Genomic DNA, 134,324 nt, shown 5'->3' on the forward strand with positions numbered 1-134,324 from the left:
CTGGTGGGTCACTCAACCGAGACTGCTCTTCTCTGTGTCACGGAGAATCTCCGCACTGCCAAAGCTGACTCTCTCTTCTCTGTTCTCATCCTCCTAGATCCATCTGCTGCCTTCGACACCGTGAACCATCAGATCCTCCTCTCCACCCTCTCAGGGCTGGGCGTCTCAGGCTCTGCACACGCTCAGGCCGCTCCTACCAGGTGACGTGGAGAGGATCTGTGTCTGCACCACATACTCTCACTATTGGTGTCCCCCAGGGCTTCGTTCTAGGCCCTCTCCTCTTCTCTCTATGCACCACATCACTGGCTCTGTCATATCCTCACATGGTCTCTCTTATCATTGCTATGCAGATGACACTCAACTACTTTTATCCTTCCCACCTTCTGACACACAGGTGGCGACACACATCTCTGCGTGCATGGCAGATATCTCAGCTCAGTCGCCCCCCCAACCCCAAAAGCCCTGACTCCAGCACATCCATCAGTGTAGCTGTTTTGAATGCCTTGATACCCTCCTCTTCATTATCTGTGCCCCACTTTACAGACAACACCCCCATCCAACGACTGTAATCTGAGGACCCTTTTTAGCAGCGACAGAGTAATGAACTTGGCCCTAACCACTGCTCCAAAATTGCTGGCTGTAAACCTCCTTCTCTTCATGGTGTGCCAGTTGGGGTTGATGCAATGTCCGACTGCTGCCTGCCGTATAGCTTCCTGCTGCTCCACCGACAGCGCCATGACAGCCAGGATGCCTGCATGCCCCAGGTGCCCTTGTTTTTTAACAATGTCTGGTGATGACAGGGAAGGTAGTGGTTGTTCTGGCTCAGGTTCAAGGAGCCCTGTCATTCCACTGAACATGCCCTGGAGATGGTTCCTTAGTCACTGAAGATCCTCCTCTGTGGGCTCTCGGGATATAGGGTTGTAGTCTTCGGCCGGGTACTCCACTGACTGCACCTGGTTGGGCACGGCTGGCATCCTCCACTCACATTCCACAGCCGTACGGCCGAAATTGTAGACCACCAAAATAGGCTGCATGGCTACACTTATGAGCTCCATGTGTGTCACCCTGCAACATACGTTGGAAATGATTTTTGAAAGATTGTCATCTTTTTGAGTGCTACACTATTTAGTATTTAGGCTGATGATTGCTTTAACTCTTCTGTTACTTACTAACGCTTTATGTTGACTGTAGATCCCAACCACTGTCAGATGAAATGTATTATCTTTGAGCTTGAGTTGGGTTATCGTGTATTGAATTATTTTTCTTGCATTTGGAAGTGGTAAAGTGACATGCCAAGAGGAAGGATATTAAGTGCCACGTGCCTTTCAGTGCATGACTTTGAACATCTTGAAATGCATTTGTTGTAAGAAATGTGCTATATAAGTAAAGTTTGATTTGATTGATGATTTTTGTATTTTTCACATGGGGACAAGTGCAGTTTTCCCATTAACATTTCATTGATTGTGTGGGATTTTATCACTTGACATATCAATCATATAGTGGGAAGGATCCTATAAATCAAGGCTGAATGCATGTACCACACCGAAAAAATAAATACTGGTCATGAAACTACAATACAGGCTGGATGTCTTAACAGTCAATTCTGAATATCAATAGATTTTTAGATTCATTCTCATCAATGACAACATTCTAGAACTGAGTTATAAGTCATCTAAGTCTGATATTCAGGATAATCCGGTTATATCATTAAGTGGCTCTTGTAGATTGACAGCTTTATAGAACACATTGTATTTATAAGATGCTCAAACTTAACTTAATAGCTACACTCACCAACACAGGATAAACTTTATCCCTCATGCTGGCCCTGACCAAACTGGTAAATTGCCCCTCACTATAGCTGCACTTCTCCACATGTTCAGACTATAGTGGTCTTTTCCCCTTGTAATACACTTATGCTCATCCTAAATGCCATAAGGTCAGAAATAAACAAGTCGACACACTGTATAAACAATTATCTAAGCTAAGTAATAAATTATGTTTTGATCTATTGCTCTACTAGCTAGCTAAAGTGTGGTCAGTGGCTAGCTAAAACAGAGAAAGGGGAAGTAAGAAGTTCAACACTTTAATTTCAAAATAACACATGGATTCATCATGGATTGGGCACAGGTCACTGATCACGCTGCTGACAGTGTCGGCTAGAGATGACGTGCAGGAGCTTCATCAAAACGAACAAACACATACTTAATTAGGAGTGTGTGTCAAATTCAGTATGTGAAAATGAATGGTGGAAAAACGACTGGAACCATTTCCATGTTTGACCACTAGGTTGAATTGATATTGTTACTAGTACACTGTTGCGTACTATAATGTTGCTTTCAAAACAACTGGGAAATCCGGGGGAAAAACTATGTCCGAGTTTCGGACTTGGAATTTCGAATTGGATGACCGTTAAAATAGTTTTTCCCTGTCGGAGCTCGTTTTTCTTTTTTTTTTCAAGTTCACAGTTGTTTTGAATGCACTTAAGTCAGTCGTCCCAGATGGCTGTGGTAACTATTGACGACACCAACTGTAGGCAATAACGTACACATTTATGAAAACAATTTTATTTTTGCCTAACCTTAATTTAAGTTTAGGCATAAGGTTAGCAGTGTGGTTAGGGTAAGGTTTAAAATCAGATTTTAAGAAAAATTGTAGAAAGGGTGGCTGTGGTGACGACCTGGGGCTAGGGCAACCAATCTGTATCCCTAATTATCACCACACAACTTCCGGATTATACAGTGACGCAATCATCTGAAACTAAAAATGGAATTTAACTTGGCAACTTGAGTAAATAGGTGGCGTTCTACATAGCTAGGTAGATAACTCTACCCACGACACAGAGGATTTGTTTGATGAAAGCAAGGAGGTAGTCAATTGTATTTTGATGTTGATATAGCTAGCTATGTAACGTTAGCTAAACCAATAGCTACATTCTTCTAGCTAGCTTTAGCATACATGTTTTGCTAAACTAGCTAGCCACTGGATCTATCTGCTGCGTCAGTCTATTTGGTAACGTTACTAATGTCGCTGGAGAAATGTTGAGCAACATTTCTCTGAACATTTAGCTATTGTAACCTAATTCAACAACGGAAATATCGATTGTCATATGTTTTGGATTCATTAACACATGCTAATTTACAGGCAAGGGGGTCGGCTACTTACGTCACCTCACTCTACATCCTGAGACAATGGCTAGCGCTGCCCCTCCACCAGCAGCTGCCTCGACTGCCACTGAAAACCCCAGCCCCGGCTCCAGCAGTTCGACAGCGGGGGAGGGTGGTAACCAGGACAGCACATTCGAATGCAACATCTGCCTGGACACCTCCAAGGATGCAGTGATCAGTCTGTGTGGGCATCTCTTTTGGTAAGCACCCTCTTGTCTTGACACTGTTCCGTATTTGAGATTGAGGGACATTCATCCTTATTATCTGGTCGCCTGTACTCGGTAAAGGGTCTTGTTCACAATTAAATAGAGTAATTTAATGTATCTCTGTGGTCTTATTTCACATGTCATGTTAGTTGCATATGGGGAAATGTTATTGATGTCATTTTTAGTTTTCGTAGTGCAATCCTCAGATGTCAGGATGAATGATGAGATGCTATGACTTGACTGTCATCTAATTATTCTATCTCCCTTACCTTCCCTGTCCCCTTGCACATCTAGTTGGCCCTGCTTACATCAGGTAAGTCAGTTGATACCTCATTTCTTTTACACAACCACTGTCATGATCAGCTGTCACTTGACCCTATCCCAAGGGATATTTTACTGCTTCTCTGAATGTATCATACGATCTTAACCAGGGATGTCTGAATTGCCTCTCTCCCCCCCCCCCCCCCCCATGTTTATGCAGTGGTTGGAGACCAGACCTAACAGACAAGTGTGTCCAGTGTGCAAAGCAGGCATCAGTCGAGAGAAAGTCATCCCACTATATGGCAGGGGAAGCACGGGCCAACAGGACCCAAGGTGGGTTGATGCACTCAATACATGAAAGCAAGCCGCACAGTTTTCATACAATCCTCAATTATCTACTCTGAATTCCACATCCCAAACTACTGCTGTAAACAACTAATCTCTCATTGTTATAGGGAGCGAACGCCTCCTCGACCACAAGGACAGAGGCCAGAGCCTGAAAATCGTGGTGTAAGTACTGTGTATTACAACAGCTCTATCATCACCAAGCCTATACTCTCACATTTCAGACTGTAATTATTTTTGCAAGAATGTGAGCAAAGTTCAATCCAGATTGTTTAACTGTGTACCACCTGTTTGCAATGTTGACTGCTGTATTGCACTACCCATTCATGATGAAACTATTACATGGTATTGTGTAGTTGCTGTAGTGCAAACCTGCCCATAGCCTAATTCATTAGCAGAATTACCTTTTCCACTGGGACCTATTAAGCTCTATCTGAGGAGTAAAAGAGAAAGGCTCTTTATTTGACCCCTTGAGAATGACAACACAGCAAGAACGATTGCGTCACCTCTCCCTCAAAACACCTGTTAAATCAAGGTTTTTTTTGTACATATTGAATAGTCATGTTATAACCCTGTCAATGCAATGTTACAGTAAAGTTATCTTTCTTCCCATTACAGGGATTTCAGGGTTTCGGTTTTGGAGATGGAGGATTCCAGATGTCTTTTGGCATTGGTGCCTTTCCATTTGGCATTTTTGCCACAGCTTTTAACATCAATGATGGAAGACCACCCCCAGGTACTTTAGTTCTGCAGGTTGCGCATTGTGTATTATAACAATGTTTGATCAAAATTAGAGGTCGACCGATTATGATTTTTCAATACCGATACCGATTGGAGGACCCAAAAAAAGCCGTTACCGATTAATCGGCCGATTTTTCTATTTATTTATTTCTTTGTAATAGTGACAATTACAACAATACTGAATGAACACTTTTATTTTAACTTAATATAATACATCAATAAAATCAATTTGGCCTCAAATAAATAATGAAACATGTTCAATTTGGTTTAAATAATGCAAAAACAAAGTGTTGGTGAAGAAAGTAAAAGTGCAATATGTGCCATGTAAGAAAGCTAACGTTTAAGTTCCTTGCTCAGAACATGAGAACATATGAAAGCTGGTGGTTCCTTTTAACATGAGTCTTCAATATTCCCAGGTAAGAAGTTTTAGGTTGTAGTTATTATAGGAATTATAGGACTATTTCTCTATACCATTTGTATTTCATATACCTTTGACTATTGGATGTTCTTATAGGCACTTTAGTATTGCCAGTGTAACAGTATAGCTTCCGTCCCTCTCCTCGCCCCTACCTGGGCTCGAACCAGGAACACATCGACAACAACCACCCTCGATGCATCGTTACCCATCGCTCCACAAAAGCCGCGGCCCTTGCAGAGCAAGGGGAACAACTATTTCAAGGTCTCGGAGCGAGATTGAAACGCTATTAGCGCGCACCCCGCTAACTAGCTAGCCATTTCACATCGGTTACACCAGCCATCGGTTACACCAGAGTTGATAGGCTTGAAGTCATAAACAGCTCAATGCTTGAAGCACAGGGAAGAGCTGCTGGCAAACGCACAAAAGTGCTGTTTGAATGAATGCTTACGAGCTGCTGCTGCTGCGTACCACCGCTCAGTCAGACTGCTCTATCAAATATCAAATCAGACTTAATTATAACATAATAACACACAGAAATACGAGCCTTAGGTCATTAATATGGTCAAATCCGGAAACTATCATTTAGAAAACAAAACGTTTATTCTTTCAGTGAAATAAGGAACCGTTCCGTATTTTATCTAACGATTAGCATCCATAAGTCTAAATATTCCTGTTACATTGCACAACCTTCAATGTTATGTCAAAACTATGTAAAATTCTGGCTAATTAGTTCGCAAAGAGCCAGGCGGCCCAAGCTGTTGCATATACCCTGACTCTGCGTGCAATTAACGCAAGAGAAGTGACACAATTTCCCTAGTTTAATATTGCCTGCTAACCTGGATTACTTTTAACTAAATATGCAGGTTTAAAAAATATACCTCTGTGTATTGATTTTAAGAAAGGCATTGATGTTTATGGTTAGGTACATTCGTGCAACGATTGTGCTTTTTTCGCAAATGCGCTTTTGTTAAGTCATCCCCCATTTGGCGAAGGTGGTCTTCACACAGTTCGCAATGAGCCAGGCGGCCCAAACTGCTGCATATAGCCTGACTCTGTTGCACAGAACGCAAAAGAAGTGACAATTTCCCTAGTTAAAAGAAATTCATGTTAGCAGGCAATATTAACTTAATATGCAGGTTTAAAAATAAATACTTGTGTATTGATTGTAAGAAAGGCGTTGATGTTTATGGTTAGGTATACATTGGTGCAACGACAGTGCTTTTTTCGAGAATGCGCTTGTTAAATAACTGTTTGGCGAAGTAGGCTATGATTAAATGATAAATTTAACAGGCACCGCATCGATTATATGTAACGCAGGACAAGCTAGATAAACTGGTAATATCAACCATGTGTAGTTAACTAGTGATTATGTTAACATTGATTGATTGTTTTTTAAAATATACATTTAATGCTAGCTAGAACCTTACCTTGGCTCCTAGCTGCACTCGCATAACAGGTAGTCAGCCTGCCACGCAGTCTCCTCGTGGAGTGCAATGTAATCGGCCATGATCGGTGTCCAAAAATGCCGATTACCGATTGTTATGAAAACTTGAAATCGGCCATTCCGATTAATCAGTCGACCTCTAATCAAAATGTGATTATTGTGAATGGCCCCCTCTACCTTGAAAAGCAGTTGTTCACCTGTTAAAGTAATCTCTCTCAACGTGTTCCCCCCCCACACAGCTGCCCCTGGAACCCCTCAGCACATGGATGAACAGTTCCTGTCTCGACTCTTTCTATTTGTTGCTCTGGTGATAATGTTTTGGCTGCTAATCGCATAAATGTCTGAGCAGCCAGGACCAAGGCTCAAGTTGGACAGTTCTTAATACTCTGTTTCCAGATACTTGTTTGATTTTTGTCCTTTTCCGCATTTAAGTATTGTCCTCTAGACTTGACAAGCTATTGATTTAATTTCACTAATCAATATCACTACTGTTTGATTACACCTGTACTATGATTCCCACAGAAGTCTGAAATAGTTGTTTTGTTTGAACAATGGCCCTGCCTCTCATTTCCATCAAGGGTGTTATGTTTTTATTAGACATTTCAGTGTACCAGGTTGGCAATATAGAACCAGATCCTAAAAGAAAGATGGTAAATGTAAGCTACCAGATGTACCCTCTTTGCTTGTATGGATATAGATTACAAGTGGTATGTCCTGTTTCTAAACTAAATATGATATATAAATTCAGGAAGAGGTGTATCATTGGGGATACTTTTAAATTATTGACACAACAATTGCCTTTTGGGTACCACTACCAGTATGAAGCCATATAAACAATACATTGGTGCATTTTTATGTGTGGTGTTAGCAGGGGGATAGTCGAGAAGAGCCATATTGGTATGGGTTTAAGTTATTTAATGACATACTATACCAGTATGTCCTCAGTTGCCCTAGGAGCTATTTTGGTAAGACTATTTCTTATGTTTCACAAAATAAGTGAATAAATTCTCTTAAGGTTACAATATTTGAAGGATGAAAGTTGAGACAATTTAAAGGAGTTATTTTTTTATTGAATGATACTGTCATTGTCTGCCACTTGTAAGACTATTATTTAGTCTGATGGAAAATGTAGAATTCTAATGCAAATGCTTCTATAGCATACATAGTAAAGAGCTTGGGAAAAAATATGCAAAAGGTATCAAATGGATATAGTTTTCTTTAACCTGACAACTAACAAGATGACAGTCATGATAATATGCATGAGTAATCCCTCTAATTTGTATTTCATTTTTTGGCTTGTTTACTCACTCATTTATTCTAAAATAAATATTGTAAAATATATAGAGTGGATTATTATAATAACAATGGATGGTTAGAATAGCATTAGCATCTGTAATAAAGACTGTTTGCCCTATATCCTACTGAGAGATCTTTACCTAAACATTAATTCCAGCTTTTATATGGGTTGTCAATGTGTTTCTCATCAGGCTTTGACCGCTTAATTCCAGACAATTAAACATTCAAAATTAGAAACTGAATAACAGCCCATGTTATTTTCAATTGGGTTAACAACTTGCATTCACAACAGCAAAATTAGAAGATCATCTATATAAAAATTTTTAAAAAGTTATTTTTTGTACCTCTATGATACCACAAAAAATGTGATATTCCAAAAACAGAACATGAATAACTTGCCTATTCATGTGGATTAGGAGATAGATTTTAAAAAACATATATTTTAGGAAAAAATCGTTTCGGTCAAATTCAAAAATATCTAAACCTGAGAACAACCCGTCGACCCTACAATATGAATGAGTTATGACGTCTCTTGATCTGGCAGTTCTTTGGACACCGTCACCGGTGTTTCATTGACAGTCACTGGCTGATCCATACTAAACTCGGCCTCATACATAATCTGTTGGATTTTAATTTTGGTCTCACATCTTTTTTGTGGGGTTAGCCTCTTCAAAGCAGGAACGAAGCTGAGGAGTAACATCTCATCCTCGTCACACTGCCGGATGGGGATCGTGGAATCTGATCTGTAATCTTTCTCTTTGGCCAGCAGCATCCTGTTCTTAGCGGAGCGCTTAGAGGGAGTGCTTGAGGAACATGGTGAAGCAGGTTGTTTTGTCTGAGGCCTCTCCTTGGATGTGTAAATTGATGACTGGAGCACTGCGGATGTCTGGGGCGCTAGGTACGTCTGGGTGCATGGTGGACGCTTCCCTAGAAATGACAGTTGGGCGCCTTGTTGCCCTGGGGACAGCTGGGTCACAAAAGCTAGCTGTGACATGCTGCCACCCTGGGTGCTAGGGGTTTTCATGTCGTTCACTAGGGCTGTGTTGAGTGTTTTGACAGGTATTATTTCACTCTGTGTGCTTTTATTGATTGTATCAGGGCTTTCCAGGTTGGCAGGAGCCGCATTGCTGTTTCTTGGTTTAATGAATGGTTGAAGAAAGATCAGACTTTGTCTGTATTTCCATCGGCTTGGAGCGAGCTCCCCTGTCTCCTCCTTACTCCTCTTCTCCTGTCGTACTTCCTTGAAGTATCGGTCTCTCAGATTCTTCCATTTCCTTTTGCACTCTTCAGCTAAATGGATAAATCAATATAGATGAATCATACTCAAAATAATATATTGTTTTATGCATTGGATATCGAACATGAAGCTTTCTAAAGTAGTATGAATATAACTATTTATTGATATTTTGTTTCTTCAGATAACGTTAGAGGTGATTGTCTCTATCCCATTGATGGAGCCTCATCGGGTTCCTATTTATAAACTGTAAATCGAAGGCTCTACCATTGAAGTTGGTACTAATTTGCAGTGCTCTCCATTTCATGTCAAAATGTCGACAGGCTACTTGACATTTTTTCTATCGGTGATTAATTGGTAGCCAATGTCATTCATGCGTGGAAAATGCGATGCCTCAAGTGACGCTACTCGTGTCTCATCGCGCGGTGGGGAACGGAAAAAAATCCCTCCCTGTGCGGCAGTGTCTGCCGTCTGCGCTGATCTCACGAATTCGTCGGCCGCTGCCTCCCCATTGACTACAATGCGGTTCTTGCAGTGAGGCGCTGTTAAAACTCAACGTACTCATATGCTACTCACGTGATTTAAAACATATAATATTAGCAAACTTGAACAACAAGTCAGTTTGCTTACAACTAATGTTAGCTAGCTAAAACATTTGCATTAATGTGACTTGATCATTTGTAGAAATAGGCTACCAAAGCTCACCTGGAAGACCTGTCAATGAGCTTATTTTCCCCCAAGCAAGTGATCTTGTGTCACCATTGCGGTAATCTGGCAAAGTTGTATTATACAGCTCAGGAAAATTAAAAACAGACAATATCAAGTTTTCGTCCATCTTGACTTCTTGACATACGCGGAAGCGACGGTCTCCCGCCTTTCCGCCTGTGTGGCGCGTGGTTACGTCAAAGCGGTATGTACTGTACAGAATATCGCCAGCCGATCCGCTGCCGCATGCGTGTCCCTGCGCTAACTGTCTCCCTTTATCTGTCATATGCCTACTCATCACAAGAGGGCAGTACAATCCCGTGTTCTGAATACTTAGAGAGGACACAACCAAAGGATTTGGCAGCATGATATACCATCTCTGGGACACCTGTCCTGAAGGTGAGCTCATCAGTGTCAACCTAACTCTCAAATATAAATAATTGACCAGACATTAGTCCTAGGCTATAGCTAAGCAAAATTATTATATTAGATGAAGTGCAAACAGGCTAGGGGAAAATCGGTGCTAATGCTTTGTCTCATTTCATGCAGCAGTAGCCTATTATTTCAATAAAAAAATATCTGATTGTGTCATATGACAACTGGCATATCAGCCCAGACATTAGTGGAGCTACAGGAAAGTCCACCAGAGCTGTTGCCAGAGAATGTAATGTTCATTTCTCTACCATAAACCGCCTCCAACGTTGTTTTAGAGAATTTAGCTGTACGTCCAACCGGCCTAACAACCGCAGACCACATGTAAACACGCCAGGACCTCCACATCCGGCTTCTTTACCTGCGGGATCGTCTGAGACCAGCCACTCGGCCAGCTGATAAAACTGAGGAGTATTTCTGTCTGTAATAAAGCCCTTTTGTGCCAAAAAAGTATTCTGATTGGCTGGGCCTGGCTGGGACTATGCCATCCCAGGCCCACCCATGGCTGTGCCCCTGCCCAGTCATGTGAAATCCACAGATTAGGGCCTAATGAATTTATTTTAATTGACTGATTTCCTTATATGAGCTGTAACTCAGTAAATTTGTTGAAATTGTTGCATGTTGTGTTGATATTTTTGTTTAGTATAAATACTGTAGGCCTCTACTAGCATTTATTTCAACATACAGTAGTAGCCTTTACCACTGGATACCCATAATTACACGCTTGTGTAGATACATCTTCCGTTGCTTATACAACTCCAAAAGTCTACATTGTGTGTAGTCAGTCCAAGCAGTCCAAAACCTCTGTACCATTCCCATTAATTGACCGTTCACACATGGCATTTCAGTTTTTACATGCTTTGTTCAAAAACAGCATTTGAAAAATAGAGAGAAATGGCATCATTTCACAACACATCTATCCACCCAGCTCCTCTCACACCTCAGGGGGTACCTGCCTGGTTCATTAGTGGGTCCCCACCCTCCACCTCCCTGTCCCCACCCACTCTTTCCACCTTCCCATTCCCCCCCCTTCCTCCTGCACTCTGTCCTCTTCAGCAGGTGTCTGTTGGACACAGACTGCCACTGTATTCTCATCTACCATTTCGGGATGTCGGGATGCAGAAGTCAGAGAGAGGCAAGTTGATCCACTGCAGCCCCCGCTCACTTGCCTTTTGTTCCTGCTGCCTCCTGAGCTTCTGGCCCGTGGGTATAAAGACCCAAGACAAGTCCCTGTTTAATATCCATTCACATAATTGCTGCATAGATCATCTCACTTTGCTTCATTTGTTTCCAAACTGTTGTCCACTGCCAATCACACTCCTAGCTAATTAGAATGATAACAATTGAATCCTTGTATAAGAAATGAGTAACCCCCTGTTATATAAAATGCTATGATGAACTAAGATCATAAATAGACAAGCAGACGGTTAATTCGATTGGATGGCTAAATATAGATCTCCAGATTCATGCAGCGACATCTAATACCCTAATGATGTGCAGTGAGACAGCCTTTATGCCGGTTGAAAGTCGCAGTCATTTGTATCTCTGATTCCTTGCTTGTTTCTATAAATGTCCTTCCTTGTTTCTCTCCATTGTGGGATGTACAAGGAATGAATCCCCCAAATTACTTCTTGTAGAAGTGCCTGTTATGTCTGATCCCAGCAGTACAATGATGGCCATAAGGATTGTTGCTAAGACATAACCTGGAATTTGGAGATACACTTACAAATATCACAGTGAAACATATTTTCACTTAGACATATATATATATTAATATATATATATTTTTTAAATGAGCTGATATTGTAATGTTCGCTAGCTAGCTAGCTAACTTTACATACTGTATAGCTAGCTAATTGAATGAAATATAACCAGCTAACTTCATATTAGCTTGTTAGCTATCTTGATGTATTTATCATTGTAAATTAAAAACACAAACTCTAAATGCATTTGTAGCTAGCTAGCTAACAGACATGGAAAAGGGTGAAAGGATTAGCAACTCTAGCTGTCAGATGAGGGAGAGAGTAGGCTACCCTGGACAGGGCAGATACCTTCGTGGCAGAACATTATGCAAATATTCTCCAGTTCCAGTAACTAGTTAGAAAAACTATGAGAACAGAGAGATATTGCAACATAATATTCAGTACTGTCTAATTTGAGCATAATGAAGCCTGTTTCTTTGTGATGTTTTCTGTCCTCAGATGCAGAGAGCTGTGACATTTTTATTTACCGTATTTATTTTACCTTTATTTAACTAGGCAAGTCAGTTAAGAACAAATTCTTATTTTCAATGACGGCCTAGGACGGCCTTGTTCAGGGGCAGAACGACAGATTTATACCTTGTTAGTTCGGGGATTCAATCTTGCAACCTTTCGGTTACAAATCCAACACTCTAACCGCTAGGCTACCTGCCGCCCCAAATGAAGAGGTCCCTGTGAATATCCCAAGATAATAAGGGTATATCCTTGTATGCCGTGGGTTATATGTTTGCAAATGTTGTAAACAAAAATACAGTTAAAAGTCACACACAATGTATAAACCAATTACAACTGGAACAGGCCAACCCTGCTGGATGTGCAGGCTTCTATTCCAGCCCAGTACTAACACACCTGATTAAATTCATAAAACCTAATTAGTTAATAATCAAATGTGTAGTTGCTGGGCTGGAATAGAAGTCCTCTTACCAAGTAAATCAGGGATCAGTGAAGCGAGGCTGGCCACCTCTGGTATTGACAGTAATTTGTCTGTATTTCTGTGTTGTATTTAAAAAAAAAAATGTTTTGTCCAGTTGTAAGCACTCCAATTAGTTTAATTTGATTGTCACTCATTCTCAGGATATCAGCCATGTGAACCTATTTAGCAGCTGATGATAATGGAACGCACTGCCAACTCCGATCCTCAAGCACCCCAACAAGACTATGATATATTCTAATATTTGATGCAGAAAGTGTATATTTGTTCATTCAGCTCAATGTGGAAATATTGCAAGTATTTACCCAGCACTCCCAAGTCCTTCTTCTTCTTGGGCCCAGTGTGGACCCGCTGACTGATCCCCACATCTGGGTTAGCATGTACACTTTGCTACTGCTTAGGCTGAGCATCACATGACACAGGAAAGTGTGGGACAGCTGCTGGTCTATCAGATAACATCCACAAGAAATATTATTGATACATGTCTTGTCCTTGTCTGTATTAAAGGCAGTGAGTTATTAAATTAACTTTTCATGTTGAAAATGCCCTTCAATTGAACACATTGTGTAACAACATGAAATACTCACTGGAGTATCACACCCCCCTCGCAAGTGTGTGTGTGTGTGGGGGGGGGGGGGCACGGGATCTGGGCAGCCCCTCCCCAGATAGCATATGAACACGCCATGGCAAAAGCTGTAAAACTGCAACATTTGATCTCATTCTCATTGCAAAATGTGTAGAATAGCATGAGATAAGCTATAAAACTACAACTTTTTCTCTGCCCTATGGCAATATATGCAGAATTGCATGAAATTACCTTTAAAAATTCAACATTCTCTCAGCCTCATTGCAAAATGTGTAGAATAGCATGATAATGGCTATAAAACTGCACTGTGAAACGTCGGTATGCCACTGATAATACTGTCCCACTGAGGGGAATTATTAGCTTTATTTCTAAAAACATGCACATGTGTTGTGAATAAGTCAAGGCCGTCACTTTGTTTTGTGAGATTAGAAATTGTGGAAGAACGTGAAAAGCTTTCCCACCAAAAACACATGAGACCAAGTTGTTGACTGAACTGATTGACCTCAAATAATAGGGTTGAAAACAATCAAGTTATCATTAGAGAGCGCTCTTCACACCAGGCCCCAGAATCTGAGTGTAGATAATCAAAAATACATTGGCAGAGGTTGCTGGCACAAGTTTGTCTTTGTATAGTTTCCTCTTGGCAATAACAAAGCACCATAGGCTATCTGAGTCTTCTGGGTTGCAGTAATAATTGTGATCCCAAGGTCCTCCTAAGAAAAAAGCAAAGTAGCCCCAAAAAGCAAGGGTCACAAAATGTTGACATTAAGCAGTGTAGAGAGAAGCAGGCATCATCTCTGCAGATCACACCTTCCCTTTACATTCCATATATTCAAAGATTGTATTGTTTACAGTTGAAACTGCAAATGGCTTGATATCATGTATTTGTATCTCAGCTTGTATTTGGGGGCATCGTACTAAATAAAAACCTGTTGGACTACTGACCTATAATAATAAAAAAACAGATATTCAAATGTTTTGAAAAAGAAAAATCTAAAAACACTGAAAAAGTTGTACCCTCTTCAATGCCAAGGTGAACTGTTGAATTAAGACCTCTGGTTGCTTTCAGCCAGTTCAAGCACCTCTGGCCACTGACTTGTCACCTGCAGCTCTCCATTGTATTGGGCCCCACTGGAAAGAAGGCATCCTAACAAGATACACAACAGACAACATGAAAGTTTGTCCATTCAGAAAGTTAAGATTACAGAGAGTATAACAAAGACCCTGAAATAAATATAATAATCCATATCACCTGTGAGGCAATAAAACATATTTGATAGAACCGATGCTGGAGATGAGAAGCGGGTACGGGAGCTGAACGTTTAATGCGGAACAGACAGGTAACAAGGGAGGTATAGCGTCAGCACATGGGTAACAACAACATACAAACATTAATGCAGAAGCTGGGAACATAGCTGGGGAACTGACAAATACGATGTCACTTTATTACTTTAAGTACTGAACACTGCATACCCTCAGTTGGGTTACTTGAATAGTTCTAGGCAACGGGTTTCCACAAAAAATGGAGTTAGCAGAACGAATGACTTTTTACAGTCTACCGTTGTTTAATTCCCCAATTTTCACTAAAGGCACCCCTAGGACTACATAATAGTGTATAGCCTCACATATAGCCACCCTATTTCCCTTTCTATTCTATAAAATGTTTAAGAAATCAGTCCCATGGCTTGAGCATCTCCAGAGAGCAGAATAGTCATTTTTCCACTCAGCATAGGGGAAGGAACTTTGAACACATTCCACACAGCAATGTCAAATCCTTGTACTCACTCACATTCCACACCTCAGGACACGTGTTTGGCCAAAACTTGTTTTGATTTTCATGTTCGGGTTAAAGAACTTATTATCCAACTCATTCAAGAGCGCTTAGGTGGCATTGCAGCAATTTCGTAATCTGCCTCACACTGTTTTATTACAGGCTAGGCTTACTGAACCGTATGTAAACCATTCCACACTCACTTGAAAATATGTGACAATTTCAATCATTTGGCACCACATTCCGAGTTTATAAATAACCCTGATCCGCCTAATGCTGGTAACTGCAAGCACAGAGTATTATTTCATTTACATCCATATGTCATTTCTCAGCTATTTAGTTCAGAAGTTTGCTTAACATATTTGATCCTCTTGCAGTCTAGAAAATAATATTGGTCTAACCAATCTTCCAGCTAGATCTTACACCATTAGAATGTGCCGTTGGGCAAGGATGTGTTGTTTTATGTTTATTTTATATTTTCCACAAGAGGATTCTAAGTTTTTACAAACCAATTGCCTTTGACAACAACAATATAAGGCGCTTCTATCATACTAATCCCCAGTAATGAATTTAACACCATTAAACCTATGTGGATGTGATACAATGTCTTTCATTGAAAAATCACAAAGACCAGAGATAGCTATCTCAACAGCTCTAAAAACTATACATCAACAATCTGCTGGCCATTAAACCCCAGTGAAAGGGATGAGGTGATGTTTATTGTTATCTGTTTTCAAAAAACCCTTATCTGAGGAGCTTAGGACAGATTTTGAAAATCCATTAATTCCTTGATAAAAAGGTGTTGTGTTGCCTTATATGAAATCAAAGGATTTGTTGGAGAATAAATACAACCTGTAATAGCTTTACCTCAGCCTTGCACATTGTCAGAAAAGTCAGGCTGAATGACTGCACTTCATAGATAAGGTCCAGTTCTCATGTTGTGAATACTAACAGAGAGAGATTGTCAGAAGCCTTGGCTATCCATACCTGTACATTCTGAATGATATTTCACCTCTGAATATGCTCCCTTTGTGAATGGCTGTAATGCTCAAACATGCTGAAACCACTCTGCTCTACAGCTGACCCTTTGCTGCTCCCAGCATGCCTTGTGTGTTGTGTGGTGAGGATTGGTACTGTGACAGCAAAAAAATCACCAAATTCCATTGTCTCTATTTAATGGATAAATAAAGATTGTAAACATGTAGACCTTTGTATTGGAATTGTATGATTCAGATTGATTGAAAACCAGATGTGTAGCCTCGTGTCTTGGAATAAACTCTGGGCACAAATCAACGAGGACAGCAAGTGTTCAAATTCAGGGGCTAATCCCCAATAGGTCCTTGGTTACACCAAAGCGTTAATCTTTAAGACCAGGTTTCTAATACCAAGCAATCTATTTTTCTCTAAAACCACAACAATAAGGATCTTAGAAGCTCTCTACCCCTAATTTAATACAGAGAAATCTGATTTCTTTTTCAGAAAGCAAAGCAATGGGGCCAGATTAGCTGAAGTCCCATCCTCCCTAACCCCCTCACAAAACTGCCCAGATTAGCTGGGAATTAAGTTTCAACCATTTTGTATTTGTCTAGTCCATAGGGGGATTATGTTTTTTTTTGCTCTCTTTTTTTTCTTCCTAAATTTCTGTTATAAAATCAGAATGAGTGGGTCTGTGGTTGAGCACAGTGGAGAATGAGCCACACTGTAAGGTATATGCTTCACCCAAAAGCATTAACTGACTGCCTTGGCTGGCACTTTAAACACTAGGTTGAATTTGAAGTGAATTCTTTGGGCAGAAATCTTGTCATGGAGGGGTCAAGTAGGATGGAGAGACAGAAGTTTCCATTCACCATTGACAATATACTGAACAGATTTCCAATTAACAATGAGGAGAGCAGGCAGTCTGGTGCGACCCACAACACTGTACCAGGTGAGGATGGAGTGAGATCAGAGAGTATTCCTGCTGGGAGCCACATAGAACCTTCACAGCACACCTGCTCATGCTGCTGGTACTGCTCCCACTGTGGAGAGGTGTTCCAGGCTGACTATCCTCCTGAAAGTAAGACCTAAACCTACGACAATTTTGACACTATGATCACTCTTCATTTTTCTCTCTCATGTTTGTTTGATGATTATGTCTAGCAGATCAGTTGTTTTTACCATTAGCCAGGTAGGTGTATAGACGTTTATGCGTTGACCTTTACATGTAAAGTTATTTTAATTCAGCTTGGCAGTATGCATGGTCCAGAAGAATGTTTCCGGAGCCATGCAGGCCAGGAGGAAACACTAACAGAGAGGAGCCCTCCTTCAGTCAGGTCCAGAGGCGAACACGGCGACACCGCACCATATTCACTGAGGACCAGCTGGATGCTCTGGAGGAGATGTTCCTTCAGAACCAGTATCCAGATGTTAACGCGAGGGAAAAACTGGCACAACGCACTCATTTACGCGAAGAGCGAGTAGAGGTAGGCTCCTTGTGTTTTTTTTTGTCCGTTTATAAATATTTTGGTTTCATTAAGTTTTAAAATGTTTTGTCAATGTAGCCTAATTTACTTTTATTTCGATAGGTATGGTTTAAAAACCGAAGAGCGAAGTGGAGGCGACAAAAAAGAACAGCATTTGGTGTGCAAGACCTGGAAGACTAGAAAATGGTGTACCGTATTATGCCCTTGTAGAGATTTTCTAGACATTTTTGGATACCTTATCCAATGCAATGATGAAGGCTAGAATAATTCTAAAAGCTTCACTGACAGACATTTCCGGTGACGGAGAAACTGTCCCTGGATAATGAGAGTAGAAAGGAGGCTCGAGTTTGGAGTAGAGGGAGTACAGGGCTTTGCATGTCTCTCGAGGAGGCTAAAAGTAGATTTTGGCTTGGAAAAGTTACACATTTTCAGGAGTTGGGAAGAGGATTGGAGGGAAAGAGAGAGGAAATTGAAAAGACTAAGGGAGACAGAGGATGGGTTTGAATCTGTTGAAGCTAGCAAAAAGAAGGGCGAAGGTATGTCGAGGAAGATTGGTGTCAAGTTCAAACAGAGTGAGCTGGACGCCAGTTCTAGATCTGGAAGTGAAATGGAGGGGTAGATGGTGTTGTAAGGAGCTTGTATTGATAAACATGGTTATGATAAAGAAATGTTTGGTCCAGTAGGAGTGACATTTTTGGATTCAGGGTGGGTGGTTTAATATTCATATATGTCAACATACTGTATTGTAATTGTTTGTTTTCTACGGTCGTATCATACTGCGCTATGATTGGTTAATACCACCCAGGTCGTGAGGTCATTTTCAGTTGATCATGGCCAGCTAGCTAATAAAGAGCTACATTTACAAAGATCCTGTCGTACTGCATTTTATTATTTTGTACAAAGCGTGCAAAACAAGACATGGTGTCAGAGTAAAAGGACGAATATATGGATTTTGCTGGAGTTCCTTCACCTCGAATGGACTGGCGGTCTACAAACTTACCCACTGCATGGCGTAAGTTCAAACAGCATGTGGAGCTAATGTTCACTGGTCCTCTGAAGGAAAGAGGAGAAGAGGAGAAGTGAAGCTACCTGCTCCTCTGGATCGGTGAAAAAGGGAGAGACATTTACAACACATGGACGGCGCTACAGAGGTCAGCTACTTCGGACATCTTCTCACAGCGAATAGAATCAAGCCAGACCCACAGAAGATCTCAGCCATAAAGAAAATGGGGCCACCAAAGAACCGCGCAGAGCTGGAAACAGTGCTTGGCATGGTGAACTACTTAGCAAAGTTCGCACCCAGCCTCTCCAATGCTAATGCACCCCTGCGTCAGCTGCTAAAGCAGTCCAGTGAGTTCCTCTAGGACAAGCAACACGACATTGCTTTCCAGAAAGTGAAAGACTTGATCACAAGAGAACCAGGACCAATCATTGCCTACTATGACCCCAACAAAGAGCTCAGACTCCAAGTGGATGTGTTGAAGTATGGACTAGGTGCAGTGCTACTGCAAGAAGGAAAGCACATCGGCTACGCTTCCAAATCTCTTTGAGAGTAGTGAAATCAACTACTCTCAAATCGAAAAGGAGCTGTACGCCATTCTGTTAGGATCTAAGCGTTTCCATCAGGACGTCTATGGACGACAAGTCATTGTGGAATCCAACCACAAGCCCCTTGAGTCAGTCATAAGGAAACCGCTAGCCCAGCCCCGCCAAGGCTACAGAGAATGATCCTTCAACTACAAAAATACGACTTCACAATCACTCACCATGCCAGGCAAAGACATCCCTGTCGCAGACACACTCTCCAGGAAGTTTCTTACCTACAAGGACAGCTGCCTCAGTGAAGACATGGACATGCAGGTGCACACTGTGTACAGCAACTTACCAGTTAGTGACACAAAACTGAAGGAGATCTGAGCGGAAACAGAAGAGGACCCACAACTCACACAGCTGAGGTAAGTCATACCGGATGGATGGCCTGAGGAGAGGAAAAAATTCCCTCTGAGCATTTCAGAGTTCTGGAACCATCGTGATGAATTATCACAGATCAACAGAATCATTTTGAAAGGAGAGAAAATCATCATTCCTACCAGTCTCAGAGAAGACATTTTGACAAAGATCCATGCAGGACACATGGGCATGGAAAAGTGCAAACAGAGAGCACGGGACATTATGTTTTGGCCTGGAATGTGCAAACAAATAGAGGACATTGTTGGTAGATGCACCATCTGTCTTGAACGACTCCCCTCAAACACCAAAGAGCCAATGTTACCTCACTGTATCCAAGACCGACCCTGGCAGGTCGTGGCAACCAATGTGTTCACCTGGAACAACGAGGACTACATCATAAAAGTGGAATACTACAGCAGATACTTCGAACTCAACAAGCTTCATAGCACCACCACACCTGCAGCTGTGAGCCACAAGCTGAAAGCAGCCTTTGCCAGGCATGGCATTGTAGAGACTTTAATATCTGACAATGGGCCCTGTTACAAATCAAATGAGTTTGAATCCTTCACAAAAGCATGGGAGTTCACACACGTCACCACAAGCCCACATTACCCTCAAAGTAATGGCCTTGATGAAAAATCTGTGCAGATTGCTAAATCACTCATGGACAAAGCAAAAGCAGACAAGAGAGACCCCTACCTCAGTCTCCTTGAATACCGCAACACTCCAGTTGACAACTTCAAATCACCAGCCCAGCTTCTGATGAGCCGCAGACTTCGCTCAATCCTTCCCAGCAACAACCAGCAGCTGCAACCTGAGGTCGTCAGCTACAAGGAAATGCATGCAAACCGTGCACAGAGACAACAACACCAGAAGTAATACTACGACAGGTCAGCGAGACCACTGCCACCACTGAACAACGGAGAGTCAGTTAGAATCCAGGAGCATGGCCACTGGAAGCCAGCAGTCGTCATCCAGCCAGCTGACACTGAACGTTCATATCACGTCCGCACCGCAGAAGGAGCGGTGTACCACCGTAATCGTCATCACCTACTGACCACAAAAGAAAAACACACTGACGAGATTAACTGTTTCCCTGAAAGAGAACGTGATGGACTAAACACACACACAACATAAACCATACTTACCTGCAATACCACAATAACTGTTGACTGACATAGAAGCTTGCTCAGCATCATATCACACAAGGTCAGGAAGAGGTCAAGCCTAGAGCTGTCCTAGACCTGTGAAATGTCAAAGGTTGTAAGCAGATCGCTGCCATAAAAGAGTTCCAGACTGTAAACTTGTTATTGACAAATTAACTCGAAATGCTTTGGTATTGTATTTGTTTGAAATGTTGAGATGTCAATGATACAGTGAAAAGCTGAGTTGCTGAGAAATCTTTGTTCTAAAAGTAACAGTATGTTGAGTCATTGTTACAGAGTGTGTTATGCTGATGCAGTTGGTGCAGTATGCAGTATAAATGGTTACTTACCTTGAGTTCAAACTACAGAGAACATATGTGGAACATTTATCTTTGTTTAAAGAAGGGGGATGTAATATTCATGTATCAACATACTGAATTGTAATTGGTTGCATTCTACTGTCATATCATACTCAGCTCTGATAAGACGGTTGTCATTTTCAGTTGATCATGGCCGGAAACACATGAACATGCCAGTTATAGCTAGCTAATAAAGAGCTACGTTTAGAAAGATCCTGTCGCACTTAATTGTATTATTTTGTGCAAAACAAGACATGGTGGGAAAAGAGTTGGGTGCAGTTGAATCAGTGAAGGTAACCTGTACCCGGCTTGTGATATGTGTTTGTGTTTCTTCTGACCAGAGGGAGCGGGCGCTCCATGTCATGCAACTTGGGTCAAGATCTGTTTCCTGCTTTGCTCTTAGGAACAGGGCACCATTGAAAGGAGTGGTTTCTGGGGTAGTGTGGAGATGGAGCAATTGAAGTTGAAGATTCCCGGTGTTTGTAACGCCTGCCGTTTGGTGCGACGCAGACCCAGTGGTGAGTATGGTGAAACAGAGGAGTCATTGTCAGTCTTTTTGAATTTTGAGTAAGAATCTTTAGTTGCAATGCTTATGGTCATGTAGCAGCTGTGTGTAGGAGGGAGATTCTAAGATGTGGGAAGTGTGCAGGAGGGCATGGGATAGAGGATTGTGTAGTTTCGGTGGATTAAGTTTGTGTGTCAACTGTAGGGGTTCCGTGTCGCTGGGGATTGGAAGTGTCCGGTACAAGAGAGGCAGGTTGAGGTGGCTAGAGTTAGAGTAGTGCAGAAGGTGTCGTATGCTGAGGCAGTGAAGAAAGTAGATGAGAATGGGTCAAGGGTGAGGGATCCTGTGAATAGTAGATCTGTGCCAGCACAGAGGGATAGGCCAATGAGTGATATATGCTTCAGTAAGGTTGGCTTCTTAGAGTTCATAGCAATGGTTATCAACTGTACCGCAGAAATGGAATGTAAATCACAAAATATAGATTTTGTGGTGGCAGCTGCAGAGAAGTACTTGGGGGTACGAGTTTTGACTTCAGAAGAGTTACAGCGTGTGGTAGTGTTCTGTCCTCTCAGACCGTTGGCCTGGGGTAGGATCAGATAGGGTTATTAAAGTAGTGGAATAAGGTGATGGGTTTTAATGAGTATAGAGTTAGATGATAGGGTAATTAAAATATATGTATATATACAGTACCAGTCAAAGGTTTGGGCACACCTACTCAGTGAAGACATTAAAACTATGAAATAACACATGGAATCATATTTTATATTTGGGATTCTTCAAAGTAGCCACCCTTTGCCTTGATGACAGCTATGCACACTCTTGGCATTCTCTCAACCAGCTTCATGAGGTAGTCACCTGGAATGCATTGCATTTAACAGGTGTGCCTTGTTAAAACATAATTTGTGGAATTTCTTTCCTTCTTAATGGGTTTGAGCCAATCAGTTATGTTGTGACAAGGTAGAGGTGGTATACAGAAGATAGCCCTATTTGGTAAAATACCAAGTCCATATTATGGCAAGAATAGCTCAAATAAGCAAAGAAAAATTACAATCCATCATTACTTTAAGACATGAAGGTCAGTCAATACGGAAAAGTTCAAGAACTTAGAAAGTTTCTTCAAGTGCAGTCACAAAAACCATCAAGCGCTATGATAAAACTGGCTCGCATGAGGACCGCCACAGGAAAGGAAGATCCAGAGTTAACTCTGCTGCAGAGGATATGTTCATTAGAGTTACCAGCCTCAGAAAATGCAGCCCAAATAAATGCTTCACAGAGTTCAAGTAACAGACACATCTCAACATCAACTGTTCAGAGGAGACTGCGTGAATCGGCCTTCATTGTCGAATTGCTGCAATGAAACCACTGCTAAAGGACACCAATAATAAAAAGAGACTTGCTTGGGCCAAGATACATGAGCAATGGACATAGACCGGTGGAAATCTGTCCTTTGGTCTGATGAGTCCAAATTTGAGATTTTTGGTTCCAACCGCCATGTCTTTGTGAGACACAAAGTAGGTGAATGGATGATCTCAGCATGTGTGGTTCCCACCGTGAATCATGGAGGAGGAGGTGTGATGATGTGGGGATGCTTTGCTGGTGACACTCTCAGGGATTTATTTAGAATTCAAGGCACTCTTAACCAGCATTCTGCAGCGATACGCCATCCCATCTGGTTTGCGCTTAGTGGGACTATCATTAGTTTTTCAACAGGACAGTGACCCAGCACACCTCCAGGCTGTGTAAGGGCTGTTTGACCAAGAAGGAGAGTGATAGAGTGCTGCATCAGATGTCCTGGCCTCCACAATCACCCGACCTCAACCTATTTGAAATGGTTTGGGATGAGTTGGACCACAGAGTGAAGGAAAATCAGCAAACAAGTGCTCAGCATATGTAGGAACTCCTTCAACACTGTTGGAAAAGCATTCCAGGGGAAGCTGGTTGAGAGAATGCCAAGAGTGTGTAAAGCTGTCATCAAGGCAAAGGGTGGCACCTTTGAAGAATCTCAAATATAAAATATATTTTGGTTTGTTAAACACTTTTTGGGTTACTACATGAGTTCATAGTTTTGGTGTCTTCACTATTATCCTACAATGTAGAAAATAGTACAAATAAAGAAAAACCCTCGAATGAGTAGGTGTGTCCAAACTTTTGACTGGTACTGTATGTTTCAGTAAGATTGGACTTGGCATTTATACAATGGTTATCAACTGTACTGCAGGGATGGAACATAAGTCGCAGAAAATAGAGGTTGTGGTGGAGGCTGCAGAGAGGTATTTGGCTGTGCGAGATTCGATGTCAGAAGAGTTACAGAGTGCTAAGTGGTGGTGTCCCATCCTTTCAGGCTGTTGGCCTGAAGTAGGACTAAATAGATTTAAATAGTGGAGTATGTTATTTATTTATGGCATTTATTTATATATCGCCAACTACTCCAGTCTAGTAGGTGGCGGTAATGCAATATTTATTGGATGCCAACCAGCCTTATAACTCATCGAAGAAGAGTTTCGGATGAAGTCACGCAGTCGAGTTGTGTACGTTGTTCGCTTGAGGTTCCTTGATTAGCAAAACATTAGCTAAGAACTCTTGATAGTTTTACTACGCGAATTCAAGTAAGGTATTCACAGAGGTCTATTTTCAGGTGCTCTTTTGAGTTTATAACGGGATTTTTTTTATAATCCGTGTTTTTCCAGCGAGGTTTGGCTAGCTAGCTAGCTAGCTGACGTTAGCTAACAAACAGAAGCCAAGGCCCCCAGAGCATTTCTCTAGCTTCTAGTAGCCACCGACAATGGAAGGATTTGGAAAGGCGCTGATGTCTAGAACCCTTGTCCCAGCTAATCCTGTAACAACAGTTGCTCTTCGACAGCCACCCGAGGAAACAAAGAAAACAAATCGAAAGGTGCTCGATGAAGAGAACTACATAGAGGTAACGTACCATTGTGGAACAGACAGCTAAATTATATTACAGTAAGTAGTTAACCAGTGCAGATTCTATCCTAACGTTACCTGCAGCTGGTTTATAATGCAGTAAGCCTGTAGTGTTAGTGCAAATATGAGTTTTTTTTTTAAAGGTCAATACAGGTAAAGGTGATTAAACACACATACTAGTGATGTTATACACTATATACACTACACCTGATTCCCGGTGGCTCAGTTGGTAGAGCATGGTGTTTGCAACGCCAGCATGGTGTGTGCAAAGCCAGGGTTGTGGGTTCGATTCCCACGGGGGGCCAGTCAAACAAAAACAAATGCATCACTACTGTAAGTCGCTCTGGATAAGAGCGTCTGCTAAATGACGAAATGTAAATGTAGACACCCCTTCAAATGAGTGGATTCTGCAATTTTAGCCACACCTGTTGCTGACAGGTATATAAAATCGAACACACAGCCATGCAATCTCCATTGGATAACATTGGCAGTAGAATGGCCTTACTGAAGAGCTCAGTGACTTTCAACATGGCACCATCATAAGATGCAACCTTTCCAACAAGTTGGTTAATAACATTTCTGCCCTGCTAGAGCTGCCCCGGTCAACTGTAAGTGCTGTCATTGTGAAGCAACAACGGCCCAGCCATGAAGTGGTAGGCCACACAAGCTCACAGAACGGGACCGCCGAGTGCAGAAGCGCGTAGCGTGTAAAAATTGTCTGTCCTCCATTGCAACACTCACTACCGAGTTCCAAACTGCCCCTGGAAGCAAAATCTGCAAGAACTGTTCGTTGGAAGCTTACTTTTGACATTTGCCAATGACTTCCTAACTTGTTTTCATGTGTTTGACTTTCAACAGAATTTAGAGAAGATCATCCAGAGGGACTTTTTTCCAGATGTGACAAAGTTACAAGCGCAGAAGGACTACCTTGAAGCTGAGGAAAATGGGGATCTTGGGAAGATGAGGGAGATATCCATTAAATATGGGTCATCTTTAGCCAAGTCCACACCACTCTCCAATGCCCCATGTGAGTAAGATAAGTAAACTGTCCGCTCTACACTTTTTCGCATAATGCACTTGTTGTCTATGAATGCAGCAGTGGTGTTATACTAATATCATCCCCCACTTGATTGTTTAGATGTTACTCCAGCTTCTTTTGAGACACCAGAGGGTCGTCCTGGATCACCCTCTTCTGTACTGGGGAAAACCAAGAAAGGAGCAGACAGCGGTAAGTTCTTGTTCACTAGAGTGACTGAGAATGGCACTACTCAGTCTGAAGACACCGAACTTTAACTATGAAAACCATTACATTAGCTCTCAAGACTATGTAGAAAGTAGCTCTTCCTGCTGTTATGATCTAGTGGTCATTGGATTGTTGATTTATTATATAATACATTTTAGTACGGGTCCCCCATGGGAATCAAACCCACAACTCTGGCATTGCAAGTGCCATGCTCTACCAACTGAGCAACACGGGACATGGTACTATGTAAAGTTGATTTATTATATAGTACTATGTAAATAACTATTTATATACATGCATACATACATACATACATACATACATACATACATACACACACACACACACACACACACACACACACACACACACACACATTTTTAGGGGCTGGATCAGCTTTAATACTGCAGAGTGTAGCTTCCATCAATGTAATTGTCTGCATCACTTCCAATCCCCCATATTTAAAAATATATATATTTTCTCTTAACCCTACCACCTCTCCCCTAATTGGAGTAAACTGATGGACAACAACACTTTGGCTTCTACAACCAGTTTATATATACTATATACATTTTATGGACACAATGTATTTTACAATAGTTACCTTTTGTTTGTTTTTTAATCCCATCCTTCAGCTACCATCAACCCCTCTCATCTATCTCTGAAGACCATCCAGTTTGATTTGTTTTGCCATATATTTTAAACAGTGTTGTTTCACTAAAGTTCTGAACCTATATATATATTTTACATTAGTTATCTTGTTGTTTTTAATCCCACCCTTCAACTCAACCCCTCCTATCAATGTAACAAATGTAATTACAGCAATAATACTTCATCCCTGTGTTTGTCGATATTGTGTATTTTGTAGTGAATAAGGAAGGAGATGAGCAGGAGGAGAAAGAGCTGCCATGTCTTGATCGTTTCCTGGCTAAGAACACAAGCGAGGATAATGCATCCTTTGAGCAGATCATGGTTCTAGCAGAAGACAAGGAGAAGTTGAGGCATTCGTGGTTATATGAGGCGGAGGCTGAATTTAAACAGGTACACTTGGCGTAATCGCTCCTTTGATAGTTTGAACTCTCGTTTTGTTGATGTGAATTGCACACTACTCAAATGTGTAAGTATGTAATGCTCATGGAGTGTTATGTCTTGATTTGAAAGCAATGATATTTTTTACCTTCAATTAACAGAGATTATATAACAGCCTGTTGTTTTTAGCGGCATGAAGAAAACCTTGCCCTGCCGTCATCAGAGAAGCAAGCCCTTGAGTGTGTAAAGGCAGGACTAGAGACCTGGGAGTACAAAGCAAAGAATGCCCTTATGTACTATCCAGAGGGTGAGGCTTGATGTTTCCCTGCATGAGAAATGTTCCTGTTATCTTGCTTGATTATAATGTGCTCTGTATGAGGTGCATGAAGCCATGGAGTCACACCTGCCAACACCATGCAGTGCATTCTAAAAGGTGCTTCAACAAAGTACTGAGTAACGGGTCTGAATACTTATGTATTTTTAATACATTTTCAAATATTCTAAATACCTGTTTCGCTTTGTCATTATGGGATATTGTGTGTAGATTGATGAGGAAAGATGTGTGTTTAACCCATTTTTTTAGAATGAGGCTGTAACGTCACACAATGTGTAAAAGTGAAGGGATCTGAATACTTTCCCAATGCACTGTATGTGTAGGATGATTGAATTAATTGTGTTTGAGGTTGAATTACTTGAGTTTCTTTTTTAATAAGGTGTCAAGGATGATGACACCCTCTTCAAGAAGCCTAGGGAGGTGATTCACAAGAACACTCGTTTTGTGGGAGACCCCTTCAGCAAAGCCCTTAACAAATGCCAGCTTCAGCAGGCTGCAGCCCTCAATGCACAGGTAAAGTCCTTGTCTGACAAGTTATTGGTTTTAAGTAAATGGTTTTATCCTATTTTTAGTGAAGGGGTTTAAAGTTGAGAAATGTTAAGATCAGGGTATCTAAAGATCAGATGAAGTGGATTGATCCTGAATGATTTATCTGACATTGCTAGTGTTTCTCCAGTTCAAACAGGGTAAAGTAGGCCCAGATGGCAAAGAGCTTAATGCCCAGGATTCCCCTAATGTTAACGGATATGGGTTTGAAGGAACTCCCTGCCCTTCCCCAGGTAAGTATTTATGCTATGTTCAAGTATAGATCATTTTCAATATTATCAACTAGAAAATAACTATCAGAAATACTTAGATTTTGGGTAATAATGTTTTTCCAGCATTTGTTGATGTTGGAGGCTTCCATAAAACACTCAACTGCATAAAAACCAAACTCATCTAACCTGATATTGTCCTATCAGGTATGGCTGAGTCCCCCCTGATGACCTGGGGTGAGATAGAGAGCACCCCCTTTCGCTTGGATGGGTCTGACTCGCCGTTTCAAGAGCGGAATATCGGCCCATCGTTCAAGGTACAAGACGATGACTGACAGTTCTTTATTTCTGTTTTGCTGCGTTTGCTCCCCAAAATGGTTTGTTTGGAATAATTGATTAACCTGAGAGAATTTCACACACAGATTCCAGAACCAGGAAGAAGAGAGCGGTTGGGTTTGAAAATGGCCAATGAGGCTGCAGCCAAAAACCGGGCAAAGAAGAAAGAAGCATTGCGAAAGGTCACAGAAAATCTTGCAAGGTAAAAACTGATGGATGATTTACATAAGTGCATTGTTTTGGTCTTTTGTATTTAGCAAAAGCTGATGTTTTTTCATAGCTCATTTCTATGACCTCTTGTTATACATAGTGGTGTAAAGTACTTTTTGGGTATCTTTACTATTCATATTTTTGACAACTTTTTTTTTTACTTCACTCCATTCCTAAAGAAAATAATGTACTTTCTATGCCATACATTTTCCCTGACACCGAAAAGTACTACTACATTCTGAATGCTTAGCAGGACAGGAAAATTGTCCAATTCACGCTCTTAAAGGGAAAATCCCTGGTCATCCCTACTGCATCTGATCTGGCGGACTCACTAAACACAAATGCTTCATTTGTAAATTATCTCTGAGTGTTGGAGTGTGTCCCTGGCTATCCGTAAATTAAAAAGATAAAATAAAAAGTTGTGCTGGTTTTCTTAATATAAGGAATTCGAAACGATTTATACTTTTAATTTTGATACTTAAGTATATTTTAGCAATTACATTTACTTTTGATACTTAAACTAAATAATTTTAGACTTTTACTCAAGTAGTATTTTACTGGATGACTCATTTTCTATTACTGTATCTTTTACATTTACTGAAGTATGACAGTTGGGTACTTTTCCACCACTGGTTATACACAATTCTTAGTCATTTTTAAATGGTTGTATTAATTATTTTGGACCTAATTTCTGTCTTGCAGTCTCACACCAAAAGGCCTGAGCCCAGCATTGACCCCTGCCCTTCAGAGGCTTGTAAACCGGACCTCCAGCAAATACACAGATAAAGCTCTAAGGGCAAGCTACACACCATCGCCCACACACAGAGGAGCAGGCTCCAAAACCCCTCTGGGTGGTCCAGCCACTCCCTCAGGCACTCCGACACCAAGCAAATCCAGGACCCCCGCCTCCCAGGACCCAGCGTCCATCACAGACGACCTACTGCAGCTTCCCAAGAGGAGGAAAGCCTCTGACTTCTTCTGACCGTGGTGAAGCAAAATTGAGAAAGAACAGTTATCTTGAGGAAGTGAACTCAAGCAAATTACTGGCCATGGGGTGTTTCTTTCTACCCCACCCCATGCCCTCCCCCTGGATTTTATTGACTTGACTTTTATGACTGGAACAGTCTGTGCACAAAGGGCATAGAGTCAAAATGCAAACTCTGAATTCAAGGATAGTTGCAAAGCTCAGGTCATTACTGTTCTTAGGGTGTTGGAAAGAAAGGCATTGCATGTACTGTGTTAGAAACCTTCCAAGACTGGATTACTGAAGTCTGGGTTCCAGAGATCCCATAATTGTACATAGACTAAAATTATTAGAATTTTAGTGAATGTTACGATGAGGCCTCATTGGTTTTTGTAAATATAATGTTCATGTAAGCCTCTATTTTGTATGCCTCTTTCTGAAATATAATATTTCAGTCTTCAACCTAAAAAATGCCTTCGAGTGATTTGTTTGTAAACCTGAAATGTTGACACTCACCTTTTTATCATAGCAGACTCAACATCTGGAGAAATGTAACTAAGTCTATATGGTTAATCTTAAAGATGTATGCTTCATTTATTTGTAACTAATTTGTTGGAATAAATCCAGCATTTCAACATGAATCAGCAGGGATGTCATTCCTTGCATCTGGGGATGATTCTTTCTTGGTGTGCTTAGATGGTTCAGCTGCCTCTTTGCCCTCCACAGAAAGTTTAGGGCCCAATTCGGCCTCAACCTCCACTTTTGCCCCTTTCTTGTTCTCATTGCCATGAGGATGCTTACTACTTTCACCCTTCCTTTCTTTTTTGGAGCTAGCAGCTTCAGATGAAGGCCCATCTTCTCGTCTCTTACTACCATCATGTGATTTGGATTTTGACTGCACCCATACATGCTCAAGGATATCATCGACCTCTATCCTCTGGGCCACATCTGGGTTAAGCATGCGATATATCAGGTCTTTGCACTCTGTAGGGACAGTTTTGCTGCGTGGGAAGTCAACGCGATGCTCTTTCTGAATCTTCAGCATCTTCTTAATATTGGAGTCATCATAGGGCATAGACCCACAGAGCATGATGAATAGAACGACCCCCATACTCCAAACGTCATACACTTTGGGGTTGTATGGGAGCCCCTGTAATACCTCTGGTGCTGCATAGGCTGCAGAGCCACAGAATGTTTTGCTGAGAATCATTTGTCCAGCATCATCATAATTGATCCTCCTGGCAAATCCAAAGTCGGACACTTTGAGGTTGAAGTCTTTGTCCAATAGCAGGTTTTCACATTTCAGGTCTCTGTGAACAACATCTAGGTCGTGTGCAAATTGTATTGCAAGTGACAGTTGTTTGAACAGTTTTCTGGTGAAATCTTCGGGCAAAGCACCCCTGAATTTGATGAACTCTAGTAGGTCCCCTTGCACACCAAGCTCCATAATCATGTACACCTTCCCTTCTGAATTCTCGAATATCTCGAAGGTCTTGACGATGTTTCGGTGATTTAGGGATGCAAGGATCTCCAGTTCCCGCGGTAAGAACTTCTCCAAAAAATCCGCTGGCGCCTTTCTTCTGTTAATAATTTTGATAGCAACATTGGTCTTCAGACGCTCGGAATAAGCGGATTTTACTTTGGCGTATGACCCCTCGCCTAAACTGATGCCCAGTGTATATCCCCGTTTCTTCAGCACCAGTGAGTCATCCATGGCTAGTCAGACCCGAATTATTACACCATTATCGACACCATCATTATCGACACCATGTTGAACTCCGTTCATAGTTGAATATCAAAGATACACATGTGGTCAATGTTACTAACAGTCAATATTTTATCATCGTAAACGTAGGCAATTACGTATGAAGTGTGTTTCTATGATATACATTTGTGTCATAATGGAACGTTTAATTTCTCAAAAGCAGAGCCATTTATGTATGCCATAATGGTGCGTTCATGATAACTCGGTGGGGGAAAATGAGCTCGGACTGGGAATTTTCTTTTGAACGATCATTCAATTTGGAATTACTAATCGAAAACTCGGGCGTCATCCATTTTCATAAGGATTCATGACATTTTAATACCAATGATAAATATGTTTACAATACTTATTATAAAGGCGGTAATTGTAGTACTCATCACTGCATTTTCTACCAGAAAGTTGGTAGGCCTCTGATGTCACGTAGGTTGATACATTGCTATGTTTTCATATATAGAGCCCTGTAGCAGTCCCACGGTACCTAACATTATTACTAAACTTTAGACATACGATTACAACATCCGGTCTCAGGGATAGCCAACTCTGGAAATTCCTTTGGTCTTGCACCTTATTTGTGGAACAATCTTTTAAAAAGTTATTACATTTGATGTTCTGGTGCCTTTAGCAATTCAGATTACTGATCGATGTGTTTTTTTTTTTATTATCGTGTTTTTCTTTCTGCTGGCATTTATATTTATACTTTGTTTCTATTTTATGTAGTTAATGGCTCATCTGTAAAATAGACCTTGGTCTCTGTATGACTCCCTGATAAAATAAAGGTAAAAAAAAAAGAACAATTCTGCTGTCCATTAGGTTAAGGTGTAGCATTATTTGCAATGACTCAAAACAAACCGATTAATAGAAAATTAATACTGTATCACTCTGGACACAGGTTACTGTAACACATTTCGCATACAATAACCAATGACTATGACAATAACTTTAGAAAACTCCGCCTCCAACCCACCAGCTGATAGGCTTTGTGGCCGTTTGGGATTGTTGTGATGGGAGGACGGAGCCATCTTGTTTTTTTCCGTTCTGGAATACATTGTTGGACAGGCCGAATGAAAAACAGGGCTTAATAATGAGGATGTAGCTCGTTATCTACCATATATTTTCATATTTTTGAATGGCTAGGAACTACCTTTGGCGCTTATAGGTTCGAAGCAAACGTTGGATCTCGGTTTATTTTATTTCTGAGTAGAGGAGTTACTATGAATGGAGGATAAATGTTGCCAAAGGCTGACAGCAGCAGTTACGTCCTTCTCTCTTTGCTCTTCGTCCTCACTTTAACAGACCCACCACGAACAGGTAAGACCGGTGAAATGCAATTGGTTGTCAGCTAGCTTGCTTATGTATGTAACGTTATACCCGTGAGCTATGGTAGGCCTAATTGTACGGGAATTTAGCTAGTGTAAATGGCGTTTCTAGCTAGCTTATCCACTGGTCTCAATTTTTTGCCGCTGCCTTTGGTGAACAGAGCGCGGTGTGGGCTCACTAGCCCACTACTGCGTAGTTATCTAACGTAAATCATGTTATTTTACAATGAGTTATATGGCGACATTATTCAATATTGAGTTGTAACTAGTTAGCTATATTTTGCAGTTCCATCGTCGGTATGGTTAACACTTTGCAGGAGAGAACGTTTACAAGTTATAGTTAGCCTGATGAAAGTTTAGCATTAACGTTACTAGTTAGCAGCTTTAGTTAGCTAACGTCGTTAGCTGTAGCTGCGTGAATGTGGGTGCTGCACTTTATTTCCAGAACCCAGTACTAACAAGTCTTGTCACCATACTAGCATTTTGACTTCGATAACAGGTTTAGTATCACAATACTCGATACCACGGCAAACAATAATAGTCTCAGAATCGCACTTGAGCCAGACAAACTCAGCTTGTAAATTAGCAAACGTTACTGTTCTGGGCCTGATTATCGCATTACTAAAGTTGCACATGAAAACGCTCGTTATTTACCGAACGCCAGTAGAATAACTAGCTACGCGCGTCCTTAGACGCTTTCCCCACCTACCGGGTCACCACAGATCTCTGCTAAACATAAAATCAATATGTTTATCTGTCTCTGACCGCCGATCATTTTAAGAAGTTGATTACAAAGACAGTTGCCAATGACTTTGCAATTGTTAAAAACAAGCGAATAGTGCTGAGCAGTTAGTTTTTTTGAAAATCAGTTCGTTTCGATTATTAAAACATAATCACGTGTTCCGTTTCGATTGGGTTTAAAACAATTAAGTCCAATGATGGTAGTGACCGCCCATTGCTTATCACCATTAACCATTTATTTACATTACTTTACATGAATAAAATATTTCTGTTTTGTATATTACGTTTGTTTTATTTGATTACTTTATTTCATTCCAAGTCATCTGATCTCTATAGAGCTGCTGTCTGACAATCACTATTTTGTAGTTCTTCAAAGTAACCAAGGCATACTTTTTTTTTAACCTTTGATGACTGCATTCAGAAAGGTTACATAAGCATATATAATTCAACAATATTGAAATCAGTTTCATTTTCATTCAATTGAGATCTATTTTGCTAATTGTAGGCTGCCTACTGTCTGTCATTTTTACCTCTGTTTTATGTGTAACAACACGTGTGCAATGATGTGCCACAACTTTATTTAGTGCATTATTTTAGGGTAAACTAAGCATTAGCATAAGCCGCCTCAAAATTTGCAGCCATGGTAATATCTTTCTAGGAGCAGACCCATCGTCAGTATTGTGGGATAATTATAATGTTAAGGTAAGATGTGAATGGATAAAGCTGATCTGAGAGCAGCGCTGACTTTCTTTTGTTCCTATCAGTATCGACTGTATGTATGCCTCAACGACGCACTTAGTGAATGTTCTCACTGCTTGGTGTTTTGGCAAATGCATGTTAAGTCTTCGGCCATTGTTGGAACGAGGCATCGTTAAAACAATCGTAAGCCTAAATTCCATCGCTATCGGGAAACTGGGCCCTGTTCAATTGTTGGACATCTTTTGAGTTCAATATCATTACAGTGGACATTTTTTTACGTAATTTTTCAGACAGCCATTTATGCATTAATGAATCAATTATGCAATCATACAATCAATTTGACTTTGTTTTTACCAATCTAACTACATAACAATATGGTAAGCATTTTATTTGAATGGTAAATCTCTATTGATGAACAAGATATAGCCTATCCACAATACCGTTGAATGCATATTCAATAGGAATGCATGCACTGGCTTATTGAACTTGTTTTGGCTGATTACATGGGGCTACAGATGACAATCATTTTTCCTTCCATTGGGACAATTAATTGTTATTCTCTAGGCAAGAGGGGGTCGGCGATAATCTTTGGGAGAGAGACCGAATAAGTGAATTCATGTTTTTTTGTTGTCAATCAGCTTTGAAATCAATCAGCATATTTTGTGCTATGGTTTGCATATTATCGCAAAGTACTAAGGTAGTGAATTGATTTTAGCTGTCAGCTAACAAGGAAAGTTGGCATACAAAGCTGAAAGCTACTGGTATCAGTTTGCATTTGTGTTCTAGCCTGTGTGGATATTGTTTCGTTAAGTTTCAACATTTTTACACGCCGTGCCGTATTATTCAAGTGTTAACTTCTGTGTAGCATGAGTGAGGAGCTGACATGATGCAGCCCAGACTCCCAGTGAGTGAAGCGGTTCCTCAGGACCGGCTACAGTTAGCAATGAGTAAGTGGAGCAGGAACTGTGAGCTATAATAAGGGGTCGGCAGCGCTGATAAATGGAGCTTGTTCTATGATACATTTGACACAAGTACTGAAAGTAACACATTTTTCATGATCTAGTATCGAAAAGTAGAGAAGTTTCGGTTTACTGTGCAACACTACTAGCTAGCTATACTGAACAAAAATATGATCGCAACATGTAAAGTGTTGGGTTCATGAGCTAAAATAAGATCCCAGAAATTTTCCGTGCGCACAAAAAGCTTATTTCTCTCAAATTGTGTGCACAAATTTGTTTATATCCCTGTTGGTGAGCATTTCTCCCATTTGCCAATATAATCCATCCGCCTAACAGGTGTGGCATATAAAAAAAGCTGCTTAAACAGCACGATCATTACACAGGTGCACCTTGTGCTGGGGATGAAAAGGCCACTAATTTGTCAGTTTGTCACGCAACACAATGCCACAGATGTTTTGAGGGAGCGTGCAGTTGAATGTTTATTTTTCTACCGTAAGCCGCCTCCAATGTCATTTTAGAGAATTTGTCTGTACGCCCAACTGGCCTCACAACCGCAGACCACGTGTAACCACGCCAGCCCAGGACCTCCACATCCGGCTTCTTCACCTGCGGAATCGTCTGAGACCAGCCAACAGGACAGCTGATTCATCTTTTTTTTTATGCACAGAGATACTATGACAAAATCCTGAGGCCCATTTTTGGGCCATTCATCCACCACCGTCACCTCATGTTTCAGCATAATGCACAGCCCCAGGTTGCAAGGATCCTGGAAGCTGAAAATGTCCCAGTTCTTCCATGGCCTGCATACTCACCAGACATGTCACCCATTGAGCATGTTTGGGATGCTCTGGATCGACGTGCATGACTGCGTGTTCCAGTTTCCGGCAATATCCAGCAACTTCACACAGCCATTTGAAGAGGAGCGGGACAACATTCTACAGGATACAATCAACAGCCTGATCAACTCTATGCAAACGTGCTGTGTCGTGCTGCGTGAGGCAGATGGTGATCACATTAGATACTGAATGGTTTTCTTATCCATGCCCCTATCTTTTTTATTTAAGGTATCTGTGACCAACAGTTGCATATCTGTATTCCCAGTCATGTGAAATCCATAGATAGGAGCCTAATGAATTTATTTAAATTGACTGATTTCCTTATGAACTGTAACTCAGTAAAATCTTTCAAATTGTTGCTTTTTTGTTTTTGTGTAATTCGCAAGCTGCATTTCAGTGTGCAAACAGGCATGCAAAGCTAACTTTAGGTTGCTATGTCGCAGGAGCAACACAGGACTGGGCCATCTGCTGTTTTTTGTTAGCTATTGTTTCATTGTCCCAATAAGTAACCTAAAGATAATTTAGACTAGCTATTGTTGATTGTTGCCTTGAAACATTATTTTTGACCAAAAATAATGTGGACAAACCTTCAAATTAGTGGATTTGCTATTTCAGCCACATCCGTTGCTGACCGGTGTATAAAATCAAGCACACCGCCATGCACTCTCCATAGACCAACATTGGCAGTAGAATGGCCTTACTGAAGAGCTCAGAGACTTTCAACGTGGCACCGTCATAGAATGCCACTTTTCCAACAAGTCAGTTCGTCAAATTTCTGCCCTGCTAGAGCTGCCCCGGTCAACTGTAAGTGCTGTTATTGGGAAGTGGAAACATCTAGGAGCAACAACGGCTCAGCCATGAAGTGGTAGGCCACACAAGCTTACAGAATGGGACCACTGAGTTCTGAAGCGCGTACTGCGCAAAAATTGTCTGTCCTCTGTTGCAAAACTCACTACCCAGTTCCAAACTGCCCCTGTTCGTTGGGAGCTTCATGAAATGGGTTTCCATGGCCGAGCAGCCGCACACAAGCCTAAGTTCACCATGTGCAATGCCAAGCGTCGGCTAGAGTGGTGTAAAGCTTGCCGCCGTTGGACTTTTGGAGCAGTGGAAACGCGTTCTCTGGAGTGATGAATCGCGCTTCACCATCTGGCAGTCCGATGGACAAATCTGGGTTTGGCGCATGCCAGGAGAATTCTACTTGGCCGACTGCATAGTGCCAACTGTAGAGTTTGGAGGAGGAAGAACAGTCTGGGGCTGTTTATGGTTTGGGCTAGGCCCCTAAGTTCCAGTGCAGGGAAATCTTAACGCTACAGCATACAATGACATTGTAGACAGTTCTGTCCTTCTTGCTTTGTGGCAACTGTGTGGGGAATGCCCTTTCCTGTTTCAGCATGACAATGCCCCCTTGCACAAAGTAAGGTCCATACAGAAATGGTTTGTTGATGGTGTGGAAGAAATTGATTGGCCTTCAGAGCCCTGACCTCAACCCCTTTGAACACCTTTGTGATGAATTTGAACGTTGACTGTGAGCCAGGCTTAATCGGCCATTTTCAGTGCCCGACCTCACAAATGCTCTTGTGGTTGAATGGAAGCAAGTCCCCGCAGCAATGTTCCAACATCTAGTGGAAAGCCTTCCCAGAAGAGTGGAGGCTTTTATAGCAGCAAATGGGGGACCAACTTCATATTAATGCCCATGATTTTGGAATATCAGGTGTCCAAACACTTTTGTCCAAGTAGTGTATTTGTCTAACCTCATAAACCATCACCTGTTAAACTGCAAGTGGTGGAATAACCTATTATTGACTTAACCTCAAGGTTTTAATTTGGGGCTGGGTGAGAGCTTGATAGGGAAGGACATTCAACAAGCATGGCACTTTCACAAATAACTGATTGGCTGAGCGAAATTGATAAAGATTGTTGGAGCTGTTTTGTTAGACTTCAGTACTGCTTTTACGACATTGTCAATCATTGTCTGTGTTATGGCTTTACACCCCCCTGCTATATTGTAGATAGAGTTACCTGTCTAACAGAACTCAGTGGGTGTTCTTTTTAACCTCTCTAGGGTAGGGGGCAGTATTTGCACGGCCGGATAAAAAACGTACCCGATTTAATCTGGTTATTACTACTGCCCAGAAACGCCACAGATGTTTTGAGGGAGCGTGCAGTTGGCTTTGGATAGAAAACACCCTAAAGTTTCTAAAACTGTTTGAATGGTGTCTGTGAGTATAACAGAACTCATATGGCAGGCAAAAACCTGAGAAGATTCCTTACAGGAAGTGGCCTGTCTGACCATTTCTTGGGCTTCTACACTCTCTTTATTGAAAACTGAGGATCTCTGCTGTAACGTGACACTTCCTACGACTCCCATAGGCTCTCAGAAGGCAGCAAACTGGTGAATGATGTCTTTGCAGGCCCTGGCTGAAAAACACTAGCGCATTTGGATAATGGTCGATCAGAGAACAATGAGACTGAGGCGCGTGCACGAGGCGACACCATGTTTTTATTTTTTCGTCTTTGAACTAAAACAGGGTCGGAAATATTATTGCTTTTTTACGAGAAAAATCGCATAAAAATAGATTTTAAACAGCGGTTGACATGCTTCGAAGTACGGTAATGGAATATTTATAATTTTTTTGTCACAAAATGCGTCGGGCGCGTCACCCTTCGGATAGTGTCTTGAACGCACAAACAAAACGGAGGATATTTGAACATAACTATGGATTATTTTGAACCAAACCAAAATTTGTTATTGAAGTAGAAGACCTGGGAGTGCATTCTGACGAAGAACAGCAAAGGTAATCACATTTTTCTAATAGTAAATCGGAGTTTGGTGAGGGCCAAACTTGGTGGGTGTCTAAATAGCTAGCCCGTGATGGCTGGGCTATCTACTCAGAATATTGCAAAATGTGCTTTTGCCGAAAAGCTATTTTAAAATCGGACATAGCGATTGCATAAAGGAGTTCTGTATCTATAATTCTTAAAATAATTGTTTTTTGTGAACGTTTATCGTGAGTAATTTAGTAAATTCACCGGAAGTTTGCGGTGGGTATGCTAGTTCTGAAAGTCACAGGCTAATGTAAAAAGCTGTTTTTTGATATAAATATGAACTTGATTGAACAAAACATGCATGTATTGTATAACATAATGTCCTAGGATTGTCATCTGATGACCATCAAAGGTTAGTGCTGCATTTAGCTGTGGTTTGGGTTTATGTGACATTATATGCTAGCTTGAAAAATGGGTGTCTGATTTATTTCTGGCTGGGTACTCTGCTGACATAATCTGTTTTGCTTTCGTTGTAAAGCCTTTTTGAAATCGGACAGTGTGGTTAGATTAACGAGAGTCTTGTCTTTAAAATGGTGTAAAATAGTCATATGTTTGAGAAATTGAAGTAATAGCATTTCTAAGGTATTTGAGTAACGCGCCACGGGATTCCACTGGCTGTTGAGTAGGTGGGACGATTCGTCCCACATACCCTAGAGAGGTTAACCTCTATGGGACCGGCGGGACGAATTCGTCCCACCTACGTAACAGCTAGTGTAATCCTGTGGCGCGATTTTTAAAACGTTTGAAATGCTATTACTTCAATTTCTCAAACATATGACTATTTTACAGCTATTTAAAGACAAGACTCTCGTTAATCTAACCACACTGTCCGATTTCAAAAAGGCTTTACAACGAAAGCAAAACATTAGATTATGTCAGCAGAGTACCCAGCCAGAAATAATCAGACACCCATTTTTCAAGCTAGCATATAATGTCACATAAACCCAAACCACAGCTAAATGCAGCACTAACCTTTTATGATCTTCATCAGATGACACACCTAGGACATTATGTTATACAATACATGCATGTCTGTTCAATCAAGTTCATATTTATATCAAAAACCAGCTTTTTACATTAGCATGTGACGTTCAGAAAAAGCATACCCCCCGCAAACTTCCGGGGAATTTAAACAGTTTGCTAAATTACTCACGATAAACGTTCACAAAAAGCATAAGAATTATAGATACATTACTCCTCTATGCACTCGATATGTCCGATTATTTTATTTTTTTTTTTATTTTTTTTTTAAATAGCTTTTCGGATGAAGCATATTTTGCAATATTCTAAGTACATAGCCCAGCCATCACGGGCTAGCTATTTAGACACCCACCCAGTTCAGCCTTCACCAAAATCACATTTCCTATAAGAAAAATGGTCTTACCTTTCCTGTTCTTCGTCAGAATGCACTCCCAGGACTTCTACTTCAATAACAAATGTAGGTTTGGTCCCAAATAATCCATCGTTATATCCAAACAGCGGCGTTTTGTTCGTGCGTTCTAGACACTATCAGAATGCTAAATCAGGGTCGCGCGCATGGCGCAGAATGTGACAAAAAATGTCTAAATATTCCATTACCGTACTTCGAAGCATGTCAACCGCTGTTTAAAATAAATATTTATGCAATTTATCTCGTAGAAAAGCGATAATATTCCGACCGGGAATCTGCCTGTCTGTAAACAGAGGGAAAAACCGAAAGGCGGGGGCGGGGCAGGTCACGCGCCTTTGTCCTCTGATAGACCACTTAGCAAAAGCTCTCGTGTGTTTCAGCCAGGGCTTTGAATTACGTCATTCAGGTTTTTCCCGGGCTCTGAGACCCCATTGGAGACGTGGGATGTGTCACGTAACAGCAGAGATCCTGAGTTTTTGGAAGAGATGTCAAAGAAAGCAAATAAATGGTCAAACAGGCCACTTCCTGTAAAGGAATCTCTCAGGTTTTTGCCTGCCAAATGAGTTCTGTTATACTCAGACACCATTCAAACAGTTTTAGAAACTTTGTTTTCTATCCATATATAATATAATAATATATGCATATTCTAGTTACTGGGTAGGATTAGTAACCAGATTAAATCGGGTACGTTTTTTATCCGGCCGTGTAAATACTGCCCCCTAGCCCCAACAGGTTAAATAATGCAAAAACAAAGTGTTGGAGAAGAAAGTAAAAGTGCAATATGTGCCATGTAAGAAAGCTAACGTTTAAGTGCCTTGCTCAGAACATGGGAACATATGAAAGCTGGTGGTTCCTTTTAACATGAGTTTTCAATATTCCCAGGTAAGAAGTTGTAGTTATTATAGGAATTATAGGACTATTTCTCTCTATACGATTTGTATTTCATATACCTTTGACTATTGGATGTTCTTATAGGCACTTTAGTATTGCCAGTGTAACAGTATAGCTTCCGTCCCTCTCCTCGCTCCTACCTGGGCTTGAACCAGGTACACATCGACAAAAGCCACCCTCGAAGCAGCGTTACCCATGTAGAGCAAAGGGAAACAACTACTCCAAGTCTCAGAGCGAGTGACGTTTGAAACGCTATTAGCGCGCACCCGGCTAACTAGCTAGCCATTTCACATCGGTTACACCAGCCTCATCTTGGGAGTTGACAGGCTTGAAGTCATAAATAGTGCAATGCATTGCGAAGGGCTGCTGGCAAAACGCACGAAAGTGCTATTTTCAATAAATGCTTACGAGCCTGCTGCTGCCTACCATCGCTCAGTCAGACTGCTCTATCAAATCATAGACTTAATTATAACATAATAACACACAGAAATACGAGCCTTAGGTCATTAATATGGTCGAATCCATAAACTATCATCTCGAAAACAAAACGTTATTCCTGTTACATTGCACAACCTTCAATGTTATGTCATAATTACGTAAAATTCTGGCAGATTAGTTCGCAATGAGCCAGGCGGCCCAAACTGTTGCATATACCCTGACTGCGTGCAATGAACGCATAATGACACAATTTCACCTGGTTAATATTGCCTGCTAACCTGGATTTCCTTTAGCTAAATATGCAGTTTTAAATATATACTTCTGTGTATTGATTTTAAGAAATGCATTGATGTTTATGGTTAGGTACAGTCGTGCAACGATTGTGCTTTTTTCGCAAATGCGCTTTTCTTAAATCATCCCCCGTTTGGCGAAGTCGGCTGTCTTTGTTAGGAAGAAATAGTCTTCACAGTTCGCAACAAGCCAGGCGGCCCAAACTGCTGCATATACCCTGACTCTGTTTGCAAGAGAAGTGACACATTTTCCCTAGTTAAAATAAATTCATGTTAGCAGGCAATATTAACTACATTTACATTTAAGTCATTTAGCAGACGCTCTTATCCAGAGCAACTTACAAATTGCAGGTTTAAAAATATATACTTGTGTATTGATTTTAAGAAAGGCATTGATGTTTATGGTTGGAGCAACGTGTACCTAAGTGATTATATGCAACGCAGGACAGGCTAGATAAACTAGTAATATCATCAACCATGTGTAGTTAACTAGTGATTATGATTGATTGTTTTTTATAAACTTATCTTATAAAAAACAATCATAATAAGTTTAATGCTAGCTAGCAACCTACCTTGGCTTCTTACTGCATTCGCGTAACAGGCAGGCTCCTCGTGGAGTGCAATGTAAAGCAGGTGGTTAGAGCGTTGGACTAGTTAACCGAAAGGTTGCAAGATCGAATCCCTGAGCTGACAAGGTAAAAATCTGTCGTTCTGCCCCTGAACAAGGCAGTTAACCCACCATTCCTAGGCCGTCATTGAAAATAAGAATGTGTTCTTAACTGACTTGCCTAGTTAAATAAAGGTCTAAAAAAAATTGGCCAAATCGGCGTCCAAAAATACAGATTTCCGATTTGTTATGAAAACTTGAAATCGGCCCTAATTAATTGGCCATTCCGATTAATCGGTCGACCTCTAACACGGAGAGCTAATATTACTAGTATGCATGTAAATCTCATAGCTCAAAGTGGAGGAGAGATTGACATGCTGAATGCACCAAGGTGTCTGTTTTAAACTACTTGCACACAGCTTGGACACCCATGCATACCCCACAAGACATGCCACCAGAGGTCTCTTCAATCAATAAAATGTATTTAGAAAGCCCTTCTTACATCAGCTGATGTCACAAAGTGCTGTACAGAAACCCAGCCTAAAACCCCAAACCGCAAGCATTGCAGGTGTAGAAGTACATTGGTGAGGAAATTCCCTAGAAAGGCCAGAACCTAGGAAGAAAGCCTGGTTCCTCTCTAGATATGAGGGGTGGCTAGTCCTCTTCTGGCTGTGCCGGGTGGAAATTATAACAAGTCCAGAACAGACTATGGGAGGCGCACAGTACTACATAGAGCCATGGCTACATGGAACTCTATTCCACATCGGGTAACTGATGCAAGCAGTAGAATCGGATTGTAAAAAAAAAAAAAACGGATAAAAATGCACCTTATGGAACAGCAGGGACTTAGAGACGCACACATGATAAAACACGCACTCTACACACGTGCACATGGATGTTGTATTGTAAATATGGGATAGTGGAGTAGTGGCCTGAGGGAACACTAAATGTATTGGGTAAAGTGTTATGAAATGTAATATATAACTGCCTTAATCTTGCTGGATCCCAGGAAGAGTAGCTGCTGACTTGGCAGCTAATTGGGGCCTTTAATAAATACAAACACGGGTGGTTTTGGCCGACTTGCTTAGTTGTGAATAGCCTAGGCTACATTATTTATTTATTTATATATATATATATATATATATATATATATATATATATATATATACACACATACACACACACACACACACATGCGCATACATACACACACACAATGTATGGCTAAATTCTTTGCATCCATGTAAACGGGATGTTATTACAAAAAGACAGAACAAAAATGTTCAACATTTATTGGAAGAGTGGGTGGTCCTGGTGACTTTTGTGTCAACCCAATCATCAAAATAACAGATGGTTAAATACCCAGAGTTTCCTCGGTTACATTGATCTTTGCTCAGCAATGGTATGTAGTGAGTGCGACGTGAAATACGAATGACATTTTCTGTAAAACGTTTTTTCACATGTTGTCATTTCTCTGTCATCATACAGTTCACTACAAACTTTTCCCTTCCCTTTGTGGTGGAACATTCCAAACTGGGAATTTTGAGATTCAAAGGGTTAGTTCATCAGAAATTGCTTTTTTGTTTTGTTTCAGGTCCACGGCTAGCTCTGGCAAGATTATTGTCAGGTAAGCAGCATCTCCTCTTAGTGCAGTGGATGTATAGGTCTGCCAGGCTCCAGCTATTTGGGTTACTCATCTCGATCCTCAGCTTGTGCCTCTGTTGAATTTTCCCATTCACAGCAGTGCTTTGTTTTTCCATTGAACTCAGATATTTACTCTTAACATTTTTTTTTTTTTAATGCATTCAACTCCTTTAACAATATTGAACTACCTTCAAAGTATCCAGTTTGATTGTCTAGAAGCCAGGCCTATATCTTCTCAGGGCCATAGTGAGAAGAGTTCTAACTGCTTTAGAAAGCTAGGCCTAATACCTTCTCACAGGAGAACCCCTGATGCTGTGGCACGTCTCATGTTAATCACACATGGCACAGAGACGCTGACCCACTTAACTCTGCTTCTCTGTTACTAAGGAATATACAGAACTGCCAAAATAAAGGAAACGCCAACAAGTGTCTTTAATAGGGCATTGAGCCACCAGAACCGCTTCAGTGTGCAATGGCATAGATTTGAAGTGTGTGGAACTCTATTGGAGGGATGCAACACCATACTTCCACAAGAATTTGGTGTTTTGTTGATGTTGGAAAACGATCCCAGACGCGCCAGAATCTCCCATAAGTGTTAAATTGGGTTGAGATCTGATGACTGACACACGCACACCCTTTAAACCCCCTATGCTCCTTTGAGATCCCTCTCTTCTAGCCATTGTAGCCAAATTTAATGGGCAATTGGGCATTCTTATACATGACCCTAAGAATGATGGAATGTTAATTGCTAAATTAACTCCGGAACCACACCTGTGTGGAAGCACCTGCTTTCTAAATACTTTGTATCCCTCAAACATTTTATTTTATTTTGGCACTTACCTTTATTTTAGTGTCTAGCCATAAATGTATATAGTAGGCCTATGTCTTGTCTTAGACTATATCTTTTTTGTTTATAGAGGCCTATTTTAGGTAATTGTTATGCCCTGATACATGTCCCTCATTTCTCCTGTTTCTCATATTTTTGTTTCTAAGCACAGTTCTCAATAGCACTCACAATGATGACCCCTGTTTGTTTCTAGTTATACGGATTTTCATCTTGTTTAATAGCTAGTATCTGCTCTGATTTTTATTTTAACCACCAGACCTGAATTGAACTCCGTCAGAATACTTGAGAGAGTGCTGCATAACTGAATTCCAATAAATATTTTGTGTTTTTCCCTTGATGCTTTCTTTTTATTAATTTTGTTTTGCAGAAACCGTTCATTATTTTAAGCATTGGTTGCATTGTTAATGTAATGTTTATGATAAATGGTGAAAACCTTATTTCTTATTTATCATTAGACAGGGGCAGGTGTCTAAGTAATGATCCTAAAAGCTGGAAATGCTCAATCTTCCATAGACTCGTGTTTTTATAGTTGGTAAGCAAAACTGAGAGACCAAGAGCTGTGTTGCAGTGGCCATGTCAAAACTACTGGGGGCGCTGTGTGATGTTAGCCTCCCTCTGTGCTGTGTTTCAGAGCTGCGCTGCAGCCCTGGGCAGTTTGCCTGCCTCAGTGGGAAGATGCAATGCATCCCCTTGTCCTGGCAGTGTGACGGCTGGACTGCTTGTGAGGACAAGAGCGATGAGTTGGACTGCCCCCGTGAGTAACACCTCTTCAACCCTGTATACCTAGACCTCATCCTGAACTCTAGTCCCCCTCCCTAACAATCATGATACTCTGTTCATTTATATTGTGTTGCATGCTCCAAAGTGAAGAACAGAGAATTCTTACATTCCCCACAATACTATAAGGCTCATCTTGAACAGCAGTCAGAGCAGCTCTAGATTTCTTAGAAAACAACTTTCTAAATGTCATGGGAACCAACAAACTCATACGTGCATATGTTTTGTTAACGTCTTTCATTTAGAGCTTTGTTTTTTTGATCAGTTTTGGGGAGATCAAATAAATAAAGTCACATGCGCCACATACAACAGGTGTAGACTACTGTGAAATGCTTACTTACGAGCCCTTTCCCAACAATGCAAAACATGTAAAAAAAAGAATTTGCAAACAAAAATGGAAGTTACACAAATAAGGCCAAATACAAGGTGTACCAGTACCGAGTCAATGTGCAGGGCTATGAGGTAGATGTAATATGTACATGTAGGTAGGGGTTAAAGTGACTATGCAATCAGGATAGATAAACAGAGTAACAGCAGTGTATGTGGAGAGTGTGAGCATGTGGGTAGGGTCCAGTGAGTGAGCATAGTCCGTGTAAGAGAGTCTGTGCAAATAAGGGTATTAAGTCTGGTTAACCATTTTGATTAACTGTTCAGCAGTCTTATGGCTTGGGGGTTGAAGCTATTCAGGTGCCTTTTGGTCCTAGACTTGGTGCTCCGGTACAGCTTGTTGTGTGGTAGCAGAGAGAACAGTCTATGGCTTGGGTGGCTGGGCTCTTTGCCAATTTTTCCGGGCCTAACTCTGTCACCGCCTGGTATAGAGGTCCTGGATGGCAGGGAGCTCGGCCCCAGTGATGTACTGGGCCGTCCGCACCACCCTCTGTAACGCCTTGCGATCGAGGACTGTGCAGTTGCCATACCAAGCTGTGATGCAGCAAGCCAAGATGCTCTCAATGGTGCAGCTGTAGAACTTTAATGTGGTTAGATATTGCAGTAGTAAGCGATAGAAGGAAATCCTATTGTTTCCACTACATAATTCCTGAACTAGCACTGATCGCTGGCTGCATTATAGGAATTCTGGGAAGGATTTGGTACACACACAGCATCTGACCTCATAACACGGCCATCTTGTTTCATCTGGACTGTGTGCATATTACATTATTTGATAAATTGTAGCAAAAGCAGTCAACATTTGACTTTCTTGTCACGAGAAATAACTAATGTTGATGACCTGTGACTGGGCTAAAGGCAGTTTCTCCATCCCCTAATAAGAAGTTCCTTGAGTCCAAACGAAGTTGTCTTCAGAAGGTTTTTTTATGATCTTCAGCCAGTAGCCACTACATTCCTTTTATTGAAACACTGCTTACTCTGGTATCTCTCTCTCTCGGATCCTCCCTTACAGCCATGAAGGATGAGACGTTTCACTTTGCCAATGAGTTTGACCAAGTGGAAGATGTCATCGGTGTGGCCCAGCCTATGCGCTTTAACAGTAAGACCCCACCTAACTACCTCCATCAGTCATTCACTCAGTACTCATCTAAGATGAGCTAGAGATTTTAAAACAATATCTAAACTACTGGAAGTGTTGCTAAAAGAACAGATGGAAAGCTTTGTTACTGGACACTGGAGGAGCGCTAAAGCACCTTTCCCCTCCACAGAGAAGTGCCCAAGTGGGTGGCATCACTACGAGAAGACAGCCAGCTGCTACAAAGTATACCTGAGGAACGAGAACTATTGGCAAGCTGTGGACACATGCCAGAAAGTCAATGGCTCGTTGGCGACTTTTGTTACCAACGAGGAACTGCAGTTCATCCTCAAGATCGAGGTGGATTTCGACGAGAAAGTGTGCGAGCGCAGAGACCAGTGCAAGTGAGTATGTGTTTGCTAAGGATGGGTTACATGACGTGATATAGTGTTGATCTGAAGGCTGATGCTTTACTGTCCCATAGTCATTATTTCATCCAATTTCTCTCTGATTCAGGTTCTGGGTGGGTTACCAGTATGTCATAACCAATCGGAACCATTCACTGGAGGGCCGTTGGGAGGTGGCTTATAAAGGTGGGTGCAGTTAATATGAATAAAAATAGGCAAAATGGCGCAGTTGAACTCAAGGAGCACTCATTGTCATGCTCAAACAACCAAAGCAATAAACCTGTATTTGGTTTAGGTTCATCTTGTTCCCTTCTCTGTTCCTCTTCAGGGTCGATGCAGGTGTTCCTCCCCCCGGAGGGCCTGACTAAATTTGGAGAGTCATCTCCCACTCAGGACAACGTATTCTGTGCCCAGCTGCAGCGCTTTCAGATCAAGAGCATGAACGAGCGTGGCCTTCACAGCTGGCATGCCGAGAACTGCTACAAGAAGTTCCCTTTCCTGTGCAAGAGGAGTATGTCTGCCCTTATTAAAACCCAATGACCGATGCAGCTTCACAGGAGATCAAAGTGTAGATGCTCAGTGGAAATCTGGTTGTTTGAGTCATAATTCTGTATCAAAAATATTGGGTGCTGTAATGCGTATGTAAATTAGGGAAGTCCAGCATCCTCAGTTAGTGTAGGTATAGTTTTTGTTTGGTTCTGGTTGTAAACCTTTTGATTTTCTTTAACAGGGCAGACATGTGTGGACATAAAGGACCAGGTGGTGACTGAGGGGTACTACTTCACGCCTAAGGGGGAAGACCCGTGCCTGAGCTGCACATGTCACGACGGCGAGCCAGAGATGTGTGTGGCCGCACTGTGTAATCGGCCGGAGGGCTGCAAGCACTTCGGCAAGGACCCCAAGGAGTGCTGCAAGTTCACCTGCCTGGACCCAGGTACTGCCTAAATACTCACACATTTCCCTATTTAATAAAAAAATAAATAGAAACTATGGATGTTTGTGAATGTCCCACAAGGTGGCGCTCTTAACACATCTCACTTGTCATGTGCCTCAATGTTTGTCCCTGTAGTTTCAGAAGATGTAAGTAAAAGGACAAAAGTTGAGAAACGGTTGTATAAAATTAAGAACATTTGAATTGTATTAAAATGTGGACACTCTGTCTTTCAGAAGGCAGCAACCTGTTTGACTCCATGGCCAGTGGGATGCGTCTGATCGTCAGCTGTGTCTCTTCCTTCCTCATCCTCTCTCTGCTGCTGTTCATGGTGCACAGGCTCCGGCAGCGAAGACGCGAGCGCATCGAAACACTCATTGGAGGAAACCGTAAGCAGCATATAATCGCATTCATACGAACAACGTATGTCACCAAGCTCACTGCCATCCCTTGAAAAAACAGCCCTTTTTGGCCTTTTTAACAAACCCGGAACACCTCTCCTAGCTAGCCTGTATTAGTCTCGGGTACTTCAGTGTATTCACATTTTATTTGTGAGTATCCGTCTACATTGGTTTCAATTAGTGGAAATGTTGTCTCCTTCTCTCTATCCTCAGTGCATCATTTCAACCTTGGGCGGCGAGTCCCAGGCTTTGACTATGGCCCAGATGCTTTTGGCACTGGTCTCACTCCCCTGCACCTCTCTGATGATGGAGAGGGAGGTGCATTTCATTTCCAGGAACCTCCCCCACCCTACGCTGCCTACAAATACCCAGACATCCAGCACCCAGATGACCCCCCTCCTCCCTACGAAGCCTCCTTCAACCCCGACAGCTTTCTCTATATGGACCTGGGTAGGCCTAAAATAACTTATGGACCACCCTGTGTTGTTACTGTGATTTACTCACTTCCTGTGATAGAACAGTTGTGATTATTATTAGATACAATGTTACGTATCTAGCTGTTTCTGAACCCTGTCCTCACTGTTCTCCACAGCACGCCATGGAGTTCAGATGATCCCAAGTCAGATGAGGGATGTGGTAGATGCCATGACAGATGCCCCAGCCCCACCTGTCCCCGAGCCAGACTCTGTGCCATTGTCCTCCCAGGAGCGGGAGGACTCCATCGACAGCAGTACCCTCCTGGTTGAGCCTGACGGCCACGCCCCTGACTCCATGCCTGCAGACTGCAGCAGCAGCTCATCCCTCAGCACCATGGTATAGGACTGAGATGAGGGGAGGGGAACTGCTACGTCTGGACCCACAGATTGAGAGAGGTGGACAGTGTCAGACGGGTCCATCATATGGAGGGTGGACTGGAGCGGACTGGTCCATTAGTTAGAGGAGAGGGTGAGAAGAGACTGGAATGGCAATAGATAGAGGGTAGAGACTATCAGGATGGATTGAGGGACCAGTCTACTCCTTGAGGTGTGCAGCGGTGAGGAGAATCGGACTGGTGTGTTTCTTAAACAGGTGAACTGAAATCGGTCAGGTGTCTGTCAGTTCAACTTGGAGGAAATGGTGTGAAGCAGACCACTTTACTACAGGTGAACACAGACCGGTGAAGAAGGATCTTGACGACTGATTATTCTGTACAGAGAACTTACAGCACTACACCGGGCCGAGGAGGTTGAGTTTCCGCTTCTAGTTTTCATTGGACAAAGCTTTTCAATTGTATTGTTTGAGCTTGATGCTCCAGATTGCCCCTGATGTAAGTACTCCCTCAGGCATTACACCAGGTAATAATGGAGGGGGTAGATGGCTTGCATCCTTTTGCTTATATCCTGGAGGCAGAGCTTGGATTGTCATTTGTTGGACTTAGAGAGCATCACACACAACTCGAAGCATCGAGTGCTTCTGCTCTCCCTCCCTACTAGATCTCCAAGTCTCCTCCATGAATGAAATGCATTCTTTTTCCATCACAAGCACCGCCTCCGAACTGGGATTTCTGCGCTCTCCAATCAATCTGATATGCTAAGACGTCTTCCAGATTGATGGCACACATTTGAATAGGAAAATGAAAGGTTCTGCTACAAAAGGTTTTTTAACCTTGCAAAAATCTTTAGGTACGGTTAGTGTTAGCTCCAACTAACACACTGCTATTACTTTGTTTTCTGAGGTAAATGCTACAACTTTTCAAACAGTCTTGCTACAGTATTGAATTTCATTTTATGAGTTCTAATTGAAGTAGGTTGAGTATTGTGCCCTTTTCTTGGGTAAGAAGTAGGCTGTGACTTGTTTGTTGTGGGATCTGAACATTGATGATGGGTCCCCCCCACCTTAGTCAATGAGTTCACCTCATGAAAGAGAACGTCAATGAATGGTGAATGACGGTTTGCTTTTCAGTTGTTGTAGCTCCTAGCGATGTGTAAGGGTAACTTACCATTTTATACCCCCTCATGAAATTTGTAAAAGTAAACTACTTACACTAAAAAAGTGTTCTCATGAAATGATATTAACAATTAATACTAAATGAATTCTGTCTTCAACTGTCTCTACGTGTGTGTGTGTGAGGGTTTATGTACACATTCATCAATTCTCATTTTTGAAAGCCATTGGATCTGCTGTATTTCTTTTCTTACCAATGTACATTGTCATGTCAGTGTATTTAAGATTCACACTATAACATGACATTGGGGATTTACCTGTTTAGGTTTTAGTAGTAGCCTATATGGGATTGAGTGGTCAACCCCCTTTCTTCTGTTTCATGATGACGGACAGGAAAGTCTAACGCGGTAGTGAAAAAGCTACTAGGAAAACCACAATTTGTCCCCATTATGACAATCATTCTATACACTCCTGATGTATATACTGTAGACCTGTGTGAGCCATGTTGCTTGTTCACATGTGGCATTGAATGGTCATCGGAGTAGGAAGGCTACAATGCCAGGCCTATGAAAGCACAAAGGCCCCTATGAGGGTTTTGGACTCAGTTTAGTTCAAGCCCTTACCAGCCAGGATCTGCATAGCATGGTCATCTATATGGCTTTAGTCTATCACCAGCAGCAATGAAATGGTTGAAGATATATCTTGAGAATTGCAGCTTTGTGTTTTATGTATGGTTGTATGTAGCATTTCCTTTTTTCTCTCTTTGGTAGGTCTCAAGTTGTTTTGTATTACATATTTTTTTTTTTTTAGCATAGACAATCCTGTGGATTATCCAAGGAAATCATGTCTTGAATTGTTAAAAAAAATAAACTTTGGTGTGTGCATGCATGTTTGGGGGTCAGATCTCAATATTTGGTTTGAGTGTGTTTTCAGCTTGTTTTAGGGTCTATAGTGCATGTTTTAGTCTTTAGGCATGCTGAGATTTCCAACACATTTTATCATTTAAACAAAGTTCTGCTCATCGTTGCCCAGGCTTAGCTCAGAGGCTTGCCTACAGGTTGATGTAGATAAATGCATTGGAACCCCTGCTCCAACCCCAACTGCTGGATTTAAACTGTAGTTGATTTTGTTATCGACATGTTCAATGAGTTAGAACATGTCAAATGCAACCGTTGATACATTTAATTGTATTCTCTTTAATTTCATAGCTTTTAAATTGTAAAATTTTTGTTGCTTCTTTTGCAGGGTGCTTTTATGTATTTTTCTGAGGTAGATGTACATCTAACCAAATGCCAAATAAATTGTATCATGAAGGACGGATGCCTGTTGTCTCAATTTGGGTAAGGACTCTGGGAAGGTTAAGCCTGTAGTTTTAGCAGAGAACTTGAGACAGATGGTTGACTGCGCACTTGACTGCAGTGGGTGAATAGGGCTACCTGCTTCTGCCTACGCTATACAGTGCCTTCAGAAAGTATTCAGACCCCTTGACCTTTTCCACATTTTGTTACGTTACAGCCTTATTCTAAAATTGATTAAATTGTCCCCCCACCCCCTCAATCTACATACGATACCCCATAATGACAAAGAAAAAAATATATAAATCCTGTTTTTGCAATCACATTTACATAAGTATTCAGACACTTTACTCGGTACTTTGTTGAAGCACCTTTGGCATCGATTACAGCCTTTGAGTTTTCTTGGGTATGACGCTACAAGCTTGACAAACCTGTATTTGGTGAGTTTCTCCCATTCTTCTCTGCAGATCCTTTCAAGGTCTGTCAGGTTGGATGGGGAGCGTTGCTGCCCAGCTATTTTCAGGTCTCTCCAGAGATGTTTGATTGGATTAATGTCCTGGCTCTGGAGTGGCTTCCGTCTGGCTACTTTACCATAAAGCCTGATTGGTGGAGTGCTGCAGAGATGGTTGTCCTTCTGGAAGGTTCTCCCATCTCCACAGAGGAACTCTAGAGCTCTGTCAGAGTGACCATCGGTTATTGGTCACCTCCCTGACCAAGGCCTTTCTCCCCCCCCCCATTGCTCAGTTTGGCCGGGCAGCCAGCTCCAGGAAGAGTCTTGGTGGTTCCAAACTCCTTCCATTTAAGAATGATGGCGGCCACTCTGTTCTTCGTGACCTTCAATGCTGCATAATTATTTTGGGACCCTTCCCCAGATCTGTGCCTCGACACAATCCTGTCTGAGCTCTACGGACAATTCCTTCGACCTCTTGGCTTGTTTTTTATTCTAACATGCACTGTCAACTGTGGGACCTTATATAGACAGATGTGTGCCTTTCTAAATCATGTCCAATCAATTGAATTTACCGCAAGTGGACTCCAAGTTGTAGAAACATCTCACGGACAATCAATGGAAACAGGATGCACCTGAGCTCAATTTCGAGTCTCATAAATTTGAACACAAGAAAATACTGTTTTCGCTTCCTCCATTATGGGGTATTGTGTGTAGATCGCTAAAGAGGTTATTTATTTAATCCATTTTAGAATAAGGCTGTAATGTAAGACTGTGGAAAAGGTTTGCCCTTTGCTATGGGTCTGCATACTTTCCGAAGGTACTGTATGTGTTTCATCAGTCTTGGCATTTCACTGAGTTCTCTTGATTTGTCAAGGAAATCCCTCAGCCGCTGTAACCAAATGTCAGGGGGATTAAGGTGAGAAGTGGGAAATCCCTAAACGGTCAGTTGTGTGTTGCTGACAGAGAAGGGAATAAGGGGAGCCCTGTCCGTTAATTAATTCTCCTCCCTGGCAATAGGAGATGGGTTTATCCGTCTTCGCTCCAATAAGGCAACTTATCTCCGCAGTGAAGCTGAAACCAAAATATGTACGATTTATTATTCAGACCGTGTCAAGCATCAGTAGCATATTGCAGCATATGTTTTCACCTGATCTTAGGCCTATACACCTATAGCTGTCCATTCCTTCGACAGGCACCCTTTATCGGCAGACCACTAGGAGATACACTGACAAAATAAACAGTGATAACATTTTACATATTCCAACCTGCTACTTAATCGTTTTTATAAAAAAAATTAAAAAGCAATTGACCTTACCGCTTGGGGGCATCGGTGCTCAGCCGAGAGTTGGCAAGCTTTCCTCACATCAATGTCCCGTTATGTGACATTCATCAGTAAAGACCACTGGCAATGACACACTCCACTGACCAAACAGAGAAAGAAAAAGCCCTCAGCATTCACTTTCCCAGTCCTATTTAAGCTTGGCATTTGCACAGATCCCTAAGCACCGATTAGACCTGCCTCTGTCATTTTTATTTAGACATTAACCAGACCTATTGAAATGCTGTGCTCATTTATTGGCGCAAAAATGATTTTGGCAATCATAACTTTCCTAGTGATGTTTATTACAGGTTCACACACCGGTGAGTATCCGGCTTGTCCTTGATATTATCCGAGGTAGGCAGCTGTTTGAGTGTGTATTACGTCATGGGTAAGAACGCTTTACAGTTGATATCCTCCTTGTTTTACTTTTTCAGTGGACTTCTGTTATGATGAGAGTTATTGTGGTAAGTGTCTATGTTTATTCAATGTATCAAAAGTAGAGATAATGTTAAATGTTGTTTTTTCTCATAAATTATTTTCGGTAGATTTCAAATCGATATTGTAATAAAAAATATAGTAATATTCTTATCGTGTTAACTCTATGGTGACTGTAGACTTACACTTTGAATGTCATCAGCGTGTGTTTTTGTGTCCTCCTCAGATCCATATGCATGGGGAGACGCGTTCCCATCCTGCCACCCAATACTTGAAGAACATCACTCTCCAATCAACCTGGATCATCATATGACCAGAAATGAGTCACTGGAGGCTTTACATCTGGATGGTTTTCATGCTGTTCATACAGGACACTGGAAACTGAAAAACAATGGGCACTCTGGTGAATATCCTGTATCATTACCGTAGAAATTGATTTGTGAGGTGTGTCTACTGAGTAGTTATTGTCTACTTAGCGACTTTAGCCTATGTGCCCCGTTTCTTATTACATCACAGGACAACTATGTGTGTGCTTGTGAGAATGTATGTGTGAGAATGGGTTGTGCATTTTGTGTAGACGTTTATAAGTGGTCTGTGTGTGTGTATGCAGTTGTGTTGGAGGTTGGGAATGGGATGTCTGTGAGTGGTGGAGGTCTTCCAGGGACGTACCACACCATCCAGCTCCACTTTCACTGGGGAAGCCTCAACACCAATGGCTCAGAGCACACTGTGGACAGGCACAGGTATCCAATGGAGGTAAGTGTGGGTGATGTTTCTCTTTACATCCAGTCAACTTTACACTGCATCCTGGTTTTATATTTAATTTACAGTGAATTTTCTTTTGCAGATGCACATAGTCAACATGAAGTCAAGTCACCCCAATTTGACATCTGCCTTGGATGACCCAACTGGCCTTGCAGTTCTTGCGTTCTTTATTGATGTAAACTATAGTTAAATACTTTATGTAGTTCATTTTAGAGCATATTTCCAAAAATATCTGTATTTTGTCATGATGAAGTCATATATTCTAAACCTCTAACTTCTTGCAGCTTTATTACATTGAAAATGTACACTTTGGACGCATATCACGACTACTTCCCTCCATTGCCTACAAAGGTCTGTAGAAACATAAGTACTCTAATGTACACTGAACAAAAATATCAACGCAACATGTAAAGCGTTGGTCCCATGTTTCATTAGCTGAAATAAAAGGTCCCAGAAATTTCACATCAGCAAAAAAACATTTCTCTCCAATTTTGGGCACAAATTTGTTGACATCCCTGTTAGTGAGCATTTCTCCTTTGCCAAGATAATCCATCCACCTGGCAGGTGTGGAATATCAAGAAGCTGATTAAACTGCATGATCATTACACAGGTGCATGTTGTGCTGGGGACAATAAAAGGCCACTCTAAAATGTGCAGGTTTGTCACACAACACAATGCCACAGATGTCACAAGTTTTGAGGGAGCGTGCCATTGGTAGGCTGACTGTAGGAATGTCCACCAGAGCTGTTGTCAGAGAATTGAATGTTAATTGCTCTACCATAAGCCACCTCCAACGTCATTTTAGAGAATTTGGGAGTACGACCAACTGTCCTCAGAACTGCAGACCACGTGTAACCACGCCAGCCCAAGACGTCCTCATCCGGCTTCTTCACCTGCGGGATCGTCTGAGACCAGCCAGACGGGCAGCTGATGAAACTGAGTATTTCTGTCTGTAATAAATCCCTTTTTGTGGGGAAAAACTCATTCTGATTGGCTGGGCCTGGCTCCCCAGTGGGTAGGCCTGGCTCCCAAGAGGGTGGGCCTGCGCCCCTGCCCAGTCATGTGAAATCCATAGTTTAGGGCCTACTGACTGATTTCCTTATATGAACTGTAACTCAGTAAAATTGTTGACATTTTTGCATGTTGCGTTTATATTTTTGTTCAGTATATATATATATATATATATATATATATATATATATATATATATATATATATATATATATATATATATATATATATATATATATATATGTGTGGTGACTGTGAACATGCTTCAGTCCCATGTAGGGTTTAATAAACGTTTAATAAAGGTCTTTCTCCCTCTCCTAGGTCAAACGGCTACAGTCAAGCCATTCCCATTGATCGGCCTTCTGCCTGAGAACCATTTGTCCCAGTACTACCGCTACCATGGTAGCCTCACCACTCCACCTTGTTCTCAAGCCGTTATATGGACCATGTATGAAGTCCCTACCTACATCTCATGGTCACAGGTAAGCAAGCACTACTGAAAGGAAGGACACTCATGAAATGGGTTTAATATCAAATCAAATTGTATTTTTTACATGCTTTGTGAACAACAGTGAAATGCTTGCTTACTGGCCCTTCCTAACAATGCAGAGGAAGAACAAAAGAGAAATAGTAGAAAAATATAAAAATAATAACACAAAGAATAAATACACAATGAGTAACCATAACTTGGCTATATACACGGGGTACCAGTACCGAGTCAATGTGCAGAGGTACGAGGTAATTGATATGTACATATAGGTAGGGATAAAGTGACTAGGCAACGGGATAGATAATAAACAGTAACAGCAGCGTATGTGGTGAGTTAAAAAGGGTCAATGCAGATATTCCAGGGAGTTATTGGTTAACTATTTAACTAACTGTTTAGCAGTCTTATAGCTTAGGGGTAGAAGCTGTTCAGGGTCCTGCTGGTTCCAGACTTGCTGTGCGGGAGCCGAGAGAACAGTCTATGACTTGGGTGCCTGGAGTCTTTGACAATTGATAGGGACTTCCTCTGACACTGCCTGGTATAGAGGTCCTGGATGGCAGGAAGCCTGGCCCCAATGATGTACTGGGCCGTACGCACTACCCTCTATAGCGCTTTACGGTCGGATGCCAAGCGGTTGCCATACCAAGCGATGATGCAACCAGTCAAGATACTCTCAATGGTGCAGCTGTCAAACTATTTGAGGATCTGAGGGCCCATGTCGAATCTTTTCAGCCTCCTGAGTAGGAAGAGACATTGTTGTTCCCTCTTCACAACTGCGCTGATGTTTGCGGGCCATGATAGTTTCTTAGTGATGTGGATACCGAGGAACTTAAAGCTCTCGACCTGCTCCACAACAGCCCCGTCGATGTGGATGGGGGCGTGCATGGCCCTCCGTTTCCTATAGTCCACGATCAGCTCCTTTGTCTTGCTGACGTTGAGGGAGAGGTTGCTGTTCTTGCACTACACTGCCAGGTCTATGACCACCTCCCTGAAGGCTGTTTTATCGTTGTTGGTGATCAGGCCTACCACCGTTGTGTAGGCAGCAAATTCAATGATGGTGTTTAAGTCGTGTGCGTCTACGCAGTTGTGGGTGAACAGGGAGTACAGGAGGGGACTAAGCACACACCCCTGAGGGGCCCCCGTGTTGAGGGTCAAAGGGCGGATTTGTTGTTGCCTACCCTCACCACCTGGGGCGGCCCGTCAGGAAGTCCAGGATCCAGTTGCAGAGGGAGGTGTTTAATCCTAGGGTCAGCTTAGTGATGAACTTGGAGGGCACAATGGTGTTGAACGCAGAGCTGTGCTGTATGTAGTCAATGAACAGCATTCTCACGTAGGTGTTCTTTTTGTGAAGGTGGGAACGGGCAGTGTGAAGTGCAACAGAGATTGCGTCATCTGTGGATCTGTTGGTACGGTATGCAAATTGGAGTGTGTCCAGGGTGTCTGGGATGATGGTCTTGATGTGAGCCATGACCAGCCTTTCAAAGCATTTCATGGCTACAGATGGTAGTGCTATGGGGCGATAGTCATTTCCTTGGCATTCTTGGACACAAGAACTATGGTGGTCTGCTTGAAACGTTTAGGTATTACAGACTGGGTGAGGGAGAGGTTGAAAATGTCAATGAAGACACTTACCAGTTGATCACTCTGAGTACGCGTCCTGATAATCCGTCTCACCCTGCAGCCTTGTGAATGTTAACCTGTTCAAAGGTCTTACTCACATCGACTACGGAGGGCGTGATCAGTCGTCCGGAACTGCTGGTGCTCTCATGCATAGTTCAGTGTTGCTAGCCTCGAAGCGCATAGATGGTATTTAGCTCATCTGGTAGGCTTGCGTCACTGGACAGCTCGTGGCTGGGCTTCCCTTTAATTTGTGATTGCTTGCAAGCCCTGCCACATCCGACGAATGTCATAGCCAATGCTGTATGATTAGATATTGGTCCTGTATTGATGTTTTGCCTGTTTGATGGTTCGTCTGAGGGCGTAGCAGGATTTCTTATAAGTGTTCGGATTAGTGTCCCGCTCCTTGAAAGCGTCAGCTCTAGCCTTTAGCTCAGTGTGGATGTTGCCTGTAATCCATGACTTCTGTTTGGGATATGTACGTACGGTCACTGTGGGGACGACGTTGTTGATGCACTTATTAATGAAGCCGGTGACTGATGTGGTAAACTCCTCAATGCCATCGGATGAATCCCGGGACATATTCCAGTTTGTGCTAGCGAAAAAGTCCTGAATCTATGCTTTCACCATAGCCTGGTAGAACCAGCCTGATTGTTGTGTTCCACCAGGATACTGTCACCATGGAACAACCCTGGGCGAACAGCTATACTAGGATTGTTACTAGTGATGGAAAACGGTACCATGAATGATCTGATGAATCTAATGAATGATCATGCTTAATTACATCACAGTTTATAAATAACCACCCTGTTAATGTGTTTCTTCTTCCCTAGTTTGAACAGTTTGTCACTGGGATTTTCTCCACAGAGGAGGATGAAGAATTTGTAGCACATCTCCATGATAACTTCCGACACATCCATCCCACCTTCAGTCGCAGCGTCTACGCCTCCAAAGATGCCAAGCTGCTTACAGCGACGGCCAATCACCTCTATAGCCCAGCACTCTCAATACTTCTCCTTCAACTGACTTTAACTGTTGGGCTCATCTATGGGCTCTAGCTCTTTGCTCAGGGCTGTTTTGTTGATGCTAGCTTTACACTCTCTCTACTTGTGGGACAGCATCATAGCCGAGAAACTCTGAAGTTGCCAATACCATAGATTTTTTTTTACAGAGGATACATAAAATACTGTGAAAAAAAGAGTACTGTTTACTGTGATTGACCACTGTATGTTTTCATCATATTACTGTCATTGCATTCAATTAGAAATTGTTTAATGTTTCATTACATGTTTAACAGTTCAATTCATAACATTGTGTAGACTAGATCTAGTACTGGTGACAGTACTAAAATGTCGTTCATCAATGCTACCGTGTATGCATCTCTGATTGTACTGCATTCAATCACTACCTGACCTACTATATTAATGTTAATTAAACAAATAATTGAATTTGAACTCAGTGTTTATATTCCCCCTGGTGGCCATATGACATTGCTGTATATTCCCTCAGCAACTGCTATTGGCAGGTAGCAGAGATATTATTTCACTGCCTGCCTTCCCTCCCTTTATTTTGCATGAATTTGATCCACTTGAAACGGTCATCAGAAGAACTTTCCCATGTCACACCACTGCTCTGCAACTACCAGGGGTGACTCACTCAGAGTGACTGGTATGACATGCTTATACTGGGGGGTTGTATGAGTGAGGTGTGGATTGATAAAGTAGTGGCATTACAACATCTCACACTTTGTCCAGTTCTGGCGCTTGACCAAATCCAATACGATAAAGAGAATGGTGATCCCGGGAAGCCTGACAGCCTGCCCTGTGTATCCATGCTGACTGTATTGTTCCCCTACTGCTGGTCACACCATCCACCTCCTGTCACTGACTTGGGGTGGCAGAGGGCGGACACACAGAGGCCACTGTCTCCGTCAGTCCGGATGGTTGAGAATGTGGTCATGGGAGGCCTCAATCATATGTAGTCTTTTTTTTTTGTAACAGTATTTTTATTGGAGTTTCACAGTTTTCACCCATATTAAGAGATACAAAGACAAAGCAAAAAACAGCACTCACTTACACATACCTGCATATATATACATATACACACACACACACACACACACACACACACACATATACATGTATATATACACACACACACACACACACACACACACACACACATACATACATACATACCTACACCATTTTCCTCTCCCCGCTCGGCACTTCTCTCACCCCATCCTCATCATTGCGTCTCTCAATACATACATTTTAAACAAACATACAAACAGAGATTAAACAAAAAAGCTCAGTTTAAACCAAGAAGTTGGGTTCCACACATGGAATGTACAGTGTAATTCTGAAATACATAGATCACCACCATTCTAAGAGAATCCTTGCAGCATAATAGCTGATACTTCAGGTTCTAGGTAATTTAGGTAAGGTTCCCATACTTTGTAGAACTGATCTGTCTTAGAATGCAATGTACATGTCAAATATTCCAGTGGCACCCATTCAAATAGTATCTTATGCCAATCTTTAATAGAAGGAACTTTTACTAATCCACTGTAAAAGGATGTTTTTCCTCGCTGCGAAGGTAAGGATGTTGTAAAGCCTCCTCTTACCCACAGAAGTTACATGCCTACTAGGGAGACCTAACAGTAGAGAAACTGGGTCCAGTTCTAGATCGACCCCTAGGATCTTTTCAATTTCTTTCAGAACACCAGACCAGTATCTTTTTATTTTGGTACATGACCATAAATCACATGTAGTCTTATTACATTGCTTTACTGACCATACCTGTTAAGTGGTTGATGCTATTGCTATGATTGGAGATTGATGCTATTGATATACACTTACTGATTTAATACTGTTGGGAGTCCATAGGATCCCTAGAATGACACTGCCTGACTGCTTGAAATGGAGAAATCACATGATTTGGTCCTGAACCAAACTGTACCCTACACACTGACAGACAGTAGGGCATTGTTTTATCAAAAGGACAACATCTCTCCATTTCTGAATGTTGGTTTATTCATGTTGCTTAATATGGGTGAAGGTATGCAGGCATTCTCCAGACGTTTCCAACATGAAGGAAATGTTATTTCCAACGTCCTGTGTGTCAGTTGATACTACTGGGTTACTGTACATAAAATCATCCAGTAATTGCTGTCTGAAATGTTATGTATTCATTCAGTCATTTGAAGAAGAAAAAAGCCTTTATTTTCTATGATTTTATTTTTCATACATTTGTTGTGTAATAAATAGACATGAGAAACAGGCTGATGATTCCACCCCATTCCCATGTCATTTCTGCACCATGTTTTTTTCCTTTCTCCACACTGCAAACAAGTTTTCATAGAATTTACAACAGAAAATACTAAATAAAGCTTGACACAAGCTGAAAAATACTGCCACCAGCTTCACCAGCTCTGTCTGACACAGATCTCTCAGCTGTATTTCTGTAGCAAATCCCCTGGAACAAAAATATATATATATATATATATATTCACAGTTAAAGTATTTATTCATTTTAAGATTACAAAGGAAATGGGCAGAAAAAAATGAAGACGTTTCTACAAGAAACAATCTTTCAAAGAGAAATGGAGATTTTTGTTCTGTACAAGATGCACCTTTCCTTTAAATAAACAATTAAACCCATGTTTTTTTAAAGATTACTTTTTTTTTTACTGATCCCTGAAAAGACCACTTCAAATACTCAATCTTTTGTTAAAAAATAAAAAAGATGCATCATTTTATTTATTCCCCATGATAAAAAAAATAAAAATAAGCTTCAGGTATTTTTCTATACAAGTGATCCTGTACAATATAAACATCACAGTTGTTAAAAAAACAAACAGAAAACACTATGAGCTATCCAACTGAATGAGAAGCAATGAATTACTTGGTTGTCAGACTTCTGATTGGCTAGGAGGGCGTAAGCAGAAGTGCAAGCCTCCAGTGCATTCACAAACAGCAATGATTCATGAAACTGAATGACAAGAGACAATACCCACGCGACAAACGTACACAAACAGAAGATTGAAGCTTGGGGTTCTTAGTGTGGTGGCGATAGTGCAAGGTCTATTGGGTTGTTTTAGATTAGAAACACTTTTGTATGCCGAGTAGAATACTGAACTAACTTGTACCAGGAGGGACCTGACATGTTACAAAGAAGCACCATGGGGCGAGAACACCTAAACCAATCATCACCAACACACCGCCAGCCAGTAAAATAAAAACAATGTCACGTACACCACACACATTCATGTCATACAAACACATTCACACAGGCGAAAGTAGACAGCAATTCATAATAGTGCATGCGCATTAACACAGTAGCAAGCGGCAGATTTCAGAAACACTTTTGCCCTGTAGTCACGGAAACCCCAGAAGCTAGACATGTATATGACACTTGTGGTTTAACTTACATTTATAAACTGCCTTCTTTTCTAGCCACACCCCCCATTCCAAGGCTTTTGTCAAGGTAATTATAATGTAAAAAGGTCCTCTTAACTGCAGTCATGTGAGAACATTGGAATTACATTTACCTAGGTTACACCTATTTTTACTATCATTTTCCTGTTGTCAACTTTATAGAGCATTGAATAAATGCTTTTCTCAAGATTTAACACTGGAAATGCAATGGACACCTGTATGGCTTCCAGACAGCTTTAGGAAGAAATCTAAGCCTGACGAAAAGCCTAAAGCTAATAATGCTAGTTGAAATTGCTATTCACTCATCAGCTGTACGGATCGGAACCCTTCCTTAGAGCAGTCTTTTAAATGGTGAATAACTTCTATAACATGGTAACCTTAGCAACCAGATTGACATGGATGGATGACATGTTGGAGGTGAGAAGGCATCATGAAGTCCAAACATTTCAATACAATCTGCATCAGCAGTCTCACTGTGCAGGGATAACAACGTTTGCTATGGAAGGAATGATGTGCCTATGGTTGCTTTTGGAAACACTATACTACACTGTGGTGTAAAGGCTCACTTTTTAAGGAACCCATCTTGCATTATTTTCCCATTCCCTATTTCTACAGTATGGCCTACAGAGGGCAGTACATCCACTCATTGCACACAAAATACAATAGTGTTTTTGGGGGAAGACAAGACAGTATGAAGGGTCATTTCTGAATGACAAAGGATGGCAAAACCATTGGAATTACATTTTATAAATCTCTGAAAACGTATTCCTTCATGTTTAAATAAAGTAACAGACAGCAGCATACTCCATATTCTTTGCTGGAATGAGCAGGTGTGGATTCATCTGCACTCCAGTGATCTCCACATGTTGGTGAATTGATGACACAATGACTCATTCTGTAGCTTCAATTACATCAGTTTTCTGCATTTACAATGAAAACAAAAGGGGGGGGGGGGGGGTTAAGGAAATGGAGGCATCCCCGCAGGCTTGTCCTTGGGTAGCAAACCCAGTTCTCAGGACCCGAAACCTACTTCCTGTATGTGCCACTATGACCACCAAAATGGTGAGAATAGTGTCATCTCCCGTGGGGGAAGCGGTGTCCCTCCCACGGCCAAGTGTTTTCATTGTGCGTGTCAACAGTATTAATGAGCAGCTAGAGCTAGAAGTGTGTGTGTGTGTGTGTGAAAATAGAAAATGGGGGGCTACGTTCCATGTGGTCTCCGTAAAGCTTATGAGAAAAGTTGGAGTAGGTAAAACTGTACAAGCCAAGACCAGACCTGGGGGGAACCATGCTGAATGGAACACAAAACAATTAAGAGTGCTGCACCAGGAAGCCAGATGGTGTACAGCATTGTGGAAATTCAAAGGATCACTGGCAGAGTAGTAGAAAACCCATGTTTATGTCCATTTTAAAGAGCACCTGGAATCGTAAACAATCTTGAGTAAATATCTGCATGTATAAAAAGAGTCCCAGACAGGTAGCTGCACTGTATCCAGATGATGGGTTGTTTACCATCTCCTGGTTCTTCCACCCCTCCTCTTTAATCCTTGTGTTTTTAGCATGGTGTCTCTGTGTGTGTGTCCAGGGAATGGGGGACAACGTTAGTTGGTAACAGTGCTTGTTGTTTTCCGGGAGTTTCCCCTTGGTTATGGTCTAACGTTAGTTCAACGTTCCCCTACAGTTCTCTGCCCCACACAAGCAGGGGATCTTCTCGTCCTCGATGGGGAACTTGTAGTCGTAGGTGATCTCCTCGTTGACATTGATGGGTTGTCGGGAGTAGATGACGATCTTCTTTTGGGACTCCACTGTGATCACCTTAGCGTAGCAGTTGGGCTGAGAACACGAACAAAACAGAGGTGCTAGCGTCAACGTGTTTGCTAGCCTAGCAATGTGAAATTGGGTCAACGAATTGACACTTGACTAGATTCAGTTTTGATTGAGAGGAGACACTTACATTGCAGCTGTGGTTGATGAAGCGGGCGAAGTTGCCACATTTGGTGGCGTCTATGATGGTGTCGTGGTCCACACGGAACATGTAGCTGCTCCCGATGCCCTCGTCCTCGTAGCGTTTCTCCCTCATGTCAGCAATCACCTGGTCAGAGGATTGGATGGGTTTACACTTAGCCTGCTTAACACTCACCTGTAGGACATGACGATTTGCAGCCGGCACAAAGTACACGTTTGTGTTGTCGGACAATCTCTAGAATGCTTCCCGTCTGCACATAATCTCCCTCAGACTGAGAAGACAGTTCTACTCACCTGTCTGATGTTCTGACCCACGTACTCAATCACCATCTCGTCAGCAGCAATTGGCTCCATAGCAAACAAACCCCAGTCGTGGATATGCGACTTACAGAACCGAATCTTCTTCTTACGGAACTGGGGAAAGAGTAAAATAAAACAAGACAAGTTGAAGTGACAGTATTGCATTGACACATTAACAGAGTAAAATAACAGTGGTTGTGTGTGGGCTGTGTTTGGCCTTTGGTACCTTCAGCTGGTTGAACTTGAGCAGGTCGCTGTCACAGCTGAAAGAGGACAGCAGGCGGCGCTGTTCAGACCTCCGCTCAGAGCCAGCTCTGGTGGAGACTAGGGGCTGCGCGGGAATACTCTTGCCCTGCAGAGCGAGACGGAGGAAGGGAGAGAAGGAGATTGAGTGACATTAAGAAGGAAAACACAATGAGCTCCTACGTCACCTTAAGGCAAACAGACGCGTCGAGAAACACAAACGCACAGATGAACAGACACCCTTGCTGATGTGAACTCAAGCCCATCAGCCCACTCTCTGCTGAAACCCACCTGCATGTCTATGGGCCCCTCCTCCAGCAGGTGCTTGTTGCTGTTGAGGTATTTGATCTTGTCCTTCTTGTCGATCTTGTAGTAGCCCTCGCTACGGGCACAGCCAGTCATGTGATCCCTCATGCCATCGTCCCTCCTCTTCCTCTTCACCGCTGGGATGTTGGTAGGTGCAGGGGAGTCAAGGGAAATCCTTCCAGAAGACTTTTGGAAAAGACTAAACCTTGGGTTGGTAGAACCATGACCAAGCATTTCTAAATGTACAACTATCTAAATTGCTCGATGATTAAGCAATACTAAAAAGAACAGGGAAAAAAGGACAATAAAGGAACAACACTTTAGGACAAAAACAGACTAGCTTGTTTGTATTTGAGTAGAGAGGCAGCAGAGGGCCCTATCATTGCTATACAGTTAAAGGCAAATATGAATGTACTAGCAATAAATGGGCAGTAATATTATCAACGGCAGCAGTAAAGGATATGAGGGTGCTGGACCCACAGCGTGTCGTTGAGCCAGTCGTTGCCGTTGTCCTGCTGCAGCATCTTGTCGTAGGTGACCTGCAGGTGCCGGATGTCCTCCTCATCGATGCCGTCGTTCCAGATGTCGTACAGGATGGTCATCTCCTCAAACTCCGAGCGTGGGACGTAGTGGGGCCGCGGCGGCGTGAACGCGGGGGAGTGGCTAGCCAGCAGCAGCTCTTCCCACCCTCGCCGCACCTTACGGGCAGGCTTCTGCACGTGCTCCTCTTCTTCATAGGGGAGGAACCGGTCGTCAAGGGGCAGAACCGTATGCGGCTCTGGCTCCCCTTCCCGGAAGTCCAGGCCCACTGTGGAGGAGTCTAGCCCAGCGCAGCCGGGGATGTCAGGAAGAGTGGCTGCAGCAGCCGTGTCTGCAGAGAGTTCTCGGAGCTGGGCATCGTGAGGCAAAAAGGGGGGCATGGAGCTGGGAGTCACCGAGAGCTCCATAGACTCAGTCTTAGGAGAAGTCAGTGCTGCCAGAGCTGCCAGTGCTGCAGCCTTTTTACTCTTGGGTCGCCCAGGCTTCCTCTTAGGCGGGGTTACGTCCGGGGGCACTGGGAAGTCTAAGGCCGGGACAGCAGGCAGGTCTTTTGGCATGCTGGTTAAGGCCTGTCCCTGGAGGGAGTCGGGGGGCAAGGTCTGGCAGGCCAAGGTGCTGAGTGGAGGCTCCTTGAACAGCGGGCTTTCTGAAGAGGCTTTCCGGTGGATGGGAAGGCCAGCAGCGAGGGCTGTGGGGTCTGGGAAGACAGGGGTAAAGGTCAGATCTCTGCCAGGGGTTCGGGGGATACCTGCACTCAGGACAGGGGACTGGGCAGGGTAGGAGAAGGGGCTGCCGGATATGTGGGGGGAGCTGAGGCTGACCAGGCTGCTGCCAGTCAGAGGGGCATCGCTGCCAGGCGTGACAGGCACGTTCTCGGTGCTGTTCTGGGACTTGCCCAGGCACCTTGCCCGGTCCATCAGGTCCCTGCCAGGGGTGCGGGGCACATCCTCGTCTGTGGACAGCCTGGCCCTAAAGGGGAGGTCCGGCATGGGGCAGGGAGGCGGTAGCAGGAGGGAGTGGCCTCCCATGGCTGGGGAAGGGGGGAGGGGGAGGTGCATAGGTGGGACTACTAGGGATCTAGGGAGGGCTGTGTCGGGCTCCAGGGATGTGGAAGCCCCTCTACCTGGCGTATAGGGCAGATCCTTGTCCTCTGTGTGGGCCTTGGGTCGAGAGTCCTGGTCGCTGTCAGCCAGGGAGCCTGTCGGGGTGGGTGGCCGCAGGTTAGTAACATCATCCTGGGGCTCTGTCTTCAATACAGGGATGGCGACTTCCACGTCAAGGTCCGACTCCTCAGCTGAAAGACAACCAACATGTCATGACAATCTGTCAGTTAAAAGCAATATGCAGAGTGTAACATCTGAAATGGCATCTGAAACACAAAGCTTGTGTGGTTAGGTAACAGGAGAGGGTTAAGACCTGGGACTCCTTTGGGTGAAGGGGGCCTGAGGTCCTCCAGGCTGGTCCGGCCAGGCTCCGCTGCTCCCTCCACCTCGCTGAGGGATCTGTGGTTGGGCTTGAGCTTCAGCCCCTCCCTAGGCCTCTGGTCTTCCTCTAAACCAGCCAGCTCGGAGGGCTCGTCCTCTGGAGGAGGACCTAAGGGCGTGCTGGGCGCCTTGGGTTCCACCTCCTCCTCAGATGATGAAGACGAAGAGGAGGATGAGGACGAAGATGTCCGAACCCGGTCCTCGTCTTTATCCGGTAGACTCTCCACGTCTACCGCCGCCTCCTCCTCTTCCTCCTCCTCTTCTTCTGCCTCCTCCTCTGAACTGGAATCATAGTCAGAGGAGTCCCCACTCGCAGAGGAGTCAGAGACAACTTTCGAGGATGCTGAACTGGCAACGTCTGTGGGAGCGAGGAGGAGAGAGAATAGGACAAGTTACAGAGGCAGAGTTTACATACAGTACTCAATAACTATGGTCATTGACATGAGCGTGGATTTACCCTCATCCGACGACTCCGATGATTCACCATCACTGGTTGAGGCCGCCTCATCTTCGTCCTCATCCTCTTCCTCTCCACTCTCCTGAAAGGTCCAATCACAGAGGTTAAAAGCTATTATTAAAAGCATTGGTCTACAGTATGATGCCTCAGGTTGCATTCTCCCAATGAGCTGAAGCACCTGTTGAAGGTTGTGATGGTCAACAGTTCATCTACCATTCTAGGACATGTGGTCATTTGATTGACAGCTCACCTTGCCCGATGACAACCTCTCAGAGGCCTCTGTCTCGTCAGGCTCCTCCTCCCTATCGGACAGAGACTCCTCTTTCCCAGAAGTCTCTACTTCCTCCTCTCCCTCGCTGTCCAGCTCCAGCGGCCGCGCATGTCGCCTCCGTAATGCCGCGCTGTCCTCGTCCATCCTGGACCCATCTTCTGGAAGCTCGGCTATGTCCTCCAGCTCATCGTCCACAGGCGTGGAGGGTCGCGCTCGCTTAGTGTCCCCGGTGGAGGTGGCATCTGGTGGGTCCTTCCTCTTCACCTGAAGACACACACACATTAATCATCTCTGACAAATACAACTGTTGAACGATTTTACAAAGCACCAGAGCCCTTTAGACATATTCTTAGTCAATCCTAAAAGTGGCTGGTGGTACCTTGAAGGAGGGCAGGCGGATGGCTCCTCGGAGGCCGATGCCCAGGCCCATTCCCTCATAGCCTAGGCCTTCTCCCTTGTTCCAGTTCTCCAGTAGACTGGAGCCCATGGTCTCTTTGGGCTTGGGCTTCTCCTTCTCCTCCTCGCCAGCCTTCACCGGGGTCAGGGACGCCTGGGGGACGAACAACAACATGGTACTCACATGAAAGCCTGTTTGCTATCTGGCTAGTTAACGCAGAAGAATACCTGGCTTGAATAGTCATGTCATTGCAATTAAAATGGTAGCTAGAGTTTGTGAAATAGCAAAGTACAACAACCTAGCCAGTTCACACAGCAATGTCCTTCGTACTCAACCATTTCACCCATTTCAACTAACCAAATTCTCTAAATATATAGCTCTGATATACCTACTTTGTTGTCAAGAATCCATCATTTCAACGCATTCAAATAAATTCTCACTCATAACCTCGACTTCGCAAAAATATGAGGTTAGTTGAGCTTTCTGATACAAAACATTCCAGGAGTTCTAAATTAGGCTTTCCTAAAAACATTAATTTTGTATCCAAGCAACAATGGCCACAAAAAGACTGAGGGATATATATTTGAGCTAAACCAACATTGACAGGCCGGTGCTTAGCTAAAAAAAAAATATAATAATAAAAAATATTAAAAAATGGTTCACTCTCATGAACACAATTGACTGTTCACCTGAGACTGAAGTGAGACTAGATAGGAGCTGGATTTGAAGTATGACTCACCTTGGCTGAGTGTTCTTTTTTATCCCACCACTCGTCAAAGGCCCTAAAGGCCACCACCTCCACCATCTTACGGTTGAGGTCCCTCTTCATGATGGCCTTCAGTTCCTTGACGATGACCAGCAGCACCCCTTCCACGGTGGCCTTGTGAGGATCCTCCTTCTTAGCCTCGTAGCCCGGTGGAGGAACGGCAGGGTTGAACTTGGGCATGCTAGGATGGGGCCAAGGTTGCTGCCCGTGGCCCCCTGCACTGGCAGCTGGGGTGCTACTCATGGACAAGGGTAGGTAGGGACCCCCAAACTGCATGGCTGCTGACCCAGCTGAAGCCGTCCCTCCTGTGTTCATGAAGTGTGGGTAGGGGTAGGGCCCCCGGGTCTGGGCCATGCGACTCAGCATTTGGGTCTGCATCTGGAAGGACATGTGAACGCTGCCCCATTGAGGCAGGCAGCTCATCAGCTCCATCTGCATCATGGGCACCATGCCATGGGGGTAGAGGTGAGGCAGCATGGGGTGGGGCACTCCAGATGCCAGGTGTGGGCCCGGGACGGCAGAGAGGTGGTGTGGAAGACCGAAGCCTGCTTGAGGGGGTAGAGGATGAAAGCCGGGGGGTGGGAGGGGCATAGACTGCATGGGGGACACAGCAGAGTGGACCACGATGCCTTTGGCACAGTCGCCACTGTGCGTGGGCGTGCCTGGCATGTCGTCCTCGTCCGAGATCTCCATGTCTTCCCCAGAAGACTGATGGCTCTGTGGGAGAGGGAAAGGACAAGGTGTCAGGATATCTCTATACAGTATATGACCTGATAGAGTCAAATGGGAAGCCTCCACACAATGAGCACATCATTTTTGTGATTCAATACGTAAGAGAGGTTAGAAAATATATCTATATCCTCTATTGAGGGATCCAAATTGTGGATTTAAAAGTACATGAATCATCAGCGTACAATAACACCTTTGTTTTTAAGCCTTGTATTTCTAATCCCTTGATATTATTGTTGGATCTGATTTTAATAGCTAACATTTTGATGGCTATAATAAATAGATATGCTGATAGTGGACAACCTTGGTTTACTCCTCTCAACAGTTTAACATTTTCTGAGAAGTAGCCATTATTTACTATTTTATACCTAGGGTTACTATACATAACTTTAACCCATTTTATAAGAGATTCTCCAAAATTGAAATGTTCCAGACATTTATATATCAAAAGCCTTTTCAAAGTCTGCTATGAATAGCAGGCCTGGTTTCCCAGATTTTTCATAGTGTTGTATTGTTTACAGTACTTGCCTTATATTTTCTCCAATATATCGTCCATGTAAAAAACCTGTCTGATTAGAATTAATAATTAACAATACCTATGCGCTATACATTTTGCATCACAACATCACGGTCTTCCCTGTGGCTCAGTTGGTAGAGCATGGTGTTTGCAACGCCAGCATGGTGTGTGCAACGCCAGGGTTGTGGGTTCGATTCCCACGGGGGGCCAGTACAAAAAAATAATAAAAAAAAAAAAAAAAAAATGCATGAAATTAAATGTATGCATTCACTACTGTAAGTCGCCCTGGATAAGAGCGTCTGCTAAATGACTAAAATGTAAATGTAACAACACTGAAAGCCTCCAATTTTTTTAATGGACTGGATCTTTCTATTTCCCACTTGTATCCTGTTTCAATAATAATGAAATCAGACCTTGAGTGTCTGATAATCTACCATTTTTATAGGAGTGGTTAAAACATGCTAATAACGGTCCTCTGAGTATATCAAAAAAGGTTTGGTATACCTCAACTGGTATGCCATCCAGCCCTGGAGTTTTACTGGACTTAAAGGCTTTAATTGCATCAAGAAGTTCCTCCTCTGTAATTTCACCTTCACATTAGTATTTCTGTATGGCTGTTAATATTACATCAGGGGTGTCAAACGTCCGGCCCGCGGGCCGGATCAGGCCCGCAAAGGGGTTTAATCCGGCCCGCGAGATGATTTTGTAAAGTATAAAAATGAGCTGCAATTTCTCAAAATAAACTGCTGTTCCAATTGCATCCACTGGATGGCGCAATAGCAATTGTGTTAAGCAAGCAAACTGTTTATACCGGAGCAGAGCAAGTAGGTCAAGCAAGTGCAGCCAGTCCGGATGAGCTACTTTGTTTTGCCCGCGATATTTATTACGACTTCTACTTTCTAACATTATTTGCTTTGGCTCCATCATTGCCCCAATATGTCTCTGTCAAAAAAGATACAAGTGGACGCGGGTCTGGCGGGTCTGAAGAAACAGCAGTCTGTGTTTACTCACAGCCGAGACATCAGTGACGCTGCAGTGAAAGCTAGCTATCTCATTGCTAATGAAATCGCAGTGGCTTCAAAACCATTTAGTGAGGGTGAATTTGTAAAAACATGCATGATGAAGGCAGCGGAGATTGTGTGCCCTGAAAAGCGCCAGGCTTTTGCAAATATCAGCCTGACAAGAAACACAGTTGCAGACAGGATTTCCGATCTTTCAGTGGATTTGGACAGCCAGTTGAAGCAAAAAGTAAAGTCATTTATTGGGTTTTCAGTTGCAATTGATGAAAGTACGGACATTACAGATGTTGCACAACTGGCCATTTTCATCCGCGGAGTTGATGACACATTGACCGTCACCGAGGAGTTCGTGGAGTTGGTGCCGATGACAGATACAACGACAGCAGCTGATATTTTCGGCGCGCTGGACAGGGTCGGAGTGGACTGGTCCCGCGCTGTCAGCCTGGCTACAGATGGTGCGCCCTCAATGATCGGGAAAAAAAGCAGGCGTTGTGACAAAGTTCAGAGAGAAAGTGCAATCTGCAAATGGAGGACGTGATTTTTGGACTTTTCACTGTATTTTGCACCAGGAGGCTTTGTGTTGCAAGTCATTAAAGATGGATAACGTCATGAAGGTGGTCATCCAAACTGTTAATTTCATCCGATCCAGAAGCCTGAATCACCGTCAGTTTGACAGCCTTCTCAGAGAGAAAGACCACATCTATGGCCTGCCATACCACACTGAGGTAAGATGGTTAAGCCGAGGTGCTGTGCTTAGGCGTTTCTTTGATTTACGAGAAGAAATTGAACAGTTCATGGAAGAAAAGGGCAAACCAGTGTTAGAATTTCATTCCGCAGAATGGATGCAGGACCTTGCATTTATGGTGGATGTTACAGAGCACCTGAATAACTTGAACAAACAGCTGCAAGGGCGCAACAAAGTCGTCACGCAGTATTATGACATTGTGGGAGACGCAACTCGCCGGTGGTGATGCAGCTCACTTCCCCTGTCTGAAAAATGTGTGCGTGACCCAACATGTGGCAGACATGAAGCGGTTCAAAGATAAAATAACGGGACTGTTACGGGAGTTTGAGCAACGCTTTCAGATTTTTGGTGAACTGGAGAAAGACTTCAACGTTTTTTGCCATTCACCGTGAATCCCTCTGATCTGCCCGTCAGCTTGAAATAATAGACTTGCAGTGCGACTCGGATATGAAGGGCAAATTTGCCGCAGCTGGCTTGGACACATTTTATCAGAATCTCTTGCCAGGTTACCCCAACTTGACAGCCCTCGCTGCAAAACTGTTGTGCATGTTTGGAACCACATATCTTTGTGAGCAAGTTCTCTGTAATGAGCATAAATAAAACAAAGCTGTGCTCAAGGCTCACGCACAAGCACTTGAATCACATCCTGAAGTTGGCTGCCACTCAGGATGTGACGCCTGATATTGATGTGCTGGTGAAAGCTAAAAGATGCCAGGTATCAGGAGTCAACTAAACTATGCAACCCCACTTAAAGTGCTGCATGAGACACCCTGATATAGTTCTGTGATCTGTGATATACTTCTGTGAATCACTGAGGCATTGTGTGTTTGTGTGTTCTTTTTCTTTAGAATTTTCAAATAAACTTGAGGTGTTTTATGATTAATAGTGATGTTGTGCTTGTACTATTGTGGACACACTGTCCTCAGGCTCCAGCTTTATGTTGATCGTATTAAAACAAAGAAAACAATCTGAAGTTGTTGTTTTTAAGTTATATATACCATGATTTTACCGGTCCGGCCCACTTGGGAATAGATTTTCCTCCATGTGGCCCCTGAGCTAAAATGAGTTTGACACCCCTGTATTACATTAATAGATGGAGGCAACAAACAAAAACCTATGCTTAAAGTACTTTGCTTCCTCTTTCAAAATATAATTTGGTGAACCATAGGTGACCCCATCATTTGTAACAAGTTGTAGTCAATTATTTTTGGTAGCATTTCTACGTTGACGATTTTTTTTTTTTTAAATGCATTGTACATTTTTCCACATTTTTCATCCAGTATGCTTTATTATTATAATATATTACACTTGATCTCCGTTGAATAAGTTCCTCAATTTCTTTTTGTTTTTCTTCTAACTTATTCTGAGCCTATATGGTATTGTTTTTATTGCCATCTATCTGTTTGACCTAAGACTTAGCAACTCAGACTTTTGCTAATATTTTCAGTCTCCCCAAAAAGCTTGTCCATGTCACGTAACATCCATAAACGCACTTCTTAATTGCTTTATTTCTCCAAGATGTCAATATTTACAAGTACACTTTTTGGGGTATACACTCCCCCAAGGGCTACTATTGACGCACAAATCAAAAGTTTCATTTACATTTTGCTTGTACCTTCTGTGAGACATTAAAGTAGTGATTTTGTGCGAAATATGCAATGCCCAAAACACCGGAATCACCCTAGTAACTTAAATGGATTCTGAACACAAGCATGAATAAAATGACAACTGTTTCCCTCAACCCATTAATAATAGCCATCATTGTTAAACAAACCATATCTGGGTGGCAATGAAATCATGATTCATGAAACAAACAATATCATAAAGACTTAAAAAGCCTGGGGAGTGGCGTGTGTGTGCCAAACTGGTCATATTATTGAAATGTTTGCTTTATGATAACATGAAACATACAGGGCTATGTGGCCAATCCTGAATGTCAGGCTCAACAGAACCAGTAAGTGTTGAATGGGGCCAAAGGCCAGCAGGCCCTGTAGGCTACTCCTCCCCTGACAACTTGTCCTATGAGCTTTAAAAAGAGGAAGTGAAAGTGTTCTCTATTCCCCAACAGCAGAAGGAGTCCGGTTTCTCTTTCCCAGTCACATCACTGGGTGTGGGTCTACTACTACCAGGGCACAAGCTAGTTACAAACAGTGAGTATAAAACATTAGGAAAATAACTGTTTACTCATCAAGAGAATAATTACTTCCTAAAGTACTTTTCTTTGACTATGAAAGACTAGTTGAACCGATAGAGGTACCCTATTAGGCCCTAAAATTGTACCGCAACTGTATTGCCACTTACTTTGCCTGTCAAATTGCTCTGGGATCAGGTTTTAAAGCCTTTGTTTGATGTTTCTTTGATACATGTCCACACTTTGGAGGGCTGGCTGCAATGTTTAATTGTGCCATGTAGAGAATTAACTAGCAACTTTAGGAGCTTTGCATTTTTTGCAAATTGATTAATACATGTTTTTTTAAACACAAAGCCAAACAAACAGAAAGACCATGGAAACAGATCGTCAAAGTACATGAAAAGTATGAAGTGCATTTCCTTGAGAGTTCTGATGGCAGGGGAAAAACAAACTACTCAAACGTTCTGTATCCCAGTATGTTGTTGATAACTTCACAGCATACCAAGTTTGGAAGAAACCCATAAAATAACAGTCACTGTTTGCTGTGAAACCAGTATAAACCATTTCCTCTAGTAGCACAAGAATGAAACGAGACAAAGTGCAGGCCTATGTTTACTTCCTGTGCCCCCTCTATAACTGCCAAATAGATCAGGCTGCAAGCAGACATCTCCATAGCAATACTACTACTCTGGCAAATAACATGTCATGTATAGAATGGACCCTCTATTCCCCCTTTCCATCCCTAACTTTCTAAAAACAGTGCATCTACCCAAAGTTAGGATGATACTGTTCGTTCTTACCTCCACTTTGTCTGTGGGTGTGTGGTTTCCGAGGCGACCATCCTTCAGGTCAGTGGTGTTCATCCCATGGAGATGGTCTGGGGAGATGACCCTCTCGAGGAGCAAGCCTGTTCCAGGGATGGGCTCCTCATCATCTGAGTCAGGCAGGGGCGTGGGGCTGACGTCCTCCAGGCCTGTGCTAGAGGGCCGAGAGGTGTGGGTGCCCCCATAAGGAGGGATGGGGGACAGCTGAGAGGAAGAGGAGGAGATGGGGCTCCCCTCCATACGCACCTCAGTGTCTGATGAGTCGCCTCCAGGAAGGAAGGGAAGCTTTGTCCTTTTCTCCTTGAGCAGCATCTCGATACGGGAGTCCAGGCTATTTCGCTCTGACTCCAGCGTCGGGGTGCCAGGAGAAGGTGGGCAGTGCTCTGGTTTCCGGGTAAGGGGGGTGCTGGGGTGGGCCTTGGGTTCAGGTGGGGGTTCTGGAATGGGTGGAGTACCTGGCTTATCCTTGACTGGCATGAAGTCAGTGGCAGGGGCCATGGGGGGCTGGGGAGGTCTCCGGTACTCCACTTCCCGCTGGACGGGCTGGTGGATCGGAGGTTCTGAGGGGGGGAACGCAGGGGGCATGGGGGCCTGCTGGTAGGGGGAGAAGGCTGACTTAAAGCTGGCACTGGAAGGGGGAGGAGGTGTGTGGGCAAAGGATGAGGCAGAGGGAGGGGGTTCAGGTGGGGCAGGTTGGTGCTGCTTAAAGGCAGACTGTTCAAAATTGCCTCGGTAAGAGGAGGAGGATGAGGAGGATCCCGATCCCCCAGCGCCATGGACGTAGCGCCTCTCCGGTCTCCGGTTGTAGGCATCCTGGAACTTGCTCTCGTGTCTGCGAGACTTGTAGCTTCCGGAGCCTTCGGTCCGGCTAGACTGGTAGGCTGGGGTGCCCTGTCTGCTGGAATAGCTGGAGTCCTGAGAGAAGGGGGTGCTGGTCTGGCGAGGGGTATGAGGGGTGCCCTGGGACTGCGGCGTGTCTTGCCTTAGGCTAGAGTAAGCCGTGTCCTGGGACAATGGGGTGGTGTTGGTGGCGGCGCTGCTGGGGGTCACTGTGCCTCCCACTGCAGCAGATGAGCTGCTCTCAGAGAGCCGGCGCAAGGGTTCACAGGCCTGGGGAGGGACACACCAAAATCTGCTTAGGAAACCCACTCACAGAAAGCAGTGATGAAACACAGTCGGGTCAAATTAATTCAATTATTGCCACCCTTGATAAAGATGAGCAAAAAAAAATAACCATATAAATACAAATACTGAGCTTTATTGTGCAGTATGCTAAAAAGAAAATTGGGTAATTATATTATTTTATACTAATACAATTGCTCAGAGAAATATATTTTAACAAGCAATACATATTCTTCTCCAAAAAAGATAGGTCAAAATTATTGGCACCCCTGTTTTGAATAGCTCACCTTGCAAGGATAATACCACAGCCTTTTTCTAAAAAGGTTTAATGAGATTGGAGAACACAGGGATCTTAGACCATTCCTCCATACATAATCTTTCTAGATCCTTGATATCCTTAGTCTGTGCTTATGGACTGCCCTCTGTAGCTAGGTTTCCATCCAATGGGCAACATATTTGCATGCAAATATTCTCAAATCTGCATAAAGAAAATATATGCATTTACCCATCAGTGGTGCGTTTCCACAAAACTGACTTGCGGATAAAAGAAATGTATTAGTGTGATGACGTAGTGCACAGAAAATGTAATTTTTCCGCTTACGTTTTCATGTACTGAATAAAAATAAAAAGTTAAAATGTGTTTCCATTGCATTTCAACAAATTTCAACTAGTTTAACAAAAACTGTTGCGTTAAATAACTCATGTCTGGTCTTGGCAAGTGCGCTCTAGCCAAGAACTAGCAGATACAGTGCGAGTAGGCTAGTCTGCATGAGATTACTTTGGATAAGAGCAAGAATATTTCTATTTATCAAATGGCAGTGAAGCATCATGTCACCAGAATAAGACCCTAGATATTTATTGGAAAGGAGCATCAAGCTCATCACCATGCACTTTCACCACCCTGTGAAGTACATCCTAACTTACATTTTATCTGTAATCTATTAACCTGCATGGTTTCTCGAGTCGTAGTGGGAAGACCACACACACACCATATCATCGCGTGACTCCAAGTTTACCTCGATATGATGGTTATTATTGAAATATTTGCACATAAAGGCATTTCCACTGCCATTTCTCGCATAACTAATTTTAGACACAAAAGGATCCCAGGTCGAACGAACAATTAATCGGTCGGCATTTAGAAAATTGTACCGAAATCACCTGTTTCCATCACAGATGATTATGATTTTTTTTCATACGATATCAGTTTCTTTGCATAAAAACTGTGGATGGAAACATGGTTTGTGTGGCCATAGAGATCCACCTCCATGTAATCTGACCATTGCACAGGTTCAAATCCAAGTGTCTATCCCGTTTAGCAATCTCCAGGCGTTTACATTTGTTGGATGACATGAAAATAAAGCTCTTTGGCCATGCACACCAGTTTGGCGTCACAAGAAAAATGCATATGAAGAACAGAACCCCATACCTAGTGTAAAATATGGTGGTGGATCTTTTATCTTATGGAGCCATTTTGCTTCCACTGGTCCTGGGGCCCTTGTTAAGGTCAACAGCATCATGAACTTTACCCAGTACTAGGGCATTTTAGCCAAAAAACCTGGTTTCCTCTACCATGAGGCTGAAACTTGGCCACAAGTGGATCTTCCAGCAAGACAATAACCAAGCACACATTAAAATCCACAAAAATGAACATTTTGCATTAGCTATCTCAGTCTTCGGCTTGAACCCCATTGAAAACCTGTGGTTTGAATGGAAGAGGACAGTCCATAAGCCAGGGAAGTACATTGGTTATGGCAGTCGCCATACCCTAGCTCAACACCAACAATGTAAAATAGGCTACTAAATCATTCTAATCTCGATTAAAAGGCAAATGCAGTTTAGCAGTATTAGCGGGTGTAATCCCCCTGTCACTTTGCCATACCCTAGGTTTAGCTGAAATGACATCTTTGCCATAAGCGCAGACAAAGGATATCAAGGATCTGGAAAGATTCTGTACAGAGGAATGGTCTAAGATCCCACCCAGTGTGTTCTCCAAACTCAAAAATATATATATATTTTTTTAAAGGCTCACTGTCATTATCCGCACATGGTGAGGTATTGAAAAACAGAGGTGCCATTCATTTTGACTCCCATTAAAATAAAATATTCCTTGTAAAAAAATGTGGCATACAATACAGCTCAGTATGTATTATTTATTTTATACTATATTTTTTTTGCTAATCAAGGGTGCCAAAAACTTTGGGCCTGACTGTATATAACATCAGATTATCAGCGCCAGAGGTATGATTTCACTTGACAGGCCAACAGTTATATCTAAAGATGAATGGTCAAATTAGAGTTTTGAAACAGCTAAAGACAGCCTAGCAGTGCTTGCAGGAGCAGCTGGGCAGTAGGGCTACAGCTCAAAGTACAGGCAGCCCCTTTTCTTTGCAGGCAGGCAGACGTTCTTGACAACATTCTTTCCTGGGCCCCATTTTACCACCTGCTGCACTGATAGAGATTAGAGATAAGGGTGTCAGTTTAGATTGTCTAGGGGTTCACTGGGACTCACTTGAGTACAGGGCAGTAACAATTATACCTTTCATACACAGACCAAAATCCCACTAATTTACCATGCCTACTTCTTTTTACATGCTTTTTGTTAGATCTGAAAGGGGCAGGGGGTGAAAAACAACATAGCAAATGAAAAGCCACCTAAAGACCTAGACATGATTCCTGCATTTTCACAGACCATGTAACCAAAATACAGGTATTGTGTCTGTGTAAATGGTTCTGTGCTTTTTTTGTAGGTAAATTCATTAACACGTCGGCAGGTAGCCTACTGGTCAGAGCGTTGGACTAGTAACGGAAAGGTTGCAAGATCGAATCCCCGAGCTGACAAGGTAAAAATCTGCCGTTCTGCCCCTGAACAAGGCAGTTAACCCCCCTCTTCCTAGGTCATCATTGAAAATAAGAATTTGTTGTTAACTGACTTGCTTAGTAAAATAATGGTAAAATAAAATGTAACACCTCCCTAATTTGAAATGCCAACAGCCCCCATGGTTTTACAACACACCCCACCCATCACAATTTGCAAGTTACAATCTGCAAGAACGTGGTAAAGGGCTGTATGAAAGGAGGTCATATAAAAACATTGCCATATAATTAATTAATTAATAAATATATATATGTATTCTTTATTAGATGTAATAAACCACATCTGTCTGAAATGGGTAAATGATTCAGGCATAGAGAGAGCAAAATGATTCACCAAACAAACCTTTGAAGCTGGAAAAACTACTGACAGTAATTACTTAACTAGGTCTTCAACTGAAATACATTTCTGGTGAGATACAATAAACTCACACTGGCTATTCTGCAGTATATATTGACTACGGAACATACAGGGATGATTTCTGCATTTTTTAAATTACATATCTCGAAAACTAAGTCAACAATGGACAAACACCAAAAAAACCTTTTTGGTTGGAGTTTTCCTTGAAAGTTGGGAGACTCAGGATTATGCTCAGAACTTTACAATCAATTCAAGGGACTAGGGCCTTGTCTATCAGTGGGCACTGCAGAGAGACGAGTACTACAAAAGGTACATCAAATAGAATGTTCAGACAAATTAAACATGCTTACCTTTCCTGTGAGCCTGTTATGGAATACTTGCACATTTTCTCAAATACAACATAAGTGCTGCTAAACATCAACACAAAAATGGTGGTCTTACCAGAAGAGCCTCTGCCAGGCTACGAGGGGACACTTCTCCTCCCACCGGAAGTGTCCGAGGGGTGAAGGTGCCATTCAGAAGTAGCTGGAAGTATCGAAGGCGATTCTCTCCTGAATGGATAAGGTTAAGATATGGTACAATAAAGGTTTGGTGGCACCTTACTGAAATAGAAAATTATATTTCTCAGTTACCCTTTAGTTGACGCCTTAGGTGAGTAAAAAGAACATCATGCACAGCAATAAATACAAAATAAATGTGATATATAGTGCCTTTACACCCCTCGACTTTTTCCACATTTTGTTGTGTTACAGCCTGAATTTAAAATGGTTTCAATTGAGTTGTCACTGGCCTACCTAAAATCCCCATAATGTTATAGTGGAATTATGTTGTTTGAAATTTTTCTAAAAAAATTTATAAAATATGAAAAGCTGAAATGTCTTGAGTCAATAAGTATTCAACCCATTTGTTATGGCAATCATACAATTCAGGAGTACAAAACATGCTTAACAATAAAAATGATAAGTTGCATGGACTCTATGTGCAATGATAGTGTTTAACATGATTTTTGAATGACTACTTCAAGCTCTGTACTCCACACATACAGATAATTGTAAGGTCCCTCAGTCGAGCAGTGAATTTCAAACACAGATGCAACCAAAGACCAGGGAGGTTTTCCAATGCCTCTCAAAGAAGGGCACCTATTGGTAGATGGGTACAAATACAAAAATAGACATTGAATATCCCTTTGAGCATGGTGAATTTAATTATTACACTTTGGATGGTTTATCAATACACCCAGTCACAACAAGAAAATAAGTGTCCTTAATAACTCAGTTGCCGGAGTGGAAGGAAACCTCTCAGGGATTTCACAATGAAGCCAATGGTAACTTTAAAACAGTTAGAGTTTAATGGTTGTGATAGGAGAAAACTGAGGATGGATCAACAACATTGTAGTGACTTCACAATACTAACCTAATTGACAGAGTGAAAAGAAGGAAGCCTGTACAGAATATAAATATTCTAAAACATGCATCCTGTTTGCAACAGCACTAAAGAAATACTGCAACAAATGTGGCAAAGCAATACACTTTTTGTCCTGAGTACAAAATTATGTTTGGGGCAAATCCAATACAACACAATACTGTGTACCATTCTCCATATGTTCAAGCAAATTGGTGGCTGTATCATGTTATGGGTATGCTTGTAATATTTAATGACGGGGCAGTTTTTCAGGATAAAAAAATTTACTGAATGGCGCTAAGCACAGGCAAAATCCTAATGGCAAAACCTGGTTCAGTCTGCTTTCCACCACACACTGGGAGAAGAATTCACCTTTCAGCAGGACAATAACCTAAAGGCAAAATCTATACTGGAGTTGCTTACCAAGAACACAGTGAATGTTCATGAGTGTCGGAATAACAGTTGACTTAAATCTACATGGCAGGACCTGAAAATGGTTGTCTAGCAATGATCAACAACCAATATGACAGAGCTTGAACATTTTTGAAAATAATAAATGGACAAATGTTGCACAATCCAGGTGTGGAAAGCTCTTAGAGACTTACCCAGAAAGACACACAGCTGTAATCGCTACCAAAGGTGCTTCTACTTCTCCTGACTCAGGTGTATGAATGCTTATGTAAATGAGATAGATTTGCAAACATTTCTAAAAACACGTTTTCACTTTGTCATTATGGGGTATTGTGTGTAGATGGATGAGAATTATATATTTTTTCATCCAACATTAATTCAGGCTGAAACACAACCAAATGTGGAATAACTCAAGGGGTATGAATACTTTCTGAAGACACTATTATACAATTTATTTTATAAAACTTGAAAACAGAAAATTATGGTTTGGAGGAGTTTCTGCATGATTTATAACAAGGAACATTTTCTTGTGACATTTCATGGAAGTTTTAAATCACCAGCTACACATGGAGTTCATTAGCCTAATTGAAAAATCAATTTCGGGGATATATGCCTACTACTGCTGGCAGGTGAAAATATAATACATTGACAGTACTCAGTAGGCCTAAGATTTTCTGCTTGATCTCCAGCCTATCTATATAGGCTACTGAATAGGCTACCAGTAGGCCTATAAACCAAATGCATAACTGAGCACCTTCTGCTGACATGAGAGGAACCACTGTCTCTTTAAGAGAATACAACTGTTGCAGGTTCTTGATGTGTCAATTTTAAATAAGATGCATGATATTCCATTCTGAAATATGCACAAGTCCTTCATTACCAATATTAATGGCTACAGCCAAAGATATTAAGATTGTAAAATGCAGCTAGCATGAACAGGTAAAATATTGTTTAATTATAGGCTGAAATTAAGCAACTATATTTTGGCTGTAGTTTAACATATTTCAAGCCTAACTGTTTGATTATAGCCCGTCCCTGTGCACAGAAAGAAGAAATAAACAACTACAAGTATAACTAATTCAATGATTACTGAAATAAGCAGATATAAATCAAATAAACAAGTCAAAACCAATATAGGCCTAAACAGTGTTTCATTTGTATTTGTATTCTAGTCAAAATAATACCGTTCTGCAGTTTGTACACCGTTTTGATGCTCGTGGGCTGAATCCCATGTAAATCGTACTGACATTGAGATGCAATTACTCTGGTAACCAAGCAACCAGAGTAAATGTATACACGTGACTAAATGTTCTCCTCCAAAAGTTAAATTAGTGACACCTTATAAATAAAGGATCAAGTTACTACATATGCGTAAATGTAGTTTCTACAACTGAGAATTAATTGCACATCATTTATAAATACTCATATATTTAGCCCATGCAAAGATTGCTTACCTTTAGGATCCAGCTCCACATGGATGATGTTGCCCATGACAGATGTGTTCTGTAGAGTCTGGACAGCATCCTTGGCTGCTTTTACAGTTCCAAAAATAACTTTAGCTATTCCTAAATGCTTTTTGTTCTTCGGATTGTATAGAATTTCCACCTCTTCTATGTCTCCAAATTTCTTGCACATGTCAGTCAAAAAACCTTCTCTGATGTTATCATTCAACCTTGCAAATGTCACCTCCTTGGGTGGAACACGGCCGATGTAACATTCGTCAATCTGGAGAAATAAAATAGTTGCATTAAATTATGAATGTTACATTTATTTATGCTACAGCATATGTATCCATTAGCCATTGAAACCAGAGTTACAGGCTTCAATGTTACAAACAAAAATAAAATGCATGTATACCTGATTAAATGTCATCATTTTAGGACAGCTGCTGTTCACATTTTGAAAAACCAAATAACCACAATTGAATGGTGTTGACATAGGCTACAACATGCAAAATGTGTATTCTATAAAGGGACAGTAGCATGTGCTGCCTGCCTGGAGCCCTAAATAAAAAACATGACACAATCAACATCAGCGAGGGGGTGTGTCTGCATACCTAAAACTTCGGAACTTTAGAAGGCTGTAACAGCCCGAAAATGTCTAAATCATTGCATATTCGGTTAAGATCTCAGTGGTAAACTCATTAGCCTACCTTAAACTTCGGAACCGGCAGATCGATCTCCTTGTACTTTGTCCAGAGACGACCGATTCTCGGGTCTCGGACGATATCAACGGGTGGCATCCCAGGGTTCTGTAGAATGAATGATAAAATGTAGCCTAACCATTCAAAGTTCTGACAAGCAGGAATATTATAACAGGCCGATTGCCGACCAATCAAGTTGATTTGAGTTTTTTTTGTTGTTGACATAAACCCTTGACTGCGTTTGTAGCGACGGGATAGTGACACTTTTGATGCACTGTGTCAGGTGCAGAAAGTAACGTGTCCTGCCCACTAACAACGTACATTGTGTCAATCTTTGAGGCAAACACTCTGCAACAATGTAGTGAAGGGGTTTCTCTTTTCTAATACGGATGTAACTTACGGGCATGTTAAAAGTCGTTCCATCGTAACGATACAGTTTGTGCGATCCCTTTTTCAACGCTGGGTCAATAATCAACTTGAAACTTCTCCAATGGTGACTTCGTTTCTCTCCCGAACTGCAAACGGGATGGTGGTTGTCCATGCCGTTCGCCAAACCTGTGTAGAAATTTCAAGAAGATGAGAGCAACAGACTCACGCACGAACACTCGTTACATTGTAGCGATAGCTTACAGTAGTAGATGCTTGAATTTGCAAATACTGAGGAAGAAAATGGGGGTCAGAAGAGTATCCCAGTAACCGAAACAGACATTACAGAGGAAAGAAAAAAAAAAGAGCAGGCTTACTTGAACTCTGCTTTCTGCCATGGTCTTCGTTTAGCCTGTTTCTTTCCCCTGGCTTGGACATGATTTATCCGATCGAACGATATTTTAATAATCAAACGGCGAGATCGTTTACCTCCCACTGATTACACTACATGATTTAAAGGATACTGTCTCCTTTTTGCGAGCCAACACATATTGTGCCTCCAGTCTGGGGTTTCGGTCTCTCCCACAATACACCACTATTGAGCTTCCCTTCCCTCATACCATTCGCACTTTCGATTCGAGGTTCTTTACGTATGTGTATATTTTGGAATATTATTGGACAATTTTAAACACAAAGTCACATTAATAAATCAAGATATGTATTGCATTTTAATGTAAATATTAAAAGTAATTGTATAGTAGCTATAGCTCGCACATTGGGCATGTAATAAGTGTTGAATCTACCGCCTACATTTACTCAAACGGCAAACAAGATGGACATAGAAGGTAGACGCAAGTTCTGTCTAAGCACAGATCTAGAGTCAGTATTACGTTTTAATTCCTGATTGAAAAGGTTAGCCAAAGGAATTTTAAAGCCTGACCCTAGAGCTGTGCTAATGGTGTATCGCAGGAAAACGGTTGGGTCTGTTTACAATATATTACGTAAATAAAACATTACTCAAAAACAGTTTGCGACTGCAGACTAGGACTACATTATAACCTATGCACTTATAGTGTGTAATACCCTTATAATATCCAAAAGCCAAATATGGGGAGATTGTAAAGTAACCATTTATCTTAGCCGACACGTTTTGCATTATTAATCTGATCGATTGTCTTTTTGAGCTTTTGTGTTAAGTATGCTAAGGAGATGTACCATCCATTGCATGATATGATATTTTGCAGTGCTTGGGCAATTGGCTGGTTAACAGTAGCAGTTCCACTGGCCAATCAGAGCGAAGCTCCATTTTAGCTTCTGCTATTAGAGGCACGGCTGAGGAATCCTTTAACAGTGAGCAGAGAGGGGGCTGAGCGCGCGCTCAGCAGCCATTTTCCTGAAATGGGACTCAATGGCAAATATGGGTTTCCTTTGTTCCAAAAGGGATCTTATACTTGATTTCCTCATCTCTTTATGGACTATGATAAATTACAATGATTCCTCATTGACAGGATTGAGAAGAAGGAAGATAAAATACTGGATGTTATCCCTTTGACATTTTTAACCTTTTTTTCTCCTCTGCTTGGAATCCATCTTTGTCCTAACTAGGTCATGGCACACCCATAAAAGTATTTGATTCTAAAGTAAAAAATAGTGAATAAACAGCTTGTAGTTGCTATGAAGAGAAAGTATAATAACATTGTAATGGCATTTTGCACTGTAAATGGCCATGTATGATAGCATTTGTAAATTACATTATTAACTTTAGTAAATTTTTAAATGTAGGAAATGTGCAGTTACTGTTATTAAAATATCACAATTCTGTTTATTCATTGACTTCTATCATACATGATCATTTATGAGTAATGGTGTCAGTAGAATTGCCACCTCTCTTCAATACATTAATTTGCATGCTGTTTTAACTGTATCCATCAGAGGCTAAGTATATTTGCTGCTCTAATGTCAGCACAAAACAGGCCAGAGAGCAAATGGCCTTTCTCAAAAATGCTGAATCTGGAAATTGGCTGTTTGTTCTCAACTAACCCCCTTTTTCTACATTAAAGAGTGGTTGCTTCTCCTCTTTCACATGGTAGGCTACAGCATCTAGTTACACAATAGATACCTTTAATGCCCTGAAAATCAGTAAGTATTCTTCCTTCAAATGATGGCTCATGCACTAAATGTGTCAAATGATAAAGGTTCATAGTAAGGAGGAGGCTATAGGCCTACAATTTTTGGGGCATTAGACAGAACGAATGTGAGGGTAACATTTACCTGACCTTGCTTCAAGGGCATATTTTTATTTCTGTAGATTTCCAGACACAATCCTACTTATTAGTATCCCCAAAGGCTAACCACATAGATACTGAATCCAACAGGAAGCAGATGAAAAATGAAACTAATGAAAATATTTACCTTAACATTGTGATGAAATACATTTATCAGGCCTAAATGCAGGGGGAAATGGAACGTTTTCATTCCCATCTTCGGATCCTCTAATATTGGATTAAGGGAGGGGTGGGGTTGCAACACCTAAAAAGGAAGAAAACAATTAGCCCAAAACTATTTCACTTGAAGCTTTTGACTTAGTATTTACTGCTATTTGACCAACGAATAACAAATGCTGAAAATCTTCCATCAGCATCAGTGAGAGCAATATGCAAACCAACTCCCCTCTCTCTTCCTGAAGACAGAATTGCAGTCAAATCCCTCACCCTCGAATTTGAAGATGTTAAAAGTGAAGCTACACGACATAACATACTGCCATGGAAATCTTGTCATTTTAAAGGTAATGGATTTTGAGCTGTCTCAAAGCATAGACTATAGTTCTAAACAACAATAATGGGAAAGTTGATTGTTTTAAGAAGCAGGTTCACCAAGGATGTATTTATCCAAGTTTATCTTAACAAGTATTATATTGTTGGAATTAAATACTAATCATACACTTACAGTTAATTAAACATGTAATCCAATAGAAAGATGTCTTATTGGGAGCACTGAAATGCTTTAAGGGGTCATTAATCTTGTAGACATCTCATTGCTCCCACTTGTCCAAAAACGACCTTTTTATATGTACTGTTGTTTAATGGCTTCTCTGCTGTTCTGTTCTCAATTTCAAAATGGCTTCTTCATAGACAAACGAGATCACTATGTGCTGGTTATGTTGCTGCGCCATTGCTGGGCGAAATAGTCAGTCGCAAAAAATAACTGAGTCTCCCACACAGGTCTCTGTTTGCTCACTGGAAATGTAGCATATCAATGGTGCGCAAGAAATGACTTCAACGGGTGTGTGTGTGTGTGTGTGTGTAAAAGAGTGTAGGCTACAGCAGAATTCAAACGACAGAGCGGAGAAACATGGCACATTCAGTCTAGTTGCTGGTAGATCTAAACCGGTTTTGGCGAACGACAGTAATCTGAGAATCTGGCCGGTTGCCACGCGTCTGAGAGAACTGCACCCACACAGCCATATAAGGTCAGAAGAAACGATTTCGAACATAGTGCTGTATTTCGTTCAGGATACTCAAAAGGGATTTCAGACTTCTTCGTGCTCTATTTCCCCTTCAAGATAATTGTTCGATGTTGTATTTCGAGGTGTTGATCAGCTACTCAGAAGATGTTACATGTCAGACAAGCAAGATGTAATCCATCCTTATAGGTGAAGCAGAACAATGGGACCAAAACAGTGTGTGTGGTGAGGTTGTTTTCCCTGAGTAAGGGTCTCCAGGTGTGCTCGTCTGGCTACAGTTGCTATGCGTACAGTAGTCTATGCCATGCATAATGCTGATCAATCTTAGTCTCTTGATCAACACAGCGGTTGAATAACCTCACTGTCAAAAACAGAGAACAGTCTACATGTCGGAACTGTTTTAGAGTCAACTTTAGAGGAGCTGGGTTTTTCAGGAAGGGTTCAATACCCATTGCACAATTGCTGCGTAATTGGCCAAGGGTAAAAGGATCGTCGAACCATAAGGTCACGAGCCTAAACTAGCCTAAACCAGCCATCCAACGACGTGTTGTTTACACCCTCTGAAAACAACATTGATGCGTTGGGCATACCAGCAATTGATGGGCCTTTCTTGTAGAGAATATAACATATAGAATATAACCATGCAGACCATTCCATTCGTTCCTCAGTGTTCAAATTATTGCAGGACGTGTTTTTACTATTATAGAAGCAACTAGAGTGGAAGGTAAAAAAAAAAAAGAGTTACCCAAATGTCTATGACCGGCAGACCTCTATTAAAAATCCGACTGAATCATAGTGAAGTTTTTTTGTATGGCAAAGCCGGCCAGCTGTTTTTGTGCAATGTTAGCATTACGCAAGCATTGAAGGAACATAAACGCACACCCAGGGGGAAAAGGGAATGGGCCTCTTGTGCAGAAGACCAACGACTGCTCGCAGTACAGTAGGCTACACTATTTCTCTTTGCACATTCGTAAATGCAGAGCCTAATACTCGGACCGTTGCACGTCAAGCTGTTCTATGCAGGCAAGATGGGTATCTATTTAGGCCTTTATGTCAATCTGTTAATAGTTAAAATGATATCATAAGTCAATTCATGTTGATATATTTTGGGGATAATACTGCTTTCGATAGTTGTATAAAAAATGTTTTGGAATGTATTTGGAGAACTAGACACAGGTTACTGCACCATTTTTAAAAATTTAATTTAGAATAATAAATTGAAAATGTATTCAACCAGCATTCATCGCCTGGAGCCTATAGACAAAATAAAATAGACTTCAAAATAAATAGACCCAGGGTAATTTAGATAATTTGCCAATTGACTAAACATTGGTAAAAGTTACAAAATGTATATTTACCGTTATAAACGTTTAACGTAGACTATACATTCTACACGTCTATTTTTTCGAATCACATTTTGACCGTTCTAATCTGGATTGCAGTCCCACAGAAATATAACCGATTATAGGGAAGGCTTTACTATGATCAAATTGGGCTATTCCCGTTGATTTCTGTTGCGTGCACGATGGCATTTTAGCTCATAAATTGTGTTAATTCAGTAGGCCTATGTCACAGGAAAATAAAGATACAATTGTAAGATTTAAACAAAAATGTTGCTTAAATGTATTCGCCTACAACACAATCTAAATCAAAATGAATCCCATGGATAATTTTGATTTGGATAGTGTTGGAGACGAATACATTATGTGGAGGCTGTCAAGATTTCCTCGAGTTTGGCCTCGACTGCAGCGTCACCATTTGCACACAGTACGAAATGGGCAGAAGAGAGAGAGCGGCCATTTTAGTACCGCTAGTCAAAACTATATTTTACTCCAATTTAATGCGAATATTGAATGTTTATGCATGTATTTAAACCAAGGGCCTACATTATTCATATGCGTTCACTCTCTTTTCTGAATAGTCTTTTCCCTGCTCCATAACCGCTTGAGAGCATAGGAGTGTTATAGGCCTAGTCCTTCAAAAGGGCAGCTGCCTGTCTTCTCCAAAGGGCTGAATAAATATAAGAGAAATTGATTAACTGTTATTGGTGCAATAATAACAGAAAATAGCCAACGTTATTATTCATATAACTTCACATAAATCCCATAATTTAGATTAGAAATGCATGACAAAATCCACTGATACAAATGTAGATATTGTGTGTATATTGAAGTTGACTTTATTTTTCTTTGGGTCTATTTATTTTGCCACAAACTGTATGATATCTAAACCAAATAGATGTCTAATGTACTTTTTCTCTCCTTATTGTTTTTCACATACATACTGCCTGTCAGAAGCCAAAATGAAATATCCCTTTTGGTGGCATTCCTGTAGGTGGCAATGAAGCACTAGGTTGAAAAGAGTTACATAAAAGTATGCATTTAAACAAAAAAAAAAAGTTTAACAGTTTACCCAATGGTCTTTCAAATGTACTTTCTTTTATAAAATGTTAATCAAAATATCATGTTAAGAAGCTGTTTTAAAAAATATATTTGCTTGCCTAATGGTCTTTCATGCTTGCTCTTACTTTTGAAATGTTCATCAAAATATAATTTTGAATTGCAAATAAATATAAATCAATAAGATGTCTGTCTTGTGTTGTCTTTGCGTTTTTGAAATTGTTGGTGGTTTAAAATACTGACGACTGTCAAAATGAAGACATCTCAGAGATGATGATTTCTAAAAGAAAATTGTATCTTTACGCTAAGAAAAAAGTATCTTTAGTACTAAACTGCCAACTTACATTTGTGGTTTAGTGGTCACATTTTCAGTATAATTTCAGAGGCCCAGTGAAGGTGCACAGGGTGACAGAATAGCCTTTTCATCCAAAGTGGTTATATCCCTATAAGTAAAATAAGAGAGCTCTAGAATTCAAAGTGACACAGATCCATCAAAGGCCTGTGTGATCCCTGACCCCATCTAACCCCACTCTTCATCAGAGTCCTTGCAATAATAGCCCTCTATATCACAGAGCAACGATACCACTGATCATTATTGATTTCTTCTCTGAGAGGGAGGAGGAGGGCACAGAGGAGAGTGAACTATTCAGAACTTTGCAGAAGCACACTCAATACACCTTTTCAAATAGAGACAGTGCCTCTGCGTGAGACTCAGCCCCACCTAGTGATGTTATGGGATAGGCCAGATGACTACAGAGTGGGAAGGTGAGAGCACTGCTGTTGACTATTGCGTGACAGGTCTTACCACAGAGACTCTTCCGGTGAACAAATTGATGCGGGTGAGAAGTGTTTGGACAGGAACAAGAAGTGGTGAGCAGAGCAGAGGGAAAGACCTGGTTAAGATGAGCCTGAACTTTGTTTCTGCCTTGTTCACTCACTTATTCTTCTCACTTAGCCAAGCTCAGTTTCTTTAAATTAACTTATCGTGCAACACTGACATGTGTTTGGACTCAGTTTGGAGGAACTGACGTTACCCTGACTTCTGTCTGACGGCGACCTGTTGGACCGTACAGAAGAGATATGACACAGAATGGTACTATGACAAGCAATGGCACCGCTAAGAAGGGAGAAGAACTCAAAATTGTTATTGTGGGTGATGGGGGTTGTGGGAAAACATCCCTTCTAATGGTCTATGCCAAAGGAGACTTTCCAGAGGTAAGGACAGCAAGGCGTCTCTTTAAATATAAGAGTATAAGAAGGTAAATGTGTTTGAATTTTATTGTTTAGATTAAGATAATCACCCTTTAAAAAATATACTCAATTATTATGGTCCCATGTGGCTCAGTTGGTAGAGCATGGTGTTTGCCACGCCAGGGTTGTGGGTTCGATTCCCACGGGAGACCAGTATGGAAATAAATGTATGAAATGTATGCATTCACTACTGTAAGTTGCTCTGGATAAGAGCGTCTGCTAAATGACTAAAATGTAAATGTAAATGCAGTCCTGATTCATTTGTGCCCTATTGAGGGTGTCATCACCAAGCCATGCTCAGAGGTTGGCTGTGAAACTAAAATGTTATGAGTAGTCTAATGATCGTAGTCTTCTCTATCATGAAATGTATATTGTTTATATATTTCATCTTACTAAAATGTCTTTAATACAAATAAAACAATTATTCTATTGACATCTCCATTTAATTTTGGTCAGCAGATTTGTTTAGTTCATTATACAAGTACTGAAATGCGTGTAATGCCAAAGTTCCAGCATAAACATGAACCTTTCGAATAATTAATTAAGGCAAATATATTCCTTTTTAACCTCATTGACACTCCCAAACAAAATCATGGTATTTGAGAACAGAGAAATAACACTATTCTAAATATAGGCTTCCATAATTAGGGTATTGTCCGAGACAGATTTTGAATACATGTAGTGTTCTATGGCACTGTATCCAGTTTTGGTTCTATTATGTCTCAATTATGTGCTTTAATATTATCCCATGGAGGAAATGCAAAATGATTGAAATACGGAATTTCTTTCTCCCTTTGTCATTTCTGTTTAACAGAAGTATGCTCCGTCTGTGTTTGAGAAATATGTCACCACAGTCAAGTTTGGAGGGAAAGAGATTCGACTCAACCTCTATGACACAGCTGGTAAGTATTATTAAGTATCTATAGATCTAACAGAGGGTTAAGTTTCTGCACATGGGCAGATATGCAGTGTGTGGGGTGTGAATGTGGAGTCACCTTGCCTGTCATGCTCGAGCAGAGGTATTCTGATAGCAGATCTTTGATCAGCTAGGTGGAAAATAAAGCTAGAGAAGGATAGAATTGTGTCAGACATCAATGCATTCAAAACAATGGGTTCAAAACAGAGATTCTGGAAGGGTTTCAATTAGAAACTAATATAGCCATCCGTTTTAAAAAGATACTCTTGTTTTCTGGAGAATAAGCAGTAAAAACTAACATTGGACTAGGATGAGCACTGAACATGTCTTATGACTTTTATCTGACTGGCTCCTTTTTCCCGAACAAGGTGTTGTGTTGAAATGTCATAGTGGATTTTTGTAGAATACTGTCTGACTTTGTAGTTAATAAAATATTTTTGGTAAACTATGAGTATGACACGACATCTCACTGAGCATTACACCTTGCCCTCCTGCAGCACTGATAAGCAGCAGTTTTGTAGAAAGCTGTTGTGACAGGATGTGGCCTAGGCTCATCTATAGACAGAAATGCTGTTTCTGTCTGTGTTTGTCATCTGACTGGTCTTTGAAACTTTTAACTAGACATTGTCAACGAAACCTCAGATTATCAGATGAAATGGCTAGATATTGAATTGAAAATCTTTGTTTTATTGTTACTTACTTGCAAGTAGCTTCAAAATAATACCTTACTCTGTTGAAAAGTTTTTTTATTTGATTAGGATCATGTCAAACTTGATTTCTAGTCTTTCAGCTCCTTGTTATGGATTTTGGGGTTTTAATCCAGACTTGTAGGATACTTGGCTTCCTGAGAAATTAGTTTCAGAAATGACTTTATACTTGTTCTCTATCAATACTGGATATTCCACTCCCCTCTAGATATATACATGACACGTATTGACTAATAATTGGCAGAATGATCTACTTAGGTTGTTCCTGGAACATAGTATCACGTCCAAGCACAGTGTTCACTGTGAGTCATCAGCTTACCCTAACTGCTGCACCAGCCACTTTATTTTACAGGAAATGGAAGTTGAAGTCAGGATGTGGTTTTATAACTCACCCCCAGCATGGTTCTGTATCAACTTGTTCCATACTAGAGTTTTTTGTTGTTGATAAAAGTGGAACATTTTAATTTGACATACTTTTAACATCGTTATTTTATGAATGTGCCATTTTTTTTTTCATTCTTGGACTGCAAGGATAAACCCAATGGATCAGATCCTTGTTTACTATTGTCTCTATTTTCTTGAAAAAATGTAATCAAACACTTAACATTGTGTATTTCTGTGTACCTTTTTCAGGCCAAGATGACTACGATCGTTTGAGGCCACTCTCCTATCAGAATGCCAACCTGGTGTTAGTCTGTTATGACGTAACCAACCCCACCAGTTTTGAAAATGTCTTAATCAAAGTAAGCTCACTGACCATGATTCATCAACGATATTACATTATGCAGTGACAGCCAATGACATTCATATTCTGCCCAACAACATCCAACGCTAAAGCAGCTAACCACAGAGTGAATTTGACAGGCCGGTGTGTTTTGCTAGGACCCCAGTACAGTGCATAATGAACCTAACATTAACTGAGTGGGGTTTGTACAACAAACCCAACATTAGTCACTACAGAGAGGTGGAAAAGGATTGTGTGAGTTCACCTCTTATCAGTGGTTAGACGTCATGTCTAGGTAGGAATTTAGTTTGATGAATGACTGTAAATGATTGACTTTGATATAGTGGTGTACTTTCTTTTGACTCCCCTCGCTACATGTGAATCAACCACAGCACAAACTGGGACTGTGCTGGAAGCCTCCCTCAATGAGCAGGGAAATGTCAATACAGAGCCATGAATGCAAAGTGTGATAAAGACATGGGGAATGCAGTCAGAGTGAGACATTGTAAGCATAAAACACTACAGCAAGGGAGGGAGGAAGTAAACACAAAAGAAAACCCCTATTTGTAGAACCGATACCTGGGTGTGTGATGCAATGGACGTAGAGCCAAACCAAACAACCTGTCTATGAAGTGTTTTTTTCAATCCCAAATGTGATATTTTGACCACCTTCCTTCCTACCTTGACCTCTGACTCCTACATTCACTTTTGTGATCTGCTGACTCACACAGTGGTACCCGGAAGTGAACCACTTCTGTCGCGATGTTCCTGTCATTCTGATTGGCTGTAAGACTGACCTGAGAAAGGATAAGGAACGTACCAGGAGGCTCAAAGCCATGGACCAGGCTCCCATTACTTACACACAGGTGAGGATCAACCTGTCCTCCTGATGACAGATTTATCCATATAACTTGCAGTGTGCAGCTTTGACTTTAACCATTTAATTTGAATTATAAATCATGGCCTTCAATTGCTTCTCAAATGTTTGATCCTAGTCCACCTGATTTGCCCTGTGTGTCAGTCTCCAATTCTGATCCAGTACTCCCGTCTTCCAATTAGTACTCTTTGTTTGGTTCCACAGGGTGAGGACACCAGGCGGCACATGAGTGCTGAGCTTTATCTGGAGTGTTCAGCCAAATATCGTGAAAACGTGGAGGACATTTTCAGAGAGGCCACTAAAAAAGCCCTGGCATCCAGCCGCAGAGCAAAACACCGTACGAGGAAGAGGCATTGTGTCGTCCTGTGACCTCTTAGTGAAAGGACTGAGGCTTGAAGTCAATTGACACAACAGGACACCCTGTCCCCTGGTCTTACATGTAAAATTTACACCATCTGCTGCTTGTCTATTATAAACAACTGCTTGCCACATCCTGGGTCATCCTAATTCAATTTCATCAAGAGCCTGTCTGGAGACACCATCCCCAGCCAACTCATGCCCTTGGGATCTGGACAATGATATTCAACACTGAACTAATATCTGCTTGGGTCGAGATGGTAATCCTGCTAGTTCTATGGGCGCAAGGTCTATCCTGGGATTCCAGAGTGGTTTTGTCTCCACGTTAGGCCAAAGTATAAGTGGGAATATGATAGAAGTAGATCGAGATTGTGTATCATAGAATTTTGTTAAATATCCTTTTTATCAGTTACTGAATTGCTATTTTTACTTTTATAAATAATTTGTTGTACCCATTGCTGGTCTTCTGTGATTTATTTGTTTATTTTTAACCAGTTAAATGTAATATCAAAATGTAGATTTCTGCCTAAATAGACATACCAAAGTCATTATTTATCATGAGAGGGCCATAAACAATACCAAGTAATGCTTATACTGCCAGAAAGATTAAAATCTCACCATTCCGGTAAAAATATTTAGAAATTGCTGAGTTGTAATCACTTTTGAGGACACAAGCTCATGTACACAGTACAAATATGACAAATCATATGATTTTTCCCCTATTGAACAAAAGTGGGTGAATAGGGCTGGAAATGGTTGAAATGCTCAAATTATAAACAACTTACTATAATATTTCACCTAAATAGAAAATAAATATGATCATACAGTTGAAGTCAGAAGTTTACATACACCTTAGCCAAATACATTTAAACTCAGTTTTTCACAATTCCTGACATTTAAGCCTAGTAAAAATTACCTGTCTTAGGATCACCACTTTACCTGTCTTAGGATCACCACTTTACCTGTCTTAGGATCACCACTTTACCTGTTTTAGGATCACCACTTTACCTGTCTTAGGATCACCACTTTACCTGTCTTAGGATCACCACTTTATTTTAAGAATGTGAAATGTCAGAATAATAGTTCAGAGAATGATTTATTTCAGCTTTTATTTCTTTCATCACATTCCCAGTGGGTCAGAAGTTTACATACACTCAATTAGTATTTGGTAGCATTGCCTTTAAATTGTTTGACTTTGGTATTTTGTACAGATGAACGTGGTACCTTGAGGCGTTTGGGAATTGAACCAGACTTGTGGAGGTCTACAATTTTTTTTCTTAGGTCTTGGCTGATTTCTTTTGATTTTCCCATGATGTCAAGCAAAGAGGCACTGAGTTTGAAGGTAGGCCTTAAAATACATCCACAGGTACACCTCCAATTGTTTCAAATGATGTCAATTAGCCTATCAGAAGCTTCTAAAGCCATGACATCATTTTCTGGAATTTTCCAAGCTGTTTAAAGGCACGTGCAACTTAGTGTATGTAAACTTCTGACCCACTGGAATTGTTACAGTGAATTATAAGTTAAATAATCTGTCTGTAAACAATTTTGGGGAAAATTACTTGTGTCATGCACAAAGTAGATGTCCTAATCGACTTGCCAAAACTATAGTTTCTTAACAAGAAATTTGTGGAGTGGTTAAAAAAACGAGTTTTAATGACTCCAACCTAAGTGTATGTAAACTTCTGACTTCAACTGTACTTAGCGGCAGTACAAAATTGGTACCATTTCTGCCCAGAGACGCCATTCAAATGCCTGCTAACTCGTTACAACTTCAGCTTTAAGCACAAAGTGATTTAGTCCCTCTGTGAACAAGAAAAAGTGCTCTTGTTTGAATTCTACTAAGTGATTGGGTTTTTTCATGTTGATCTCTAAATCCATCTGAGAACATCACAGCAAGATGACACTGCTTTTGCTGCAGTTACTTTCCCGTTTCATATGCCATATTGTAAGCTGAGCTGCGAGGTTCACAGCCAGAGGAAATCGATCCCTTGTCTGGATAGGCCAGAAAATGTGACGTGTTGCTCTCTATGCAAATGAGGTGTCAGATTACACCTACTGCATCTCAGCCATAGAATTTGAATTTAATTTAATAGGATCTCTATGATCTCATCATTGTCTTACATGAACGCTTCAATTCTGCCTGTACATGTTGCATGGTTCACAGAGCGCCCATACACACAAATGTCAGTCGGAACCGGTCCTTCTGTATACCCCCCCCCCCCCTCCCCCCACCTTGTCACAACACAACTGATTGGCTCAAACGCATTAAGAAGGAAAGAAATTCCAAAAATGGCACACCTGTTAATTGAAATGCATTCCAGGTAACTACCTCAACGCTGGTTGAGAGAATGCCAAGTGTGCAAAGCTGTCAAGGCAAAGGGTGACTACTTTGAAGAATCTCAAATATAAAATATATTTTAACACTTTTTTTGGTTACCAAATTATTCCATATGTTATTTCATAGTTTTGATGTCTTCACTATTATTCTACATTGTAGAAAATAGTAAAAAGAAAAACCTTAATGAGTAGATGTCCAAACTTTTGACTGGTACTGTAAGTATCAAAAGTAAAAGTATAAATCACTTCACATTCCTTGTAATAAATAAGCAAACCAGATAGCATGGTTTTCTTTTTTTATTTAAAAGATAGCCAGGGGCACACTCCAACACTAAGACAACTTACAAACAAAACATATGTTCAGTGAGCCCACCAGATCAGAGGCAGTGGGGATGACCAGGGGTGTTTTTAAAGAAAAACATTTAACTAGGCAAGTCAGTTAAGAACAAATTCTTATTTACAATGACGGCCTACACTTGATAAGTGTGTGAATTTGAACATTTTCCTGTCCTGCAAAGCATTTGAAATGTAACAAGTACGTTTGGGTGTCAGGGAAAAAGTATGGCATAAAAATTACATTTTCTTTGTGAATGTAGTGGAGTAAAAGTAGTCAAACATAAATGGTAAAGTAGAGATACTCAAAAAAACTACTTGAGTACTTTACACCACTGCCATTACACATGTTCATGTAAGCGATTTACCCTTTCTGCAGAGGATGATAAGTAGTCTGCACCTTTTACATTGTCAGGACAATTTACAACCATTTACTACTGTGGTTGAAAGCTGATAGACATCAGTTCCTTTCAGAGCTGGAGTCTGGACAAATATCTATTGCAGTTTTCTAAAGTTTAATGACAGTGCCCACTAGTGGTGGTTGCTATGAAAAAATACTGACATAGCAATGTGTCCTACAGTAGTACTGTAGCTAGGCAACTGAATAAAATGTGAAAGCTGATGTATATATTTCTTTGCTAAGCAAATACGTTTGTTACATGACTTAACTAATATTTGCTAGTTCCAAAACACAGGGCCTTATATCAATGTAAATAAATGCCTCTCAGATAACATCCTTTAATCAGAGACAGAAGCAATAATCACTTGGTCCATTGTCTCTTGTTACAGTGATACGTTTAGGCACAAGGTACAGTCTTATGACATGAAACCAATACCACAACATGAGGAAATAGGTGCTGTTGTATAGTGCATTGCAGCAGTTTTGATGTTACAAACAGAATGTAACATTTTGGACTAATGGTCAATAATAGGCTTTTGCCTACAAGTATAACAAAGAGTGGCTCCCTTTGAGGTTAGAATGGATTTTTCTTCTTTACGGAAACAAGACTAATATCTAAGACCTTAGATTTTCTCAATAACAAAACACTTGATTCCAAATGGAACAAAAATCAATCAAGTAATTGTGACAGGCTACAGGGAGATGAGGCATTAGAGCGCACATTCACTAAGTAATAAAGTTGTTCAGATTTAACACTACAGCTCAAAATTAAATGACACTGAAAAGGGATACACAAGCTCATGAGAGTTTGCCTTAGTTCAGAGTTGATGCGTTACAATACATACGGTATGTCAGCAGAGTTATAGAACTTGATCATCCCTGCACATTTGCAGACATTATTCCCAATCATTTGCTCAAAGTACCAGTGCTCATAGCAGTAATTGTTTGAAGTAGACCTTTACAGCATACTGTGACAAAGGTGAACTCAAAACAACCAGCACAGCCTGAATTGGACAGGTCTCAAATAATCATTCATTGAAAGGGTTATCATTTTGAACTAGATTACAGGATTTATTTAAAGATGGATTTGTGTCTTAATTCTGAATCCACTGTGAGAAGTTATGACACCAGGAACTCAGTTTAACAAGGTGCATTACAGAAGGGAAAGAAAATCCTTGTATACTAAAACCGTGACATGTATTAGTATATTCATTATTTAAAAATAGAACAGCTGTGCAATTTATGGTTGCCAAATCAACCCAAACAATGGTAGTAAATGGCTGCTGTTAAAGTTTGTAAATGTCTATGATCAGTTAACAAGTCCTAGCTGGTACATTGCTGAAATAAAAAGCAGGCTTTACTTCTTTATACAAGTTGGACCTGCATCAACATGTCAATATCCAGAGAAAAGAAACTGGTTTACTTTCAAACAGCACACCGGGAGAATTGTATAGTTCAATGCATCTTTACTGAAAAATATCAAAACGACAGACACTTGTAGTTGCGAACAGTAAAAATGAATGTGCCGTGGATGTATTCAAATATTCCATACCAAAAACAGCTGTGTGAAGTATTGACAGTACATATACTTTGTAGGTAATCTAACCTCTTCTCATGACCTAATGCTACCCGTCTTTGTTTAGTTGCATATAGTTTAAAGAGTGGATCTCTGTACATGTAGTTCATGCTCCGTCCTAAATACATCCACACCATAATGAATAAGTCTGTCCAATTACACTAAATCTACAGGATCAAGCCTCAAATGGTCCAGGATTGCAGTGGTTCATCTGCCAGAAGAAGGCCGCTCTGTGTTGTGATTGCATGTGTAGCAAGGACAACGACAAACTATTGGAAACAAAAGCACATTCAGCCAAGGTTATTGGTTAATGTTGCAGCTGTCATCAAGGCTGAGACACACAGCGGTCTCTTCACTCCGTCTTTTCCTGGCAAAAACCATCTGCAGTCCATATTTCCATCAATTGTGCGTTTCAAAGTGCCATTTGTTTCATGGTCACTTGGGAGTCTGAGCTGTAGTCAGACTAGTATTCACTCTTGCTTTTGCACTTTCTCTGGGTTTTCCTGGACTTTTTGGCGAACAACTTTCAATGTGGTAAGAAAATTCCCCAGGAATAGGACAAGAAATGTCAGTGCCAACATAAATACCTGAAAGACACAAAAAGGCATTAAATAAGAAATCCAATTTTTGCTGAAAATCTTTACAAGACTACTCTGACACTGGAAGTTAAACCTTCCATTGATGACATCTAGTACAATGACATCACAGGTGTCATTCTTAAAGGGATTTTTATACACAGTTCCAAAAATGTGGGATGTCAGTAGTGAAGTTTCCAAGATATTGGGCTTTTAAGAAGCAAAGTGTCGCCAGCTACTTCATGATGACACAAAATGGATGCATTTTGCATCATCATGATGATGTGGCCAGTGACTGAGTAGAGAGTAGTCTTGTAACGAGACAGGGGTGGATGTAGAGGCATGTTGTACTGTATTCTATTTGAAAACAAGGGATTTTACAGAGATTGGATGGTAGTATTTCTGTCCTTACCTGCCACTCTTTACAGTCTTTATGTCCTGCCAACCGAAACAGGGTCAAAGCATTGTACAGCTGCCAGAACTGTGAATGGGATTGGAGAGAGAAAAGCTCAGTCTAAGACCTAAAACCTTATTCAAGAACACAAGCATGGCAGCTGGCATGTGTACATGTAAAAGTATAAACAGCTGAAATAACCATCTTAGCTGAAATAAGGAACAAAATGTAAGCTTTGCAATCATGTTGGGCAACACTTATTTTACAAGTGTAACAGATTTTGCAATACCATCTTTTAAGTCTCCCCACTCCACTCTCTTCCCCCATAATGCCTCATCCTAGTCTGTGTGAAACAAGCTGGCACACACTCAGACCTCATCCCTGGATAACCATTTTAGTACAGTTGTATTAGACTTACATGTCCGAAGAAGAGGAATGGCAAGAGGAAGGTGAGCCCTCTCCACATCCATGACTGGAATCCCTCTGCAAAAAAGAAACAATTAATAAAATGGTGGAAAATCCAAAACATTGAATAATGCATAAACTTCCCGAAAGACAGTATGTTTACATCCAGTTCAACTAACTTTGTCAGGAGTACAGGTTAATCATTAGACTAAAACACATTGTAGAGTAAAGTAAGCTATATCAAAAACAGTTAAACAAGAGGGACAAAGTATTGGTCAAGAGGATAAAGGTTGTTCAAAGGGCAGCTGCAAACTGATTGCAAAATGTTGTCCATTAGCTCCCTCTGGTCAGCAAGATTTTACTAAATACATTTTTCTACAGTCTATCATAATTGGAATTTTGGGCAGTAGAAATGTAAACTTTTAATCAAAGAGGACGTGTGTGAACTCATGCGGGGCATTCCGACAACTGGGACATCACTCAACATGGAAGAGTAGCAACTTGCTCAAGGGTAAAACACCACCTTTGTCCCATTTTTCCAGTCATGGGGTTGCTTGTGGCCCACTTCTTTGTAAGAACTATTAACACACATGCAAATGTCTTGTACAGGGAATATGGCGGAATACAAACAGTGTAGTTATTCCCACCGCAAGCCAATCAAACAAGCGAAATGTCGGTATAGGGACAAAGTGGAGTCGCAATTCAACGGCTCAGACACGAGACGTATGTGGCAGAGTCTACAGGCAAACAGACTACAAAAAGAAAACCAGCCACATCTTGCTTCCAGACAAACTAAACACCTTTGCCTGCTTTGAGGATAATACAGTGCCACCGACGCAGCCCACTACCAAGGACTGTGGGCTCTCCCTCTCCACGGCCGACGTGAGTAAGACATTTAAACATGTTAACCCTTGCAAGGCTGCTGGCCAAGATGGCATCCCTAGCCCGAGCACGTGCAGACCAGCTGACTGGTGTGTTTATGGACATATTCAATCCCCCCCCCCCATCCCAGTCTGCTGTCCCCACATGCTTCAAGATGGCCAGCATTGTTCCTGTACCCAAGAAGGCAAAGGTAACTGAACTTAATGACTATCGGGCCAGAAACACTCACTTCTGTCATCATGAAGTGCTTTGGGAGACTCAACTCCACCTTACCTGCCACCCTAGAACCACTTCAATTTGCTTACCACCCCAATAGGTCCACAGACGATGCAATCACCATCACACTGCCCTATCCCATCTGGACAAGAGGAATACCTATGTAAGAATGCTGTTCATTGACTACAGCTCAGCATTCAGCACCATAGTAAACCTGCAAGCTCATCATTAAGCTTGAGGCCCTGGGTCTCAACCCCGCCCTGTGCAATTGGGTCCTGGACTTCCTGACGGGTCTCCCCCAAGTGATGAAGGTAGGAAACAACACCTCTTCGCTGATCCTCAACACTGGGGCCCCACAAGGGTCGTGCTCAGCCCTCTCCTGTACTACCTGTTCACCCATGACTGCATGGACATGCACGCCTCCAACTCAATCATCAAGTTTGCAGACAACACAACAGTAGTGGGCTTGATTACCAACAAGGACGAGACAGCCTACAGGGAGGAGGTGAGGGCACTGAGTGTGGTGTCAGGAAAACAACCTCTCACTCAACGTCAACAAAACAAAGGAGCTGATCGTGGACTTCAGGAAACAGCAGAGGGAGCACCCCTCTATCCACATCGACAGGACAGCAGTGGAGAAGGTGGAAGTCTTCAAGCTCCTTGGCATACACATCAGACAAACTGAAATGGTCCACCCACACAGACAGTGTGGTGAAGGCACAACAGCGCCTCTTCAACCTCAGGAGGCTAAAGAAATGTGGCTTAACACCTAAAACTTTTACAGATGCACAATTGAGAGCATCCTGTCGGGCTGTATCACCGCCTGGCACGTCAACTGCACTGCCCACAAACGCAAGGCTCTCCAGAGGGTGATGCAGTCTGCACAATGCATCACACGGGGGCAAACTACCTTCCCTCCATGACACCTACAGCACCCGATGTCATAGGAAGGCCAAAAGGATCAAGGACAACAACCACCCGACCCACTGCCTGTTCACCCCGCTACCATCCAGAAGGCGAGGTGCATCAAAGCTGGGACAGAGAGACAGCTTCTTTCTCAAGGCCATCATACTGTTAAACAACCATCACTAACACAGAGAGGCTGCTGCCCACAGACTTGAAATCATTGGCCACTTCAATAATGTTTACATATCTTGCATTACTCTTCTCATATGTATATACTGTATTCTATACCATCTTGCCTATGCCGCTCGGTAATTGCTCATCCCTTTACTTAGATTTGTGTGTATTAGGTAGTTGTGGAATTGTTAGAGTACTCTTAGATACTACTGCACTGTCGGAACTAGAAGCACAAGCATTTCGCTACACTCGCAATAACATTTTATTGGTCACCAACACATGGTTATTTGATTTACAGGTATGACTGAAATTACTGGCACCCTTGATCAAGACAAGAAAAAGAAAAACATTATATGAAATACTGAGATATTGTATGCAAAAATTATATTACTTTATACTAATACAACTGCTCAGAGATAAATATTTTACTTCACAAGTAATAAAAAAGTATTCTCAAAAAGATAGGGGTCAGAATTATTGGCACCCGTGTTTTCAATACTCCTGCACCTTCCCCTTGCAAGAATAATGGCACAGAGCCTTTTTCTAAAGTGTTTTATGAGATTGGAGAACACATTGGAAGGGATCTTAAGAGATCATTCCTCCATAGAGAATATTTCCAGATTATTGGGGTGCGTTCATAAATTCACTCTGGAGTGCCAGAGTGCACCCTGGGCGTTCGTAAATTCAGAGCGTTGTCAGATTGTCCGTTCGTAAATTCAGAGCGTTTTACTCTTGGAGCGTTTGAGCGCACACTGCACGCTGTGGCCAAGGAATAGGGTTTATGTGAACGTTCTGACCTCACAACGGCAGTCAAGCACCCAAGTTAACTGGGTAAAGTTAGCTAGCTTGCTTGCTACTTCCAGACGTAAATGAGAGAACACCTCACTCTGACCATTTTACTTGCCCTAGTACAGCTGGTTTCAATGTTAACCAGAGCGTTGGTGACTAACTGTGCTGCTGGCGACAATTTAATTAAGCAAACCCCCCCCCACTATATTTTACAGTAGGTATGGAGTTCTTTTCTGTATATGCATCCTTTTGTGACGCTAAACCCACCACTGGTGTGCGTGGCGAAAGAGCTCCATTTCCATGTCATCCAACAAATGCAAACGCACTATGTTCTCTTTTTTCTTAACATACAATATAGCTCAGTATTTGTATTATTTATTTAATAAAGCCTTTTTTTAATATTTTTTTTTTTTATCAAGGGTGCCAATAATTTTGGTTGTGACTTAATGGTTCAAAAGCTTTCCCAAGTCATAACCAATAAGCAAGCCTTAGAAACTGTCTTAACTGAAAAGGAACTCATCTTACCCACTGTGAGGTCCAACTGATTTCTTTCCCCCAAAGCTCGTAACCTGTATAAGCAGCCACTTTGGTAGTAATATTGAAGAAACTGCACAAAGCCTGAAAAACACAGGGATGAATTTCAACAAATGAATCAAATACTTTTACAATTAATCATGTATGAGTAATGACAGACTTACACTGTGCGAATTGTTTTCAAAAAACTCAACACATACGAAGATAAAATGAGAAAGTAGATGCTTACTCTGATAAATGGAGAAGGCAAGGAATTGACTTCTGAACATCTGATACATGGACCCCTCTGGCCTTTGAGAAGAAACAGAGGAACCAAACAATACAGGCGATCAAATAACATTTATCAAACTGCTCGTCAGGCAACCTTTGAGGGTAACTGACAATCGATTTTGACCGACAGCAATTAATGAAAGTGTTAAAAGTTGAAAAGAAATAAAAAGGACTTACCAGGTAAGCATTACACCTGATAGGAAGGTAGAGACGTAATGATGGGAGACCCACCACCCTTTAATCCTGAAAGGACACATTGAGTGGAATTAGAATAAAGAAGCAGAACTAGGTCAACATGCTAGTCTAGTATTTGAATCTCATGGAGTAAATAAATAATTCAGTCACATAAAAAGCTTAGTAGCTCACCTGGACCCATTGCTCATGAGGATGCTTTCCCTTATGGTCAAAGTGCAATAGTACCAAACCAGCAAGAAGTTGAAGATTTCATCTGTGACACTGAAACAAAACAGACATTTACAACTACCTTGCTTTAACAAAACATTAAGAGATGCTATGAGGAAACATCAAAATGTATAATATAATCAACTCACCGGTAATTGAACAAGAAGAGACAGGTTATGGCAGCAAACATCAAGATTATTGTCATACAAAGCTTGAACTTCTCATATTCATCTTTGTAGGCAAATCTGCTCGAGCGAAAAGAAGCAACAAGGAATCAGACGCAGCAACCAAACGGATGTGACTGAATACAGATATTTTGTTAAAGCTGAAGCAACACACTTACTTAGCCTGGTTGCTGAGGAGTGTGACATTCACATTGCCAAGGACCAAATTTAAGTACAATCTGAAAAGAGAAATATTTTACAACATACTTTTACACCCTCTAATGACAAACTGCGTAAAATCTGTAACCAACCAAAAAATAACCATGTCCTCAAATACACTGACCCATTCTTCTTTGGCAAATAGGCTTCCATATCAAAGAAGAAATGTTCTTTGTCTTTAATTTGCATTTGGATGTCTTTGATCAGTTCCGTTTCTTTCTCATCGCTTGTTTTTGTACATCTGTAGGAGAACAAAACACTAAATGCTCAGGTCCTAATTGAGGACATTTGGTACAGGAAAACAAGACTGGACCATTCTTTGTCAATAACTGCAAGCTGCCTACTAATAGTAGGCTACTTACTTGCGCAGACTGTGGCGGAGGTCTTTTAGACCCTTCCTCTGTTTACTAATGGCACTGCTGCATGTTGCCTGGAGGTTGGTGAGCTCCTCGAGCTTCTGTCTGTACACTTTGTGAGTTTCCTAGAAATAAAAATGGAAAACAAATGACTGCACATTGCTCACCAGTACTCAGATATGTTGATAACTGTCAGGCAATTATTTTCAAAGTCTGAATTTAGAAAAGCCGCGATGGATAAGGTCTAGGACAGATCCCCCCTTTTATTCTTGCAGCTTGAGGCTGTCTCAGTGGCTTACTTTATTTCCTCTCTCTATGGTCCCTGGTCTAGCAGAATATGACAGGTGGATGGAAGGCAACATTACAATATCATTGAAACCTATCCAGTCGTTTCAAGTGGTAGCAATTAAGGAAATAAGAGCGAGGAAGACGACTACACCCGGAGTTAAGTGACACTTATTTGCTACTTATCCGCATTGGTTGACTGATTCAACTGCGCCGAGGTGAAAACTTAGTTGTGTTTTAGTGAAATCCACCAACGTTACCTAATCATTGTTATTAATCGGAGTTAGCTAGTTAACTTGCTGGTTATAAGGACTTTAAACAGGCTAACGTTATTATTGCTAGATAATTAACGTTAGCTAACATTCATTGTTCAAATGTGCGTATATTAAAAGCTAGCTGTACCAATTCAAGTACATCTGACTTGCAGATACCGCAGGAAATGAATTAGCTAACGTTATATTGGAAAGTTCCTAAATACAACATATCGTGTACAAAAATACCTGATGAAACCCTTTATCAAGTTAGTATGCTAGCTAGCTTCTAGTCATGTTGGCTGGGTTAGCTAGAAAGCTAGCTGAGCTGACAATAGTAACGTTATATCAGTTATCCTCCAACCTCTCTTTCTGAACTGGCTGTAGTCCACGTCATGCCACGCACCTAGCTAGTTATCAAACTGGCTTCACATAGGCCTACCTGTAACTGTTGATATTCTTGGTCAATTTCTCCCCATTCAGTTTGACACCTTTGCAGTGACATTGTGTCAGTAAGCGGCACTCGCCGACTCCCACCGTACAGAACCTCCAACGGCTAGTACAGCTGTCCACGATTATTTTCTTATTTCATTTTGAGCGCATGCGCCCGACTGCCTACTACTGTCAAATGTACATTTGTGTCGTCACTTGTTCTAAAGTGCAGAAATAAACTTACTAGACAGGAACCCCTACTACAGTAACATTTTCATAAACAGAACTGTATTTGCATGAATGTTTTGAATAATGATTTTGAGGGAAATATAATGACACATTTACAAAAACAGAAAGTTTATCAGCCTGAACGAAATCTAGTATTTGTACATCTATGCAAGTTGGTTGCTATGGGGATAGGACGCTTGGTCATTGTTGCCTCGCATGTCTTTTACCACCTAGCTAGCTAACCACCTATATTGACCTAATGTTAAATTTGACTTAACTTTGAAAATTGAAAAGACAAGTGGACTGAGCTAAAAGGAGTCGTTCGCTTGGACACATACGAGGTACAATTTGGGTTAATAACTTAACTTTAGCTGTAAAAGTAAATGTATAAAAATGTCACATTAGCTAGCTAGCTAACTTAGTTGGCACAATCTGCGAAATGTTCTTATTTTGTTTCTGTTTTGGTTGTCATTTGATCAGTCATTGTAAACAAACAATGTAGCTATAGCTAGCTTCAAATGCAAAACTATTTTCACTTACCTGTACCATGAATGGACTGTCAAGTCTTTGCATCCATAGCTGTAGTCTAGTGGTTACCAGATACATCTATTTATACAGCATCCTCTAAACCAGGTGGTGGTGGGGCTGCAGTTCTGCTGTAAATTGATTAAGGATTGTGCCTTTAAATTAATAACTTTTTCAAACAATGTTTGAAAATCATGTATGTTTTGCTTACAGCCATGCCTCATCTGAAGAAACCTGGAAAGGTGGTACCCCTGTCAAAATTATGGGACAGAAAGGCACAAAAGTGTGGACTGCGACACACTGTTTATTCAGTCAATGGAGATGAATACACAGGGGATTGGCTGGACAGCAAGAAGCATGGTACTACTGTTGCATGACATAGATTTTGCACACACCAAGTATTAGGCTTACTAGGCTTACTGTGTCACTGTTCAGACACATAGGCTGTGACTGGTTCTCTCCATTTTTTTTATTTAAAATCTTTCAACAGATTCTAAGAACGTACAGTACCAGTCAAGAGTTTGGACACATCTACTCATTCAAGGGTTTTTCTTTATTTTTCTATTTTCTATATTGTAGAATAATACCATCTTGGCATTCTCTCAACCAGCTTCACATGGAATGCTTTTCCAACAGTCTTGAAGGAGTTCCCACATATGCTGATCACTTATTGGCTGCTTTTCCTTCCCAACTCATCCCAAACCATCTCAATTGAGTTGAGGTCGGGTGATTGTGGAGGCCAGGTCATCTGATGCAGCACTCCATCACTCTCCTTCTTGGTCAAATAGCCCTTACACATCCTGGAGGTGTGTTAGGTCATTGTCCTGTTGAAAAACAAATGATAGTCCCACTAAGCGCAAACCAGATGGGATGGTGTATCGCTGCAGAATTCTGTGGTAGCCATGCTGGTTAAGTGTGCCTTGAATTCTAAATAAATCACAGACAGTGTCACCAGCAAAGCACCCCCACACCATCTCACCTCCTCCTCCATGCTTCAGGGTGGGAACCACATGTGGAGATCATCTGTTCACCTACTCTGCGTCTCACAAAGACACAGCGGTTGGATCCAAAAATCTCACATTTAGACTCCTCAGACCAAAGGACAGATTTCCACCAGTCTAATGTCCATTGCTCATGTTTCTTGGCCAAAGCAAGTCTCTTCTTCTTATTGGTGTCCTTTGGTAGTGGTTTCATTGCAGAAATTCGACCATGAAGGCCTGACTCACGCCGTCTCCTCTGAACAGTTGATGTTGAGATGTGTCTGTTACTTGAACTCTGTGAAGCATTTATTTGGGCTGCAATTTCTGAGGCTGGTAACTCATATGAACTTATCCTCTGCAGCAGAGGTAACTCTGGGTCTTCCTTTCCTGATTTGTAAATTATGGGCAAATTAACATTCATGGATATAGTCAACTTAGAAGGGGCAGGAATAGGAATGGTGGGGGTGTAACACTGTACATTCAGAATCATATACCTTTTGAGAGGAGGGATGACAATGTATGTCAAATAGAGGCACTATGGGCACAAGTACATCTGCCTCACCAGGCACCCATATTGGTAGGATGTGTGTATAGACCTAGCTCTAAGGTGTCCTATATGGATGACTTATTCCCTGGGTTTGACCAGGCCACAGATAGTAACAGAGATGTATTTATCTTGGGTGATTTTAGTGTAAATTGGAAGGATCATACTAATTCGAATAGAACTAAATTGATGAGATATGCTGAGAATTGTGGTTTGAAACAAATGGTTAATGATACTACTAGATCATCAACTAAGTTGGGTCACCGTTTGGATACATGCATTGATCTGATCTTCTCTAATATACCATTGCAATGCTTAAAAGCCAGATCAATGCTAGTGGGCTGGACAGACCATAATATTGTGGCCATTACCATGAACACCAACGTTCCAAAGAAACCCCAAGGTTTGTGGTCATGATAAATAAATAAAAATGTAATCATGAGCTATTTTTGAATGATTTGGCTGCTGTACCCTGGGAGCTGATATCACGACTTAAGTCGATTCCTCTCCTTGTTCGGGCGGCGCTCGGCGGTTGACGTCGCCGGTCTTCTAGCCGTCGCCGATCCACTTTTCATTTTCCATTGGTTTTGTCTTTGTTTCCCACACACCTGGTTTTCATTTCCCAATTACTGGTCATGTATTTAACCCTCTGTTTCCCATATGTCTTTGTGTGTGATTGTTTATTGTTCAGGTCAGTACGTTTCCGGCTGTTTTTTTCTGGGTGCTGGTTTGACCTGTGCTTTGTGGCAACCGCTATTGTTCGCACATTGGTATGTGTACTGTGCGCTATTTCTTAACTAAGTGCGTTTTTCACTCATCTCTGCTCTCCTGCGCCTGACTTCGTGCACCAGCTACACCCACTGCCTGACAGCTGATTTATCAAAAGGATGATTTAAATCACACTACAGAATGTTTTATTGATTTGCTCACTGAGGTAATGGACCATCATGCCCCAGTAAGCAGTAGTACAGTTGGGGCTCATCCATCTCCATGGATTGATGAGGAACTGGGTGTGGCTTTTTCTCAAAGAAATTGTCAAAAGTCATAGCAGCCAAATCTGAACTAGAAATTGATTAACAGAATTATAGAACATTACGTAATTATGCAGTTAAATTAAATCGAGAAAATAATATTTTACAAAAATGCTTTTAGTGGCTGTAAAAAGGTATGGAATACAGTGAATGGCTTACTTGATACATCTATTTCATCATACCTATCTAGTGTGGAGAACAATAACAACCAGCTGACATTGCCAATCATTTTGCAATTATTATTTATTTTTTTACAAAGAAAATGTATTTACTGAGCGATAATGTAAACACCCATACTTCCAAACAAGCTGTTGTCCAATGGATTGATGATCATACTATGAGCAAAACAAACATGCTCTTTTAGCTAGAAATGCGGTCAGTAGAGGTGTTAAACCTATTGAAGTCATTACCCAATGGTAAATCTACAGGTTATGATCTTATGGCCAATTTCTTTCTTCGCTATGCTGCTCCCCAGATAGCAGCTCCACTGAAATACATATTTAATTGGTTACTGGAAAAGGGGACATTTGCAAATGTATGGAGGCATGCTAAACTGTGTTCTATCCCGAAAGACAGCAAAGAACCAATTACTCCTCCCAATAGTCAACCAATTAGTCTACTCCCTTCACTCAGTAAGATATTGGAGGGTATTGTGAGTAGACAAATATGGGAGTACATGGAAAAGAATGATATGATTACAGCCAATCAGCATGCTTATCGCAAAAACCATTCCACTACCACTGCATTGGTTGACATGACTGACCAGTGGCTCAATGCTATGGATAATGGCAGGTTTGTGGAGTACTATTTTTAAATTTTAGTGCAGCCTTTGATTTAGTGGATCATTAAATCATTTGGACAAAAGAGAATGTTGGTAAGAGACAGACATTCAGTAAATACTAGGAATAGATTGTCCACCATGTGTTATACAGACAGAAAAGAGAGATAGGCAAAAGAACATTATCGATTCAGAACAATAAAGAAATTGAATAATTTATCTGAGTAAACCAGAAACCTTTCAATATATAAATTCAAACATTACTTTAAAACCATTTAAATATAATACACAGGAAAGTTGTGCTGGACTATGGTCGATGAAGAATCAATGTATCTTTTTAGACTGTTAGAGTTTATCTGGTCAATATGTCAGTCTGTTTGTAACAGTGTGTTATATGTGAAAATGTGATTGTATTTTAATGTTTAAGGACTCTTGGAAGATTAGTCCAAATGAGGACTAAAATAGATCCTAATCAAATCAATCATGTGGCATTCCTCATGAGAGCCAATTTCATCATAGCACTTGATGGTTTTTGCACATGAAGAAACTTTCAAAGTTGTTAATTTTCCATATTGAATGACCTTCATATTTTAAAGTAATGATGTCCTGTCGTTTCTCTTTGCTTATTTGAGCTGTTAATGCCATAATATGGACTTGGTATTTTACCAAATAGGGCTATCTTCTATATAACACCCCTACCTTGTCACAACACAACTGATTGGCTCAAACGCATTAAGGAAAGAAATTCCAGAAATGAACTTTTAACAAGGCACACCTGTTAATTGAAATGCATTCCAGGTGACTACCTCATGAAGCTGGTTGAGAAAATACCAAGAGTGTGCAAAGCTGTCATCAAGGTAAAGGGTGGCTACTTTGAAGAATCTCAAATAAAATATTTGGATTTGTTTAACACTTAAAAAAAAAATTATATATTTTTTTGTGGTTACTACATGATTCCATATCTGTTATTTCATAGTTTTGATGTCTTCACTATTATTCTACAATGTAGAAAAGAGTAAAAATAAAGAAAAACCTTGGATTGAGTAGGTGTGTCCAAAGTTTTGTCAGGTACTGTAGATTACTTATTTTTTTCCCCCACTAATACTTTAATAGTATTGGTCACCACTTAATTTGTTACCAGCTAGACCTATTATTACTTTTTTTTATGTGCAATGAATATTTGGGTGGCTTTTCTCACTGTTCCTTTAATTTTTCTAGGCAAAGGAACTCAAATTTGGAAGAAGGCCGGGGCCATTTATGATGGAGACTGGAAATATGGCAAACGTGATGGATATGGGACCTACAGCAAACTCCTGTCTGTAACCAATGAGTATTCAAGGGAATACTCAGGTGGATGGGAAAATGACAAGAAGCATGTATGTACACAGGACAAAGTTTTTATTGTTAGGCTGAGAATGTAAATAATGTAAACCTAGGCCTATTCTATTTCTTCATTTATTATAAGACACCTGGCCTCAGTGAAACAAGGGCACGTTTCTATATGTCTTCTCATCTACCTTAGGGGTTTGGGACCTACTTCTACAGTGACACTGCCTGCTATGAGGGAGAATGGAGTGAGGATCAGAGGAGTGGCTGGGGCAGGATGTATTATGACAATGGGGACATATATGAGGGAGAATGGCTGAAAAACAAACATCACGGGCAGGGCATGCTTCGTCTAGGTAAGGGCACATTATTTTACATTTAAGACTATCTCATGACTGGGGCGGCAGGTAGCCTAGTGGTTAGAGCATTGGGCCAGTAACCGAAAGGTTGCTGGATCGAATCCCCGAGCTGACAAGAAATCTGTCATTCTGCCCCTGAACAAGGCAGTTAACCCACTGTTCCCCGGTAGGCCGTCATTGTAAATAAGAATTTGTTCTTAACTGACTTGCCTAGTTAAATAAAGGTTACATTTTTTAAAAAGTAATGACTGTTGCCAGGGGTGTGTGCAAGACAAAAAGTTGATTTCCAGAGTATGCAAGTGGATGGGTGAGAAAGATGAAGTAAGTTTTATTGCATCTTCATTAGTGTATTTTGACAATATGGATGTAATTCAATGAAACACTAAAAAGTTGTCATTTGGTTTGAATGAATTCTGTTTGGGTTTGAATGGATTTAGCCGTAGACTATATGTCAGGTTGCGACTTCTCTCATTTGTTTTGAAGCCAATGAAAACAGGTATGAAGGCAACTGGAAGTATGGGAAAAAGAATGGGCATGGGAAGTTCTTTTACCTGGACAAAGGTCAGCTTTATGAGGGCTTCTGGGTGGACGGAGTGGCCAAATGTGGAACAGTGTCTGACTTTGGAAGAGCAGAGGCACCAACACCAACAATATACCCGATTCCTAAGGTACATACTTTGTCTTTTGAAGTGTTTTAAGAGGTTTGTCTTTACCGGGTGTTGCAAGTGTTGAGCCAAGCCACTTTACCGGCTTATGTGAATATCAATTCACTGTATGGTGAGGTGTCCCCTTTTTCTCTATTTAAGGTACATCTGTTGGATGTGAGATCAGTTTTAATGGAAACACAATCAACATACCACGGTGAATAGGTCAAGCCAAAGAACATCAGAACACCCTAAAGTGCTCCATCTCTGCTGATCTCTGGACACCATGCTCACTTACCATGCTGTTAAATTCCATCATGTAACGAATAAAGAGAGCACATCATCATGAGGAGGATTTTAGTAATTTTACTTCTATGAAAACGGGACCACTGAACATGATTTGACTTGTAATGAGATCATGGTGCCATCTGGTCATAAGGTGAACGCACCAATTTGTAAGTCGCTCTGGATAAGGGCGTCTGCTAAATTACTTAAATGTAAAAATGTAAATGTCATTAAATAAAGGTGAAATGAATAAATAATAATTAAAAAAATATATATATTCCCCAGTGGCAACTCTAGGTATTACAAACAAATTCCTAGAAGCAAAACAAAAAGTAAACAGTTACATTTGCCAAGACCAACCCACTCAGTGTACAAACAAACAAGTCACAAAAGGTGCACTTTGAACAGAAAATGAAAGCTACAGATAACACTTTTACAAAGCCAATTGTGTTCAGAAAGAATGTGCAGTTTAAACAGCAGTGAAAATAACTTGACGCTTTTCTAGTCACAAATTCATATTTTGCGACCAAATAATCATGGCACAAAATGCTATTTCAATACCACAGTTTACAACTATGAAAACACTTTTTGTAGAGTTTGCAGCAACATTTGGCAAACCGATTAAACTAAAAATAACTTAAGTAGGATGCTTACATTTAATCTCTCAAACATGAATTGAAACCTGAACATTAGGTTGAATACAGAACTGACAGAAGTAAGACAATGGTCGAGTTCTGCTGGTCAGACGTTGCATGCCACATCGTCGACTGTGCCTTCGAACACCAGATTGTTATAACATATGTGGTTAGCTGGTACTTAAAATACTTATCCAAGCGTTGTAAGATCTGGCATGCATCATTGGTGCTCATAGAATACAATGAGGCAAGCCACCTTGTCACAATATAGTAGTTAAAGGGATAGTTTACCCAAATTACAGAATGACATATTGGTTTCCTTACCCTTTAAGCAGTCTATGGATAAGGTATGACAGCAATCCATTCTTTGGTTTAATTTCCCTGGGACTTTCCACAAGCTAACATTTTAGCATGAGGCACAAATCCCATTCAAGTAATTTTTTGCACATCATGTTCAAAACTTCTAAGTGACTTTTGAGCTTTACTATCAATTTTAGATACTTTCTTATGATTTGGACATGTGTGAAAATTGCTAATATTGACCCAATGTGATTTGTGCCACAAATGCTAAAACCTTTAACATGTGGAAACAGTAATACACAATGAAATTAAACACAGACTACCCCGTGCTAATCAGGAGACTCTCGGGTATGTTGTGGTTGACTGTCATTGCAATTGCTTCATGGGAACCTGGTAAAATGAAGGTTGTAGTGTGGCTAGCCACTGGACGGCTCTGAATGCACCGTCAGCATGCAGCCAAAGTTACTAACCACTTTTGGAGCTAACTAGTGCTCTTAAATCGTATCCAGATGTCGACAGCAGATGAGAGTTGTATTCATAGCACGGCTAATTAGCTTTTTTTTTTTATAAAAAAAAAGTTATTAACCGCAATATTGGGTGGTCAATAAGACAGAGCTAGTTAAGCAGCTGAGTTAGCAAACAATGTAACTAAAGTATAATTTTGAATTAGAAAAATAATTCTACAGGCTCTGCATTTCAGTTATCACAGTAGTAAGTACCTGCACACTTTTCAATTGTTTAGCCATTTAAACGATTTGTTTTTGGATAGAAATTCTGTTTTTGTAATGGCTTTCATGCGTTTCAAATATGAGCTTATCCGTGGTGTTGGAATTGCTGACAGCTGCTATTCGTTGGAGTGCTGCGATTGGTTGGAGTGCATCTTTAAGACACCGATGTGTTAACTGGTATAGGTTCACAGTTAAAAGTAACATCGACTGGAATCATTCTTTGAAAAATATATATTTTAAAATCTCTAGAAATGTGAACATTTGGAAACTGTGTAACATCAAATGTTTTGAAATTATGTAATGCTTTAATAGAAATAAAACTATTGGCAACAAAGGATTGGCTTGAAATAGACATTATCAACGAGAGGTCAGTCTTTATGGGAAATGAGAGCCGGGGGATTGCAAGTGGGACTCCCCTCTACCGTCCAGCTCATTCTGCAACCTGGTCAGGTTGGATAACTCCTCCAGCTCCTGGAACTGCCTGTCTGTCTTGTGGCTGACAAGGGAACGATAGAAATGTACAGCGAAGACTATAAATATCAGGCCAAAAGGCACCATGATGGAGGTGGAGGTGATGGCAGCAGCCACACCTGCAGATATGGTCCCATTGTTGGGGTTGTGGTTCTTAGGCCTAATGGGTAAAAATTTGACCCAGCAGAGGAGCACCACCTCAGCCAGGAAGAGCAGGGTGCCAATGACTGTGGAGAAGGCCCAGGCCAGCTCTATGTGGTGGTGCATTCTCTCATGTGGAGACTCCTTCACCGAGTTGAGGTTGTGAACATTACTGACTGCCTCGATGTTAGGCAGGATGCAGGTACTAACCATCAGGGCAAAGAGGTGAACAGCCACCAACACTGTGGTGCAGGCACTGAAGGCAATGAGGAGACCAGGTGGGTATGGATAGCTTGTGTCCAACTGAACCTCCACCATTGCTACCTGAGAGAAGAAAGGGGGGAAGAACATTGTGACATAAGCAAACAAGACAGGCTGTCTGGAACATGACCTTCCAAAATGAAGCAGAGCTGTCTTTTTTTTATTTTTTTAACTAGGGAGTGCAAGAAATCCATACAACATGATGAATAGATAACGTTTCTGGTTTTGGATGATGCTGGTCCTCATCAAATAATTGCCTCTGTTGCTATGCATCTGACTTTGGGCCAGTTTATTCCTTACCATAGCGAACCCAGACAGTAGAGCAGACGTTCGACTGGAAGCCTTCAGTTTTGCTCGACTCAAGTAAAGCTTCCTCCACGACAGTGCTTGTGATGAATGTTCGTTCAGACTCATTGCACTGCTGAAATTGAATAGACTGAACGGGCGGATTGTTGTTTGACTCGTAGCCTATGTGGCTGTTCAACAATTGGCATTAGCTAGCCTAGATAGTAACATCCTCGGTGTCCACAGACATCGATGTAGAAAAATTGTCGGTTGAGGTCCATTCCATCGTTTCTCGCTAGTGCTGTGTTGACAGCGTCCCTGTTTACCTTTATAACTTCCACTTCTTCCGCAACGCCGTTTCGATCGAGCTGGATGGCTGGCTGCACTCCGGATTACCCATAAACCATTGCGGCAAAGATAAATAACCTTGGAACAAGTCTGCCTATGTAAAATAAGTGAGTTATTGCTATAGTTGATCATACAAACAAGGTAGTTACCTAATTTACCACAAAACTCTTTCTAGTTCGTACAATGATTAGATTACTGTCATTGTTTTTCATGTAGGGCCACTTGTGCAAAATGTCATCAAGCTTACTTGACCCCTTGATGAAGGAAGATTTTGATGATGATCACACCCAGGAGGCGTTATCTCTGGCGTCTCGAAGGAGTCTTCGTGGTTTAGGGGAGAACATGCCAGAATTGGTAGACGCACGTCGACTGACCCGAATGATAGATCGAAAGAAAGTGAAGTCTATCGGTTTTATTGTAATTTGATCAAGACAAAAAGTTTTTCCCGACTCATGCAACACTTGGGTATATGAGATATGCAATGAGACAATGCGGCCAAGAAAGCCGACACTTGCAAAACGCAGTCAATCCATCAATATGTGTCTTCCTGAATTTGGGTGCGCAAACACTTTACGGTATCGCGCGTTTTCGGATGCACTCTCATGCACAGATTGAGACGATAGCTACAAATCATTCCAAGCAAACAGTTTGACACACACTTACTCAATCTACCCCATTAAAAATGATACCAACTCGTATTTGTTTTAATTAGCAGGCTTTTTTTCATGTTATTACTTTAACGTCACGGGTAGAGTGATATTGCAGTAGCCTCCCTGGGGGGTTGTTCCGCCAATGTTAAATTGTGAAAGCAAAATGTGTTTAGTTATAGCGTGCGTTCGTAAATTCGCTCTGGCAATCTATTCCTATTTTGGAGCACTCGCGTCTGAGTGTGCCAGAGCGCAGAACACTGATGAATTTATAGTCTAACCAGTTCTGCTAGGGGGAGTAAATAGTCAAAGTGAGGTGTTCAATTCAAGGGGCTTTATTGGCATGGGAAACATATGTTTACATTGTCAAAGCAAGTGAAATTGATAAACAAAAGGGAAATAAATAATAAAAAGTGAACAGTAAATATTACACTCACACAAGTACCAAAATAATATGTCTATATACAGTGTTGTAATGATTGTGCAATAGTTAAAGTAAAAAATGGAAAATAAATCAACATAAATATGGGTTGTATTTACAATGGTGTTTGTTATTCACTGGTTGCCGTTTTCTTGTGGCAACAGGTCACAAATCTTGCCGCTGTGATGGCACACTGTGGTATTTCACCCAATAGATATGGTAGTTATCAACATTTGATTTGTTTTTTCGAATTCTTTGTGGGTCTGTGTAATCTGAGGGAAATGTGTGTCTCTAATATGGTCATACATTTGGCAGGAGGTTAGGAAGTGCAGCTCAGTTTCCACCTCATTTTGTGGCCAGTGTGCATATAGCCTGTCTTCTCTTGAGAGCCACGTCTGCCTACGGCAATCTTTCTCAATAGCAAGGCTATGTTCACTGAGTCTGTACATAGCCAAAGCTTTCCTTGATTTTGGGTCAGTCACAGTGGTCATGTATTCTGCCACTGTGTACTCTCTGTTTAGGGCCAAATAGCATTCTAGTTTGCTCTGTTTCTTTGTTAATTCTTTCCAATGTGTCAAGTAATTATCTTTTAGTTTTTTCATGATTTGGTTGGGTCTAATTGTGTTTCTGTCCTGGGGCTCTGTGGGGTCTGTTTGTGTTTGCGATCAGAGCCCCAGGACCATCTTGCTTAGGGGACTCTTCTCCAGGTTAATCTCTCTGTAGGTGATGGCTTGTTATGGAAGGTTTGGGAATCACTTCCTTTTAGGTGGTTGTAGAATTTAACAGCTCTTTTCTGGATTTTGATCATTAGCGGGTATCGGCCTAATTCTTCTCTGCATGCATTATTTGGTGTTTGACGTTGTACATGGGAGGATATTTTTGCAGAATTATGCATGCAGTGTCTGAATTTGGTGTTTGTCCCATTTTGTTGATTATTGGTTGATGAGTGGACCCCAGACAATGAATGGCAATGGGTTCTATAACTGATTCAAGTATTTTTAGCCGGATCCTAATTGGTATGTCAAATTTTATGTTCCTTTTGATGGCATAGAAGGCCCTTCTTGCCTTGTCTCTAAGATCTTTCACAGCTCTGTGGAAGTTACCTGTGGGGCTGATTGTTTAGGCCGAGGTATGTATAGTTTTTTGTTTGCTCTGGGGCAACGGTGTTTAGATGGAATTTCTATTTGTGGTCCTGGCAACTGGATCTTTTTTGGAACACCATTATCTTTGTCTTACTGAGATTTACTGTCAGGGCCCTGGTCTGACAGAATCTGTGCAGAAGATCTAGGTGCTGCTGTAGTCCCTACTTGGTTGGGGACAGAAGCACCAAATCATCAGCAAACAGTAGACATTTGACTTCAGATTCTATTAGGGTGAGTCCGGGTGCTGCAGACTGTTCTAGTGCCCTCTGCAATTTGTTTATATACACTACCGGTCAAAAATGTATTCTTTTTTACTGTTTTCTACAATGTAGAATAATAGTGAAGACATCAAAACTATGAAATAACACATATGGAGTAATGTAGTAACCATAACAGTGTAAAACAAATCAAAATATATTTTAGATTTTAGATTCTTCAAATAGCCACCCCTTGCCTTGATGACAGCTTTGCACACTCTTAGCATTCTCTCAATCAGCTTCACATGGAATGCTTTTCCAACATATGCTGAGCACTTGTTGGCTGTTGGCTGCTTTTCCTTCACTCTGCGGTCCGACTCATCTAAACCATCTAAATTTGGTTGAGGTCGGGGGATTGTTGAGGTCAGGTCATCTGATGTTGCACTCTATCACTCTCCTTCTTGGTAAAATAGCCCTTACACAGTCTGGAGGTGTGTTGGGTTATTGGCCTGTTGAAAAACAAATTATAGTCCCACTAAGCCCAAACCAGATGGGATGTTGTATCACTGCAGAATGCTGTGGTAGCCATGCTGGTTAAGTGTGCCTTGAATTCTAAATAAATCACAGACCGTGTCACCAGCAAAGCACCCCCACACCATAACACCTCCTACTCCATGCTTTATGGTGGGAAATACACATGCAGAGATATCCATTCACCCATACTGCATCTCACAAAGACACGCTATCTTCTGTATATCCCTCTACCTTGTCACAACACAACTGATTGGCTCAAACACATTAAGGAGGAAATAAATTCCACAAATTAACTTTTAAGAAGGCACACCTGTTAATTGAAATGCATTCCAGGTGACTACCTCATGAAGCTGGTTGATAGAAGGCCAAGAGTGTGCAAAGCTGTCATCAAGGCAAAGGGTGGCTATTTGTAGAATCTCAAATATAAAATATATTTTGATTTGCTTAACACTTTTTTGGTTACTACATGATTCCATATCTGTTATTTCATAGTTTTGATGTCTTCGCTATTATTCCACAATGTAGAACATTTTAAAAATAAAGAAAAACCTTGAATGAGTAGGTGTTCTAAATCTTTTGACCGGTAGTGTATATGTTGAAGAGGGTGGTGCTTAAGCTGCAGCCCTGTCTCACTCCACGGCCCTGTGAAAGACATCTGTGTGTTTTTTGCCAATTTTAACCTCACACTTGTTGTTTGTGTACATGGATTTGATAATGTCAAATGTTTTTCCCCAACACCACTTTCCACCAATTTGAATAGCAGACCCTCATGCCAAATTGAGTCAAAAGCTTTTTTGAAGTCAACAAAGCATGAGAAGAGTTTGCCTTTGTTTTGTTTGTTTGTCAATTAGGGTGTGCAGTGTGAATATGTGGTCTGTTGTATGGTAATTTGGTAAAAATCCAATTTGACATTTGCTCAGTACAGCACTGAGGAAATGTACACGTCTGCTATTAATGATAATGCAGAGGATTCTCCCAAGGTTGCTGTTGACGCATATCCCATGGAAGTTATTGGGGACAAATTTGTCTCCACTTTTGTGGATTGGGGTTATCAGTCCTTGGTTCCAAATATTAGGGAAAATGCCAGAGTTGAGGATGATGTTAAAGAGTTTAAGTATAGCCAATTGGAATTTGTGGTCTGTATATTTTATCATTTTATGTAGGACACCATCAACACGACAGGCCTTTTTGGGTTGGAGGGTTTGTATTTTGTCCTGTAGTTAATTCAATGTAATTGGAGAATCCAGTGGGTTCTGGTAGTCTTTAACAGCTGATTCTAAGATTTGTAAAGTTTTTGCTGTTTGTTTTTTGTTATAGAGCCAAAAAGATTGGAGAAGGGGTTTAGATAACTCTTTGTGTTGTTGTTTGTTTAGTGTGTTCCAATTTTCCCAAAGTGATTAGATTCTTCTGCTTTTAAATGCTAGTAAAACTAAATGCATGCTCTTCAACCGATTGCTGCCCGCACCCACCCGCTCGACTAGCATCACTACTCTGAACAGTTCTGACCTAGAATATGTGGACAACTACAAATACCTAGGTGTCTGGTTAGACTGTAAACTCTCCTTCCAGACTCACATTAAGCATCTCCAATCCAAAATTAAATCTAGAATCGGCTTCCTATTTCGCAACAAAGCCTCCTTTACTCATGCTGCCAAACATACCCTCATAAAACGGACTATCCTACCGATCCTTGACTTTGGCGATGTCATTTACAAAATAGCCTCCAACACTCTACTCAGCAAACTGGATGTAGTCTATCACAGTGCCATCCGTTTTGTCACCAAAGCCCCATATCCTCTTACATCTAGACGTTCCGCTAGCGGAACACCTGCTCCAATATCCAATGATGGGCGTGGCGCGAAATACAAAGTCCTCGAAAATCCGAAAACTTCCATGTTTCAAACATATGACTATTTTACACCATTTTAAAGACAAGACTCTCCTTTATCTAACCACACTGTCCGATTTCAAAAAGGCTTTACAGCAAAGGCAAAACATTAGATTATGTCAGCAGAGTACCCAGACAGAAATAATCAGACACCCATTTTTCAAGCCAGCATATAATGTCACAAAAAACAAAACCACAGCTAAATGCAGCACTAACCTTTGATGATCTTCATCAGATGACACACCTAGGACATTATGTTATACAATACATGCATGTTTTGTTCAATCAAGTTCATATTTATATAAAAAAACAGCTTTTTACATTAGCATGTGACGTTCAGAACTAGCATACCCACCGAAACTTCCGGTGAATTTACTAAATTACTCACGATAAACGTTCACAAAAAACATAACAATTATTTTAAGAATTATAGATACAGAACTCCTTTATGCAATCGCTATGTCAGATTTTAAAATAGCTTTTCGGTGAAAGCACATTTTGCAATATTCTGAGTAGATAGCTCGCCATCACGGGCTAGCTATTTAGACACCCACCAAGTTTAGCCCTCACCAAACTCAGATTTACTATAAGAAAAATTGGATTACCTTTGCTGTTCTTCGTCAGAATGCACTCCCGGGACTTCTACTTCAATAACAAATGTTGGTTTGGTTCTAAATAATCCATAGTTATATTCAAATAGCGGCGTTTTGTTGTGCGTTCAAGACACTATCCGAAGGGTGACGAAGGGTTACGCGCCCGACGCGTTTCGTGACAAAAAAATTCTAAATATTCCATTATCGTACTTCGAAGCATGTCAACCGCTGTTTAAAATCAATTTTTATGCGATTTTTCTCGTAAAAAAGCGATAATATTCCGACCGGGAAACCCTGTTTTCGTTCAAAGACGAAAAAATAAAAACACGGTGTCGCCTCGTGCACGCGCCTCAGTCTCATTGTTCTCTGATCAACCACTATCCAAATGCGCTACTGTTTTTCAGCCAGGGGCTCCAAAGGCATCATTCACCGTTTTGCCGCCTTCTGAGAGCCTATGGGAGCCATAGGAAGTGTCACGTTACAGCAGAGATCCTCAGTTTTCAATAAAGAGAGTGTAGAAGGCCAAGAAATGGTCAGAGAGGGCACTTCCTGTAAGGAATCTTCTCAGGTTTTGGCCTGCCAAATGAGTTCTGTTATACTCACAGACACCATTCAAACAGTTTTAGAAACTTTGGAGTGTTTTCTATCCAAAGCTAATAATTATATGCATATTCTAGTTTCTGGGCAGGAGTAATAATCAGATTAAATCGGGTACGTTTTTTATCCGGCCGTGAAAATACTGCCCCCTATCCATAACAGGATATACTACCCACCACTGCGACCTGTATGCTCTCGTTGGCTGGCCCTCGCTACATAGTCGTCGCCAAACCCACTAGCTCCAGGTCATCTATAAGTCTTTGCTAGGTAAAGCACTGCCTTATCTCAGTTCACTGGTCAACATAGCAACATCCACCCATAGCACGCGCTCCAGCAGGTATATTTCACTGGTCATCCCCAAAGCCAACAGCCCCTTTGGCCGCCTTTCCTTCCAGTTCTCTGCTGCCAATGACTGGAACGAACTGCAAAAATCACTGAAGCTGGAGACATATCTCCCTCTCTAATTTTAAGCATCAGCTGTCAGAGCAGCTTACCGATCACTGTACCTGTACACAGCCAATCTGTAAATACCACACCCAACTACCTCATCCCCATATTGTTATTTATCTTTTTGCTCTTTTGCACCCCAGTATCTCTACTTGCACATCATCATCTGCACATCTATTGTTCCAGTGTTAATGCTAAATTGTAATTATTTCGCCTCTATGGCCTATTTATTGCCTTACCTCCCTAATCTTCTACATTTGCACACACTGTACATAGATTCTTCTATTGTGTTATTGACTGTACGTTTGTTTATGTGTAACTGTGTTGTTGTTTATGTCGCACTGCTTTGCTTTATCTTCGCCAGGTAGCAGTTGTAAATGAGAACTTGTTTTCAACTGGCCTATCTGGTTAAAAAAAAGGTGAAATAATATATATTTTTTAAGTCTATGGATTCTTCAATTATATTAAGCTGATTTCTGACGTGATGCTCCTTTTTCCGTAGCGTATTTATGTATTCTTTTAGTGATTCACCATAGTGAAGGCTTAGACTCAGGTTTTCTGGGTCTTTATGTTTTTGGCTGGATATGCTTCTCAATTTCTTTCTTCGGTTTTGGCTTCCTTCATCAAACCATTTGTCATTGTTGTTATTTTTTTAGGTTCTCTGCTTGAAATTGTTTGATTTGATAGGGAAGCTCAGAGGTCAAATATACTGTTTAGGCATTCTACTGTTCTCTCATTTGTGTCTGGAAGTAGCTAGCAAGCTAGCCAACATTAGCCATTTAGCTTGGTTGCTTGACTGCCGTTGTGAGGTTAGAACGTTCAGATCAACCCTACTCCTCGGCCAGTGTCCAGTATGCGCTCTGAATGCCCCGAGAGCGAAACACTCTGAATTTACCAAAGGACAATCTGACAATGTTCTAAATTTACAAACACCCTGATCTGATGAGCGCACCCTGACCTGATGAGCGCACTCTGGCACTCCAGATAGAATTTAGGAACACACCCATAGTCATGATATACACAATACACTATAGACACACAGCAATATCTAAGTGTGCTTTGTAACGACGGTCATCAGGAATGGACCAAGGCGCAGCGGGTTGAGTGCTCATAATTAACTTTTTAATGAAAACACTTATACCAAACAAAAACAAAACGATGGACGACGAATACAGACTTAAAGGCAAACAACAGCAATTCAAGTGACAACCTCCCACAAATTACAAACACACCCTAATATATAGGACTCTCAATCAAAGGCAACTAGACAACACCTGCCTTCAATTGAGAGTCCACACCCCAATTAACTAAACATAGAAACAGACTAACTAGAAAGAACATAGACTAACAGAGCAGTGACCAAAAACCCCGGAATACATAAATCAACTACCCTCTACATAATACACACACCCCGAACCACATAAACCAAATACCCTCTGCCACGTCCTGGCCAGCCTACACTAACAAAATAACCCTCATACTGGTCAGAACGTGACATGCTTGATATTTTTTTCTTTGTATTTCATTAAAAAAGTGTAAAATAAATAAATACAAACTGTTAAATAACTACATTTACTTGGTCCCCCACATTCTTTATCATTTGTTTATGTTGTTATATTACAGTGAACTTTGATGACCCCAATGTAATAAAAACAAAACACTTTAAAAATGGCTGGTAGAATTTTTTTTTAACGTGTGCCACAAGTAGATCATTAATCCAGTGTGATGACCATTGCATACCATACGATGCCCATATTATGTCAGCATTTTAACATGGTGTAAAATAATTGGTTATTCTATATTACAGTGAACTTTGAGGGTTTTCACAATGGCTGGTAAACATATTTTGAGGTGTTGACTAGTCGATCATAAGATGCCTATTTTATGCCAGTTTAAATATGTTTTGTGGTGTGTGCTACTAGTAGATAAATAATCCATTGTCATCAACATTGCAAAGCATAACATGCCCATATTATGCTAGCTCTAAAATGGGGAAAATACTTGTTTTGTCCTATTATAGTGTACTTTGATGGATTCTAATTAAATGTGTCCACTGTTGCAATTGAACTGGATGATTAAAGATGTTGTTTAAACTTAAATCTATTGTCACCGTCTCAGCTCACACTTCCCTTCACCGAATGAAACCAGTTTGATATTTATGCTTTTATTCAAGATAACACAAAACCTTTTGTGTGCAATAGTTTGAAGAGAAATCTTGATTACACTGAGACCGATTCCAAAATTAAACTTGAATTATGTCTAATTATAATTAAATTATATGTTTCATATTGATGTACACACCACATATCATACCACAGTCATGCAACTACATCAAGTGTACATAGTGCATAACGCATCCCCAAAGTGCAGTGAGAGTATACGTGCCCATCCCAAAAGAATGTTAACATCAATATAATATATTAGATGGCCTGTTACGTAGTCACACACCCAGTGCACTTGACTTGGGTAATATAAGATATGCTCAGTTCCAAACCAAACCCGTCTGTAGATAGTCACCTACTCCAACACCCTCCACTTTCAAGGATAACAGCACAACCTTTTTATAAAATCTTTTATGAGGTTGGAGAACACATTAGGAGCAATCTTAGACTATTCCTCCATACAGGATCTTTCCAGATCTTTGATATCCTTTGTCTGCACTAATGGAATGCCCTCTTCAAGTCATATCAAATGTTATTGGTCACATACACATGGTTAGCAGATGTTATTGCGGGTGTAGCGAAATGTTTGTGTTCCTTGCTCCAACAGTGCAGTATTATCTAACAATTCACATCAATACACACGAATCTAAAAGTAAAATAATGAAATTAAGAAATATATAAATATTAGGACGAGCAATGTCGGAGTGGCATTAACTAAAATACAGTAGAATTGAATACAGTATATACATATGAGATGAGAAAAGCAGTATGTAAACATTATTAAAGTGACTAGTGTTCCATTATTTAAGTAACCAGTGATTAATTTACATTACATTTACATTTAAGTCATTTAGCAGACGCTCTTATCCAGAGCGACTTACAAATTGGTGCATTCACCTTATGATATCCAGTGGAACAACCACTTTACAATAGTGCATCTAAATCTTTTAAGGGGGGGGGGGGGGGGGGGGGGTTAGAAGGATTACTTTATCCTATCCCAGGTATTCCTTAAAGAGGTGGGGTTTCAGGTGTCTCCGGAAGGTGGTGATTGACTCCGCTGTCCTGGCGTCGTGAGGGAGCTTGTTCCACCATTGGGGTGCCAGAGCAGCGAACAGTTTGGACTGGGCTGAGCGGGAACCGTGCTTCCTCAGAGGTAGGGGGGCCAGCAGGCCAGAGGTGGATGAACGCAGTGCCCTTGTTTGGGTGTAGGGCCTGATCAGAGCCTGAAGGTATGGAGGTGCCGTTCCCCTCACAGCTCCGTAGGCAAGCACCATGGTCTTGTAGCGGATGCGAGCTTCAACTGGAAGCCAGTGGAGAGAGCGAAGGAGCGGGGTGACGTGAGAGAACTTGGGAAGGTTGAACACCAGACGGGCTGCGGCGTTCTGGATGAGTTGTAGGGGTTTAATGGCACAGGCAGGGAGCCCAGCCAACAGCGAGTTCCAGTAATCCAGACGGGAGATGACAAGTGCCTGGATTAGGACCTGCGTCGCTTCCTGTGTGAGGCAGTGTCGTACTCTGCGAATGTTGTAGAGCATGAACCTACAGGATCGGGTCACCGCCTTGATGTTAGTGGAGAACGACAGAGTGTTGTCCAGGATCACGCCAAGGTTCTTAGCACTCTGGGAGGAGGACACAAGGGAGTTGTCAACCGTGATGGCGAGATCATGGAACGGGCAGTCCTTCCCCGGGAGGAAGAGCAGCTCCGTCTTGCCGAGGTTCAGCTTGAGGTGGTGATCCGTCATCCACACTGATATGTCTGCCAGACATGCAGAGATGCGATTCGCCGCCTGGTTATCAGAAGGGGGAAAGGAGAAGATTAATTGTGTGTCGTCTGCATAGCAATGATAGGAGAGACCATGTGAGGATATGACAGAGCCAAGTGACTTGGTGTATAGCGAGAATAGGAGAGGGCCTAGAACAGAGCCCTGGGGGACACCAGTGGTGAGAGCGCGTGGTGCGGAGACAGATTCTCGCCACGCCACCTGGTAGGAGTGACCTGTCAGGTAGGACGCAATCCAAGCGTGGGCCGCGCCGGAGATGCCCAACTCGGAGAGGGTGGAGAGGAGGATCTGATGGTTCACAGTATCAAAGGCAGCAGATAGGTCTAGAAGGATGAGAGCAGAGGAGAGAGAGTTAGCTTTAGCAGTGCGGAGAGCCTCCGTGACACAGAGAAGAGCAGTCTCAGTTGAATGCCCAGTCTTGAAACCTGACTGATTAGGATCAAGAAGGTCATTCTGAGAGAGATAGCAGGAGAGCTGGCCAAGGACGGCACGTTCAAGAGTTTTGGAGAGAAAAGAAGGAAGGGATACTGGTCTGTAGTTGTTGACATGGGAGGGATCGAGTGTAGGTTTTTTCAGAAGGGGTGCAACTCTCGCTCTCTTGAAGACGGAAGGGACGTAGCCAGCGGTCAAGGATGAGTTGATGAGCGAGGTGAGGTAGGGGAGAAGGTCTCCGGAAATGGTCTGGAGAAGAGAGGAGGGGATAGGGTCAAGTGGGCAGGTTGTTGGGTGGCCGGCCGTCACAAAACGCGAGATTTCATCTGGAGAGAGAGGGGAGAAAGAGGTCAAAGCACAGGGTAGGGCAGTGTGAGCAGGACCAGCGGTGTTGTTTGACTTAGCAAACGAGGATCGGATATCATCAACCTTCTTTTCAAAATGGTTGACGAAGTCATCCGCAGAGAGGGAGGAGGGGGGGAGGGGGAGGAGGATTCAGGAGGGAGGAGAAGGTAGCAAAGAGCTTCCTAGGGTTAGAGGCAGATGCTTGGAATTTAGAGTGGTAGAAAGTGGCTTTAGCAGCAGAGACAGAAGAGGAGAATGTAGAGAGGAGGGAGTGAAAGGATGCCAGGTCCGCAGGGAGGCGAGTTTTCCTCCATTTCCGCCCGGCTGCCCGGAGCCCTGTTCTGTGAGCTCGCAGTGAGTCGTCGAGCCACGGAGCAGGAGGGGAGGACCGAGCCGGCCTGGAGGATAGGGGACAGAGAAAATCAAAGGATGCAGAAAGGGAGGAGAGGAGGGTTGAGGAGGCAGAATCAGGAGATAGGTTGGAGAAGGTTTGAGCAGAGGGAAGAGATGATAGGATGGAAGAGGAGAGAGTAGCGGGAGAGAGAGAGCGAAGGTTGGGACGGCGCAATACCATCCGAGTAGGGGCAGAGTGAGAAGTGTTGGATGAGAGCGAGAGGGAAAAGGATACAAGGTAGTGGTCGGAGATTTGGAGGGGAGTTGCAATGAGATTAGTGGAAGAACAGCATCTAGTAAAGATGAGGTCAAGCGTATTGCCTGCCTTGTGAGTAGGGGGGGAAGGTGAGAGGGTGAGGTCAAAAGAGGAGAGGAGTGGAAAGAAGGAGGCAGAGAGGAATGAGTCAAAGGTAGACGTGGGGAGGTTAAAGTCACCCAGAACTGTGAGAGGTGAGCCATCCTCAGGAAAGGAACTTATCAAGGCGTCAAGCTCATTGATGAACTCTCCAAGGGAACCTGGAGGTCGATAAATTATAAGGATGTTAAGCTTGAAAGGGCTGGTAACTGTGACAGCATGGAATTCAAATGAGGAGATAGACAGATGGGTCAGGGGAGAAAGAGAGAATGTCCACTTGGGAGAGATGAGGATTCCAGTGCCACCACTCCGCTGGCTCGATGCTCTAGGGGTATGCGAGAATACGTGGGCAGACGAGGATTCCATGTCTATGTATATAGGGCAGCAGCCTCTAAGGTGCAGGGTTGAGTAACCGGGTGGTAGCCGGCTAGTGATGGCTATTTAACAGTCTGATGGCCTTGAGATAGTTGTTTCAGTCTCTCGGTCCCAGCTTTGATGCACCTGTACTGACCTCGCCTCCACAGCAAATTTGAAAGTGTTAATTTAACACCATGCGTGTTTGTTTTAACATTCGTCCAGGTCCACTCAGTGTTAACACTTTTTGTAGTGTTAATAGTGAAACACTCTCGAGTGTTAAGATATGGTGTTGCTGTTCAAATGACCCATCTGTGTTTTTTCAACACCCTCAGTATTAAGCAGCAACACCTTTCAGTGTTGAGGATCAGCTCTAGAGAATGCATCCTGTAGTTGAATTGACACAATGAAGTGCTAAATATTCACACTAGGAAATCACATTTTTTTTGTCTGGTTCTCACTCACTCATAATCAAGCCTGCAAGTTGTAGGTGAGTTAAACAGGAGCAATAAAGGATTCGTTACAAGAGTAGTGACTCTGCTTTGTTTCATTTATTTAGGCCACAAAGCGAGGGTGCATCAGAATATAATCAGTGCATCACAGGCACATAAAAATGAAATCAGTGCATCACAGGGGCATCACAGTGAAAACAGTGCATCACAGGCACATCAGAATGAAATCAGTGCATCACAGGGGCATCACAGTGAAATCAGTGCATCACAGGCACATAAAAATGAAATCAGTGCATCACAAGCGCATCGGTACATGTACTATATGAGAGCAAGAGTATTTGCAGAGTTGCTATTTAACACAAGTGGAAGTTCTCCTAAGACTAGGTATGCAATTTTCTTGACAAATTTGCCAATAATCTGACTATTACTCAATCATGTCAAACAAAGGAACATAAAGGCTCTCATCAGCACTTTGAAGGACAAAAGGCTTATACAATTTCAGATCATCAACTGTGTCATCAAAACCATCAAACATAGTGAATGCATGGTAATGTTCACTGAAATTATCAGTATGCACCCTGTCCAGCAATAAGTGTACAATATTGTCAACAATAATGATCTTAGTTATTTTACACAAGACTGGCATTTCATGCTCCATCTTATTGCAAACTAACAGTCCCTCTCTGTACTCCATGCCATCCATCTTAACTCAGCTGGTAGAGTAAATGGCTTTCTGCATAGTGACCTGAAGTGACGCTGTCAACTCCTCACCACCAGTAAAATCACTCAGGGAAAATGCTTTCATCGGTCCATACTCCATATGTCGCAATGGTGATGTCTCCCAGTGATGACCTATAGCAAATTGTTTTTTTTTGGCAAGGGACTTAGTAATGTTCTTGAAGTTTTTGAGGGTGTTCTAAAGAGTTTGTGCGTTGCCTCAAACCTCATATGTAATAAAGGACTGCTTTGTCTTATGCATGCTGGGTAATGTATCCATTAAGTGATGTGTGGGTATTAAGTTATGTGGGTACAACTGTTTGAAAAGTGTGTGATGTTCAGTTATCAAATGCTTCAAATACTGTCATGCCCTGGCTAAGAAAAGGCAAAAAAACTGATTATTGCAGTAAGATGAGCAGCAAATTCAAGTTCTCATTTCCTGGTGGAACAACATGCCCCAAAATCAAGGGAACGTTCCTCACAAGACAGAGTCTGAAAATAATTAAGTGCTATGCTATTTCCAGTGTTCTTTAGTTGGATGGTTTTTGCGTTCCATCTACCCATAGTCAAATGAGTAGATTCTAGAGAGAAGTGCACGTTTCTAAAGAACATTTTCAGAGGCATATTCAATCAACAATTTTAACTCAAACTGAGCCACCCCTACAAGAATGTCATGCATTATGTCCACCGAAAAATGACTACAAACATGGAAGTGCTGCAAACTGTTCAGTTTAGGGTCTGACTGCAACTGAATCAAATGCATTTCAAATTGATCTTTACCACACAAAGGTCATCCTCACTGTAAACTGTCTGAGCATTAGACTTTTCTATGAAACAGAACCGGCAAAAATAATGACCACTGAAGGACTCTGAAACCAAGGACTGCATGCATCCCCAAATTGTCTCCAGTTATTTGGCAGATAGAGTTTATGCCACTATCAGTTGAAAGTCATTTACACCATCACTCCAATTTAACATCATTAACCAAGGGCTTTAGAATGGCATAAAATACACATTTCTTTAGATCTTGATAATGAAATAATGAAAATAAATTAATATTCATCACAGCAGAGTTAAACTTGGGTGGCAGATTCCCGAGGACAAAATAAATGGCGCCTATCTTGTGAACACCACGCTTGGATCCAAGCAGGTTGGCAGTTTCAAAGTCATCATAGTACAAAAGAATTTCAAGGTTTTGAGAACAAGGGATGAGTCTTAAAGTAACTTCCAACGCAAAAGTCTTCATATGTGTCTTCCACAGATCTATCCCTAGGTGCATTTTCCAATAACTTACAGATTTCAGAATTGTCGACACATGAACGGCAATATTTCCAGTATAGGAATACAAAAGTATCTTTCACTGGGACTTGATCATACATGCCTGTTTGTTTATTTTGCCTGCTATCATATCTAACTCCCAACACTACTTCTACTGGCTCCACAACATCTCTTGGTTTCTGTGTTAAAACTGGCAAATGGGTTTTGAAAGTTCTCAAAACTATCCTTTACAGCAGATGAAGAGGGGTTATCCATAGGCATAACTGACAGAACATCTTGTTTAATTTGGGAGTGCAGCCCAGTAGTAAGCTCTTCTAAATCACAAACTACTGTTGACACAACACTATTTGCAACACCACTAGCTTGCAACTTGACATTGAAGGAGGCACACATATCTTTAGCAAGACTGTCCATTCTTCTCAAAACAATCACTGAGTGTTATCATGTGGGACACCAATGTTGCCACCCATTTGTGGAGCTTCTGACTGGACTGGAGAATCAGCAACATGAGAGGGCACTTTTAAGATTAATGCATCAACTACTTTACCAATATCCTTATGAATACTATTCAAATGTTTTCTGAAACCGGAGTATGTTGAAAACTGCCATCTACAACCATCTTGAGCACCGACCAATCTAAACTTGGTGGAGGGATAGAAACTATGCTCATTTCTCAAATTATATGTCAATGACTGGCTGTTTCTGTGCAATGCTTGACAACAACAGCACCGTAACATACATTTATCTAGTTAAGAAGTTTTGTCCTCAACTCTATCACGCTAGGGGCCTCTCTTGTTTTGTCTACATCAATGTTGTAGATGGTTGTCTGCACAAATGTGTCAAGAGTATCGTCATACTTCAGGTTCAGGTTAAAGACAAAGTGGGCTTTGAACAGTTCATCAAGCGCACACAGACCACTAGTTGCCTGGCAGGGAACAAGCCTCTTGTCCACCACGATGTAGTAGTTGTCAATCTTGCTCTGTCTTCTTCCAACGGCAAGGAGGTATGGCTGTCGACCATGGCTCCCATCAAGATGGTCTTCGATGCTGCAGCATGACTGTAACACACAAAGGGTCTTTTTAAGTCACTCTCCACGTGTTAAGACAATAAAGAGACAACTCAAAAAAAGAAATTACACAACAATTACTGTATCATCTTACCTTATGAAAGTGCACTAGTCTGCCCACAGCATCACTGGCACTGATCTTGATCCTCTTCCCTCCTGCTGGTGGTGGGAAGAGATGAAGCAGCAGCAGGGAGGACATATCATTGTCCCAGTCTGAGAGCAAGAAAAGGCAAACACCCCAAATCACATAAAACAATATCGCTGAGTTTGAAACATTGCACTACCCACGAGAGAATCCACTTACTGGTTTCGCTGTCATTCTCTGGAAGTTTTTCTGCAGACTTCAGGAGGCGACGTTAATTGGTGGTCGTAGTCAGGGATTTTGCCAGTTTGATGACTTTAGGCTTCAATACAGTGTCCCACTTTTCAAGGAGCTTAGAGGATGTTTCATTGTCGAACATCAGCAAAAAATCCTGATTCACCTAAAACAAAGTGGATCAACTCAACTTCATGACCAACACAAAATTATGTTCTCAATCAGACAACTAGCCTGTAGTTCTAATTCCAAGACATATTACATCACTCACCAATCCTTTGATGTCCAGAAACCTGGGAAAGACTGAGGACATCTGTGCTTCTGTCTGGACTATAAACTTGCTCCTGACGATACTGGAAGACCTCCGTCTTCTGATAGATTTGATTTTCATCGGCAGAGTGGACAAGGAATGATATATGAATATATATGTGAACATCCTTATCTCAGCTCACCGGTCACCATAGCAGCACCCACCCGTAGCACGCGCTCCTGCAGGTATATCTCACTAGTCACCCCAAAAGCCAATTCTTCCTTTGGCTGCCTTTCCTTCCAGTTCTCTGCTGCCAATGACTGGAACGAACTGCAAAAATCACTAAAGCTGGAGACTCATATTTCCCTCACTAGCTTTAAGCACCAACTGTCAGAGCAGCTCACAGATCACTGCACCTGTACATAGCCCATCTGTAAATAGCCCATCTGTAAATAGCCGATCCAACTCCCTCATCCCCATACTGTTATTTATTTATCTTGCTCCTTTGCACCCCAGTATCTCTACTTTCACATTCATCTTCTGCACATCAATCACTCCAGTGTTTAATTGGTATATTGTAATTACTTCGCCACAATGGCCTATTTATTGCCTTACCTCCCTTATCTTACCTCATTTGCACACACTGTATATAGCCTTTTCTACTGTATTATTGACTGTATGTTTGTTTATTCCATGTGTAACTCTGTGTTGTTGTATGTGTCGAACTGCTTTGCTTTATTCTTGGCCAGGTCGCAGTTGTAAATGAGAACTTGTTCTCAACTAGCCTACCTGGTTAAATAAAGGTGAAAAAAAATATTAAAAAAATAGCCTCCTTGCAAGCATCACCAACAAGCTGGTGGTCCAGGACAGTCTTCCTCCTATGGGTTGGGCCTCCCGACTGGGGTGAAATACTCTTCTTGATGGGTCAAAGTGAGATCTTCCTTGATACCGTCTTCAGCCGATAGGCAAAGGATATCTGAATTATGTCAGGAACATAGAAGTGTTCCTTAGATGTGGGAAAAGGTGACCAACATGGTAGTCAAATTGTTATTTTTAGACTTGATTCTATGACTGTTTGATGCCCCTTTCAGTCCACAGAACATGTGTCAACATATTAAAGCAAGCATGCTCTACCTACCAGCACTTACATAGACTTTGGGGTGAAAAGGATCTCTCAACGAAGGGAAAGGGGTCATAATTCCAAGAGCATAACGTTCTCTCTGTTGATGAGTGGGAAGCCTCCTTCTCAAAAACAGTAAAGCATACACACGCCAAATATGTTTAAGCAAAGTTTTGTTGAAGGTACTGTATCTTTCTAGTCTCATAATGAGGCCAAATAACATTAATTTATAGTTTGATTGTTTTGATCCACTGTTTGTCTAGATTGGCTAATGAGAAGCTTACCCACGCATCTCTTTCATTAGAGTTTTATATTTTTAATTTAACCTTTATTTAACTTGGCAAGTCAGTTAAGAACAAATTCTTATTTACAATGACGGCCTACTCCGGTCAAACCCGGACGACACTGGGCCAATTGTGCGCCACCCTATGGGACTGCCAATCACGGCCGGATGTGATTAAGCCTGGATGTGGCTGACTAAAATGGCAATCATCTCTCCTGGTTCTGTGGTCCAATGTTT

General features: G+C 41.5%; 11 protein-coding genes and 1 long non-coding RNA gene across 23 annotated transcripts; 7 read left to right on the forward strand and 5 right to left on the reverse strand.

Annotated features, from left to right (window-relative positions):
* The first annotated feature begins 138 nt into the window (after positions 1 to 138).
* On the forward strand, positions 139 to 1,575 carry LOC115159409 (uncharacterized). Its single transcript, XR_003868882.1, has 2 exons — positions 139 to 200; positions 395 to 1,575. It is a non-coding gene; the product is annotated as an uncharacterized LOC115159409 (long non-coding RNA).
* Positions 1,576 to 2,707: 1,132 nt separating this feature from the next.
* On the forward strand, positions 2,708 to 7,920 carry rnf185 (ring finger protein 185). Of its 2 annotated transcripts, none has more exons than XM_029709077.1 (7): positions 2,708 to 2,866; positions 3,142 to 3,364; positions 3,665 to 3,683; positions 3,852 to 3,964; positions 4,087 to 4,141; positions 4,595 to 4,712; positions 6,819 to 7,920. In XM_029709077.1, exons 2-7 carry the CDS (start codon positions 3,189 to 3,191, stop codon positions 6,914 to 6,916), a joined length of 579 nt encoding a protein of 192 aa, XP_029564937.1. In that variant the 5' UTR covers positions 2,708 to 2,866; positions 3,142 to 3,188; the 3' UTR covers positions 6,917 to 7,920. The 2 variants fall into 2 exon arrangements, with proteins under 2 accessions (XP_029564937.1, XP_029564938.1); XM_029709078.1 differs by having other exon boundaries at positions 2,719 to 2,815.
* On the reverse strand, positions 7,632 to 9,979 carry LOC115159406 (uncharacterized). Its single transcript, XM_029709074.1, has 2 exons — positions 9,815 to 9,979; positions 7,632 to 9,165 (listed from the first exon to the last, which is right to left on the reverse strand). Exons 1-2 carry the CDS (start codon positions 9,942 to 9,944, stop codon positions 8,396 to 8,398), a joined length of 900 nt encoding a protein of 299 aa, XP_029564934.1. The 5' UTR covers positions 9,945 to 9,979; the 3' UTR covers positions 7,632 to 8,395.
* A 14,211-nt stretch (positions 9,980 to 24,190) lies between these two features.
* On the forward strand, positions 24,191 to 29,979 carry ess2 (ess-2 splicing factor homolog). The gene is made up of 10 exons (XM_029709066.1): positions 24,191 to 24,635; positions 25,496 to 25,664; positions 25,776 to 25,865; positions 26,749 to 26,921; positions 27,099 to 27,216; positions 27,623 to 27,756; positions 27,920 to 28,022; positions 28,206 to 28,315; positions 28,421 to 28,536; positions 29,247 to 29,979. The coding sequence occupies exons 1-10, from the start codon at positions 24,498 to 24,500 to the stop codon at positions 29,524 to 29,526; spliced, it is 1,431 nt and encodes a 476-aa protein (XP_029564926.1). The 5' UTR covers positions 24,191 to 24,497; the 3' UTR covers positions 29,527 to 29,979.
* A 126-nt stretch (positions 29,980 to 30,105) lies between these two features.
* Positions 30,106 to 31,391, reverse strand: LOC115159401 (testis-specific serine/threonine-protein kinase 1-like). The gene has a single exon (XM_029709068.1). The coding sequence runs from the start codon at positions 31,220 to 31,222 to the stop codon at positions 30,140 to 30,142; it is 1,083 nt and encodes a 360-aa protein (XP_029564928.1). The 5' UTR covers positions 31,223 to 31,391; the 3' UTR covers positions 30,106 to 30,139.
* Positions 31,392 to 32,265: 874 nt separating this feature from the next.
* On the forward strand, positions 32,266 to 51,975 carry LOC115159410 (integral membrane protein DGCR2/IDD). Of its 3 annotated transcripts, none has more exons than XM_029709080.1 (11): positions 32,266 to 32,581; positions 43,861 to 43,893; positions 45,389 to 45,511; positions 46,934 to 47,020; positions 47,190 to 47,400; positions 47,513 to 47,589; positions 47,732 to 47,914; positions 48,134 to 48,337; positions 48,574 to 48,723; positions 48,949 to 49,185; positions 49,328 to 51,975. In XM_029709080.1, the coding sequence occupies exons 1-11, from the start codon at positions 32,500 to 32,502 to the stop codon at positions 49,552 to 49,554; spliced, it is 1,614 nt and encodes a 537-aa protein (XP_029564940.1). In that variant the 5' UTR covers positions 32,266 to 32,499; the 3' UTR covers positions 49,555 to 51,975. The 3 variants fall into 3 exon arrangements, with proteins under 3 accessions (XP_029564940.1, XP_029564939.1, XP_029564941.1); XM_029709079.1 differs by having other exon boundaries at positions 32,267 to 32,581; positions 48,571 to 48,723; XM_029709081.1 differs by lacking the exon at positions 43,861 to 43,893 and having other exon boundaries at positions 32,267 to 32,581; positions 48,571 to 48,723.
* A 1,214-nt stretch (positions 51,976 to 53,189) lies between these two features.
* car15 (carbonic anhydrase 15) lies at positions 53,190 to 59,450 on the forward strand. Of its 4 annotated transcripts, none has more exons than XM_029710606.1 (9): positions 53,194 to 53,221; positions 54,034 to 54,079; positions 54,160 to 54,189; positions 54,387 to 54,563; positions 54,771 to 54,916; positions 55,008 to 55,100; positions 55,210 to 55,276; positions 56,258 to 56,418; positions 58,874 to 59,450. In XM_029710606.1, the coding sequence occupies exons 4-9, from the start codon at positions 54,470 to 54,472 to the stop codon at positions 59,096 to 59,098; spliced, it is 786 nt and encodes a 261-aa protein (XP_029566466.1). In that variant the 5' UTR covers positions 53,194 to 53,221; positions 54,034 to 54,079; positions 54,160 to 54,189; positions 54,387 to 54,469; the 3' UTR covers positions 59,099 to 59,450. The 4 variants fall into 4 exon arrangements, with proteins under 4 accessions (XP_029566463.1, XP_029566466.1, XP_029566467.1 ...); XM_029710607.1 differs by having other exon boundaries at positions 53,199 to 53,221; positions 54,034 to 54,045; XM_029710603.1 differs by lacking the exon at positions 54,034 to 54,079 and having other exon boundaries at positions 53,190 to 53,221.
* Positions 59,451 to 61,241: 1,791 nt separating this feature from the next.
* setd1ba (SET domain containing 1B, histone lysine methyltransferase a) lies at positions 61,242 to 86,360 on the reverse strand. 3 transcript variants are annotated; one of them, XM_029709085.1, is made up of 18 exons: positions 84,229 to 85,082; positions 83,886 to 84,040; positions 83,495 to 83,593; positions 82,797 to 83,067; positions 79,972 to 80,081; positions 75,150 to 76,283; positions 69,182 to 69,925; positions 68,425 to 68,595; positions 68,025 to 68,309; positions 67,775 to 67,856; positions 67,250 to 67,675; positions 66,957 to 67,127; positions 65,757 to 66,530; positions 65,279 to 65,445; positions 64,971 to 65,096; positions 64,739 to 64,858; positions 64,434 to 64,571; positions 61,242 to 64,312 (listed from the first exon to the last, which is right to left on the reverse strand). In XM_029709085.1, the coding sequence occupies exons 1-18, from the start codon at positions 84,287 to 84,289 to the stop codon at positions 64,139 to 64,141; spliced, it is 5,208 nt and encodes a 1,735-aa protein (XP_029564945.1). In that variant the 5' UTR covers positions 84,290 to 85,082; the 3' UTR covers positions 61,242 to 64,138. The 3 variants fall into 3 exon arrangements, with proteins under 3 accessions (XP_029564945.1, XP_029564944.1, XP_029564943.1); XM_029709084.1 differs by lacking the exon at positions 84,229 to 85,082 and adding an exon at positions 86,264 to 86,360 and having other exon boundaries at positions 65,757 to 67,127; XM_029709083.1 differs by having other exon boundaries at positions 65,757 to 67,127.
* A 119-nt stretch (positions 86,361 to 86,479) lies between these two features.
* Positions 86,480 to 95,001, forward strand: LOC115159412 (rho-related GTP-binding protein RhoF). Of its 2 annotated transcripts, none has more exons than XM_029709087.1 (5): positions 86,480 to 86,636; positions 91,779 to 91,866; positions 93,221 to 93,330; positions 94,043 to 94,177; positions 94,393 to 95,001. In XM_029709087.1, exons 1-5 carry the CDS (start codon positions 86,577 to 86,579, stop codon positions 94,555 to 94,557), a joined length of 558 nt encoding a protein of 185 aa, XP_029564947.1. In that variant the 5' UTR covers positions 86,480 to 86,576; the 3' UTR covers positions 94,558 to 95,001. The 2 variants fall into 2 exon arrangements, with proteins under 2 accessions (XP_029564947.1, XP_029564946.1); XM_029709086.1 differs by lacking the exon at positions 86,480 to 86,636 and adding an exon at positions 90,402 to 90,928.
* Positions 95,002 to 97,167: 2,166 nt separating this feature from the next.
* On the reverse strand, positions 97,168 to 106,636 carry LOC115159413 (transmembrane protein 120B). Its single transcript, XM_029709088.1, has 12 exons — positions 106,459 to 106,636; positions 105,487 to 105,605; positions 105,249 to 105,365; positions 105,085 to 105,144; positions 104,891 to 104,986; positions 104,706 to 104,795; positions 104,517 to 104,582; positions 104,299 to 104,360; positions 104,061 to 104,153; positions 100,582 to 100,646; positions 100,182 to 100,250; positions 97,168 to 99,781 (listed from the first exon to the last, which is right to left on the reverse strand). The coding sequence occupies exons 1-12, from the start codon at positions 106,519 to 106,521 to the stop codon at positions 99,665 to 99,667; spliced, it is 1,017 nt and encodes a 338-aa protein (XP_029564948.1). The 5' UTR covers positions 106,522 to 106,636; the 3' UTR covers positions 97,168 to 99,664.
* On the forward strand, positions 105,600 to 113,212 carry morn3 (MORN repeat containing 3). Of its 3 annotated transcripts, none has more exons than XM_029709092.1 (6): positions 105,600 to 105,983; positions 107,415 to 107,561; positions 111,753 to 111,910; positions 112,057 to 112,216; positions 112,703 to 112,887; positions 113,026 to 113,212. In XM_029709092.1, the coding sequence occupies exons 2-6, from the start codon at positions 107,417 to 107,419 to the stop codon at positions 113,086 to 113,088; spliced, it is 711 nt and encodes a 236-aa protein (XP_029564952.1). In that variant the 5' UTR covers positions 105,600 to 105,983; positions 107,415 to 107,416; the 3' UTR covers positions 113,089 to 113,212. The 3 variants fall into 3 exon arrangements, with proteins under 3 accessions (XP_029564952.1, XP_029564950.1, XP_029564949.1); XM_029709090.1 differs by lacking the exon at positions 105,600 to 105,983 and adding an exon at positions 106,707 to 107,017; XM_029709089.1 differs by lacking the exon at positions 105,600 to 105,983 and having other exon boundaries at positions 106,707 to 107,561.
* Position 113,213: 1 nt separating this feature from the next.
* On the reverse strand, positions 113,214 to 116,955 carry orai1b (ORAI calcium release-activated calcium modulator 1b). Its single transcript, XM_029709093.1, has 2 exons — positions 115,985 to 116,955; positions 113,214 to 115,747 (listed from the first exon to the last, which is right to left on the reverse strand). Exons 1-2 carry the CDS (start codon positions 116,096 to 116,098, stop codon positions 115,187 to 115,189), a joined length of 675 nt encoding a protein of 224 aa, XP_029564953.1. The 5' UTR covers positions 116,099 to 116,955; the 3' UTR covers positions 113,214 to 115,186.
* Between the last annotated feature and the right edge of the window lie 17,369 nt (positions 116,956 to 134,324).

Source organism: Salmo trutta, chromosome 23, assembly GCF_901001165.1.
Source record: "Salmo trutta chromosome 23, fSalTru1.1, whole genome shotgun sequence".
Lineage (NCBI taxonomy): Eukaryota > Metazoa > Chordata > Actinopteri > Salmoniformes > Salmonidae > Salmo > Salmo trutta.

Excerpts from the sequence above, each read along its gene's own strand:
- rnf185 (XM_029709077.1), top strand. The coding sequence starts at position 3,189 with ATGGCTAGCGCTGCCCCTCCACCAGCAGCTGCCTCGACTGCCACTGAA. Across the intron at positions 4,142-4,594 it reads CAGAGCCTGAAAATCGTGGT|GGATTTCAGGGTTTCGGTTT; the intron begins GTAAGTACTGTG and ends TTCCCATTACAG. Across the intron at positions 4,713-6,818 it reads TGATGGAAGACCACCCCCAG|CTGCCCCTGGAACCCCTCAG; the intron begins GTACTTTAGTTC and ends CCCCCCACACAG.
- LOC115159406 (XM_029709074.1), bottom strand. The coding sequence starts at position 9,944 with ATGGACGAAAACTTGATATTGTCTGTTTTTAATTTTCCTGAGCTGTAT. Across the intron at positions 9,166-9,814 it reads CTCATTGACAGGTCTTCCAG|CTGAAGAGTGCAAAAGGAAA; the intron begins GTGAGCTTTGGT and ends TTATCCATTTAG.
- ess2 (XM_029709066.1), top strand. The coding sequence starts at position 24,498 with ATGGAAGGATTTGGAAAGGCGCTGATGTCTAGAACCCTTGTCCCAGCT. Across the intron at positions 24,636-25,495 it reads ATGAAGAGAACTACATAGAG|AATTTAGAGAAGATCATCCA; the intron begins GTAACGTACCAT and ends GACTTTCAACAG. Across the intron at positions 26,922-27,098 it reads CGGAGGCTGAATTTAAACAG|CGGCATGAAGAAAACCTTGC; the intron begins GTACACTTGGCG and ends TGTTGTTTTTAG.
- LOC115159401 (XM_029709068.1), bottom strand. The coding sequence starts at position 31,222 with ATGGATGACTCACTGGTGCTGAAGAAACGGGGATATACACTGGGCATC.
- LOC115159410 (XM_029709079.1), top strand. The coding sequence starts at position 32,500 with ATGTTGCCAAAGGCTGACAGCAGCAGTTACGTCCTTCTCTCTTTGCTC. Across the intron at positions 45,512-46,933 it reads CGATGAGTTGGACTGCCCCC|CCATGAAGGATGAGACGTTT; the intron begins GTGAGTAACACC and ends CCTCCCTTACAG. Across the intron at positions 48,338-48,570 it reads GTTCACCTGCCTGGACCCAG|AAGGCAGCAACCTGTTTGAC; the intron begins GTACTGCCTAAA and ends TCTGTCTTTCAG.
- car15 (XM_029710605.1), top strand. The coding sequence starts at position 53,964 with ATGCTGTGCTCATTTATTGGCGCAAAAATGATTTTGGCAATCATAACT. Across the intron at positions 54,190-54,386 it reads TTATGATGAGAGTTATTGTG|ATCCATATGCATGGGGAGAC; the intron begins GTAAGTGTCTAT and ends TGTCCTCCTCAG. Across the intron at positions 55,277-56,257 it reads TCCCTCCATTGCCTACAAAG|GTCAAACGGCTACAGTCAAG; the intron begins GTCTGTAGAAAC and ends TCCCTCTCCTAG.
- setd1ba (XM_029709083.1), bottom strand. The coding sequence starts at position 84,289 with ATGTCCAAGCCAGGGGAAAGAAACAGGCTAAACGAAGACCATGGCAGA. Across the intron at positions 76,284-79,971 it reads GCCTGGCAGAGGCTCTTCTG|GCCTGTGAACCCTTGCGCCG; the intron begins GTAAGACCACCA and ends GTCCCTCCCCAG. Across the intron at positions 64,859-64,970 it reads TCAAGTTCAACCAGCTGAAG|TTCCGTAAGAAGAAGATTCG; the intron begins GTACCAAAGGCC and ends CTCTTTCCCCAG.
- LOC115159412 (XM_029709086.1), top strand. The coding sequence starts at position 90,794 with ATGACACAGAATGGTACTATGACAAGCAATGGCACCGCTAAGAAGGGA. Across the intron at positions 91,867-93,220 it reads CAACCTCTATGACACAGCTG|GCCAAGATGACTACGATCGT; the intron begins GTAAGTATTATT and ends TACCTTTTTCAG. Across the intron at positions 94,178-94,392 it reads CTCCCATTACTTACACACAG|GGTGAGGACACCAGGCGGCA; the intron begins GTGAGGATCAAC and ends TTGGTTCCACAG.
- LOC115159413 (XM_029709088.1), bottom strand. The coding sequence starts at position 106,521 with ATGTCACTGCAAAGGTGTCAAACTGAATGGGGAGAAATTGACCAAGAA. Across the intron at positions 104,583-104,705 it reads CTCATGAGCAATGGGTCCAG|GATTAAAGGGTGGTGGGTCT; the intron begins GTGAGCTACTAA and ends GTGTCCTTTCAG. Across the intron at positions 99,782-100,181 it reads AAGACTGTAAAGAGTGGCAG|GTATTTATGTTGGCACTGAC; the intron begins GTAAGGACAGAA and ends TGTGTCTTTCAG.
- morn3 (XM_029709089.1), top strand. The coding sequence starts at position 107,396 with ATGTATGTTTTGCTTACAGCCATGCCTCATCTGAAGAAACCTGGAAAG. Across the intron at positions 111,911-112,056 it reads GGGAAAATGACAAGAAGCAT|GGGTTTGGGACCTACTTCTA; the intron begins GTATGTACACAG and ends CATCTACCTTAG. Across the intron at positions 112,217-112,702 it reads GCAGGGCATGCTTCGTCTAG|CCAATGAAAACAGGTATGAA; the intron begins GTAAGGGCACAT and ends TTTGTTTTGAAG.
- orai1b (XM_029709093.1), bottom strand. The coding sequence starts at position 116,098 with ATGAGTCTGAACGAACATTCATCACAAGCACTGTCGTGGAGGAAGCTT. Across the intron at positions 115,748-115,984 it reads TACTGTCTGGGTTCGCTATG|GTAGCAATGGTGGAGGTTCA; the intron begins GTAAGGAATAAA and ends TTCTTCTCTCAG.